The sequence below is a fragment of the Notamacropus eugenii genome, chromosome 6, assembly GCF_028372415.1.
Source record: "Notamacropus eugenii isolate mMacEug1 chromosome 6, mMacEug1.pri_v2, whole genome shotgun sequence".
Taxonomy (NCBI): Eukaryota; Metazoa; Chordata; class Mammalia; order Diprotodontia; family Macropodidae; genus Notamacropus; species Notamacropus eugenii.
In genome coordinates, this window is record NC_092877.1 from 200,244,562 (window position 1) to 200,388,740 (window position 144,179).

The 144,179-nt window shown below is 39.1% G+C and overlaps 3 protein-coding genes and 1 pseudogene across 13 annotated transcripts in view; 2 read left to right on the plus strand and 2 right to left on the minus strand.

Moving 5' to 3' along the window:
* Positions 1-13,241: 13,241 nt before the first annotated feature.
* TGFBRAP1 (transforming growth factor beta receptor associated protein 1) lies at positions 13,242-83,369 on the minus strand. 7 transcript variants are annotated; one of them, XM_072621752.1, is made up of 13 exons: positions 76,213-76,278; positions 73,374-73,595; positions 65,375-66,076; positions 59,284-59,478; positions 57,198-57,352; positions 37,837-37,919; positions 34,175-34,516; positions 32,138-32,195; positions 30,816-30,959; positions 27,786-27,932; positions 26,308-26,467; positions 17,885-18,318; positions 13,242-16,076 (listed from the first exon to the last, which is right to left on the minus strand). In XM_072621752.1, the coding sequence occupies exons 3-13, from the start codon at positions 66,060-66,062 to the stop codon at positions 15,900-15,902; spliced, it is 2,583 nt and encodes an 860-aa protein (XP_072477853.1). In that variant the 5' UTR covers positions 66,063-66,076; positions 73,374-73,595; positions 76,213-76,278; the 3' UTR covers positions 13,242-15,899. The 7 variants fall into 7 exon arrangements, with proteins under 7 accessions (XP_072477853.1, XP_072477850.1, XP_072477851.1 ...); XM_072621749.1 differs by having other exon boundaries at positions 65,375-66,079; XM_072621750.1 differs by having other exon boundaries at positions 65,375-66,079; positions 72,520-73,595.
* On the plus strand, positions 72,595-75,665 carry LOC140512241 (exosome complex component CSL4 pseudogene; annotated as a pseudogene).
* Positions 83,370-90,605: 7,236 nt separating the features above from the next.
* On the plus strand, positions 90,606-100,912 carry C6H2orf49 (chromosome 6 C2orf49 homolog). The gene is made up of 4 exons (XM_072621756.1): positions 90,606-90,790; positions 93,246-93,412; positions 96,039-96,408; positions 97,792-100,912. The coding sequence occupies exons 1-4, from the start codon at positions 90,692-90,694 to the stop codon at positions 97,846-97,848; spliced, it is 693 nt and encodes a 230-aa protein (XP_072477857.1). The 5' UTR covers positions 90,606-90,691; the 3' UTR covers positions 97,849-100,912.
* Positions 100,913-122,140: 21,228 nt separating this feature from the next.
* The window catches only part of FHL2 (four and a half LIM domains 2), a 111,335-nt gene continuing 89,296 nt past the window's right edge, over positions 122,141-144,179 (minus strand). For all 5 annotated transcript variants that reach the window (XM_072621762.1, XM_072621760.1, XM_072621758.1 and 2 more), the window contains exons 4-6: positions 131,255-131,424; positions 128,542-128,728; positions 122,141-122,940 (exon numbers count right to left, since the gene is read on the minus strand). In XM_072621762.1, coding sequence (XP_072477863.1) covers positions 122,789-122,940; positions 128,542-128,728; positions 131,255-131,424 — 509 coding nt within the window. In that variant the 3' untranslated portion in view covers positions 122,141-122,788. The remainder of the gene's footprint in view (positions 122,941-128,541; positions 128,729-131,254; positions 131,425-144,179) is intronic.

Below are 144,179 nucleotides of genomic sequence, written 5' to 3' on the forward strand. Positions count from 1 at the left end.
ATTTAGGTAAGAAAAGAAGAGAGAAGCTGACTCAGAGTGGTTGCAGTGGAAATGCAGTGGAGACTAATAAGAAATATTGTAATTAAATGCCAAGTGTCTAGGGAGAAAAATGACTGCCCTGAGTTGCTAGATCGCTTTTTAAAATCTACCTAACAAGTTGCCAAAGCCAGATGTTGATAGTTCAGAAAGGTTTCATGAAAGAGCAATTCTACAGAATGGGGGAAAACCATCATTTAGGGGGCCATGAGGGAGAGGAGGAATTCTAGGTAGTCAGAACAGTGAATATGATGCATTAAAGGGGGCAGTGCAAATTCTATGGGAATAGGTTTGCTTAGAGAGCCACAAGAACAAGAGAGTGAAAAGAGGCAGGGGCTAAGTCAGAGGAGAAGCAAGGACCAGCTAAAAGCCCAGCTCCTGCAAGAAGCCCTTCCCCAGGCCCCTTAAGGCTTAGCACCTTCTCTCTAAGCCGAGTTATAACTTATCCTGTAGAGAGCACATTTGTGCACACTTGTTGGCATGTTGACTTCCTCCTTAGATTGGGATCTCCTTGAGGTCTTTTACTTCATCTTCAGTGCTCAGCACACTGCCTGGCATATAGTAGGTGAGTGATAAATGTTAATTGATTGACTGATCAACAGAGGATCTTGGACCCCAGAATCAGTTTTGATTCAAAAGTTAATTGGGGGTTGGGGGTAGGGGTGAGCTAGGTGATACAGTGGAGAGAGCACCAGCCCTAAAGTCAGAAGGACTTGAGTTCAAATTTGACCTCAGACACCTACTAGCTGTTGTGACCCTGGGCAAGTCACTTAACCCCAATTGCCTTCCTCTCCCCACCCCACCCCAAGGAAAAAGGCAATTGGGAGCCACTGCCTAATTTTAAGAATAGCTGCCTTGATTAAGCCCGTGTCAGTTTTGAGGGTCATAGTTCATTAATAGTAGAGTGGGTTTGTTTGTTGTGACTTAACCAGTATAGGAAATTCTCAGTACAGAAACTCCTTCATTGAGGCAGGTCAACAATGTATCTGTAACTTATAGACTTGGAAAGTAAGTAACTCAGCTGTGGCTACTTAGGCAGGATGTGGCAGAGACAGTCTTTGACCTCAGATTTCCTTGACACCAAGGCCAGTTCTCTATCCACCATGCCAAAATACCTCTGATAGAATATCAAAACCTTGATTAAATAGAATGCTTAGAGTATGAGGTATTCTGGTTAAATCAAATCTTTGCTTAAGGATTAAGCAATATATTTTCTATAGAATCTCAGAATTTGAAAGCTGAAAGAGATCGTAGAAATAATTTTGTCCAGCTACTCTTAACCTGGGGCCCATGAATTTTAAAATATTTATTACTATATTTCAATATAATTGGTGTTTTTCTGTGATCCTATTTTATTTAATGCATTTAAAATTTATCATTAATTTTACTATTATATATAATATTTTTGTAGTACATATATTAATTATTAAAAATTCAAAACAAATTAAAAACACTAGTTTGAGAAGGGGCACAGATTGCCAAAGAGGCCAATACAAAAAAATTAAGAAGCCCTAATTTAGTTGAATCACCTCCTCTAACTCTCTGAGGCCTAAATAAAATGAAATGCCCAAGGTTATGCAGAAAGAGGTAAAATTTGGACTAGAACCTAACTTTCTTTGCCATTGAAAATCTTCAAAAATATATTAGTCTTTTTTTCTCTAGAAAGTATAATGACATGAGCATAATTTAATCTAAGTGACTCTAAGCTGCTTTTCCACTGTTGGCTAGTCAAAAAGCTTTTATTGAGCATATGCCAGGCATTGTATTAAGCACTGGTGATACAAGGAAAGGCAAAAGCCAGTCTCTGCTTTCAAGCGGCTCCTTGTCTAATAGTGAAGACAATATGTAAGTGAGTATATATACACATGCTATAGACAGGATAAGTTAGAGTAATCAGAGAGGGAAGGTATTAACACTAAAGGGGAATCAGGAAAGGTTTCTTGTAGGAGCTGGGATTTGAAGAAAGCAAGAGAGAGTGGTAGAGATGAGGAAATGTGCAATTCTATCATCTTTATGAGAACTTTATCATGTCTCTTAGTGAATACTCCAACCATCACTGATCATCATTTTGTAAAATGTAGGTGCAGATACACGAGCTGTATGAGTTTGGAGGAAATGCCTAGTAAAACCAGGACCTATTGATTAGAGACCATAAAACTTAGAACTGGGAGAGCTCTAACCATCTAACCCAAACTCCCTCATATTTCAATTTGGAAAATGTTAATAATTCTCTCATATGAACTTACTGCCTTTTGATTGCTCCCCAAATTTAGAGGGGAGGGAAGGAACGAGAGAAGGGGGGGGGAGGGCAGCAAGTCAAAAGGATTTGGATTCTAGTTCCACCTCTGACAAATCTTTGTTTGTGTAATCACTTAACCATTCAATATTCTAGTGAACTCTAAGACTCTAAGTTGGAAAGGATCTGCACTGGTGGAGGGAGTTTCCTTACCTGGGAGTTTTCAATACCAGTGAAATCAGTCATTCCCTATCCCTAGTCTTCTAAAAGTAGAATGCTAAGGGTGGGGTTACTGGTAAATTGAAGTTTCAGTTGTTCTCATTGAATAGCCACAGACCCATCTGCTTTACTATAAATTTCCTTGTCTGTTTTTAACTAATGAAAGAGAATAAAATTATTCCTTTCCTTTCAAAACCTGTGACCAACTTCCTGAGAATTTCTGACATCTGTCTCTCTGCTTTTCTCTGTCTCTTTCCCCTTTCCTCCCTCCTTCCTGTCTCTTTCTCTGTGTCTCCGTGTCTCCTTGTCTCTGTCTCTCTCTTTCTGTTTCTTTACCTGAAAACTTAGGATAGTTATAAATGTCTCTTTGAGATCTGACCCCAGAGTTTCGGGAGAGGAAGAAAGTTGCCACATTAACCCTAAACATGATTGTCCCAAATGAACAATGACATGTCCCTAATCTGGCTGACATGGACTGGAGGCAATTTAGATCCATTTTTTGGCCTAAGGGGATATTTTTAATCAGTGAGAATCTGGGGCAGTAAATTTGAAGTAAATCGCTAACCATGTTGAGTTGTACTCAGAGATGAACTGGAGTAATTCACCAATTGAATAATTCTCTAATTTACTCTGCATCCCAAGAAGAGTGAATTTTCTTCCTCAAGGCAAAAAATTTACCAACAGAGAGAACCTTTCACCATCCTCAGGTTGCGGTAGATTCTGTTCCATTAGACACATTCTGGACACTCGTTTCAAGCTTGAAAGGGCCTCCACTCTGTGTCAGCTGCTTCAGAGCAAGCAGCATTTTTTTCTAGTATTTATATAAACATAAAATATCTGAAAATTGCACCATTAGGAAAGCACTGAACATGAATGGAAAATTGGCACTGTCCCCACTCATCTTCAATATCAAATTGCATGAAATTACAGTTACGATGTCAGATATGATCATGGGTTTACAATACGTTTGCCACATCTTATATACCATGTTGGTATATCAGCACCTCCAAGCATAATCAGAGAACCCTTAATGTCTGCTCCAGATGAGATACCCAAGGACACAGCCCTGCTGCTCAACTGCACAAAGGCATTCATCAGTTCACCAGCAGCAAGGTAAACAGGTGCATTCTGTGCAAGACTCGGGACCCTCATGATTGGATGAAACATTGTCCATCCCTGGAGGAACTGAGAAATGCTTTTTCTTCTCCTCATCAGTGTCTCTACCACCTGCAGAAAGCAATGCACTGTGGCTTCATGGAAAGCAGATGTGAGAAAATCTGGGTTCCAGGTCTATCTCTGCCATTTACTAATTTTGACCCTTGGCATGTGTCCAAAGCTCATTTTCCCCAGACAGGGAAATAAAGGGTTGCCTAGACAAGGGTTTTCAACCTAGGATATATATACACCACCAGGAGATGTAAGATTGTCAAAGGGTACAGGGTTTGTTATTATTCATTCGTTCTGGTCATTTCTGACTCTTCATGACCTTACCGGGGTTTTCTTGGCAAACATACTGGAGTCATTTGCCATTTCCTTCTCCAGCTCATTTTATCTAAGAGAAACTGAGGCAAACAGGGATAAGTGCCTTGCCCAGGGTCACATAGCTGGTAAGTATCTGAAACTGGATTTGTACTCATGAAGACGAGTCTTCCTGATTTCAGGCTGGACACTTAATCCACTGTGCCACCTAGCTGCTCCACAGTAAACAATTATGTTGTCCTACTGAAATCAAGCTATTTGATTTATTTGCAATTGCATGGCAAACTAGAACTTATTTCCTTTTACACTGAACAGGGCTTACAAGAATTCCCAGGAATAGATAATTTCTGAGATTCTTCCCATTTTAGCATCCTATGATTCTAATGGTCTTCTCTGAGAGGGAGAGGTGGAAGAGAAATAGTGAGGAGGAAAAGCAGAAAGCCTATACCTCTTTCATGGGATCTGTGCATTTCCTTTGTATTCTTACTCAAGATACTCTCTTTGGGTGCTACTCACCTTCTAAGCTGAGGCTGTGGGTCCTAAGCGGCTACTGCCAAAACTGGCTCTGTAGAGTTTGAAATGATGAGTAGTGTCAGCTGGACTTGCAGTCCGGAAGTTCTGCCCCAAATTCTTAATTAGCTGAATGACGCTGGGCAAATCACTTAATCTTTCTGAGACTCAGTTTCCACCACTGTAAAACAGGGATAATAGTATTCCCTACCTCCCAGGACTGTGGTGAGGATCTAAGCAGATTAAAGTCTTACATAAAAGTGATCCATTATCATATTATTTACAATGGAGAGCAAAGTTTGGCCTTTTCTTGTTTTAAGTTTAGGCAAGTGAATGGATGGATTTAAAGCAGGCTGATTCTTAAGTGGGTACAAACATACTTCCCCTATTTTCCCAATGGAGAAACTGAAATAAACAAAACATACGTATCCATATCCATATTTCTAGTACTTCGCATGTAGGTTTTAGCCCAAAATTAGGATATTAAAAACCACAAGATCACTGAAAATAGTGGAATATAAGTTTTTTGAGAGTAAGAAAGATCTCACTTTTATATTTGTATTTGTAGCAGGAGAAAAGTACTGGGACAATTTTGATAGACTGTTATTGTTAATGTTCAGGTAAAGATTTCTCATCAGAAACCACATTTTGTAACAATAATAATAACAGCTGATATCCATAAAGCAGTTTAAGAGTTGCAAATCACTTTAAATAATCTCATTTAATCTTCACAACGCCCCTGTGGTCCAACAGTTATTAAGAAAACTAAGAACTAGGTGCCCCAAGAGGCTAAGTGACTTACCTATTGTCAACCAAATCCTAAGTGTCCTTGGAGTTCTGAGATGAACCCCAGCCTCTCTAGAGTGCTTATCACTACATCTTATGGTCTTTCCAATAATACAGATACTTCTGTATTCCAAGCAGTTGGAAAACTGACTAAGTAGCAGAATGGCAAGGGCACCCAGAGCATGTTTACGACACCAGAGGCTGAGAAAACCAAGTCCTTTATATTGGCTTGTTTCATAGGAAAGCAAAGGAAAAAGCTGCCCTAGGGTTATCCAAGAGTGGCTCTAAGTTAACGTTAGCTAATGGCTACTGCATCAATCAAGAAATCTGTCAACATTGAGAAGCACTTACTTTGTGTCAGGCACTATGCTAGAAAGAGGCAAAAACCTAGGCTGGGCCCCCAAGGACTTACATCCTACCGGGGGAGATAACATGCAAATAAATACATGCAAAGCAAGCTACAGACAGGATAAACAGGAAGCAATTACCAGATGAGAGCTCTGGAAAGCTTTCTACAGACTTACAGGAAACCAGTACCACCTATCATGCAGTAATTGAGACCTCCCCTTCTTGTTCTTCCCAGAATGTGCTTCCTTAGAGGCAGACAAGAGCAAGATGAAGTAAAAAGTTTTATTTTGTAGGCGCAGCTGTTCTTTGTAGATATGGATGGGATGCAAGAAGGAAGAGGTACAAATCAGCTAAAGAGACAGCAGGGACTCCAGGACTTCTGGATGTGCCACTTTTCCCTCCCAGAAAACACTGTAGTTTGGGGCATTTGGTAAGGAGATGGCAGCCAGGTGGTGCGGAGAGAGGGCCAGGCCTAGAATCAGGAAGACTCCTCTTCCCGAGTTCAAATCAGACAATTACTGGCTATGTGACCTTGGGCAAGTCACTTAGCCCTGCTTGCCTCAGTTTCCTCATCTGCCAAATGAGCTGAAAAAGGAAATGGCAAACTGCTCTAGTACCTTTGCCAAGAAAACCCCAAATAGGGTAATAAAGAGTGGAACAGAACTAAATGATAACAAAAAGCCTTTAAGGATTTGCCTCTATTTTTGTTAGTCAAGAAGCAACTAGGAGGTGGAGTAATGGCAAGGACTTGCCTAAGTTCACCCAAACGCTTCCAAATACTTTTAAATAATGACTCTAAACAAATTTTAGACTGGTAGAATCCACAAGAAGATGGAGTGAAACAACTTTCCAACCCAAGACAGCTTAGAAGGCCTACAGGAAAGGTCTATTGCACCAGGTGAGAGAGGAACACAGTCCGGTGAGGCTGGACCAGCACAGACCAAACCTCAGCAAACCAGAAGAGGGTCTTGGGGTGACCAAATCAGTGGCAATGGTGGTGGTTTCCAGACCTCTCAAGCTCACAGACAGTAAGAGGATCAGACAACAGGTCAGAAGGAGATTTATAGGGGTCCCTTTGCTGGCACCAGGGGCAGGAATCTGGTGTATTGCCTACAACTGGATTCGGGTCACGCTTCTGAGTATTGGTCCTAGTGTGCGGAGGAGCACTAGCACAGCAGTTTGCAGCAGCAGGGGAGCAGGACCTTTGTCACTTGTAGTCACTCTCAAACCAGTGCACAGTATAGGAAAGCAGTAAACACACCTCTCCTTAGATCATACCACCTCAGAAGAACCAAAAACTTACAGGTCCCCAGAAAACAGCTGCACAAAAAACCTGAAGCTTGGGGCAGTGTCCCCTCCAGTTAAAAGTCAAGAAATAGGTTGGAAAATGAGAAAAAAGCAAAAATTTTGACCATGGAAAATTACTATGGTGACAAGGAAGATCAAAATGCACACTCAGAAGACAACAAAATCAAAATTCCTGAATCCAAAGCTTTAAAGAAACATATGGCTTGGTCTCAGGCCTGGAAGAGCTCAAAAGGGATTTTAAAAGTCAGGTAAGAGAAGTAGAGAAAAAAGTGGGAAGAGAAATGAGAGTGATGCAAGAAAATCATAAGAAAAGAGTCAGTAGCTTGGTATAGGAGGCACAAAAAAATACTGAAGAAAACAACACCTTAAAAACAGAATAGGTCAAATGGTAAAAGAGGCACAAAAATCCAAGGAAGAGAAGAATATCTTGAAAAGCAGAACTGGTCAAAGAGAAAAAGACATACAAAAATTCCCTAAAAAGTAGAATTAGCCAAATGGAAAAGAGGGCACAAAAGCTCACTGAAGAAAATAATTCCTTAAAAGTTAAAAATTGGGCAAGTAGAAGTGAATGACTTTATAAGACATCAAGAAACAAAATCAAAAGACTGAAAAAATAGAAGAAAATGTGAAATCTCTTACTGGAAAAACAACTGATTGAGAAAACAGATCCAGAATGGATAATTTAAGAATTATGGAACTATGTGAAAGTCACGATCAAAATAAGAGCCTAGAGACATCATCTTTTAAGAAATTATCAAGGAAAACTGCCCTGATATTCTAGAACCAGAAGGCACAATAGAAATGGAAAGAATCCACTGATTCCCCTCTGAAAGAGATCTCAAAATGAAAACTGTCAGGAATATTAAAGCCAAGTTCCAGATCAAGGAGAAAATACCGCAAGCAGCCAAAAAGAAATAATTCAAATATCATGGAGCCACAGTCATGATAACACTAAATTGAGCTGATTCTACCTTCAAGGATCAGAGGGCTTGAAATATGGTATTCCAGAAGGCAAAAGAGCTAGATTTACAATCAAGAATCACCTACCCAACAAAACTGAGTACAATCCTTCATGGGGGAAAATGGACATTCAATGAAACAGAGGACTTTCAAGCGTTCCTGCTGAAAAGACCAGAGCTGAATAGAACATCTGACTGTCAAATACAAGACTCAAGACAAACATAAAAAGGTAAACAGGAAAGAGAAATCACAAGGGATTTAATAAGCTTAAACTGTTTATATTCCTACATGAGAAAATGATATTTATAAGTCTCAAAAACTTTCTCATTATTAGGGCAGTTAGGAGGAGTATACATAAAAAGCAGAGGTGAGAGTTGAATGTATGATCATCTAGAAAAACAAAATTCAGGGATGAGAAAGAATGCACCGGCAGAAAGGGAGACTGATGGAATGGGATAAATTATCTGACATAAACGAGGCTTAAAAAGGTTTTCCAGTGGAGAGGAAAATGGGAAAAGTAGAGAGGGGAGCACACAAAACTTACTCATTGGAATTCACTCAAAGAGGGGATAATATACGCATTCAGCTGTACAGCTATAGGTGTAGAAATCTATCATACCGTACAGTAAAGCAGGAAGGGAAGGGGATAAGGGAAGGTGGGGGGACCTGATAGAAGGCAGGCATTTGGGGGGGGGGGTAAAAGTTAGAAACAAAACACTTTTGAAAATGGACAGGGGTAAAAGGAGAGTGAGTAGGGTAAACAGGGGAAATAGGGTGGAAAGAAATACAGAGTTGGCAATCATTATTGTGTATTTCTCTAACAAGGACTTCATTTCTCAAACTTATAGAAAACTGAGTCAAATTTATACAAGTAAGAGTCGTTCCTCAAATGATAAATGGGTCAAAGAACATGAACAGGCAGTTTTCGGATAAAGTACTCAAAACTATCTATAGTCATGTGGAAAAATGCTCCAAACAACTATTGATGAGAGAAATGCAAATTAAAACAGCTCTGAGCTACTACCTCACATCTACTAGATTAGTTAACATGACAGAAAAAGAAAATGACAAATAATGGAGGTAACGTGAGAAAATTAAAACACTAATGTACTATTGGTGAAGTTGTACACTGACTCAACCATTCTGGAGGGCCATTTGCAACTATGCCCAAAGGGCTATAAAACCATGCATACCCTTTGACAGATCCACGACTGGGTCTGTATCCCAAAGAGATTAAAAAAAGGAAAAGGACATATGCGTACAAAAGTATTTATAGCAGCTCTTTTAATGGTGGCAAAGAATTGGAAATTGAGAGGATGTCCATCAATTGGGGAATGACTGAACAAGTTGCTGTATATGATTGTGATGGAATGCTACAGTGCTTTAAGAAACGATGAGCAGGATGCTCTCAGGAAAACACTGACTTACATGAACTGATGCAAAGTGAAATGAGCAGAACCAGGACACTACTGTATACACTAACACCAATTTTTTATGATCTTCTATGAATAACTTAGCTGTTCTCAGCAATACAATGATCCAAGACAATTTCTGTAGGACTTATAAAAAGGTCCTGTCCTTCTCCACAGAAAGCACTTGGAGAGCCTGAACACATATCAAAGATACTTTTTCTTTACTTTATTTTATTTTTCTTGTGTTTTCTTTCACAGAATAACTTACATGGTAATGTGTTTTGATGACTACGCATACAAAACTTATGTCAAATTGCTTGAAGGAGGGAGAAAATTTGGAAACCAAAACTTGAAAAAAATATTAAAATTGTTTTTACATGTAATTGGGAAAGAATAAAATATTAAGTAAGATTTAAAAAATTTAAAAAAGAAGCATCTATTAAACATTTATTAATTACCAAGCACATTAGTTAGTAGTGTGAAGTTCTAGGGATACAAAAAAAGGCAAAACAAACAAAACCCCCCAAAACAAAAAACACTTCCTACCCTTGAGGGGCTCACGTTCTAATGAGGGAGACAACATGCAAAAAATTGTATATGTGAAATACATACAGTGTAAATGAAAGGGAATCTCAGAGGGAAGGCACTAGCAATGAGGACAAGGTTAGGGAGAGAGGGACTTTCATTAAAATGTGGGATTCATTTGAAGTAAAAAGGAGAATAGTGAAAAATGGGGGTTGGGAGCATATAGTTTTATATATATAATATATATTATATATATATATATATAATATATATATATATATATAATTTTCATCAATATACTTTTCCCCTTATTTTTCTTATCACTCATTTCCTTGCTCCTTCCCCTTCCGATTGTGGTTTCCTTGGGGCTGGATCTCAAAGCATCTCAGCTTCCTCTCACATTAGGCAATTCACAGATCACCAGCCTAGGTCTCTGCCCTAATTGACTTTTGAGTGGTTTAAATTGACCCCAGCTAGATGCTTTGTGCCTTTCCTCTGGCTCAGTGGCATGCTGCACAGCTACCCACATGCACAGGGTCCTGTCCTGTCCCACTCCCTTTGTTCTCTAGCCCAACACCAGCAGTTCAGAGCTTTGCAGTGTTGGTGCTTCTGGGTTGCAGCCCTTGCCAGGCTTTTTCTCCTGAAGGGCTATGGTCAAGCTGGCTATCAAGATCTGAGCAAACTCTCACAGTTTGGAGCCAGGGTCTCTATTGCACTGAAAGAGGGAGGGGGGAATGGGGTTACAGGGGTGAGTATGATGTTAGCCAGTCTTGTGTCCTTGGGTCTGCTTTGATACCGGTAGCACAGGAGGTGTGTGTTCAGGTGTTTTTCTTTCTTTTGGATTCTGGGTGCCAAAGTCCATGGAAACAGCTGAAGTTGTTTTATCTATGGTACGTAATTTTTGTTTCAGAGAAGTCTGAGAATGTGGAGATCAGAGATAATGTCCAGTCCACCATCTTGTTGCTTATTTGACCACCTCAATATATTTCTACTGTAGATTGCTGTAGATTTTTTTCTTTCTGGTTTTGTTCCTGTCTACTTACCACAAGAAAGACCAAGTCTGAGGGGTGAGTCACTATTAATACTAAATGACAATAAAACGTCTCCCTAACGGCAATACTTGACAGTTATTTCAAAAAGAAGAGAATGTTCTTTGTCCTTCCAGAAAGCTCACACTCTAGGGAAATGTTAGCACCTGATGCCTCGAAAGCTTTGCAAAAGATTATAGAATGAGATCCAGGCAGAATACCTTTTGCCTTGCTAGCCTGATCTTCTATGACCAGGAACCTTATTACATCAGGCTGTGCAGGGTACCTCCATCCCTTATTGCTACAGAAATTCATCTTAGGCATTTCCTACTCTGTGCCCTGAATGACAGCTATTTATTTCACTTCTCAGAATGCAATCTATAGAAAGCCAGGCTTCATTAATTCAAGTGGTCTGTCTCCCAACAATGTGTTAACAAGCTTTTAGATGATACTGAAGACATTTAAGTTTTTTAAAAAGGTGAAAGGACTCCTGGTCCATATGGTCTTTACTGACATACATTTTCATTTTAAATGCTAAGGTTGACAGATTTGCTCAGAGTAAATGAGGTGTTAGTTAATATCTAATTACTTTATACACCAGTCACAGACCATTTAGCTGATTCACATACCAGTCCTTGCCTCTACCACCAGACACATTTAAAACTTCAATTGACTTGCTTGCTCTTATCACTCTCGATTTCTGTGCTCTTCTGAAAATTCATAGCATTTCATGAGCCTGTGTACTTTGGAGTAGAAGGGGGAGGAGGTCGGGAGGTAGCTTGGTTGGAATCTATCCTCTGACACTTACTATCTATATATCCTTAGGCAAACCAATTAATATCTCTGGGCCTCAGTTATCTTCATCTAAAATGACAACGTTGAACTAGACTTCTCACATAGCTATCTTCCTCCTCCAAAACATATTTTTAAAAGTTGATAGGATGCTATCCTTCTGGTCTTCCCCCAAGGTAGTACCTGGCAGAGTTTTAGGTCACACAGAAATAAACTAAAGAACAAAAACTTGAACCCAGGTCCTCCAATGTTCTTTTTGTGGTATTTCTGATCACTAACGTCATTAGCATTAATATTACTAGTAATGTTACTGAGCTTCTGGATATTAGTGACATAGAAATGTCTTTTCAAAAGTTTACATGTGTACATGAAAAACGAATCTGTGATTGTGCTGAGGTAGGCACTGATTTCACATACTGTTGTTCTACCATCTCAGTTACATCTAATTCTCCACGACTCCATTTGGGGTTTTCTTGGCAAAGATGCTGGAGTGGTTTGCCATTTCCTTCTCTACCTAATTTTACAGAGGAGAAGACTGAGACAAACAGGGCTAAGTGACTTGCCCTGGATCGCACAGCTACCGTCTGAAGTCAGATTTGATCTCATGAAGATGAGTCTTCCTGACTCCATGTCCAGTGCTTTTATCCACTGTGCAACCTCTCTGACCTCACTTCCACAGATATCACCCTTTGAAGACTTAGAAAATCCTTTTTGAGGATTGCTACTGCCAAAAATGTCATCACTTTGCAGCTAACCTACTGACAACTAGGCTGGTACAAGAATGAGTCAATTTCCCTTGCCTAGCACCCTTAAAGCATTTTTAGTTTTAGACTTTGCTGAAGAATGCAAACTGCTGGCATTGCTCTTAAGTTGCCAAGACCACCTCCACACATAAGTAGCACAGGAGGGATTCAGTGGAGGAGAATTCTCCACCTCCAAAATGGGGACAGTACAGCACTAGAAGATGGTCACGATCAGTTTCCTTATCTGTCAAACCAGGACAGTACCACTTGCCCCTGCCACAAGAACTGGGTGAGAAAAGGCTCTTTACTTGTCAGCTGAAGCATCATTTGACTCATCATGTGTCCCTTGATTGTTCTGAGGACCAATGTGGTTGAAAGCATTTTGAAAAGCTGTAAAAATTCATTCAAGTCATTGTGCTATGTTTTCATTTAAGGTCTTAGTAAAGAAAAGAACCGTACTACAAGTGGGAGATTATTACTGTGCTCTTTGAAAAATGCTCACTATTGAAACCCAAGGATTGCATTAACTTACTTGCTTAACCAGGCAGAGTTAAGAGTCGAAAGGCGGAAGAGGTCACTATAAGAGAGATCAAACATCCTTTCTTAAAGTGACTCTTTCACTGAATAACTAACCTGAAGGGAGTTAATGGCAGCGAGCAGTACAAGGATCTACATGAATTTAACAGAGTTCTAAGTCTGTAGTATAATTCTTAAATAGATCTACCTATTTTACAAATGCTGGGAAGAATCATTGAAAGTTTTGAAAACAATGAAAACAATAAAAATTCTTTGGAATACATCAAGTAACAGGAAAAAATATTACTTTAAGATTAAAAAGAAAAAAACTTAAGAGAAAAACCAAGAATTAGAAGAATTTTAATAAAATCCACATGTTTACATTTGTACATTCTGTGTATTTCTGGCCCTGTGAACTGACATAATCAGAAGTCAAAAAACAGAGTAGCGAGGATAAAAGTTTCCTGCGGAGTGCAAGCAGAAAGTAGGGGGTTCTCTTTGTTGGATTACAGGCATAAACTTGATTGCAAACCACAGCTAACAAACTGTGCCTGTCCCAAGCCCCCTTTTTAAGTAGCAGCATGTTCAATTATTCTCATGGACATCAATTTTTAGCTTGAAGTTCAGATGACATTCTCTACTGCAAACCCAACACCTTTAATACACATTAATATTTTAAAGGCAATAGCAATAAGTAGTTCATTAAAATAGCACATTATTGCCCATAAAGTATTAATGTAAACAGTTTAGATCATGCTGAATGAACCAAAGAATTATGCCAAATCCAGTGGCAAGAATGACTGAACAAACATTTTAATTGTTCTATACCGTAGCATGATCACCAAACAGTCGATGTCCTACTGGGAGGGACTTCATTTATTAAATAAGAAAAAGAGCTTCAAGGAGACAGAGGAAAGGGTTAACTCCCAAAGTATGAGATCATTCTGCACAATGAGGCTAGAAATGGAGAACTGTTCAAATCTGGTTCCCATCTGTCTCGGGTATGCTTAAAGTAAGTTTCACGGGACTACTGTTTGTTCGGTGAAAAGAGAAGATGACAGCATCACCAAGACTTTTCCAAACTTCTGTGCATCCTGTGGATGGAGCACTTTGAAAAGTGTGGTGTTCCACATCCTTGTGTCCATTCTCCAAGGAGCACAAGTTCAAACTCACAAGTTGTAATGACAACATGGGTGATCATATAATCATTCTGTAAAGTGGTAGAGCCATCGGCTGCGCAAAATTCATGAGCGGGTTCTGAATTCATCACAAGTCAATTTACATCTGATACAGTCCAGCTACAGAGCATAATTTCTTACTAATTTATTCTTCAGATAACAGAGCCACAGTGAGTTGAGAGAATGACACCATTCCCCTTGCCCCCAAACAATGTAGTGATACTTGAATTCTGGACCCACCTGGAATTAGAAAAGGGGAAAGGAGCGGCACATTACAATAGGGACAGGAAACGTTTGTAATGGAGCTGGGAGTGGGCGAGCCTCAAGCCTTCCCAAGTCTGTGGTGGATAAACGGTAGTGGAGGGCACCATTTGGTATCACTGAGTTATCACAGGTAGCAAAAACAGCTGCACAGGTGGTTTCTCGAAAGCCAGTTCTGACTAGAATCTGTGTCCTAGCACAAATCTAAAAAGAGGACAATGAAATAATAGTGGCTTTAGGTGATCAATTACCTCATACCAAAAACACAGCATGAATTCCAAATCTTTTAAGAATGAGAAGCATTTTCACGCTTTATTAATAAATGCTAAAAAAGTATGAAGATATCAGGAGGCAAGACTGCCTTATGGTTTTGTTTCCTTGTAGTAGTAGACAAAGCACTCATCAGGGAAAGTACTTCTCCATCATCTGTGCAAAGGCAGCTTTCCTGAACTGCTTGTCCAAATACATGAGGTCAAAACAGGCATCTCGTGAAGACAACATTCCGTTTGTCCCCACTGAGTGATTCCCTTTTAATGATCTGAATTCTGGATAAGAGGTAAATTGTTAATGAAGAAAAAAAAAACCCTAAGCAAATCAAAAAGATTTAGGGACAAACAAAAATAAGTCAATGTGAATTTGATTTAAGTTAAAAATAAAATCTTCTAATCCAATATGTTAGTTGTAGAATTTCCTACAGGCAGGTGAGGAGACATTTTTATAGGACACGGGAATGGAAACTTCGCCACTAAACCGGTAGACTGACTTGATTATTGCCACTGTCTTTTCAGTCCTGAAGGTAGGTTGTTTTTTGTTTCTTAAGCCATAACAGACTATATCCATCTCCAATGGAGATGATCTCATTCCACTGAGTAGAAAAACCAAAAAAAAACCCAAAAGGCTAGTGGAAATCTGGTCAACCAAAATAATGGATTGAGAAACGGAGGACTGTAACAACACAGAGGTGGCTCCCCCAAGCCAGTATGCAAAATTATAGTTCATGATCTATTCCTGAAAACATGGATGTAGACCCCAAACATGGATGTGCTATACTGTGATTAATGCAAGATCTTGAGAATGAGGGACACAATGTGAGACCCTCTATTTATCAAGATCTCTAAACACTGACCACTTCCTTGGATTTACAAAAAAAAGAGAGAGACATCCTCATCACCATGTCACATTATAGCAAAATATTTTCAGTGCAAATTTATGTTCCTTGAAAGAAAGAAAGGAATCTGTCAGTCCTGGCTGCCCCACCATGTGCCTTGATGACAAAGGAAAGGCTCATTTTTTCTTTCAGAAGAAAGTAGACAGTTGTTTTCAATTGCTATGTACAAGGAGAAGTTCACTCTTGAATGTCTCTATTTATGATAAGGTATTTTTCATTTACATTCATAAAAAAAGATTAGCAATTAAATGTTCAAGTTTCACATTGACTGAAACCTTCCCAGCACCCAGGGTATGATCCTTTCATCTTGATGTCAAGAGCAGCTGTACTCTGGTCTTTTTATCCAGCACATTTTGTAAAAGAATAAGTGTTTGCAAGTGCAAATGTGTCTTTTTCAAGTCCGATTACCAGGGCTCGATGAGTGAGGGTTCGTGTGTCTATTTGCAGCACAATGAGTGTGGACCACACCACCATTCGGATACCTAACAAACACAGGCTCACAAAAGGGTTTTTGGCACATCTGGCAAAGCTTTTTGTCTGACAGCCGAACTGGACTTCCTTTTAATTTTATCTGCAAAAAGGAAGTAAAGATCATGAATTTTAAGTGTCTTCTAATAACATTTCAAAATACTGTTTTTTCAGTTTTCTGGAGAGATATGTCAATCCATTGGTTACTATGAGTGATTTATTATCAGTTTCTTGAAAAGGTTAAGATAAAATGGGACCCTGGTACAAAATACTACATAAATAAGACCACTCACCATAACTACAAGTCACAGATAATACTTGTAAAGGACTTAGTACAGCACCTGGCACACAGTAGGTGCTGAATAAATGCTAGGTATTAGTTAATGAAACAACTTCTAATTTTATAAAACCAAGTCAAGAACAAGCCAAGTTTGTAGCTCCAGTTAGCTAAAGCATCTCAATCCCACTCTGAGGCTTCTGTCATTTTAACCAAAGTTACAAGGGGTCATAAGGGTCATCTTCAAGGTAAAGGAAACTGAGGCCCAAAAAAGTGAAATAATTTCCCCAAGGTCACACAACTAGTGTGACAGAGGCACAAATTCAGAAGAGATTCTGAGACATTTCTGTTGTTGGCACAGTCTCACTCATTCCCTCTCTGAGTCTTATGTTTCCTAAAATGCAAAGTTATTGTACAATCTACATATGTAAGCACAGTCGAGTGGACTGGCACTGTCCATCTAATGTTGACTGTCAGCCAGTTAGTCACTAAACATTTATTAAGTGCCTTCTATGTGCCAGCACATTGTGCTAAGCACTGTATATACAAAAAAAAGCAAAAGATGACTTTTGCTTTCAAGATGCTCATGATCTAATGGGAAAGATAACATGCAAAGAACTGTGTACAAACAGGAAAAAAACTGGAGATAACCTCAGACGGAAGGAAGTTAAAGAGGACTGGAAATCTCCCTGGAGAAGACAGGATTTCAGTGGAGTAAGAAAACTGGGGAAGTCAGGAGGTAGAGGTGAGGGAAAGCACTGCAGTCATGGGAGAGAGCCAGGGAAAAGCTCAGAGTTGGGAGATGGAAGGTCTTGTGTGAGGAACAGCAAGGAAGCCCGCATCACTCTCTAGGGAGAACACAAGGAATTCTCCAGGGATCAAGCATCCTTTCCTAATATTTTCCTTTCTGATCATTCATAAGAGGGAAGAAGTGGGGCCAATTACATTACGTTGCTGCCCTCCCCAGTTTCTACTCGTCACTCCACTAACACCATGTTTCAATGGGGACTTACTTTTGATTTATCATGACTACAGAGAGGAAAAATAGCAAAGGGAGTGACTTGTTAATAAACATTAGCATTAATAAAGTTAACAAAGATTACAACAATCACGGTATGGGATCATCATGATGAACCCGAAGTCAGGAAGATCTGGGTCTAGCTGCGTGACCCTTTGTTTAATCATTTTAATCGTGTCCAACTCTCCGTGACCCCATTTGGGGTATTCTTGACAATGATACTGGAGTAGTTTGCCATTTCCTTTTCCAGCTCATTTTACAGATAAGGAAGTGAGGTAAATAGGGGTAAGTGACTTACCCAGGGTCACACATCTAGTCAGTGTCTGAGGCCAGATTTGAACTGAGTCTTCCTGACTCGAAGCCCAGTGCACTATCCACTGAACCACCTAGCTGCCACTGTGTGAACTCTCTGTCTCTCAGTTTCCTCATCTGTAAAATGAGAAGTTTGGATCTGATGATTTCTAAGGCTCCTTCCAGCTTTAAACTCATGATCCTATGAATGAGGGATAAAAAAAAAAAAAAGAAGAGCTCCACGACCACCCCGCCCCATCCTGACCCCACCCCAATTGTCTTTTGTAAACAGGTCAAACATGACCTGCTAAAAACACCCCCTCACCTTATCATGTTTGTAGAGTAGGTTTTCAGCTTTGGCCAAGCCCAGTGCAGCTTGAGTCATCCTCTTGGTATGAAGGCTTTCCCGCATGGCCCTGGTAAGGAAAGGGGCCAGAAGCTGAACTGACCAGGTGTCGGGCACCAGTTGTAAAACCTGAGCTGCATCAAATTCGGTGGCGTGGTGGTTCAAGAGGTCCACAGCAGCTAGGACCAGGTCATACTCAGAGGGTCCTGGCTTTAGGTAAACGGAGAGCAGCATGTGGAAGAGCCGCTGCCGGTACTGAGGGTCTTTACTCTGAGAACTCCACAGGCAGTAATCCTTAGCCGCAGAGAAGTCTTTTAGTTCATGCACCAGGATGTGCAGGGCCCTGTCATGCTCCTCCAGCTTTCCGTGTAATATTGCACTTTCCATGTGAAGACTAGTCCCTTGGATTTTATCTGTCAAAGGGGACAAGCTGTTTAAAAATCAGGTGGAAATGTAACCCAAAGGAGTACCTGGGCAATATATCACTTCTCCCTAAGTTCCAATCCCACTCAATTTGTCTTTTACTTTAGGAACATATGAAAGTAAAATCCATTACAGAAAACACACCTAACTGGGAAGACAACAGATGTTGCTAAATGCTGCCATCTAGATGACTAAGTCAGCATTTTCATGTACCTTCATACTTAGTATTTAGGCCCTGGAAAATCAGGCATAACACAGACTCTTTTTATTAAAATTATAACGATCTTGGAATGGATATTTTTCAAAATTTTGGAAGCAGAGACATCAAATGTTTCAGTGGAGAAAAGACCCTGGAGAGAACTCAGATATAGAGGTTCACCAATAACCTCCAATTCTAAAAGAAAGTCTCTTATTTACTTCAAGTGGGCACTGACCACAGCCACATACAAAAGCCATCTCAAAGGACATATCTGTAAGGGCCAAGCACAGTACCTGGCCCATAGAAAGCACTACAGAAGTGCTTATTCCCCACCCCATTCCCCATCTTTATCACATACTGGAAGAGGAGCAGAAGACACTGACTCCTAATCCTGTACCTACTTAGAGTTGCCTTGATGGGAAGTTACAGGAGTTGAGTGAATCTACATATTTAAATTATTTCTAACGACACTCTAATATTTCTGCAGTCTAATCTTCCAAATGAGAAGAAACAACATAAACGGATAGAAAAAGAAAACCGTGAGCTTTGATCTCATTCTGACCCTGTAAGCTGTGTTAGTTACTTCCCAGAAGCACAGCGGCTTTCACACCACAAAGGGGAGTGTGAGGACGGATGGGAAAAGGGAGCAGAGCTGCGGTGTGTAGTTTTATGGAGCTCTGATGCACTCCTTGTTTTCACTGTGCTCTATCCCAGCTCCTCTGGCCTCACTTTCTTCCCTTTGGAGACTTCACCAGTTCAACTCCACGCTGTCCTCCAGCCCTGACTCCCTGGCCGCAACACCCCGCTCCCCCCATCCTCTCCCTGACCATACCTGGCTAAATTCCAACCCCACATTCTCTGCCCTTCTCGGTTTAGGTCAAGCCAACATTTATTAAGTGCCTACTATGTGCCAGTCACTCTGTTAAGTAACAGGGATACAAAGGAAGGCACAAAAAGTCCCTGTTCTCAAGCTCAGTCTAACTGGAGAGAGACAATGCGTATGCACACATATGTCTCACACACACACAAAATATATTATATATATTATATATCATATCTGTGTATCTACATATATAGTATATATCTATATGCATATGTACTGTGTGTCACAACTACACAGTTGTGTGTGCTATTTCTTTCCCATTATATTTATATATGTAAATGAAGTTATATATATTTCTTATATGTGTGTGTATGTATATGTGTATTGTGCATGTAAACATACATGCATATATACACACATATATTCTATATCATACACATACAGGATAAACGGAGATAATCTTAAAGGAAAGGCAGTAGCATTAACAGAGATTGGGAAAGACTTCTTGCAGAAGGTAGGATTTTAGCTTAGATTGAGGGAAGCCAGAGAAGTTTGAAGTGGAGAATTCCAGACATGGTGGGGAGCCATCAGAACCCATGGAGCTGAAGACAACCTATCTCGTGGGATGAACAGTAAGAAGGCCAGTGTCACTGGATCATAGAGTATTTGGAAAGCAGGGGGCCAGGTCATGAAGGCCTCTAAAAGCCAAAGAAAAGATTTCATAGTCGATCCTTCTGGTTAATGGGAACCACTAGAGTTTACTGAGGAGGGGGTTGACATGGTTAGACCTATGTTTTAGGAAGATCAATTTGAGAAATGAGTGGAGACTTGAGGCTGTGAGACTAACAAGAAGGCTACTGCAGTAACATAGATGTGAAGTGACAAGGGCTTGCAGCCGGGTGGTAACTGTGTCAGAGATGCTACTGAAGGTATAAATGACAGAACTTGTCAACTGATTTTATCACTTTATCAACAAGGTTGAGAGAGGGTGAAGAGTCAAGGTTGTGAGCCTGGGTGATGGGAAAGATAGTGGTACAGTACAGACAGTAATAGGGAAGTTAGGAAGAGGGAAGAGCTTGGGGGAGAAGATAAGTTCAGTTTTGGACAGATTTAATTTGAAGTGTCTAAAACACATTCAGTTCGAAATGTCTAACAGGCAGTTATAGATGTACAGTAGAGGTCAGGAGAATGGTTAGAACTGGATGAATGGATGTGAGAATCACCTGCATAGAGATGATGACTGAATCCAGGGGAGCTGACGAGGTCACCAAGTGAAATAGCATAGGACGGAAGGACCCAAGGCAGACCTTTGAAGGGCTCATGGTTAGTGGGTGTGACGTGGTTGAAGATCCACGAAACAGGACTGAGTATTCAGGTAGGAGGACTTAGAGAGCAGACTATTAAAGAGTAGGAGGGGGTCAACAATAGCTAGAAGGATCAGCGTTAAGAAAAGACTGAGATTTGATGACTAAGAGACCATCGGTAATTTTAACGAAAGCAGTTTATCTGATATCAGAAGCCAGACAGTAGTGAGTTTAAAAAAAAAAAGTGAGAGGTGTAAGCATGGATGATTTTCTCAACGAGTTTAGCCATGAAAGGGAGGAGAGATATAGGGCAATAGCTAGCAGGGTTAGATAAAATGAGGATGGCTTTTTAAGTATGAGAGAGATGTGCATGTGTTTGTAGGCAGCAGAGAAACATCCAGCACACAGAGAGAGGCTGAAGATGAATGAGAGAGGGCCAATCTTTTGGAGATGAGGGGAAGGAATGGGACCATTTGTGCATACGAAGGGGTGTGGTAAGGAGAAGAACCATCTCTTCATGTGAAACAGAGGTTAAAGAGAAAACAGTGGCAGAGGCAGCTAAAGGATGAAAAGGGAGAGGACAGGGAAATAATAGACAAAATTCTCAGCTCAGATAGTGGGGGGTAGAGAAGGCATAGGAGGTTTGAGGAAGGAGGGAAAGATCTGGCAAAGACCGTCATGACTGTGACAGTGAATCCAAGGAAGCTGCAGAATTGTGTTGACTGGGACCACAACAAGTTTAGGCAACATAATTTCAAAAGAACGCGGAGAACTGTAGAGTACCACTTATATTCTCCCCTGACACTCCCTCATACCTCCCTCAGACGCTGTCCCCTACTGGTCTCAAGCATCCTAAGACCCCTTTCCCATTCCTTACTGGTAGAGGATTTCACTTCTTAATTTATTGAGGAAATCAAGGCTATCGGCCATGATCTCTCTCTTTTCATCCTATTTCACAATTTGCTCTGTCATTGGCTTCACTATGGAGCAGAGCTGGCCCTTCTCCTTGACAAATCCAGCCCCTCTACCTCATCCCTCCTTTCCATAAGCTTTCCCCTTCACTCATTTCCTCACTCTTCTTCAAGTACTCTTCATATGCTGACTCCTTCCCTGCTGCCTGTTAAAAAGCCCAGGTCTCCTCCTCATCAAAAACAAAACAACACAAAACAACACAAAAAACCCGCTGACTCTACCAGACCCTCCAGTGATGCCTTTCTCTTCAGTACGTTTCCAACGATGTCTCAAAGGCTCTCTTCTTTTCTTTAGGAGTGGGGGGTGTCTGCCCAACTGAAAACAGAGACAAAAAACCTCTCCCCGCATCTAAACCCTTGGTGATATGGCTTCTGATCACACTACGGACCATGCTCCCAACAGCGAGTCCATGGTGTTTTCTCAGCCTTCAATCTAATTGACCTGATTTCTGACACTGTTACACCAATTCTCCATATGCTAGATATTATTTCCTGGTTTGTTCTATACATCTCTTTCTGCTCAATCTCCCTTGGTGCGTGTGTCTCTCTCTCTGTCTGTCTCTCTCATAAAATGTTAAACCTGAAGTCAAGAAGACCCAAGTTTGAATCCCACACCTCAGACACTTGTTACTCGTGTGATCACTGGTAATTCACTTAACTTCCCTGGAGGCTCAGTTTCCTCAACGGTAAAATGGGGATAACAATATTTGTAGGACTTACCGCACAGGTTCATTTTGAAGCTCAAAGTCTTTAAAGACCTATATAGATAGCTATTATTTATGATCTCTATTCCAATGACATGCAAATTTTTATATTTATCCCTAATGTCTTTTCTGAACTCTAGTCCTATATTGTCAATTGTCTGTTAGATATGTCCATCGAGTTTGCCCAATGGCATTTCCAGCTCAACCTATTCAAAATGGAACTTGTTCTCTTCCCCACTAAACACACTCCAATTCCATTCTATTTCTGCTGAAAGCATTCTCATGCTTCTAGTCACCAAGGTCCTCTACCTCAAGAATTAACTCCTCCCTTTCTTTCACCTCCCAAACCCAAATCACCTTCTAAAGTTGCCAAGCCTTGTCAACTGGACCTTGGCATCTTATATCCAACTTCTTCCACCTTATTTCTTGATTGAACTTGCAACGGCATCCTCATGGTTCCTAGGCTGCTTCCTTTTACATTTTTTCCTCCCCAATTCACCCTCCCTACAGCTGCCAAAATCATCTTAAGGTACCTGACCATGTTATTAGCCTACTCAAAAATCTCTGGTGGCTCCCTATGACCTCCAGGGTAAAATACACAATTCTCAGACTGGCATTTAAAACCCTCCACAATCTACCTTCCAGATTTATTTTGTATTACTGCTCTGCACACAATCTATTCTCTGGCCAAACTGGCTTACTAATTGCTTCCTAACTTGATACTCCATCTCCTTTCTCTGTGTGTTTACAGAGACTTTCCAAATCCGGTGCCTGAAATGTACTCCTTCCTCACCCCTTCCTCTTAGACTGTAAGCCTCCTGCAAGGGTCGGCCAATGTGACACCACCTTGGTGAAGCTCTTAATTTCCCTAGCTGTTAGTCCTCTCTCTCACTGTAAATTACCCTCTTACTTTCATGTTAGAGTTTCCATTCTGTCAGAATGGAAGACACTTAAGGACAAGCACTGGTTTATTTTTGTATCTTCAGCACCTAGTATAATGCCCTGCACAGAGGGGATGCTTAATAAATATTTGCTTTGAATTTCTAATTATGCAGAGTATCTATAACATTACATATATTCATATGGTCCATAACCTAATGATGATTCAATTCAATAAGAATTAAATGTCTATTCTATGTAAGGCAAGAGTAGCTAAAAGGGACCTAAGAAGAAATTTAGCCCAACCTCCTCATTTTACAGATGACGAAACTGAGGTAGAGAATCAATGATTTATCCAAGATATAGAAGATAAGATTTGAATCTTGGTCTCCTGACACCAAACCTGGCACCCTTTCCACTATACCACACTGGCTCAAGGGATGGATATAAAGATGAAAAAGGCCACAGTCACCATCTACAATTACTACAACATGGCTAAATGTGCTAAGAGCCTACAAAGGAAAGATCCAAACAAAGTGTTACGTTAAGGTGGAAGACAGCGCCATCCCAGCTGGTGGGAGGCAGGGTGGCTTCACAGAAGATGCATTGCCTGACCTGGAGCTGGAAGGAAGGGAAGCATCTAAATAGAAGGAGAAGGGGGTAGGTATCACTGGTCCAGTCTGATTGCTGTGGCATTGAATTCATCAAGTGGAACAGCAGCGTGAGATCAAACTAGGAAGGGACCTTGGGTCTAGAATATCAAGAGACAGGCTGAAGTTTTCCTGCACATTTTAGAAACAAATGTTTTTAATAATGTCTTCTACAAAATACTCTATTGAGTATTTACTTATTCTTATTTTTGCTTACTATTATGATAATTAAAATGGGAAGATCTTGCCCATCCATTAATAGGCACACATGACCTGCCTGGGTCACATGGAGCCTGTGGTGGGAGGAGTTTGCTGAATAGGTGGAGCAGAAAGTGAGTCAGAGCAGTCAGAGCTAGGAAAGAGAGGGCAGGCATCAACTAGGGCAGTGGGAGAGCTAGGGTGTGATTTGTTGAAGGGAGTGGTTTGTGGGAAGCCTGACAGGGAAGGCTTGGGGATGGCAGTGCCCCCTGCACTGTTACTGTGTGTAGATTTCTTTGTTGCTGCGATGGTGTTGGGATTTGGCTTTCTGGTGTTTGAATAAATATTTTGGCTCTGTCTTCCACGTGGAGAATCTGTTATATTTTGCAATTCAGAACTGTGCTGGCATATTCATAGCTGCTGCAGTCGCTGTGAATATCACATTGGTGCTATATTTACCGAAAAGGTTTTTAAAAAAAAAAAAAGTCTAATTAACAAGTAGTTATGTTCAATTTTCTTCTGGACCAGAACTATGATTTCAATGGCATAGGGAACTCCAAAAGGAGGAAACTTCCTTCACCAATGCAAACTGGCACCTTTACTTCAACTTAGAGCCTTAGAAAACCTCCTAAGGCCCTGAAGGTAAATGACTTTCCCAGTATCAGAGGAAGAGCTCAGACCCATGATTTCCTGAACCTGAGACCAATCCTCTATCCATTACAACATGCTGCCTCTTCATTAACTTTAATAACATTAGCCAATAACATTACGATTTACATTTGCATGGAGCCTTCCAGTTTACAAAGGACTCTCAAACACATCTCACTGAATCCTTACAACATGTCTGTGAGAAAGACAAGGCAATTACTATTTTCCTCATTTATAGATGAGAAAACTAAACCTGAGAGGTAGGTTAAGTGATTCTCCCAGGGTAACACAGTAAGGAAGCTGAAAACTACAACTCAGGGTCTTCTAAATTGAAGTCCAGGTCAGTTTCTACTACAATACAATCATCTCTCCATATAAAGACATCTACATGTAACAAGGAGTTTTAGGACAAATTTTATCATATATGAGATGTTCTGAGGGCCTTTGAAGAAATATCACTGAAAAACTATGATTCATATTACTTTACTTATTAACAAATACCAACATTTTAACTCAATGAAGCAAGAAATTGAAGAATTCAATATGGCCTGTTCATCAAGTAAAATAACTACCACCAAGCCATCCACTAGTACCTGCCTACTGGTTTGTAGCGTTAGAATACTGCCAATTAGTATCCCAGGGGACCATGCTACCATTGGGCTGAGAAACATGGCAAAATTACTGGTTAAAAAAATTAGAGAGATTTTAAAATTGTATTTCCAAAAAAAACAGGTGGCAAACCACTGGCTCAAGGAGAAGGGAATGGAGTTGGTGGCTTGAGAAGGCTTGGAACAATTGCTATGAAAAATGCAATTAAGCTAATCTGAGATTAATTAAAGGATTTATGAAAAGTCAAAGCTGTGGTTGGCATGAATTTGTAGCATGCCTCATCAGTGGTTTTGTGATGTCCTCCAAAAGCACTCAGAAGCTTGGGAAATGGCTGGTGTCAGTAGGTGTAGGTGTGATTTACTGGTACCTTTAAATGTAAAAATAGAACTATTAGTGCCAGAGTACTGTTAAAGAGTCGGGCTTCCCCTCCCCATGAACTTTCTTTTTCCAGGTCAGGGGAAGTTTATTATAATCTATTTTCCTAGGTCAGACTCTGAAGGAAAAAGCATGGCAAACAACAATGGTTCCAAACACATTCAAGAATCTTGTGCATGGAAGTACTGGTGACCATGTCATGCCAACACTTTAGCCCAGAAAACAGATACTAAGTAGGGCAGAGCCTTAAGATATCCACATCTCTGCTTCTTGTAAATTTAAATCAATTCAACATTCTTTGAGCAAAGGGCAAGACCTTGTGCAAAGTTAGACATGACTACCGTCAGAAACTTCAGAAGGCAAACTGGGTGTGTGCTGGGGGGACGATGCTGTGAAATGGTGGGAAGAATGCCGGACTCTGAAGACCTGGGTTCAAGCCTGGGCTCAGAGACTTAAGAAACTGTGTGACCCTGAGTAAGTCTTTTAATCCAAGTGCCAGTTTCCTCATTTGTAAAGTGGAAATAAGAGAACCCTCATGACCTGCCTCAAAGGGCAGCTAGGGAGACAGCGGTTTGTAAATGGAGAGTACTCTGAAGATGTGAGCTGAAGTGGATCTTACCTATCAGACAGTGGACTCTGTACAGATCAGATTTTTGTAGCAGACTTCGTAGCTTTGCCTGAGTTTCAGTCACTTCGGCACAGTTGCCATTTGCACTGGGCTTCTGCTGAAGCACTTTCTCTAGATACAGGATGGCTAAGTGGGTATGGTATTCTTCCTTCTGCAGAAAAGGAGTAAATGATAAATACGTATACATCACTGCACATATGAATGGTAAAAAAACACCTTGCCACAACCAAAACAACCCCCTTTTAACTGAAATTACTAACACCAATTAACAAACACTGCCACAGCATTCTAAGGTTTACAAAACATTTCCCCCACCTCCAACCCCTTTATGAAAATCATAAAGGGTAAGACACAGGACAAACTTGTGACTTCAAAGCTCAAAACTATTTTAGAAACCACAACATAAATAAGGCAAATTAGAAATCTTAGGGGAAGAAATCTGTCTCTGGCAATGGAACATTTTTTAACAAGGATTTAATAATGATTCACTTCTAGGGGTGAGGATATGTGTGTGTGTTTGTCCTTCGTTGCCAAAAAAGACCATGCCATCACAGAAATAATGACACGACTTGCACTTGACTTAGTTTTGAGTGAGGGAGGGTAGTGCAGGTCACCAGCCTCACTTCTCCTCCAGAGCCATCTGAATCCAGTGACCAGATATTCATCAGGATGACTGGAGATGACCCAGGAGGAGGCAATTGGGGTTAAGTGACTTGCCCAAAGTCACACAGCTAGTGAGTGTCAAGTGTCTGAGGTGAGATTTGAACTCAGGTCCTCCTGACTCATGCACTGGTGCTCTATCCACTGCACCAGCTAGCTGTCTCCCAAGGATGAGGAACCTGCTGCCTCAAGGCCACATGTGGCCCTCTAGGTCCTAAAGTGTGGCCCTTTGACTCAATCCAAGCTTCACTGAAGCTTGAGGACCTAGAGGAACGCGCGTGGCCTGGAGGTCTGCTGCAGGTTCCACACCCCTGATCTTAGACTCAACAGAAGGAAGGAATTTAAATGAAATCATCATTACAGAAATTGTTGTGGGAAAACAAGAAAACCAAATTATTCAGACTGAAAACTTATCTCACTTCTCTCAAGAAAGTAAAAAAGGAAGATGGGAAAGAAAAAAAAGGAATGGGGACAAAGCAGGGGGAGGAGTGAGCTATGAGACCGAGACCATTAGAACATATGTCTCAAGATCTTCATGTCCCTGAGCCTCTTGAAATCATCCAGCCTATAAAGTATTTATTGAGTATCCCTATGGTACACAAGGTAATTTGGTACCATTTTACTCAGTGTGCTCTGTAATAAATTCTGTAAGCTAACTCAGTCTCTTCCCACAATTACTGTGAAAGTACAGCTTGTACTTTTTCAAGGAATCTTGGACTTGGAAGGGATGCCCGAGGTCACCCAATCCAGCCTCTTACCCAAAGCATCAACAACACTGTAGAGGGACTGGGAACTTTGGAAGCACTTACTTGTACTCTCCTGTCCACAACTAGATGTTCCAAGTACTTAACAATAGACTTAGGATATTTTTTAAGGCAGTTAATGATGTCATCTGGGTTAAAGATATCTTTCTGGTGCTCTTCTAAAGGTCTCTTGGTAAAAATCTGAACTCCAACCTGAAATAAAGTGACATTTTAGATATCAGGCTTTTCGAAGTCACCTTATTCTTTTCCTATTCTAGAGACTGCCCACTTCATACTTCAGGTAAGGAATTAATCATTAATAATGATGAACAATAGAAAGGACTCGAGCACAAAAGAATTTACGCTGGCAAAGATTAAACAACACGGGATCAGAGGTGGAACCCAAGGTCAGATTAAATGCTGAAATTTCTTTGATAAAGTTCTGATGGAAAGATACGGCTGTGAAAAGAAGGGGATAAACATGCATGTGCTTGCACACTTGCACACACGCACACACACACACACACACACACACACACACACACACACTCTCTACACCTACTCTGTGTCAGGCTTTGTGCTAATCTCTTTTTACAAATACTTCTCATGTGATCCTCACAACAACCCTGGGAGGTAGATACTACTAATACTATTAATATCCCCACTGGTTAAATAACTCGCCTGGGATCACACAGCCTGGGACCACAACCCAGCAAAGGCTGGGCAGAGAAAATGAAGGGTTTGCTTTATCACGGATTTTGACAATATGAAGAACAGAAACTTGGATCAGTTCACAGATGGCCTAAGAATAACAATATCCTCTTGCTGATGAACAACTGAAAGATCATTGGAAAAAAAATAAGCCATTGGAATGTTACAGTGCAGTAAGAATGAAGAGCAGTCTGATGTTAGAAACACATGGTAAGGCTTCCATGAAATGATGGAGAAGGAAATGAGCAGAAACGTTGTATAAGTAACAAAAATATTGCTCAAAGAATAACGGTGAACGACTCAATTATTCCGGGTATGATGAATACTCAAAGAAACTACAAAGAGCCTGTGAGGATGCTCACCATCTCCAGAGAAAGAACTGATAAACAGAATGAGACATAGCACAGTTTTATATACATACATACACACACATCACATATAAGTGTGTGTGTGTATATATATATACATATATACATCCATGTCAAATGGTCTTCTACAGTGTGGGGGTGGGGAGAGGGGGAAGGGAGACAGCTCAGAACTTAGAATGTAACCAAAAAATTTAAATTTTTAAAAAACTGACCATCCAGTAGTTGATCCAATAGAATTAACTCTCCATTATCTGCATAAAGAGTGCCTATACAGATCTGTGAACTGTTTTAAGTGGCAAATGCTTAAATAGCTGGTTGCTGCCCACCACCTTACATGTTCCTATCCCCTGATGTACACTCAAAGAATTGAGAAGTTATTCCAAGGGAAATTTAATGACAAAGGAAACATGCAGGAAAAGGGGGCAAATGAGGGGCAAAAATCATAATAAAATGGAAAATCTCACAGAAAGGATTTTTGAATCATTCACTATTTTGGAATTTTTTTATCTCACTATCTTCCTTTGCCAGGTAACTGAGAGCTGACCACCTACCATAATACTTATAAGTGTTTTCAATATAACAGATTTAGGTGAGTTACACAACATTATGAAAAGATGAGAAAATGAGCTTTTGGATGTGAGAACATAGCGGTCAAATACAGGAAAATAGCCTAAGAAATGTATGGGTATCGTTCAAAGCAAAATCGACGAGTTTCTGGGAGAGAGAGCTCATTCACAGTACAAGGAGGCTTCCTCACCCACTGACTAAATCTCTTCTGTACCACAAGATCAAGATTTTTGTTCTCAGAGAATGACGTGCAATGTTCCCACTGCTATTACTGGCCATCAGCAACTTCTGTGCCCTCTCTGAAAACAGCTCTATGGAGAAGAGAGGCAGAACTTCTACGGCACGCGGCACAACTGTTGCAAATTCTGCATTGAAGCCCCCAAGGGTATGGAAATCCAGGACAACTTGTCCCGGAAAAAACGTTGATTTAGGCCAAGGTGCCCCACTGGACTTCCAGCTTCATCTCCACAGTCCAAGGGGAACTCAGGTAGTTCAGCGCTTTTCAGGGAAGGAACAGACATTCCTCTCATTTCTTTGAATCTGCCTCTGTTCTGCTTTGGGACTATTGGTCTCCCTGTCTCAAGCATCTCCCCAGTCTGATTCTCTATCCTCACAGCTGTCAGAGCAATTTTCTTAAAGTGTAGGGTTCACCATGTTAACCCATTCCTCAATAATCTCCTGCAGGTCTGTTACATCTAATGAAATCCTGGGTCACAACCTGGCCCCCTTTCACCTTTTCCATCCCCTTACACTTCACTCTCTGCCAGGAACCCAGCTTCACTAGACTACCTGCTTTCCTTGAACATGCCCCTGCAAGAAATGCTCTGCTCTCTCACCTCCACCTGCCAGAATTCCTCCAATCACACCTTCTGCAGGAGGCCTTCTTCAGTCCTCTTGCTGCTTGCATCTCCCAAGACTGCCTTCCTCCCACTGTCTTCCACTGGTATTTATGTACTGTCTCCTCCATCAGAATGTAAGCTCAGATCAGCAGAACTTAGCCACAGCAATGGGAATGGGGGGTAGCATGGACAATGGATTCTCATGTGGCAGTGCACCTGTAGGCAGCACTGACACATTTCCTTGCTCCTTTGGGGAGCCAAGCAATGGAACACGATCATTCATTCCAACTTTACTCTGGCCCACAGGAAGGGAAACGACAAACTTTAACCTGTTACGTGAAGTTTCCCCCCAAAAGAGGACATTTTATAGGGAAAGCTACAAAACATGACCTGGCAAGAAAGTACTTGCCTCAAGAGATAAATCAGAAAAGCTTGCCACAGTGGCTCTGAAATAGGGTACTTACCTAAATGCTCAAGTTAAGATGGGTATTAAGATAGGAAGGTGTTAAGGGGGAATAAGAAAAGTCAAATACAAGTTAGAAAGTAGATTTTCTCCAAAAAGAACATTTTTTTCCTCAACCAAAGAAAGAGGACATCTACGAAGCACGAACCTCCTCACTTTTCTGCAATACCCACTCAGCATACTTCCACACTAGCTCTTGGTCTAAGCAGTAGGTGAGGAAATCCACAATATATTCATAAAGGTCTGAACGAGTAGAGTCGTGGATTTCTCCATTCACAATGTTCACCCATAACTGTAAAAAGGAAAAGAAATAGGTTAATTAACTATATATCTCCCAGAATCAGCTTCAATAAGGGTGAGGCACGTTTTCCTTTTTGAGTTTTATTGAAACAATTCTTGCCCTCCTCAACAGAACCAATCAATGTAACAAAGAAGTACAATTCAATAAAACATAGCAGTGTATGCCATATTCTGCACTCTGAGGCCACCACTTCTCTAAAGGAAGCACGGACTACGTATTTTTTTTAACTTGACATTATTCTATGAATAGCACTGCGTATGTAGCTTGTGGAAAAAACAAAACAACCCAAAAAAACCAAGGAGGTGAAGGTTCCTCTCAAAAAGAATTATGACTGGACCCTCTGGAAGTATGTGATTTAAGTGACAATCATTGCCTTCACCACTTTTTGCTGAGGTAATGCTACCACATGTCAAACCACAGAATAGTTTTGTTTTCCATTTCAATGTTCATTAGCCCAATTACTATGACATTTGTATAGATGTGTGAGGGTAAGAAAGCTTTTGGTAACATTTCCTTAGGAATGGTCTTCCTATCAAAAAATGAGAAAAATAATTATGAATAACTAATGATCTGGGGAGATTTAGATTTCCCCTTTTTCTATTATCCTCATTTTAAGACAGTCTGAAAGCTGAGCTAACCTTCTCCTCAACCTGACCCCAACCAATCTTACAAGTCAACAGAGAATTCCATTCAATCAAACTTGGGAGATAGATCTTTTTGTCTAGATTGCTGAAGGCAGGGGGTGGTCTGGGTATAGGGGTAGTCCCTCCAAGAGTGATGTGATGTCATTCTTAGGCCATCACAGGAGTAAGCTCATTTCTCTTGCTAAAGTCCACTTCTCACTGTTAACCAATAAGAGTTGCTTGCCACCCTCAGGAATACTCTTTTTCTAAAAGAACATCTAAGCTGGGAATCTCCCATGAAATTCTGTGGTCTAAGACTAAGCCAAATGACCATCCTTTTACTAAAATGCTGGCATTATTAATAAAATGCTTAAATTACCCAGAAATTATGTCTCTTGAACCTTTTTAAACATCACAAAAACAAAAATTGCATCTTTTTGTGGTCCTAGAAAAGTACTGTAAATCAAGGTAAGATCAGTGTTTATACCCACTGACTTTGTGTGAGTAAAGCAATTAGTACACAGCCACTCTAGACGTCAAACAAACCTGCACTGCAGCGGCGTCCTGGCCATTATAATGATAAAGGAGTCCAAGGGCAAAATATCTGAAAGAAAAAATAAAAGTGGTCAGTGTATGGCCTTCTCCATCTTGCTCATGGAAAACTGAAGTCTCTCTCTTACACGCACACAGACACGCAGACACGCAGACACACACACACCCCTTATGTGTTTGGTTTTCTATGGGAAATGTATATATAGTCCACGATGGCCAATGAGAAAAGGTAAGGAGGATTAATATCATATAGTTCAAATCTGAGGTGTTGAAAAAATGAAAACTTAACCTGACGAAATTTTGATTTTAAATGCAAAATCTCTTTCAGCATAAAATGTGTTACTGCTGGCCCTGGAGGTCAGCGTTTCAAATAATTTTTAAAATACATGTATATATCACTCACCACTTCATAAACAGTTTCTCTTCTCGACAACTTCTAGTTTTAATTAGCCATGACACAAGACAAAATATAGCACAGTGGATAGAAAAGCCAGGAAGACCTGAGTTTAAGTCCTACCTTGGACACATCCTGGCTGTGTGACCCTGGACATGAGTAAAGGGTCAGACACCTGGGTTCTGGTGCCAGCTCTGCCAGCTGTGTGGCTTTAGAATGGAAGCCTAACATAATGGAAGCGTTCCATCCAAATTTAAAAGACTGCATAAGCCTACAATAGATGGATAAAGCATTTACCAAATGCTTACTGTGTGCAGTGACATATGTTTGAATGTCATTACAGTGTTTGCCACTCTGATCTGGGGCTTCAAGTATTTCTTTAAAATATTAATGATAAGCATGGGATTCACTAATGTGCTACTGAACAGAGATAGGCGAAGTCTCTTGTTCAAACCTTCAACATTAAGGGCCAGGGAAAGGTCCCAGTCTTGTGCCACTCTGCCCCTGAGGAAGCCATGACATGCAAAAGAAATGTCTGGCTCTCTCCCTGAAAGGAGAAACTCCCTGGGCATCTTTCAGCAGTATTTTGGGTTCCTGGTCCTATTAAACACTAAAGTGCATTTTCTTAATATAATTACATAGGTTCCAGCGTATTTTCTTAACATAATTATGCTATCAATAATACTTTAAGATCTACTTGAATTTCATTAATAAGTAACTAAATAAATTAATAAGTAACTAAAAATTCTGATGCTCTACCTAAGTGACCACTCTATATAGCAGAATGTGCTAAACTGGTTCCAGGGAAAATGGAAGAAATACATAATACTACCCTAATCCTGTTATCATTCAGTAATTCCTACAGAAACGAAGAAGGTAACTTCTTCTGAAGCTGAAACACTCAACCAATAAGAATTGGATTTGTATTAAGTTTTTAGAAGCTTTTCCTTTTCCCTACCAGCACTAAGTTTAATTATCATTCATTGCAGAACACTGGTTAATAAATGCCAATACAGCTTTTCTCATCTGTATAAATTTATACATTTAAGCATGAAACCCTCCCCAAGTAAAGGAGAAATGTAAGAGTTACTTTACTGTTTGACAGTGACTGATATTAACTAACTTTAACACACTCACAATACTGACTGTACTTCTCAGATTCTTTAATATCAGAGTTGAATCTGACAACAAAGACCCCAGTAACAGAATATGACCTAGGGACTGAATGATTATGCACATTTCTGCCACCACCCTGGCTTACAAGAATCATTCACTTAATGTATGTTCCTTGGAAATCTTCCATTTTAAGATTAGGCATCCAGGTTTAACTTCCAGACCAGGGGTTTTTTATTATTTTTGTGCATGTAACATGAACCCATTTGGCAATCCGAAGAAGAAGAGCATAGACCTTTTCAGAATGTTTTTGAAGTCCGCAGGACTGCAAAACAAACTAATGAGACTGAAATACAGCTACCAAAATATCTATTAAAAAAGCTCATGGAGCTCAGACTACAAACCAATGGTCTAGACAGTAGCCCTTACCAACCGCATCTTTCAGGAATGAAGGATTTGGGATTTGGTTCTCAATGGAAGAGTACATGCATCACCACTATACCATCTTGGAAAGAAGGACTCACTTTTTATGTTTCTCAAGCCACGCCACACTGTCTGTTAGAAGGCAGGAGTTCTCTGTGACCAGAAGGTCCAGCAAGCTTTCATGATCCGCTTCTGCGTACAACTTGAGCAGAGCAGTGTCAATATCTTCTTTGTAGCCGTTCGCCACTTCGGTGCTACGGACCTCGTTTAAATAGCTCATGAGAAATCTTTTGCACTTGGCCATCTTCTCCTGGTCCCCTTGGGTCAGCTGGTGCAGGTCTGCATACTCATGCAGAGGGGGGTGAGACCGTGTGAATGAAGAAGTAGCAGGCAACAGGAAGGGGTACAGGGATATCAGCTCCCGGACATCGAGCTGGCCGCTTCTGCAATAACAGTGTCAAACTAGATGAAGCAAAAGAGAGAGAGAGAGCGCACGTAGGCACAAAACAGCACTGGGGTGTGCAGACACACACGCACTGCTGCTCTCAAGAACAATCTTTTAAAGAGAGACCCACTTATTTGTGAGCATGACTTGCTGTGGACCAAAACTTACTTAGGGCTTGTTTCTGTACACATACTTGTATATTCAGAACTTAAAACTAATACAAGATGAAAGAAAGGGGTAATGAGTCATATACTTCCTGAGTAAGGAAGCTGGGAAACCTTATAAGGGTAAAGGTTTCCCAGGGAAGAAAAAAAAAGCCTCAGTCAACGCAAGGATGAGCAACTTGTTTAAGCCGGGAGAACACAGAAATCTTGGGAACAGCTGATAATTATATATGGTACTCATAGAGGCAGTAACTTTCAAGGGGTATTTACTTCAACCCTTAATCTAACTAAATGCAAACCTCTGTAATAGCTAGTATTTATAAAGGACTTTAAGCATTACAGCATTACATTTATAAAGCACTTTAAGTATTTACAAAGCACTTTATCTCATTTGATCTATCCTCAAAATTTTCACAAATATTTTCTCAGAAGGCTAGATATTTTGTGTGGAACCAATTTTCTTAAAGAGAGCAAGTAAATGCAAGAGGAGAGTAAACCCTTAATTATAAACTACATTTTATATAAAGAGATATATAGGAATGTGGGCCCAGATTTATGAAACAGCACGACTTTTACTTCAAATTTTGGTTTATAATTGCTAACTAAAGAAAATATAAACTCTATAACTTGGCATTCCAGGCCCTCCACAATACCTTTTCAATCTTGCTTCAAACAATTTTCCCTCACACATTAGCAGTCCAGACTAAGTGGAGTACTGACCCTTCACTGCTTTTGTCATTCATGCCTTTACTGGCTGTATGCCTTTATACCTGTCATCCCAATTCCTAAAATGGTGATCTTCCACATCCTTACCTGTCAAAACACCTCCCTTCTTTTACAGGCAGCTTGGTTGCTATTTTGTCCCAGGAAGCTATTCTGTACCTGATTCCCCCAAGTGGAAAGTCATGTCTTCCTTCTTGAATTTCTCGTACTACTTTCTTTGCACTTCTACGCATCTTTATTATAACTTGTATTTTGGTTAGCTATGTATCTGTCTTATGTCTCCTGTTAGACTGGGGTAAGAACTATGTCCTATTTCATTTTAGTATTTTTAGGTTCTAGGATAGCACACTGAACAGAGGAGGCATTTAATGAATGGTGAATTGAAATTAATCCCTGTCAATATTTCACAAGCAGTTTTCTTTTTGTCCATATAATAGTACAGAAATCTCAAGCAGGAATGAGTAAGATTCACTTTTGATAGGGTAACAGAGAGAGTGCAGGACTCAGAGAAAGAACTAGGTTTGAATGCTGACCGACACCTACTAGCAACGGGAACATGCACAAGTTACTGAATTTCTCTGAGTCTTCATTTCCCTATCTGAAAAATGGAGATGATGATACTGCAGTGCTTACCTCACAGCGTCAAACATAGAATGCTTTGTAAACTTGACAATGCTTTCTGTAAATTACTGTCAGTAGCAGCAGCAGCCATAACACACTTATTAGAAGGACAATAACAAACCTCTTCTATAGGTAACCGTCTTTCAGCACTTTAAAAAAATGTAGTAAGTCTCCTTTCTGTCTCCTTGTAAGCTATGTGAGAAGAAAGTATGCAAAGATGCTACTGTCCCACTGAGCTCAGAGGACAGTGAAAGGGAAAAGTGCCAGCCAGGAGGAAGTGATACACATGGAACCAAGGGGAGCTTCAGAATACTAGGAAGAAAAGAAGGGAGGTAGGGTGGGAAGAAAAGAATGTACACCTTTGAAGAGGGATTAATTATAAAGATGGAGTGTATCTCTAATACAATAGGACAAGAATTTAAGATAAACAGTCTTTCCCATTTTTTTAAATGGGATAAGAGAGGCAACATGTTAGAGACTGCATAGATGTGGAAGTCAAAAAACTTTGGCTTTGAATCCTGCCTCAGACAATTACTAGCTATGTCACCTTGGGAAAAATCACTTAACTTTTCTGTGCCTCAGTTTCCTTTTCTGTAAAAACAGAAGGGATTGGTCTCTGATTCCTAAGGTCCTTTTCATCTCTAAAACTAGGATCTCACGATCCTATAAAGTCATTAGAGAAGGCAATTTCAAAATCCTTCTTGGTAGGCTGTTCCAGTACTTATGTTTAACCAACTAACTTCTTCTTGTTCAATTTTCCATGGAAAGAATAAAAGTAACATTAACAGAGAGTGCTCCAGATCTGGAAGACCCAGGTTCAAGCCCTGCTTTTGCCTCTTCTGTATTTCACTGAGCCTTTTTCCTCATCTGTAAAATGAGGATAATTACAATAACATTATAATAATCCTTGTATTACCTATTCAGAGGGTCACTGCAATACATGAACTTGACTAAATGTAAAGTTCTATGTAAGTATAAGTACACAGGAATGTATATTTAAAGCTAAAAGGATCTCAGATTCGTTTCACAGATGAGGAGGCTAAGTGACAAAATAAGTAACAACAAGAATAATTAAGTCACAGAATCAGAATTAGAACACAAATTCCAAAACCAGAACATTCTCCACTTCAGAGAGCATGTGGTCAGTGCCCTCCCAGGAACTTCTCGTCTATTATTAAGAGTTATGGAGGTCATCCTTTTGATTTTTTTTGACAAGTTAAACAATCTCAAAACCCTTAACAACCTTCCCTTCACACAAACTACCATAGCTTGTGCCTGTGATTTCACTTTAATTAAACTGCAAAGAGTGGGAGAGTGAGGAGTAAATCAAATAATCAACATTGATTCATTAGCAATAATTGACATTTCTACTCAATGTACAAGATATGATGGTATTATCAGAGCCATAACTAGCCTAGGATCAGTGGGAAGAGTCCTCAAAATGGGGGAGGACAGGCGTCCCCTCGGGCAGTTCTGAGTCTTGTGGCCCTTCACCAGCCATGTTCTATCCTCTCCCTCACCTTTCCTGACTGGACTGCCTGTCATGAAGTGCCAGGCCTGGGGACCCATGCTGCCTATGCCCAGAGTTAGCAGTGATAGCATGTGCTGACTTCCCCAGCATAGTTCAGGAACTTGCTCTCCCCCTCAGATGTATTTGCCTTAGGGGCTAGAATTTCTATTTTTAATTCTGTTATTATTTGTCCTACAGCACTCTATTCTAGAGAGATCTCTGGACCTTGAAGAGCATACCCTACTTTTTTTTCAGGAGGATCAAGGTGATGACAGCTTTCACACCAACATTCCAATTTACCTGAAGAGTTCTTTAGCTTCTAGGAACTGAAGCTGTGCAAACTGTATAAACCCCGCCTGCTGCAGGATTCTTCTGTACATTACCTGAAAGGAAAGAGACGATTTGTATTTCTAAGAGAGAACAAATCATCGCTTCTTCAATACTTCAAAAGATTTAGGATTTCATCAGTGTGAGAAACTCCTTCGACCAACACACACCAGAAATTCCTCTGTACTTTGGTAGATAATCTTATAAGTTGCTATAGTTAAAAAAAAAATCACCCTACTGGCAAACCTTTGGGCAAAAAGCCACCCCAGAGTTAGACAGGCTAGTCTTCACATGACAAACACACAGCCTGTTCCCCAGACAACATTCAAAGGTCTTCTCAGGTAGGAAGGCCTGCTGGAATTTCTCCTCTACTGCCAACATCCCAGTTAAGGACTCAAGGCTGTTGGCACAATGTGAGGTGGCACTGGTATCTGGCCTTTAGTGCTTTTTGGCTAAGATCATAACTATGATAACTTCTGAAATGGGTTGGCTCTCTTTGATTTCAGGCCCTCCTTCCAATCCATCCAGATTAATTTTCCTAAAGGATCACTTTTACCACATAATTTCCTCATTTGAGAGCCTATAACAACTCCTTATTGCTTATCAAATCAAGATTTCACTCCTCAGAACCTTCCCCAAAAGCACTGACACTGCTGCTTGTCTAGACTTCTCTCCCACTACCCCCAACAGGCCAGTCTCCTTGTCATCCCACATCCCCCATGTGCCATGCTCATTCCATGCCAGATTCAGGCCCAGCTCAAGTGCCCAAAGGAAACAGGCTATCTATCTTCTATGCACACATCATTCTCTTAATTCTCTGAATTCTATTTAACAGAATATCCTGAACCTGTGTATATGTTGTCTTAAATTATTTTCTAATTGTTTTGCATATATATATATATATATATATATATAGTATGTATGTGTCTGTGTGTATACATACATGCATAACATGTGTGTGTGTTTACACACACACACAAACACACACACATATTTCTTATCTGTCCAATTAGACTGTAAGCCCTCTCAAAGTAGGAACCACTTCTTACTCCTGCATATCCTGCTGCAGTGGGCACAGAGTCTACAGGTTTAGGAAATTTGAATGGCCCCTAATCTACAAAGGGATTTTCAACTATTTTCTTACTTATAATCAGTTAGTAATTCACAGCAAGAAGTAAAATATAACTCAATGATTATCTATATAAGGATATAGATATGATCAAAATTATCAAGAGATGTTCAGTAATCATACTTAATGTCTTCCTTCCTTCATCTTCCTCTTTCGGCATCCCCATGTCCTCCTTCCCATTTCCAGAAGCTCTCCATATTGGTGCAAACTTATTGCAAACATCTTATTAGCTTTAACCCACTGAATCTCAGAATTTCTCAGCCCATGCAAACCAGCAATCTCAGCCTTCCTAATTTCGGGGGATATAGGTATGAATCAGCTTAATGATTAATCTTAACACAGCTCTATCATTTGATTTGAACACAGCCTTAGAGGCCTAATACCTTGAGCTAAGTTTAACAGTAATTGTATTGCAGGTAGGGAAAATAGAAATTGAAGCAATGACCCATACCACTAGTTTATTTCTGCCATTAGATACAGTATTTGTTTAAAAAAAAATTTTTTTTCAACTAATTAGCATTTATTTTCTTTCTTTCTTACTTCCCTTTCTCCATTTCCCCACCTCAAATCTCCAACACAGGTCAAGGAAGAAAAACAAAACCATTATAACAAATATAGGGAAGCAAAACAAATTCCTACATTGGCCTTCTTCAGAAATCTAGGTCTTACTCTAAATGTAGTATTTCACAGACTCAAAAATTTAGAGTTGAGAGGGGTCTTTGGTAGAGGAGGGTCAACCTCCATATTTTATAGAAAAGAAAAACAAAGCCCAGAAACTTCCCTGAAGTCATATAGTTAGGTCTTCTGACTCAAAATTCAGTGTTCTTTCCACTCTGCCACTACTCCCTTTTGGAATCCCTTATCCATAACAAAGGACTATAAAAATCACAGAATGATTGCTTAGGAAGGGATGTTAGAGATCATCTAGAATAGCCCTTTATCTTGATAGATGAGAAAAGTGATGCCCAGAAGAGCCACATGTTCTCGAGAGAGGTAGAACTGTACCTAAATCTCATAGCCTAATGTTCCTTTCAGATCTAAAAATATGACTCTGATATTAAAAAATAAAAATTTTGTGGTAAAAAAGAGAAATTTATAACCTGAAGATTTCAGAATCTATTCATAACATCCTTAGTTCATTTAACTGCTTTAACTACTCTTTTAAACGCTTTAGATGGAGAATATATGTATGTTTGTGTATACACATACATGTGTCATATGTGTATACACACATTAGGATGTCCCAAAACTCTTAGTGAAATTTTAACCTTTACTAAAACTTTTGGATATTGTATTTGGGTATGTGTATTACCACTGGACTCCTATTTCCTGCTTGATTGTACTTCATTTTCAGAGAAAAGACATCCTCTTCCAACAAAGGTGTCAGAATAAATCAAAAGAGAAAACTTTAAAAGCACTCTTTCAACTACCCATTAAGAACGAAAGATGGCATAGTTTTAGAAGGGTGGCTTCAGTCAACAACCACATGATGGCAGCAAAGTATAAGAAAATAAGAAAGGGGAGCTGTCACTGTACATAATTAACAGGTTTGGGAGAAGTTGGATAGAAACAGAAATCAGAAAACAAAAGGCCATCCTGAGTTTCCTCCACTTCCCTCTTGTGGCGCAAGCTCAGAAGGGGAAGTGGCCCTTGCGCTTGTGATAATTCCATCCCTCTTCTGGGAATTTTACATATGTTCACTGATCATTCCTATTTCGTGATATTCAATTTAAGAAACATTCAGTACACTCATGTACAAAGTATTTGATAGACTGGGTACACAAACCACAAACCTTGTAAACAGACCTTGCTCTTAAGGAGCTTACATTTTATTTTTTGTAATTAGATAAAATTGGCTGTAAAAGAAAGGTTATTTAGAGAAAGTTTTAAAAATTACTCATGGGCTAAGCTTATAAATAAAAGGGTCCCACATGTACAAAAATATTTATAGCAGCACTCTATGTAGTTGCCAAAAACTGGAAGTCAGGAGGATGTCCATCAATTGGGGAATGGCTGAATAAATTATGGTATATGAATGTAATGGAGTACTATTGTGCCATAAGAAATGATGAACAAGAAGACTTCATTCAGAGAGGCCTGGAAGGACTTATATGACCTGATGCTGAGTGAAAGGAGCAGAACCAGGAGAACTTTATGCACAGCAACAACCACAGTGTGTGAGAGTTTTTTCTGGTAGACTTAGATTTTTGTAATAACACAAGAACTTCTGAAAAAAAAAAAAAAATCCCAATGGTGGACCTCAAGGCAAAATGCCTTCCACATTCAGAGAGAGAAATATGGAAGTCACTCACATAATGTAGCAGATCATGTTTGTGTATGTGTATCTGTTTGTGTATCATGTTCTGATTTGTTATACGGATTCTTTCATTTATCTTAGTCTGACTACATAGCATGACTATAGTGAAAATATACTCAATAGGAAAGTATATGTAGAATCTATACAGAATTGTATGCAGTCGTGGGGAGGGAGGGGGGTAGTGGGGGGTGGGTGGGGAGGGATAAAATCGCAATTGTATGGCAGTGATTGTTAAACATTAAAAAAATAAAAATAAAAATAAATAAATAAATAAATAAATAAATAAATAAATAAATAAATAAATAAAAGAGTTAATATTATAGCAAAAGGGTAAGATAATCATTTTAAGTGACGATTAGCTAGGCTGTCCATGAGATTATAAAAATCGCTATCTCTAGACTAAATAAAATTAAGGTAACATAACTGCAAATAAGAAAAACTTTCTTGAAGATGCAATGCTAATCTAGTACATCAAATTCTACTATAAAGACATGAACTTTCAAGTAAAAGGATGGTCAGAAGGCAATTATAGTGAGCCAGTTATGGTAAAATGAAAATATTGTCAGTGGCTTGGGAAGCAAATTTCATCTTAAACAGAAGTTTTTCAGACAAAATTTGTTTGGAGCCTCTTGTTCCCCAATTAGCAAATGGCTGGCTCAGACCGACAAATCATTTAATCCCAGTTAACGTGTTAACTGATAGTTAAAGTGTTAGAAGATAAAGGCTGAAGCGTCGGATCCTTTCCAAAGATATTTGCATTTTAGAAAGAGGTTTAGATAGAAAAAAACAACTGATAAGGCCAGTCCAGGTCACAGGTAGGGGGTTAGGTATCACAGACCTGGTTTTGATTTTTTACAAACTGAACATTTGTGGCAAGCAAGTCAAGTCAACTGCCACCATTTTTTTCTAATAGCAATGTGCTCACATCATGTCTCCTTGTCACAAATTTGGCAATTTTCATACTATTTCAAACTTTTTCATTCTTATTTTATGGTTATTGTTTCATGGTTTTATTGTTATGGTGATGTATGATCAGTGATTTCTGACATTACTATTATAATGGTGGGGTTTTTGGGGGCATGGATGTAATTGGTAAATGTCATATGTGCTCTGACTGTTCCACTGACCCGCTACTCCTGTGTCTCTTCAGCTTTCCTATTCCCTGAGATACAATACTGAAATTAGGCCAGTTAATAATCCTACAATGGCCTCTAAGTATTCCTCTGAAAAGAAGAGTCAATTGATGTAGCCAATTTCATCACTGTCTTCCTTTCAGAAATTGCCACAGCCAATCCAACCTTCAGTAACCATCATCCTGCTCAGGCAGCTACCTTCAATATTGAGGCAAGACTCCCCACCAGCAAAAAAAGATTATGACCCACTGAAGGTTCAGCTGCTGATTAGCATTTTTTTTAGTAATAAATTATTTTTAAATTAAGATACATACATTTTTAAAGACATAATACTATTACACACTTAATAGACTGCAGACGAGTGTAAATATAACTTTTATATGTAGTGGAAAATCAAAAGTGTGACTCTATTGTGATACCTGCTTCACTACTGTGGTCTAGAACCAAACCCATAATACCTTCTAGGTATGCCTATACTGATAGGCTCTAACGTTAATGGAATTTAAGATCTTCCTCCATCCTTTAATAGGCCTCTCTGGAGGGGCATTAGAGGAAGTTGGCTTGAAGGTTTTCACACCTTTGGTAATTAGGCATTGAAGCATATGGGCTGTGATACCTTCTGGCTCTATATGGACTGAGGTGAGGTTTTGCTTTGGGGTTCACTCACTGGAAGAAGGTCCATGTGATTTGGCAGATGAGACTCTGGGTAGCCATTAAGAAGTCCCCCACTGCACTTTGAAAGCCCAGATGTTGGTACTTCTTTCTCTGGTAACTATGTATGTATGTAATGGTCAGACAGCTGGATCTGTCTGTTGATCTGTGATGTCTGTATTGCTTATGGTCAGACAGAAGCCCTGTCTTTATGCTGTTTTCTCTGTTTGCAATTTCTGTTTGTATTTCCTCTGAAGTTCAGGGTGCTGACATTTTCCCCTGAACTAAGGGAATGATATGTGTGTTTGACTAACGTAAGAGGGTTGACCCTTAAAAGTTGCTTTCCTTTAAGAAAAGCAGATTCAAATGCTAGGGAAGGTGGCCTAGCCATAGCAGATCTCAAATTGTATTATAAAGCAGCAATCATTAAAACTACTTGGTACTGGCTAGGAAATAGAGGATAGATCAGCAGAATAGGTGAGGTACTCAAGACACAGTAGTCAATGAATATAGTAGTCTACTGTTTGATAAACCCAAGGACCCCAGCTTCTGTGTTAAGAACTCAGTGTCTGACAAAAGCTGCTGGGAAAACTGGATAATAGTGTGGCGGAAACTGGGCATAGATCAATGCCTGACACTATACACAAGAATAAAGTCCAAATGGTTACATGATCTAGGTATAAAGGCTTATGTTATTAACAAGTTAAGGGGGGATGGAGCCAAGATGGCAGAATAGAAAGACATAGATATGGAGGCTCTCCCCACACAGCCTATAAAAAACCTGAAGAGAGGGACTCTCAACAAATTGTGGAACAGCAGAAGTGGAGAACAACAGAGTGGAGATTTCCAGGCCAGGGTGACCTGAGAGGCCCACGGAAATGTCTGTTGCATGGGACGTGGAGCAGAGCACGGAGCCCAGACCAGCCTTGGCCAGGCCGCTGGGCTCGGGAACAGTCCTCAGGGCAGAATCTCCGGTCACAGAACCCCCAGTCCCAGTAGAAGCAGTTCCCAGATCCCTCAACCCACAGGCACCAAAGGTCAGTGACGGGGTTTTTTCAGCTGGCCAGGAAGGGAGAAGGGCCTTCCCACAGCTCCTGCAGCAGGCAGCGGCCACAGAGGCTGCACAGCAGCCTGTACAGAAGCTCCATTGTTGGAGCGTAAAAACCCCTGGGGGCACTGAAGAGCTGAGTCTTACCTGAGCCCTGAGTAGAGGCCCTGAGGCAGCTGGTCTTTGTCTTGCACTGTATGGTGGCCCTGCCCATCCAGCTTACCTGAAAATCAGCCCCCAGTGCTAACTTGGTAGAACTGGAGGCCAGGTGGCTGTGGAGAGGTAACTCTGCTAAGATTCTAGGCACAAAAATTCCTCCCTGAGCCCAGACCAGTACACGCTAGATTGTGCCACCTTGGAGGAACTGAGATCTTACAGATTCTCAGAGTATATCCTACTCTTGATAAAGGACCCAAAAGTCAAGTAACGGGTTGGGAACAATACCCAAAAAGGGGAAAAAAATAAGACTATAGAAGGTTACTTTCTTGGTGAACAGATATCTCCTCCCATCCTTTTGGATGAGGAAGAACAATGCTTACCATCAGGGAAAGAAGTCAAGGCTTCTGTATCCCAAACATTCAAAATAAATATTCAATGGGCTCAGGCCATGGAAGAGCTCAAAAAGGATTTTGAAAATCAAGTAAGAGAGGTGGAGGAAAAATTAGGAAGAGAAATGAGAGAGATGCAAGAAAAGCACGAAAAGCATGAAAAGTGAGTCAACATCTTGCTAAAGGAGACCCAAAAAAAGGCTGAAGAAAATAATACCTTGAAAAATAGGCTAACTCAATTGGAAAAAGAACTCCAAAAAACCAATAAAGAGAAGAAGGCTTTAAACGGCAGAATCACCCAAATGGAAAAGGAGATTCAAAAGCTCACTGAAGAAAGTAGTTCTTTAAAAATTATAATGGAACAGATGGAGGCTAATGACTTTATGAGAAACCAAGAAATCACAAAACAAAACCAAAAGAATGAAAAAATGGAAGATAATGTGAAATATCTCATTGGAAAAACAACTGACCTGGAAAATAGATCCAGGAGAGACAATTTAAAAATTATGGGACTACCTGAAAGCCTTGATCAAAAAAAGAACCTAGACATCATCTTTCATGAAATTATCAAGGAAAACTGCCCTGATATTCTAGAACTAGGGGGCAAAATGAATATTGAAAGAATCCACTGATCACCTCCTGAAAGAGATCCAAAAAGAGAAACTCCTAGGAACATTGTGGCCAAATTCCAGAGTTCCCAGGTCAAGGAGAAAATATTGCAAGCAGCTAGAAAGAAACAATTCAAATATTGTGGAAATACAATCAGGATAACACAAGATCTAGCAGCTTCTACATTAAGAGATCGAAGGGTATGGAATAGGATATTCCAGAAGTCAAAGGAAGTAGGACTAAAACCAAGAATCACCTACCCAGCAAAACTGAGTAGAATACTTCAGGGGAAAAATTGGTCTTTCAATGAAATAGAGGACTTTCAAGCATTCTTGATGAAAAGACCAGAGCTGAAAAGAAAATTTGACTTTCAAACACAAGAATGAAGAGAAGCATGAAAAGGTAAACAGCAAAGAGAAGTCATAAGGGACTTACTAAAGTTGAACTGTTTACATTCCTACATGGAAAGAAAATATTTGTAACTCTTGAAACTTTTTTTAGCATCTGGGTAGTTGGTGAGATTGCACACACACGCACACACACACACACACACACACACACACACACACACACACACACAGAGACAGAGAGCACAGGGTAAATTGAATAGGATGGGATCATATCTTTAAATAATGGAATTAAGCAGTGAGAGAGAAATATATTGGGAGGAGGAAGGGAGAAATGGAATGGGGCAAATTATCTCTCATAAAAGAGGCAAGTAAAAGACTTTTCAGTGGAGGGAAAAAGGGGGGAGGTGAGAGAAAAAACATGAAACTTATTCTCATCACATTCGACTAAAGGAAAGAATAAAATGCACATTCATTTTGGTATGAAAACCTATCTTACAATACAGGATAGTGGGGGAGAAAGGGATAAGCAGGGTAGGGGGATAATGGAAGGGAGGGCAGTGGGAAGAGAGAGCACTCTTGGGGAGGGACAGGATCAAAAGAGAGAATAGAAGAAACAGGGGGTAGAATAGGATGGAGGGAAATATGGTCAGTCTTACACAACATGACTATTATGGAAGTCATTTCCAAAACTACACAGATGTGGCCTATATTGAATTGCTTGCCTTCCCAAAGGGAATGGGTAAGGAGGAAGGAATGAAGAGAAGTTGGAACTCAAAAGTTTTAGGAACAACTATTGAGTATTGTTCTTGCAACTAGGAAATAAGAAATACAGATAATGGGGTATAGAAATTTATCTTGCCCTACAAGACAAAAGAGAAGATGGGGATAAGGGAAGGGAGAGATGTTAGAAGGGAGGACAGATTGGTGATAGGGGTAATTAGAATGCTCGGCATTTAGGGGTAGGGGTAGGGGAGAAATGGGGAGAAAATTTGGAACCCAAAATTTTGTGGAAATGAATGTTGAAAACTTAAATAAATAAATTTAAATATATAAAAAAAAACCAAACAAATTAAGGCAGCAAGGAATAGTATGTTTGCCAGATTTATAAAGAATGGAGAAATTTATGACCAAACAAGATAGAGAACATTATGAAGTGCAAAATGGATAATTTTGATTATAGTAAATTGAAAAATTTTTGCACAAACTCAACAAGGGAAGCAGAAAACTGGGAAGGAATTTTTACAACTAGTGTCTGTGATAATGGCCTCATTTCTAAAATACAGAGACAGTTGAGTCAAATTTACAAGAATATAAGTCATTCCCCAATTGATAAATGGTCAAAGGATAAGAACAGGGAGTTTTCAGAGAAAGAAATCAAAGCTATCTATTGTAATATGAAAAAATACTCTAAATCACTATTGATTAGAGAGATGCAAATCAAAACAACTCTGAGGTACCACATCACACCTATCAGATTGGCTAACATTACAAAACAGGAAGATGATAAATGTTGGAGATGTGGGAGAGTTGGAACACTAATTCATTGTTGGTGGAGCTGTGAGCTGATTCAATCATGCTGGAGAGCAATTTGGAACTATGCCCAAAGGGCCACAAAAATGTGCATACCCTTTGATCCAGCAATATTGCTTCTAGGACTGTATTCCAAAGAGATCATAAAAATGGGAAAAAAGTCGCACTTGCACAAAAATATTTATAGCAGCTCTCTTTGTGGTGGTCAAGAACTGGAAATCGAGGAAATGCCCATCAACTGGGGAATGGCTGAACAAGTTATGGCATATGAATGTAATGGAATACTATTATGTTATAAGAAATGACGAACAGTCAGACTTCAGAAAAACCTAGAAAGACTTATATGAATTGATGTAGATTGAAATGAGCAGAACCAGGAGAACATTATACACATAACAGCCACAGTGTGTGAGGACTGTTTCTGACAGACTTAGTCCTTCACAGCAATGCAAAGACCTAAAACATTCCAAAGGACTCAAGATAAAATGCCATCCACATTTGGAGAAAGAACCATGGAATCAGAAGGCAGAATGAAGCAGGCTATTTTCTCTTGTGTTATGTTTTATTTTGGTTTGGTTTTTCTCATGGTTTCTCCCATTTGTTTTAATTCTTCTATTAAACATGACTAATGTGAAAATGTGTTTAATAAGAATGTATATGTAGAACCCATATAAGATTGCATGCCACCTTGGGGAGGAAGGGGAGAGGGAGGGAGAGAAAATTTAAAACTTGTTGAAAATTTGATTGTTGAAAACTGAAAACAAATAAATTAATTAAAAAAAAAAAAAAGGAAAGCAGATTCAAGAACCTGTACTAGCAGGTCATCCCTAGGTATGCTAGGGTGCTTGCTGTAACGTATGCATATTATGTTTGAGATGGGGTGAGGTTCTAAACCAGGAGTTAGGGACCTTTTTGCATTACAGATCTCTTTGGCAGGCCAATGAAGCCTGTGGGCACCTCAGATTAATATTTGTAAGTGCCTTAAATAAATTATTACAAAGGAAACCAATTATATTAAAATGCAATTACTAAAATTTTTTTAAAAGTTCAGGAATCCCAGGTTAAGAAATCCCTGATCTAGATGCAATCATAGTTGCTAAAAGAAGTTGGTGAGGAGGGAGAGAGATATCAAAACTTGGGGACATTTTCTATCACCCCACATATAAACATTAAATGATAAAGATAAGAATTAAAGTAAGGAAACAGAAATTGACCATATCATTACAGATAATATATTGGTATAGGTCAAATGAGGCTCATATACTATATGACCATTTCTTGATTAAAATATTCTCTTCTATTTTAGAGACAAAATTGTAGGACCATCAATCTAGTAAAAAGAATTTCAAAAGAGGACATTTAGCCCGACCACCTCATCTTAAATGAGCAAACTGTGTCCCAGGAAGGTTAATTTAGTAGACTCAAGGTCACGCAGGTTGGGTTGTAGGGACCAGAGGTCAAATTTGAATTTATATCTTCTACTCCGGAGCTACTGCTATTTCTATTGTATCATGCTATTTTAAAAACAAATTGCTGAAAGTCAAATGTGGACAAGAGTCTAAATATTAACTGGCATGATTGCAAGGACTGATGTGAGAAAACAATTCCCCATAATTAGAGTGATACAAAATTGGAAAGGACTGTCTCAGGATGCCTCCTGTTTGTGTTGCAATAAAGGCTGGTGACCACCAGGCAGATATGTTATCAAGATTCTTGTTCAGTTTAATCAGACTAGCTGGTCCCTGAGGTCCCTTCCAATTCTGATTCTGTGTATGAATGTTCTGTTTTGAAATGATCTGGCATTATATAAAGAAGACTGGATTTTGAATCAAACCATACCTCTGGCACTTACTACCTGTGTGACCCTGGGCAAATCACTTCCACTTGCTGGGCCTGTTTCCTCATTTGCCCTAGAGAGTCTCTGAGATCCCTTTTGGTTCTAGAACTGTGACCCAGTGAGAAAGTAACCTCCAGGGTCTCTGCTCTCCTATGTGACCTTAAGATGGTTGCTCCACTGGGAAGAGGAGAAGATGAGCTAGTTCTGCCTTATTTCGTAAAATGAGATTATGCAAGACGATCTCTAAGGTTCCTTCTGGCTCTGAATCCCATGACCTTTCAACTTACTTTTACTGTATCAAAGTTTTTCTTCCTTCATTTAAAAAAAAGGCCTTCTCCCACTGAGTTATTACACAAAACTGTTTCTCCTTATAATATACATACACACATATGTAGAGCTCACTGAACAGAAAGAATGGCCAATTTTTAAAAGGAGAAAAATAGAAACTCCTAGTCAAATGCCTTCAGAACAAAATGGACACGGAAACAAAAATATTTTAAGAGCCAAAATGAAAATCGCAGGCTCATAGATTTAGAGCTGGAAAGGACGTTTAAGTAGAAAACACTCACTTTCAGGCCCAGAGAGATGAAAGGACTACCCACAGTTTACAAAGGTACTATGTGACAGAATGGGTTTCTGAATTCGGGTCGTCTGTCTCCTGAAACTTGATACAATATTTTATTTTATAACTTTGTGTTATTCTTAATGGGGAATAAATACTGCTCTTTTCCCCCAACATCCTGGGTCTTCCCTTCTGTTTTGGCTTCTTAGGATCTCTAAGCAACCCTCCAAGACTCAACTAAACAGTCTTGAGACAATGGTTTCATATTCTGATTCCTTGTTGTATCATCCCTATTTCTGTAGGTAAATATGTTACTTTACTCATCAAGTGGCAATTTGTGACTCTTAAATAACAGTGTATCTCAGGCAAATCTTAGGAAAAACCTTTCTGAACCTTGAGAATACTTAGTAGTACAATTTGTTACAAATCACCTCTCCATGCCTCACCAATCAAATGAGAGGGGAGGACCAAATCCCGAACGGTCCTTTCAAGCCTAGAAACTGAATAAGATCTTCCTCTTTCCTTAATGTCAGAGAACAGGAAAAGGTAGGACAAAGAAAACAGGAAGGAGTCAAGGAGGCTGATACTCTAGTGTACATTGTTTTCCCTTTTCTTTCTCATTAGCTACTCCCCACCTAAGATTTGCCTGAGATACACAGTTATTTAAATAACTTATTCATCCTCCTTTGGAGTATTTAAGTATTATTACAAACATTTAGAAAGTCAAGTTAAATAATGGTTTATAACCCAGATATCCTAAAGAAATGCACAAATGACTAAGGGAATTTCATCTTCTAATTTGTTGCTATTTTCTTTTTTTCTTTTTATATATCTATACTTCATATATTTACACACATTTTATGTTTGTATTTTATCCCTCTTCAGTAAATTCCATGGAGGAAGGGGCTGTCTCCCAGCTAAATGTGGTATCACCTCATCATCTTCATGCTATGACAAAGTAGAGACACTTTGATAAACGTTGGATGAAATAAATTGATCCCATCAAGAAGCCTATTTCTACCCAACCTAGTCTTTCACTGTTCTGTTCAAAATGTCCATTCATGGATTTAAATTCAACTTGGATATCACATTAAAAAAAGTGTAATAGTTTAAGGTATCAGATCAAACCATTAGTGTTATTGAACGTCTTCAGTCAGAGCTATACCTAGGAATTTTTGCACTTGGGTCACAATAATTATTTTTTTTTTTTAATAGGGTAGAGTGAGAATAGAAACCCTAAGCTACTGGTACAAAGATTTGGGAAGGAGTTCAGCCCCTAGGGATCTAATTGCTTCCAGTACAATACAGCAAGCACTTATTAGACACACAATTTATGCCAGGCACTGGGCTAGCTTCACTGGACTAGCCTCTGGGAATAAAAATATAAAACCCAAATCATCTCTTTCCTCAAGGGGCTCAAATTCTACTACGAGGAGACATATGTAAACAGATAAGTAAATAATTATTTTATGAGGGAGACAACAACTAAAAACTAGAGGAATCAAGAAAGGCTTCCTGTAGAAGATGAAACATATGCTGAGCTTTAAAGAAAACTAAGGATTCTAAAGGGCAGAGATAAGAGGGGGAGTACACTCCAGGCATAGGAAACAGCTGGAATGCCAAATTCAAAAAAAGTAATAGGCTGGTTTAGGGCATACAGAAAGTTTGTGAAGAGAAATAAGACGCATGAAGCCTAGAAATGCAAACTGGAGTGCACTTATGAAGGAGTTTGTATTTTATTGTCCAGGCAATAGGAAGTCACTGAAGTTTCACAGGCAGAGGAACTAAAGCAAGACACAGTTCAGGAATATTATCTTGGCAGCTGTGTGGAAGATGGGTTTGAGACAGGAGAGGATGGAAGAAGAGGGTCCCATTAGGAGGCTTTTGTAATAGTCCAGGCAACAGGTGATAAGAACCTCAAATAGGGTGAGTGGGACTGGAGTGAGTGGGAAGAGGGCAGAATCAACAAGACAGAGCAACTGACTGTACATGGAGGACCACGAAAAAGGGAGAAGTGGAGGATGACGCTGAATCTGTGGAGCTACGTCACCAGAGGGAGAGTGGTACATACCTTTAATAGAAAGACGGAAGTTTGCAAGGAACAGGTTTAGGCTGGAAGATAAGGACTTCAAATTTTGAACATGATGAGTCTGAGATGCTATGGGATACTGAGGTGGAGATGATAAAGAGAAGAGACATTAAGGCTAGATCCGGAAGTCATCTGAAGAGATAACTGAACTAATGGGAGCAGATTACCAAGTGAAGTACACAGAGAGAAAAAAGAAAGGGGTCCAGGACAGATACACTCTTAGAGAAATGTGGATGATGACCCAGCAAAGGAGACTGAGAAGAAACAGGACAAAGCAATATTCTAAAAGTTAAGCATGGAGAGGACACCCAAAATGGATGGTGAACAGTATATCAAAAACTGAAAAGGAAGTTCAAAGAAGGCTAAGGATTGAGAAAAGTTTATTGGACTCAGCAATTAACAGATCACTGATCATCTCTGAGAAAATACTTCAGCTGTGTGCTAAGATTTGAAGCCAGGTTGCAAAGGATTAGGAAATAAATGAGAGATGAAAAAGTAGAGACCATGAGTACAGACAATTTTTTTAGGAGGCTGGTTATGAAATGAAAGAGCTATAAAATAACAGCTTCCTAGTTTAACTAATTTTCCTTGCTAACTAGGTTTAAATCAGAAAATATATGGTTGGTTCAGAAGCCCCAGTGTTGTAGGACAGGGGAGAGATGAGTTAATTTCCACACTCCCACAACACTAGCCAAAACTGCTGCAAGTAACTGGGGTAGTTTGGATTAACCTTGATGCCAGTGGACTGATCTAGGACCAAGCTGTGGGCAGCTCTGAGCCACAGGAAGATAACAGCTGTTCTTAGGATCAGGGTGAGGATTTCATGAAAGACCATCAACCTTCCTGTCAGCAGCTTTTGTTTTTACCTTCCTAAAGTACTTATTAACTACCTCCATCTTCTGAGAGATTTTAAACAGGATTTTAATAAAAGAACTGCTTGTCCGAACCCTTGGGCTCTGAGGGATAATCATCTAGACACCAAGATAGACAGCACTGAAGGACTCCCTTGTCCAACTACTTGCCTCTCCCCTAGATCACTACTATTCCTGTTTTCAGGCAGGCATGATCCTGGCCACTCATTTTCCCTTCTTCAATAAGGGGGTGGTGGCAAAAGTCCAGAACCCTAGATGGTGGAGTAGAAAGACACACATACGATAGCTCTGAACCCACAGCCCATAAAATATCTGTAAAAAAGAACTCCCAACAAATTCTGGAGCAGCAGAAGCCACAGAACAATGGAGCAGACAAGATTTCTGTTCCAGAGAGCCCTGCAAACCTCTCGCAAAAGGTCCATCGCACCCCGGACCCAGAGCTGAGCCCTGCCTTGGGCACGCGGCACCGAGAGGAGCAGATCTGAGCAGGCTTCAGGGACAGAATCCCCAGCAGCTGCACGGGTCCCTCCACCCACAGGTGACAAGGGTCGGTGAGAGGGTCTCTTTGGCGGGTTGAGAGGGGAGTGGGGTGCCCCCATAACTCAGGCCCTCTCAGGAGGCAGCACTGGAGGTGGCAGCAGACCAGGGCTCCCCAAGCAGGCAGGAGCCTGGATCCCTTGTTGAAGGTCTCCACATAAACCCCCTGAAGGAACTGAGCCCATGAGGCGGCCCTGCCCCCACTTGAGCACCTGAACTTGATCTCACACTGAATAGCAGCCCTGCTGCCACCCAAAGCTCTGAGGCTGGGAAGCAGCATTTGAATCTCAGACCCCAAGCACTGGCTGGGCAGATCTGGAGGCAAAGTGGGTGTGAAGAGAATATTCAGAAGTCAAGTCACTGGCTGGGAAAATGACCAGAAAAGGGAAAAAAACCAAGACTATAGAAGGTTACTTTCTTGGGGAACAGGTATTTCCTCCCTTCCTTTCTGATGAGGAAGAACAATGCTTACCATCAGGCAAAGACACAGAAGTCAAGGCTTCTGTATCTCAGCCCACTCAATGGGCTCAGGCCATGGAAGAGCTCAAAAAGAATTTTGAAAATCAAGTTAGAGAGGTGGAGGAAAAACTGGGAAGAGAAATGAGAGACATGCAAGTAAAGCATGAAAAACAAGTAAACACCCTGCTAAAAGAGACCCCAAAAAATGCTGAAGAAAATAACACCTTGAAAAATAGGCTAACTCAACTGGCAAAAGAGGTTCAAAAAGCCAATGAGGAGAAGAATGCTTTCAAAAGCAAAATTAGCCAAATGGAAAAGGAGATTCAAAAGCTCACTGAAGAAAATAGTTCTTTCAAAATTAGAATGGAACAGATGGAGGCTAATGACTTTATGAGAAACCAAGAAATCACAAAACAAAACCAAAAGAATGAAAAAATGGAAGATAATGTGAAATATCTCACTGGAAAAACAACTGACCTGGAAAATAGATCCAGGAGAGACAATTTAAAAATTATGGGCCTACCTGAAAGTCATGATCAAAAAAAGAGCCTAGACATCATCTTTCATGAAATTATCAAGGAAAACTGCCCTAAGATTTTAGAACCAGAGGGCAAAATAAGTATTCAAGGAATCCACAGATCACCTCCTGAAAAAGATCCAAAAAGAGAAACTCCTAGGAACATTGTGACCAAATTCCAGAGTTCCCAGGTCAAGGAGAAAATATTGCAAGCAGCTAGAAAGAAACAATTCAAGTATTGTGGAAATACAATCAGGATAACACAAGATCTAGCAGCTTCTACATTAAGGGACCAAAGGGCATGGAATAGGATATTCCAGAAGTCAAAGGAAGTAGGACTAAAACCAAGAATCACCTACCCAGCAAAACTGAGTAGAATACTTCAGGGGAAAAATTGGTCTTTCAATGAAATAGAGGACTTTCAAGCATTCTTGATGAAAAGACCAGAGCTGAAAAGAAAATTTGACTTTCAAACACAAGAATGAAGAGAAGCATGAAAAGGTAAACAGCAAAGAGAAGTCATAAGGACTTACAAAAGATGAACTGTTTACATTCCTACATGGAAAGACAATATTTATAACTCTTGAAACTATGCAGTATCTGGGTACTGGGTGGGATTACACACACACACATGCACACATGCACACACACATAGAGACAGAGTGCACAGAGTGAATTGAAGAGGATGGGATCATATCTTAAAAAAATGAAATCAAGCAGTGAGAGAGAAATATATTGGGAGGAGAAAGGGAGAAATGGAATGGGGCAAATTATCTCTCATAAAAGAGGCAAAAAAAAGACTTATTAGTGGAGGGATAAAGAGGGGAGGTGAGAGAAAAACATGAAGTTTACTCTCATCACATTCCACTAAAGGAAGGAATAAAATGCACACTCATTTTGGTATGAAAATCTATCTTACAATACAGGAAAGTGGGGGATAAGGGGATAAGCAGGGTGGGGGGGATGATGGAAGGGAGGGCATGGGGAGGAGGGAGCAATTTGAGGTCAACACTCATGGGGAGGGACAGGATCAAAAGAGAGAATAAAAGTAATGGGGGACAGGATAGGATGGAGGGAAATATAGTTAGTCTTATACAACACGACTATTATGGAAGTCATTTGCAAAACTACACAGATTTGGCCTATATTGAATTGCTTGCCTTTCAAAGGGAAGGGGTGGGGAGAGAGGGAGGAAGAGAAGTTGGAACTCAAAATTTTAGGAACAACTGTTGAGTATTGTTCTTGCCACTAGGAAATAAGAAATACAGGTAAAGGGGTACAGAAAGTTATTTGGCCCTACAGGACAAAAGAGAAGATGAAGACAAGGGCAGAGAGGGATGATAGAAGAGAGAGCAGATTGGTGATAGGGGCAATTAGAATGCTCAGTGTTTTGGGGTGGGGGAAGGGGACAAAAGGGGACAAAATGTGGAACCCAAAATTTTGTTAAAATGAATGTTAAAAGTTAAATAAATAAATTAATTTAATTTAAAAAAAAAAAAGTCCAGAACCCTTTACCAATTGTTGAAGGTGGTCGAAGGGCATCTTACCTGTAAACATGAACATGGATGTATGATGAATGAATAGTTTTACCCCCACCATATGTACGAGGGTGAGTTGGGGGATGATAGCAGAAAGGTGCATTGTCAGACACTGTGGCTCTCTCCTGCTGCTGGTGCCCTTCTACCTCCACCCCAAAGCATTCCTCAAGGATTATGGGATTATTTGGAAACTTAAAATTTAGGCACCATAGGGAAAAACCCAATCTTCCTCCCCTCATTACAGTTCTATCTTTAAATGTAAACAGGAGAGGATACACAGAAAAAAACTGCATGAATAGAAACTAATTGTAGCCTTAAAAAAATGTTACACACTTCAAAGTTTATGCAAAGAGGCTCTTGAACAATTTTAACATGAATCTTGCTCAAGAAAGCTTAGATTCCAGTGATTTAAATCTAAAACTGATGTAGAGAAATCATTACTTTAAGATAGAAATTCCTTTTCTTCTACTTTCCCATATCTTAGAATGAGAATCAGAAAAGTAGAGTTTTTCGATGTAAAAATAAACCAAATAATTTCTTTCTCTTATTTTTCCTTCACTTTAATTCTTCATACTCTCTGGTATACAACCTCAAAGAATACCTATGTGCCTTATTTCTCCCCAATGCCACATCAATGACCCCTTATTTATTATGCCCATTAAACAACAGTAGGAAATCTTAGTTATTGTTTATAAATATATTTTTATATATACATATACATACAATATATCTGATTATATATACATCATATAATAGTATATAAACACAGAAACACACACACACACACACACGTAATTCTATCTCAGTACTCAAATACATCAGGTCAAGCTCTCTCTGCTCCTTCTAGTATAGCATGCCACTACTTGGCCATGTACAACTCCTACATGCTAGATCTCTTTTCAGGCATGTATATATTTTTTCTTTCCATCTGGATCTTAAGCCCTTGTGTCTTATATTTCTTTGTATACTCAAAAGCACTTGGCATGATGCCTTGTACAAAAATAATATTTACTGATGAATTTTCCCCTCTATCATCAATGGCATTAATAACGCTGCTCTTGCACTGCCCCATCAAAGCTATATATACACGTGTGCATATGTACATGTATACATATAAGATCTATTAATATATTAATGTAATATATCTATCTATATCTCTGCATGTAGTTTTGTTACTGTCAAACATAGAGAATAATTTGTACTAAGCTAACAAAGCATTAGAGATAGAGTTCTTAGGGTCTAATTTAACAAAGGGAGAAAAACAATTCATAATTAACATATTAGTTATTATATTCAGGTGTGTCCTTAAGGCTTTAAGACATTTGTTCTCGTAGATAGATTGAAAATTCCACTTTCCCTTCAAAAATAACTAACTCAGCCCATTTAACTTATTTACTTGCTTGCTAAGCTTTTTTTCCCTATAGACTACAAAGGCGTTTAAACTTCAGTCCAACTTGATTCCAATAATCACAAATTTTAAGTGACAAATATGAATTGTGACCTTGATTCATCTCTGTGAGTTCCATGAATAAGAATGATTTGGAATGTTTTTCAACTAGGATTCACTGTTTGGAAGGTTAATTTCTTACAGGATCAGAAACTACAGACCTGAAATTTTTCTTTTGGAATGTTCCTTCGTGCTCCTTTTGCCAAAACTAAAGCTTCTTCCACTCTTCGACTTGCAAGGAGATCCTGAATTTGTCTTTCGAGGGGTAACGGAACCAAGATATACACTCCTTTACTGGTAGCTACAATCACTCTTCCTATGCAGAAATATAAAGTTGTTGTATAAGAACATAAACATAATTTTTAATAAACCAGGTTTCTGATACAAGGTGAATTTCAAACAACTTTTAATTCAATCCAAATACTTACTAAACTTATATTTTGTGTAAAGCACTGAGTTAAATCCAAGAGAGAGAGAGAGACAGAGAGATAAAGAGAAAGACATGATGAACCTGTCTTCTTCATGCAGGGATATGATTTATCTAATTTAAATATGTATTTTTAAAATACCTAAATATACTCCATTCTACTTTTAGTTCAATTAAAATTTGATAATCTTAACATAATTAATGAGTAATTATCCTAGCCCAATATGATTTCTCCCTACCCTGGACCTACTACACTATTTATATACTGTCTGTACCACTTAACAAGACAATAACACCTCACATATGTCATTAACTTTTGCAAAGCAGTTTACATATATTATCTCATTTGGGCTTCAATAACTACAGGTACGAGTTTTATGATCTATATTTTACATAAGTGGGAAAAGCTATTTCAGAAAGGTTGAATTGCTTATTGTCATAGTATCAGAGGCAGGATTCTATCTCAGTTCTCTGCAACTTCACGTCAAACTCTCTCTGCTCTTTCTAGTACAGCATAGCACTACTTGGCCATGTACAGTTCCTACATGCTAGTTCTCTTTTCAGAAGTGTGTGTGTGTGTGTGTGTGTGTATGTGTGTATAAAATGTGTATGTATATATAATATATATAAAAATGTGTATACACACATATATATACACATACACATATATACACACACATATGTATATTCTCTCCATCTAGATCCTAGACCCTTGTGTCATATTTCTTCATATCCTCAAAAGCACCTAGCATAATGCCTTGCATAAAAAAATATTTATCATAATTTTTCCCACCATCTCAATGACATTAATAATAATAATACTCCTCTACCCCCTCCCCAACCTTCACCTCCCATGCAGCTTAATACATTGTTTTCTATGTATAATTATTAATTCCATATTTCAAAAGGTCTATGATTTCATTAATATAGGTACTCCCTCCCCTGACTCCTCCATGCTTTGGTTCACAGTTTCATAAATTGTTGTCCTCAAAAATACTGAGTCATTTATCTGGCAACAAACCTTTCAGTGCTGAGCCTAAGGACCAGATGGACACAACCTGTCAAAGCTTGTGCTCCTGTGACACAGTATTCCAGTACCAAGGGTCAACAACATAAGGAGGAATCATGTTCAAGACTTTAGTGGAGGATATAATCCTCAGACGCTAAACTTTAAAATGTTCTTCTCCCCCTCCCCCGATTTTTAACCAGAAGTTGCCTCTAAATTTGGAGTAAACACATGACCTAGAGCAAGGGCTCTTATTTTGGAAGTCAATTAAAGAGTGCTATTGGTAAAACTGCATGTCCATCATTTAGAAGCAATTCCTTTTTAAATAAGAAAGAAACAAAAAGGACCTTTTGAGATTCAGAAGATGTTTTCCTGAATTCATTGTTCCAAAAACTAGAGTACAACATTCAGAACCAAAGTACTGCACAAAGCATTTTATACATATCCTTCTTTCTGAAAAGCTATAAAATCTTTACACTGTTATCTTTTTCAAAAATTCTGAGCTAATTAGGTAGGTGAGCAAAATCCTTCTCATGTTACTGATGGAAACTGAAATACAGGGAGGCCTAAGGCTTTACCTACAGACTGTAAGCAGTACAGGCAGGATCACTATTGAGCTCTAGCTGCTACTATCAGGAGCTCCCAAATATACTCTGTTGTTCTTGGGAAAGGTCTACAAAAGAGTTCTGTTCACCAACTTCCTTTTTATACAAAGAGAGCTGTAAAGCTTGCATTGCCAACTGAAAGATAATTTATGATACCATTCAAAAAGATTAGATTTTTTTTGAATAGCAGTTGCTAATTAAGTTAGTACCTTCAAAATCCTGTAAAATGTGGCCTTCCTTAAAGGGCAGTGTCTGTTTTTGCTGCTGATCCAACATGCTATGCACTGTAATGAATTCATCATCTAGAGCTATCACATATGGAAAGCAAATGGCTGCACCAATCACATTCTCTGACCAATGCACAGGGGCACGCTGGGATATCCCATCTACTGTGGCAAACATGCCTGCAAAAAAAGAGAGATAAAATTAACTGGGACAAGGTTAAAACTGTTAGTGCAGTTTTTATACAGATATGTTGACTCTACAACACATTTATTGTTCAGTTTTTTTGGAAACGGGGCTAGATTGAATGAAAGGAGAGAAGGTGAACAGTCCAAGGAATTATAAGGCCTTCTGTAAAGGGATCATGTGCATCTTCCCCCGAAGCTCTATATTCAAGATCCACTTCTGAGAGGTAATGATTGTAACTAAGAGCAGGGAAGGTGCTTTCATCCAGTTTAAGTAGATTAATCTTCCACATTTTAAAGTTTGCTTTGTCCCAAATATTTTTTAACTATGCATACAGTTTGCCCCTAAGGCTTTAGATTTTCTTGACCCTACATATTGTTCTCTCTCAACTGTTCTTTTTCAGCATTGTGTACATCCTATAGTTAATTTCCTTATCACCTATTGCCCAATACTGAGATGACTATTCTCTCCAAATCTGCTCCTCTTTCTGATTTGTCAGTGGTGCTACTGTTCACCCAATGTTCCATGTTATACATTATCAGTCTCCCCCCACTCTAACTGATTGGATGACCATTTTATGTCAGTCCCAGTTTCTACAGTCTCTCTCCCATCCATCGCTTCCTTTCTATACCCATTGCCATTGCTCCAGAATAGACCTTCATTACTACCCTCCTGGTCTTCTGCACTCTGCATTCCCCTTCCCACTCCAGCCAAAACTTGGCTTCCTCCTGCACAGGTATGGTCAGGTATCCCTGTTGCTTCACTCATCCTCTGTCTCCTGAGGACAACTGGCCGTATGAAGCCCTCCATAATCTGCTGCTATGCTACCTTTTCAGGTGCTACTTCATGAACTCCCCTAGTTACACTCTAGGGTCCAATCAAAGAAACTGGAGCGTCCAACCTGCATGCCTTTGGCTCAGGTAATTTCTTGTACCTGGCATATCTTCCCTCCTGTTATTTAATTCTGATCTGTCCTTCAAAGTCCAACTCAAATGCCCCCTCTTCCAGGAAATTTCTCTCATCTGCCCAGTTGGTAATTCATGTGACCCTTTTCACACCTTACTTAATACTTTGTTTTTCAGCTACCACCTTCTATTCTGCATGATAATCGTCTGTGTATCTGTTCTGCCTCGCTTACTATCCTGGAAACTTCAGAAAAGCAGGAACTACATTTTCCTGTACACAAAAGCTTAATAAACATAGAACTAAATTCTGAGTTAATGAAACAGTCAAATGGGGAAAGCAGAATGAAACAAAGGCAATCTAGGCATAGAACTTTCACCCAAATGTTAGGCAAAGTGAGGGAAATGGTGAGGAAATAGAGCCAAATCTGGCTTTGGTTCTACTTCAAGTCAGCGACATCTGCCCCCCCACCATGGTCAGACTGTCGTGCAGTGCACATTCTCACGATAAACACAGAAAGCTGATGGTACAGTAGTCCTCCTCAGCTGATACCAGTCATATAATAGTGTTTCTGCACAGGGAACGAGAGGAAGGGTGGAAGTCAGAGGTCAAAAACAAAGCCTGCAGACAGACAAAAGCAAAAGTGCACCAAGCTTTTGCCAGACTAAAAGAATCACTTTATTGTTGGTGCTGAGAGGGGACTGCTGAACTAGCTGCTTGTTTGGGAATCACAGAGGTTGTCTATGGAAAGAATAAGAGACCTCTCTTGGAAGCAAGACTGCCCCCTCAACCATCAACAAAGAAGGAGGTCAGTATGAGAACGTATCAATGTGATACAGCTAAGAAAAAAAAGAGTAACGTTAGATCCAGAACAGTATGGGGCAAAAAGGGAAAGTTATGTGACTTGGGAAAAGAGTTAAGAAAAGTTTTGCCTGAGACAGACAGGAAGTCCAAACAAATGACCAAATGGGGTGCTGATGACAATAAAATATAGCAATAATCAATTACTCCCATTGACATAACGATCTGGGGTTTGTGAAGCATTTCCCTCACAAAATCCTGTTACGTTAATATGTTATTACCCTATTTTTTACATGACTCAGCAGTTATTTGACTTGCTTAGGGTCCCACAACCAGTAAGTAACAGAACCAGGACACAGAGTAGATGGTACTATTCCAAATGCTTTCATGGGCATATTAGAAATTAATTTATTGCCAGGGGGGAGGGAACGGGGGAAGGTGGTGATGAAGTAACCTAAGATTTTGCATGTGCAGCAAATACCTAATGGTGGAAATTCATTCTACCTCTCTAATTTTGTCTTAGGGAGTTGTGTGGAATGCTGGGAGGTTCAGTACTCTGTCCAAGATCATACCGCTAGTGTCAGAGGTGGGGCCTGAACCCTAGGCTTCCTGACTCCACTGCCGGCTGACGTACACTATGCTGCCTCTCACTAATTTGAACAATTAGTTTATGAAAAGAGAAGCTATGTAGTGGCAATATTTTGATAAGGTTAGCAGCTCTGCAAATATAAAAGGATCTCAACCCAGTCACTTCCTAACATGCCCATAACAATAGTATAAAGAACTCTGGTTGGTTTTCTTGTCCAGGTAGAAGCATGGGCATTATGGCTTGAGGAAGAATAAATGAGTACAATAATCTGCAAATGTACTTGAAAACATCATTTAATTTTTTTAAAGAAAATTTTAATTATATATATTTAAATATATGTATGTATGTATGTGTATATATGTATATATATATATATATATATATATGTATGTTACAATTACTAAAATTAAGGCAGAGGATTCATTATGGCAGAGCTGGAGACTGGACTAAAGTTCTGTTGACTATTTTGCTTAAAAACAAAGAAGGAACCTTAATATTATGTTCCAATATTGGAAACTTACTCTTATCTGGGTTGAGGAGAAACAATGTATACATCTGAAGAGGTTTAGAAGTCTTCTGAACTTCTAAAGAGGTGAGAAAATTAGGGGACAGTGCAGAAGAGGGGCTTTTAGAGGGGCACATTGGTTAAGATTAGGAGGGTGGGGTGAATAGATAACACAGTAATAGATAAGATAATAATAGATAAGGGAGAGATTTTTAAAGGGAAGAGTAAAAAAATAAGGAATAAGAGGGTAAGGGGAGAAGATAAGGCAAAAAGATAAGGGTGAGCAGAGAAGCTGAGAAGGAAAATAGTGAGTAAAAATAACTGGGCATAGGCCCATACTTTACACCGTTTACTAAGATAAGGTCAAAATGGATACATGAACTAGATATAAAGAGAGATTTTTACAAGAAAATTTAAAGCATATAGAATATATTACTTCTCAGAGAACAATTTATGGATAAACAAGAGATAGAGAGCAAAGTTAGGTGTAAAATGGATATTTTCGATTATATGAAATTATAAAGGTTTTGTACAAATTAAACAAAAGTAGTCAAGATCAGAAGGAAAGCAGAAAATTGGGGTGAAAAGTTTATAGACAGTTTAACAGATAAAAGTCTCATATCGAAAATATATAAAGAACTTCGTTAAATCTATAAGAACACAAGTCATCCCCAACTGATATATAAACAGGCAGTTTTCTGATGAAGAAATCAAAATAAGTTATAGTCACATGAAAAAAATGCTCTATATCATTACTGATTAGAGAAACACAAATTAAATAACTTTGAGATATTATTTTATACCTACCAGATTGGCTAAAATGATAGAAGCGGAAAGTGACAAAAGTTGGAAGGGATGTGGAAAAACTGGGTCACTAATTCATTATAGGTGGACTTGTGACATGATCCAGTGATTTTGGAGAACAATCTGGAATTATGCCCAAAGAGTTATTAAACTACCTTGACCCAGAAATACCAACTGCTTGGTTTATTTCCAAATATAATTTAGAAAAAGGAAAAGAACTTATATGTTCTAAAATGTTTATAGCAGCTCTCTTTGTGGTAGCAAAGAACTGTCTATCAATTGGGAAATGGTTGAACAAATTGTGGTATATATGGCTGTGATGGAATACTACTGTGCTATAAGAAATGAATCAATGATTTTAGAAAAACATGGAAGGTCTTACATGAAATAACAAAGAGCAAAATAAGCAGAACAAAAAAACATTATACACAGTAACAGCAATATTGTTTTAAGAACAACCCTTAGCAAATAAGTTATTTTGAATATTATAAATACCCAAATTAACTATAAAGGACATTATGAAGAAAGATGCTCTCTGCATCCAGAGAAAGAAGTGATTCATAGAAGTAAAGAATAATTTTACATACACGCACCTATTTGTGTATATTTGGTAACTATCTCTAGGGTGGGCAGGGGGGCAAAAGGGAAGTTAAAAAATGATATGATAATGTTGTTGTATATTTAAAAGGAATTAGCAAGTTGCACACTGTAGATCTGAAGTTTCACGTGCAGGCATCTTTTCTCATTGTACTATGTTTTATTCCATAAATTTAAAAAAAAATTTAAAAAAAAACAAAGAAGGACAAGATAGTGACGGTTTCACATCCTTCATTTTTCAATGTCTTTGTCCCACTGGCTCGACACTAAGCTGCTCAAAACCCCAGGAATGGTTAAACAGGCTTTGGATGTCCCCATTCACACTACTATTTCCCTTAACACAAACATTCTCATTTCAATTCAATCAGTATTTGTGCAAAGCACTGTATGAGGAGGCAAGGAGGTTCTGTGCAAGGTGCTTAAGGCACAGGGCCAAATTCTAAAAGAGGTACTGCTCTCAAGAAGCTGACACTGTGCTTGGGGTTGGGCTTTACAAACTTAATAGACTGATAAAAATGCAATATAACTTGAGGATAGAGAGTATACTAACAAGTAAGAAAATCAGAGAAGATTTCTAGTAAATAAGGGATAGCACCTGAACTGAGTCTTCAATGGAGCTCAAGTCACTAGGATGCAGTGGTGGGGAAGTTGCACGTACCAAGTATTTGGGACAGCCTGAGAAAAGGAAAAGAAGCAGGAGACAGAGTGCCAAGTTCAGAAGTTTAAGAATTATTTCTAATTTTACTCAATTAAAATTAATCCAGTATTAAGAATTACTGATTCTATCCCAATTATTTCTCTTAAATGCAGGTCTGGCTATGTCAGTCCCCTACTCAATATACTCCAGGGGCCCCTTAAAAAAAAGAAGAAAGCCAGTGACCAGTCTGAATGTTGAAAAAAAAAAAAAGAGCAAGAAGTTCAGTACTGGCTGACCTTGCTATTCAAATAAACCCACCAATATTAACTACTATCAACACTGAGGTGAAACTCACTTTCACTAAATTAGTTTTATAGCAGAGGTTTTTAGCTTGGGGGGTCTCTGAACTTATTAAAAAAAACATTTTGACAACTATTATTTCAAGATCATTGCTTTCCTTTGAGATCCTTTGTATTTTATTTTATGCATTTACAAACATTATTGTGAGGAGCCTATAGGCTTCACCAGACTATGAAATAAGTCCGTGAAACCAAAACAGTCAAAAATCTCTGTTCTGTCTTTAGGAACAAGGCAAGGATATATAAAAAGAGGAAATCACACACAAACACACCTCTTCCCTTTTTCAAAATAAACTAGCTACTAAAAACTTAAGGAAAAGTTCCTAGAAAAGGAACAGAAAATATGGACCTGGACTTGAGGTTTCAGTTTTTTAAAGTAGTCTTTAAGGCGGAACTTAGGCTTTTATTGCCATTTTGATAATGAAACAATTTCCTCAGAGATATGAATTTTTAAGTTGTGTTAGCAAAAGATAAAACTAATTTTCTTAAAACCAACCCCATTGCAAAGTGTTACAACCCTCCTTAATAACAAGAGAAGAGATTGCCACCTTTGTCGAAGAAGAATGATGCTGATAGAATTCTGATACTTTCTGTTCAAAAGAAACTACAGGCACCACTCCTTTCAGCACTAATAGAAAACAAAACAGGCAGGTGTAGGAAATGAGAGTTACTGAAGATGCCTTCGCATTTTTCTTACCTAGTCCTCCAGGCCCAGCCAGCAGAAATTCTTGCCTCCCTATCCTCTTTACGATTGGCTGTCTCTCCTCACTGCAATATGGGAACAGATCCTGGGAGGTCCCTGTGTTATAATTCAATATGATGTACTGTGTAGTAAGTGCCAAGCATAAAAAGTGGCCATCCACAGCCACAGCAAATGGTTGCTCTGGGGTTGACACTTCTTTTACAATTTGAACTCGGTCTTCATAGACCATAAACATCTGAATGGTCCTACGTTTGACGGAAATGATGCAAACCTCCACACAAAAAGGGTCCCCACTCACAGGATTCTCGTTTAAAGCAAAAGTTACTGCCCCTTTTATCCGAGCACCTGAAGGGATGGGTTCGAGGTTCATCATGTTAACCAATGCAATGGTATTGTCACAAAGCACCAGGAGCCTGTTGAGGGCCGATGCTGCTTTCAATTCATTCACTGGCTTCTTGAAACCCAGATATTTGTGCCGCTGCTTTGTGGCAGAGAAAGTGACCTTTCCAGTTGGTGACATATTTTCCTCCAATAGGAAGTGGTAGATGAAACATTCATTGGTACCAACATAAAGGTTCTTTCCACAGCACTCAATGCATTCAATATTGATGTGATCTTTGTCACCCATCAGGAGCTCCCGCTCAATGGCGGACACCAGTCTGAAAGCCTTGATGTTCATCATTTCTCTCAGATGATCTACTGGAAAAGAATGAAGACAGGCATTTTAATCTGCAGTAACAAAGAGTTAACCAAAAACATTTTAGATCAACCTGTAAATAAACACAATCTCATAGATCAGTAGAACAGAATAAATATAAAAAAGCAGCAGAAAAAGCTGAGCTCAATGTTGAATAAATCTGAAAGTACAAATTACTTTGGAGAGAATTCCTCATTTGATAAGCGATCAGAAAAATGATTGGAAATGATTTGGCAGAAGTTAGGTTTAGAACAACATCTTATTATACCACATACCACAAAGAGCTCAAAATTTGGATTATTAAAGGTTACAAGATTAAAAGAAAAATTAGAAGGGAAAGAGTTCGGATAGCTTCCACAGGCACAGCTTAGGGGAGAGGTTATTATCATAATCTAGGAAAGCAGATAGAAGAGCTGGAGACAGGGTGGTTGCAATTGTGAATGGGGAAGGATATTAGCAACATCGTCCAAGATAGAAGCAACAGGACCTGACAAATGAATGGACATGTAGGGGTGAAGGAGAAAGGAGAATTAAAGAAGATTCTGAGAGCTGGAAAAAACGTGAGATATCATTTAAACTCTATCTGAGAACTTAAGTGACTTGCCCAAGGTCACACACACTAAGCAGCAAAGCTGGGGATTTTAATCTAGGGCCTAACTCCAAATCCCATGCTTTTCTCACTACTTTTGAGCCTGTGAGACTTAAAAGAGAAAAAAAGAAATTAGAAGAGGATCAAGTACTTTTATGGAGCAGGAGTCTTAGGGGATGTCCAAAATTCAATTTTGGACATGGTTGAGTTTGAGGTATCCGTCGGAAATCTAGGTGGAGATGTGTGAGAGACTGAAATAAGAAGTGGAACTCTTGGGGGATGTTACAGGTGAGGGTAAAGATGTGGAAGACATTTGAATAAAGGTGGCAACTGAAACTATAGGAATAGATAAGATTATCAAGGGAGAAAATGTAGAAAGGGAAAAGAGGGCCAAGGACAGAAGTCTTAGAGGCTGCCTCACTGCCAGAGAGCATGAGACCATGTGTTATATTAACAATTACAAAATCAGAGAACATGAGACCATGTGTTATATTAACAATTACAAAATCAGATAACTGGAGTTGGCTGAGACCTCGGAGGTAACCTAGGCACAGAATCTTAAGATCATAGACCTGGAGCCAGGAAGGGTTTCAGAGGTCATATAGTACTATACCTTTTTTTTTTTTTTTACAGATAAAAAAAGTGAGGCCCAGAAAGTTTCAGTGACTTGCCTAAGATGACATAGGTAATTAATGGCATAGCTGAGATTCAAACTCAAACTCATGACAGCAAAAAGTTATCAAACAGTCATGCTGAACAAAAACCCTAGGCTATCCCTCCCCTCCTGTTTTCCCTATTACTGTAGAGGACAATAACATTCTCCCAATCCCTCAGGCTCAAAACCTAATGTCATTGTTGACTCCTCATTATCTCTCATTCCCATAGCAAATCTATTGCCAAGACCTGTCCATTTCACCTTTGCAACATCTTTCTAATATGCCCTCTTCTCTTCTCTAACATTGCCACCACCCTGGTGTAGGCCCTCATCACCTTACACCCGGATTACTCTAACAGCCTACTGGTAGGTCTGTCTACCTCAAATCCCTCCCCACCCCAATCTATCCTTTCAGCCACCAAAGTAATTTTCCTAAAGCACAAGTTCAACCATGTCACCCCTCTAGTCATTAAATTCCCTATCACCTCCAAGATCACATCCCAAATCCTCTATTTGATGTTCAAAGTCCTTTATAAACTAGCCCCTTTCTACCTTTCCAGTCTTACACCTTTTTCTCTTCAATCCACTGACAGCCTGGCTTCCTTGCTATTCCACAAGTAAGATACTTTCAACTCTGCACATCTTCTCTGGCTGTCTCCTATGTCTGGAATATTCTTCCTTATCTCTGCCTACTGCCTTCTCATGTTTCCTTCAAAGCCCAACTAAAACCTCACCTTCTTACAGGAAACTTTCCCCAACCTCCCTTCATTTTAGTGTCTTTCCCTCTCTTAATTGTCTACTTATCCTACATTTAGCTTGTCTGTACGTATTTGCTTGCTTGATGTCTCCTCCATGATATCATGAACTCCTTAAAGCCTGTTTTTATATGCCCAGCACTTGGCACAGTGCCTGACACACAGTGAATGCTTATTGACTAACTACTTGGAATTCTTTGTCTAGAACAAAAATAAAAACAGATCACTGTCAAGCTCTTTATGCTGAAACAAAAGCTAAATACCTAAGTTTGTAATCAATTGCCTCACAAAAAGGAACTAAAACTAGGCAACCAGAGTTTATATTTCTATTAAGCTTTTAATAATTACTGACAGCCTGGAATTTTAGTTACTACATGTATGGACCACTGAGCTGGAAGTACGTATCCTACCTAGGCTGTTCTGAGATTTCTGAAACCTTGATCAATATGGGGCATGTGGTGGATTTTTTATGAATTACCTACCTTCAAAACCTACACAAAATACCTTAATAATGTACTGAATGAATACAAAAGTGACCCAAAGGTATAAGGAGCATACATATATAAATACATTCTCTGAGCTACACAGTTCCCTGCTACACAAAATACTGTAATCTACACAAATACTGTAATACTAGCAATACTTTACAAGGAGGCTGGGGGTGGGCAGTGAATTGAGTAATTTAGTTGCATCTATATAGTCTCAAAGCCATGAAAAAAAGAAATGTGATTTTTCCTGGTGTTTAATCTAAATATGAGATAAAGTTTAATATGTCTTAAAAGTTCAGCAGTTACTGCCATGGTTGGGTTTTTAATGAAAAATGCGTAAGTTTATTTAGATTATGGAAAGAAGTTCTGCGATTTTTTTTTTAACATGCTGCTCACTTATCAGAAAAATCTAACTGAAGTCTTCAAGGCAATATAGTGTGGCACTTAGGGGCTGAAGTTATGTGGAAATAATAGAGAAATGCAATGGGAAATGGGAAACATGAAAATATTGATACCACTGAAGCTTACTCGGAGCAGAGGGAAGGAGAATGGCATGATAGTGTCTCTACTACTATCAATAACTTTCTTGAGTGTAGCAGAAACAGCACAGAACTAAAACGGAGCTCATTAATGTTGCTCCTATTGCTCCAGAAACAAGTCTGAATCAACCTCAGAGAAAGGCCAAGTGGAGAAATCAGTTAGAATGAAATTATGGTATAGGATCTGAGGAGAACAGCTAAACAGCTCCTTTTCTAACATGGAGGAAAACAAGCAGAGCAATGGCCTAGAACTGATAGGGAACAGGAAACCTCAAGGGTGATATATTCTAGTTTAAACAGGCAAAGATTTGTAGTCAGAAGCCCTGAGTTCAAATCACAATTCTGTTACTCACTATCAATGTGGTTTGGAGAAGTCACTTAATTTCTCAAAGCTTTTGCTTCCTTTCCTATAAAATGAAGCAATCAGGAATTCCTAGGTTAGGAATTCTGAATGTTTTTTTAAGTTTATGGATTCCTAGAATAGTGTTTTTAAAAGCATAAAATGAAATGCACAGGATTACCACAAAGAAAATCAATTATTCTGAAAAACATCTATCAAAAAAATAGAAACAACAACAGATCATGAAGCCCAGGTTAACAAGCACTGGCCTGGATGATCTCTAAGGTCCCTCTTAGCTCCCAAAGGCTTCTGTGGCCTTTGAGTATGTCTAGCAAAAATCTCTAAGCATGATCAGGCCAAATAATAAGAACTTTCATCAGGCAACTTAGCTTCCTTCCTCTCCCTTCAGCAGTTATTTAAATGTTTAATATATATATCAATGTAAAATCAATAACAGCTCAACAAATTTATAGAACATTTTCTAGTTACTTTCATTTGATCCACCCAATAATCTTGTTAAGTAAGATAGTTGTAAGTATTAATAGCCCCATCTTACAGATGAGGAAAGGAGATAAGTTAAGATGCTTGCCTAAGACCACATGGCTAGTAAAGGGGAAGGATGAGTTTGAACCTAAGTTTTACAACTAAGCCCAGGGTTCTCTCTACCCCAGTTCAATTCAATACGAACATTTATTACCACAATACGCTAGTAGTAAAGTTATCTCTGGAGAGATAACACTCAAGTATCATTTTAAAATACGTACAGAAAAAAATTACAATTCTTAGGCATCTAATCTGACTAAACACACACACATATACAATACACCATGGCTAACAGTATGATAATCCTGAAACAAAGACAATGCAGTACTGTGGAAAAAATATTTCCTTGGAAGGAAGAGGACCTGGATTCAAAAACTGCATTTGCCCATGGGCAAATCACTTAACATCTTTGTTCCAGAGTTTTTTCATCTGTTAAACGAAAGGGATGGGTCAAAGGCCCCTGAGATTCCTTCTAGTGGTAGATCTATGAAACTACTTCTTCTTAACTGTCTATTCTTCTTTTTAAATTTTTTATAGGTTTTTATTTAAAATTCTGCGTTCCAAATTCTATTCTTTCCCTCTCCCCTTCCTGAGACGGTCAATCAGATGATCAATTGGAAAAAGGTTATACGTGTGCAACTATGTAAAACATTTCTATATTATTCATTTTGTATAAGACTCAAAAGAATAAATGAATGAAGGTGAAAAACAGCATGCTTCAATCAACATCAGTTCTTCCTCTAGAGGCAGACAGCATGCTTCATCATGAGTTCTTTCCGACTTCTTGGACCACTGCATTGGTGAGAACAGCTAAGTCATTTACGGCTTTTCATCGAACAATACTGCTATTACTGTATACAATATTCTGGTTCTGTTCACTTCTTTATGCATCAATTCACAGAAGTCTTTCCAGGTTTTTCTGAAATCATCCTGCTTGTCATTTCCTATAGCACAATTCCATTACAATCACATACCACAGTTTGTTTAGTCATTCCCCAATTGAAGGGCATCCCTTTGATTTCCAATTCTTAGCCACCACAAAAAGAGCTGAAATAAATATTTTTGTACAAATGGGTCCTTTCCCCTTTTTTTATGTCTTTGGGATATAGACCTAGCAGTAGTATTTCTGGATCAAAGGATAGGTACAATTTTAAAACCCTTTTCTTAAATCAAATTGGTTAAGTAAGGCTTTCTATCTTAATTTCAACCATTCATTCAACAATTACTTACGGAGTCTATGTGGAAGGCATCCTGAGAAATACATGAATAAGGCATTTCCTACATTTAAGAATCTAGTAAGGGACATACATCACATATACAAATAAATATAATACAACATTTCAAACATCATGTGAGGCAGCAAAGCTTAGGTAATAAATGATGAATGAATGATCAATAAATTTCACATTAGGGAACTAAACTCAATATGCTTTGCTGGACTACAAGTCCCTTAAGAAGAGAGATGTCCTTAAATTATTTTCCCCAAAACTGTAAAGGAACACCACAAGCCTCCAGATGCATTGTTGAATCTCATCAGTGTAGCTCAGGCTGCTTCAGAAACAAGCATGTGCAGAGTAAGGGCATGTGCAGAGAGTGTGATGGACCCCAACAACACTGAACTAGGAATCAAGAGACCCAGATTCCTGGTAAATGATGTTGTCACTTACTAGCTGTGTGACCTTAGACAAGTCACCTCATCTTTCTCAGTCTCAGTTTCCTTAGTGGTAAATTAAGAAACTTGGACTAGGACAAGATAACCTCCTACTTTCCTTCTGAAGCTAAAATATTTTGTGACCATTCTTATAGAAATGAGCCAACCTGATCACCCAATATGGGATCAGTCCTACACAAATCCATGAAGTTGATGAAGACTGATCTCAGATGCTACCTTGTCCATGAAGCCTTGAGGCAGTGCTGGACCAGGAATCAGAAAGCCCTGGATTTGAATCCAACCTACTACTTGCCAGCTGTGTGATGCCTATTTCCTCATCTGCAAAGGAAAAACAGTAACAGCTCCCTTATAAGGCAGCTGTGACGTTCCAATGAGATAATCCATGTGAAGTGCTTTGTAGAACCAAAAGCACTGTCAGCTATCAGTATTCCACAACTCCTCAGAAAAAAGAAGCGGCTTTTTGGCTCATCTTTCACACAACATTCTGTCTGGACCTCTTCTTTGCACTTAACCCTACCCGCTCTACCCAATATCTTAATTATATATGTACTCGTTCTTCTCCTCAATTAGATTAAAACTCGGAGAGAACACAGCATGAGATCCACCTTCGTGTTCTCAGCACTTAGCACGGTGTCTCACAGACCTTACCTGGCAGTGGCCTACCACCCAATAAAATGTTTGGTGAACCAAGTCTGTCCAGTAGGGCTGTGCCCACAATCTACCATTTCTGACTGCCCCTTCCTTTCAGCACTCTGCAACCCAATTTCCAACCAGGCTTCCAATGTTCTCATGTTGCCCTTGTTTTTCTTATCAAAGAAGTCAAGTAACAAATTAATTCACATTGAGGTAATAAAGACTTACTATATTTCTCTTTCCAGGAATATTTGCATTTTAAAAGAAGGATGAAATGCCAATAGTCTGGAGAACAAATCGCCGATGCGGAATTTTACCTTTATACTAGGTATGGCAGGGGAGAAAGGATTAAGGCATGTTTTCTACTTGGTTAGAGTTTTAAGTAATCAGTAAGGTCCTACATTCACAAATTTTGAGAAAAGTAAGGGAGCTTACAGTCCTTCATGTTCTAACAGCATGTTCCATGTGAACTCCAAGCACTGGTGATTCTTTTAAGTAGCAGCTTTCTCTGTGCTTTGCAAAACATAATACATTTTCATATTCACCTAAACCTAAATAGAGAAAACCCCAAGGGAAGTGTCATAGATCTGCTATGGTCCTGACTAGTCTGGCAGAGAAGCCCTGTAATTTGCAAAACTACCTTAGGGCTTGGGCTATGGAATAAAGTACTAGAGATAGCGATTTGAAATGATTCCCTAAAAAGGGTATAGGTTTATATAAGCTGAAAGTGGGTTTATTCTCTACTTAATGGCTAGTGGCTGCTCTACTTAGCAGGACTACTTAGTGGCCTGTCATGGGCCTTTGTGAGAACATAGAAGGTCAGAAAGCAGTTTAAAAAGTTCTTATGATTTTTGTCATAGAATAGTAAAAAAGGAGCTATAAAGTCTTCTGAAGACTCATTTTAAGGGGCCCCAGGCTAGGAACTTAAATTCTAAGGCTTGTTTTAGCTAAAGACAAAATCTTGTCTTAGCACAAAGAAGGACAGGTTGAGGGGCTTACAGAACGCAAGTCCTAGGCTGGAAAACCAACCACTTAACTTGAGCATTACCACTGGACAGCAGTGTATGTGGTAGAAAGAATACCTGGCTGGGATTTTGGAGACCTGGCTTCTAGTCCTGGTGCTGCCAGAGACCAGGTGTTTGACTAGGTAATTCAAACTCTTTGGACTTCAGTTTCCTTTTCTGTAAAGTGAGGGTGTTGGGCTATACTGGATCATCTTTTAAGATCTCCTTCATCTTGAAAATTCAAAATTTCATGGTTCCTTTTGGCTAATATACAACCCTCTTGCAACAGACCACTTCCTTCTGCAAAAAGAGAGACAGCGAAAGAGAGGAAGAGAAAAAGAGAGAAAGAAGGAAAAAAAATTAAATTAGTATAAAAAATTGTGAAGAATGCAGGTGTCTCAGATTTTTTTGGTTTTTTGGTCCTCAGTATAGAAAACTCTTGGTGAGAAAATGCCCTCTGCCAATGCAGATCAGTACCTTCTCTGCAATTTATAGTGTTAGAAAAAGTCTAGGGTCACTAAGAAGCTAAGTGAGCTATCCAGGGTCGCCAAGTCAATGTGTGTCAGAGGTAGGACTTGAAACTAGACTGGCAAATCTTTGAGCATCTTCTAGCAAGGACACCAGACTGCCTCCCTAATACATTGGAAGACCTGCCTCCTCAATTTTTCAGTCCTCCAAAAAGACATGCAATGAAATTCTAAAAATTCGTCTTTGCTGGGAAGCAAGTTACTTATCATTTTGGTTCAGCAATCCTCCTCTTCCCCTCCTCCCATCACATACATACTTGGTTCTTGCCAATTCTATTTCTGTCATCAGTAGTGTCACCTAACAAGGAAACCTTTCATTAAGAGAGGCTAGAAGATTTCTACTTCTCCAGCACTTTCTTTCTAAGAACATGTTCTGTGACCCCAAAAAGTACTTACCTTACTTGGTTCTATCTTCCAAACCCAACCCTGCTACTCTATACTTAATCTTCATTCAGTATCTTTATTTTTTTGTGTTACTTTTGCAAATCTGTCCAAATGATTGCTTAGATTGTAAAACAGGGCTGAACGTAAATTAACTTGTTGAGTCCCTAGGAACACAACAGGAAGTACTTAATAAGTGATATGAAAAACTGAGTAACCATCATGATATCTGTAAAACTGTCCTTTATTTTTCCAGTGTTTAGTAACAGCACTTTAAGCAGGATATGGAGTCCATAGGTAAATGAGGTCATGGATAGGAGTCTCAAAGTCAGGAAGAGCTGTGTTCAAATCTCATGTATGACACATCCTGGTTATGTGACTTAGGTCAAGTCACTTGATGATTCAGTGTCCCAAGCAACTCTCAGAATAAAAGTTGCGAAATAAGCATTGATCTATATTAGTAGAGAGAGTTCCTTATACCAGTGAAATCCCTGGTCTGGGAAAAAATGAGCTCAAAGTTATTTTTCAAGCCAGTTGTCTTCAGAATAGTAATATATTCACTCCTCATGGGCCTTACTTAATTTTAAAGAAAACAAATACTCTATATAAACTATGCTGTACTACTCTTAAGTATAATGCTTGAGTAAGTTCCACAGTGAAAAAGGCAAGAGAAAAGTCAAAGGTGTAATGGATTATGACTGTGTGTTAAGAAATGATGCTATGAAGAAGTATGAGAACGCATAAAAAGACTTTTTTGGATATGCTGGTTACTTGTGATGAACTGGTTTTTGTCCCCAATCTTTGTTATCCTTTGTTATAAAAGAAGGGTCTCTAGGATGGGGAAGGAAGGATACATTGGAAACTGTAGGCTAAACAAAAGGTAGAAATAAAAATGTATTTTAAAAAGCCAATGATGGTGTCCCAGCTGAGCAACTGTGTAACCTGCAGGCAGCCAATCCCAGCACCTATACCTGATATGCCTGTTATCTTCTCCTTGGTTTCTAACTTCCTGGTTTAGCTGAGTAACAATGGCAGGCTTCCAGTAGTGTCAGTGACAAGACTGAGTCCCATCTGCTGCCACATGTGGGAACAATTTTAACCTGTAAGTTCTCACCTTTACAAAGAATCTATCTTATGTGTGAGATACACATATCAAATCAAGGACTCCTTTAGGGGCACTATCGGGAAGGAAGATGTTCAGACTACTGAAAAAAGACAAGGTTGAAATAATATAAGAGTTCCTGCCCAAGTGACATGGTGCAGGCTAAAGTGACTTCTCATAGATGACGCACAGTGCAATTATCTGGTGACAGCTGCAGAAAATCAGCTGAGAGTAGGGGTGGCCCACAGTGAATCAGCAGATGCCTAGATGGTACCCATGAGCAGGTGTGAGATGCAGGACTCTAGGACACACAATAAAGAATTCCACAAGATGACACAAGTACAGCCTGAGTTCCTATAGACATAGCAGCTACATACTTTCCCCATGCTGGGGGCCTTTGCTTCCTACTGTCCACATGCCATCAAAACAAAAAGACCTTGGGCTTATCAGAAACCACATTTGGAGATAACTGCCAGAAGCTTCCACTATATAAGGAAGATTATTTCTATGAGAAATTCACCACAAATTCCACAAATGAACTTTATTTACCCTTTGAGATGCCAGCAAAAAAAAAATTGTCTGATGTTAGAAATAGCCAAAACAGTGGTTTCCAGTTTCTTTCCTACTCCTCTAATAGTCCTGTAAATGTGGCTTCTTTGTTTTCCTTCAGACAAATAAAACATTTTACTAAAAGGCAAAGAAAAAAGCTAGTGGTGGATACTCAGACTGATGCTCTACCAGTGCTACAGGCAGCCTTGACTTCTTGCTTTCTTTCCTTCTCTGGTCTTGTATTTTTATTCTCATTTCTCCCTTTCGTAGCCACTGGCTAAGAAAGTGAGAACGTGGCTAAAGCGGTACAGTACAAAAAGCTAAGGACCCAAGTGCAAATTCAGTCTTAGATACTTACCACCTGGGTGACTTTGGGCAAGGCATTTTGGGCAAGGCATTTAAAGTCTCTATGCCTGTTTCCTCATCTGTAAAATAAAATGAATGAACTAGGCAATCCTCTGATTTCTAAGTCTACAATCCTATGATTAGAAGGAAAAGTTACACCATATTTTAAAAGTGATTGAAAGCACATAAGTAACTACTGAGGCCTAACTCATCTTTATATGAAAGATACACAGACATTAAAAATATCCTTGAGACAGAAATAGACGAGCTTTCTAAAGTTTTCTGTAGCAGACTACATTTTCACACTACACAACTGACCGAGGGGCACAGAGAATGAGATCCTTCGATACTATTCAATTCAATCTGCATTTATTATATGCCAAGAACTGCATTATACAAAGAGAATACAAAGACAAAAACCCTTAAGAAGTTTCTGTTTTCTTATAATGTTTGCCTTTTTAAAAACATGGCAAAATGTAGTTAGATGGCAGGTTTTCTGATACCTAAATTCAGTGTTCTCTCACTGAATGTGAGAATAAAAAGTAAACCTAATTTCTTTACCACTCTTGAAATACCTAAAGACAGCTATCATGTCACTGCTTACTCTTCTTTTCTCCTGTCCAACCATCCCTAATTCCCTCACCTGTCTTTATATAACATTTTCCAAATCCCCTTACCATCCTGGGAGCCTTCTTCTGGACATACAATGTCCCTCTTAAAATGTGACAACTACAAATGCACACTATATTATTGATGTGGCCCAAATAACACATTGGGATACCAATAGCTCTTAGGGAAATTTTAGTCTATTAAAACTTTTAGGTCTTTTCTAGAAAAATTCCTATTATGTCAGGTTTCCAGAATTATGTATCCACATACATTATTTAAACTTAATATCAGACTATACATCTATCTTTGTTGTATTTTACTTTTTGGTTGGGCCAATTTTTCTAATTTATGCATATCCTATTGAATCCTGATTCTATTAATCAACACATATTTATTAAGCATCCATCATATGACAGGCTTTGGGTGACAGAAAGACAAAGATTAAATAATATTTGCTCTCAAATAGCTTACATTCTGTTAGGGGAGACAACATCTACATATGTATATGTATATGTGTGTACATGTACGTACACACACACACACACACACACACACACACACACACACACACACACACACACACACACACCCTCTAAAAAGCCAGTTTAGAGAAGGAAGGCACTAGCCATTGTCAGGGGGATCAGAAAAGGCTTTATGAAGAAGGCAGAATTTGAGTTAAGTTATAAACAAACTAAGGGCTTCTCCAAGACAGAGGTTAGGAGGGAGAGTATAACAGGAATGAAGACAGAGCAAAGACATCAAAACTGAAAATGAAGGCTGTATGCAAAGTAGGTCAAGAAGGTTCATATGGCTAGACTGTCAAGAGTGGGAACAGGAGTGATGTACAGTGAGGCTGGAAAGGTAGGTTGGGCCCAGGTTGTAACGGGCTTTAAAAACCAAATAGTACTTTATGTTTGATCCTAGAGGCAACAGGGAGTTTATGAAGTTCATTCACTGAGGAATGAGGCAGCTAACCTCATGCATAAGGAGAATCACTGGAGTATGGATCACAGTGAGGAGGAACCGGAGAAGGAGACCAATGGGGAAGCCATTGCAATAGCTCAGGGGAGAAGTTATAAGCACCGGGATGAAAGTGGTAGCTATATAAGTAATGAGAAAGGGATGTGATAGATGATACGGAAATAGAAATAGCAAGATTTAGTGATTGATTGGATATTAAGGATAAAAAAGAGTGATGAGTCTAGGATAAAGCCAAGGCTTCAAACTGGAGATAATGAACAGTGGTGCCCCAAATTGGGAAATTTGGAAGGAGGTGGGTTTTGGGGGGAAAATGAGTTCTGTTTTGGACATGGTAAGTTTTAGATGCCTATAAGTTACCTAGTTTGAAATGCCCAGCAGACAGCTGGTCATACAGGACTGGACCTCAGTCTGGGAATGAATATATAAATCTGTGAAGCTGCACAGTGATATAATTAAACCCACAGGAGCTGAGGAGGGCCCAGGCTGAGGCCATGGGGTACACCCATCCTTAAGGGTGTTTAGACTCAAAGGACAATAAGGAGTGGTTGGACATGTAGAGTCAGGAGACAGGAACAGTATCATGAAAACCCAGAGTACATAGCTAACCTGACATCAGCTATCCCTTTTAGCTTTAGGTCATCCACAATTTTGATAAGCAAATTTTCTACACTTCTGTGCTGTCTATAACTTTATCTAGGTCATAAAAACAAACAGGATAGGGCAGGAGTGGGGAACCTGTGGCCTCAAGGCCACAAGTGGCCCTCTAGGTCCTCAAGTGTGGCCCTCTGACTGAATCCAAACCTCACATAACAAATCCCTTTAATAAAAGTATTTGTTCTATAAAATTTGGACTCAGTCAAAGGGCCACACCCAAGAACTTAGAAGATCATATGTGGCCTAGAAGCCACAGGTTCCCCACCCCGGAATAGGGTCTTATGGAACCGAATTAGAAATTTCTCTATAAATTGATAGCAATTTTCTGATCGACACTTTTTGGATATGAATACTTAACCAACTATTAATCTACCTTACTGAAAGTTGAATCACATTTCTCAATTTTGTCTACAAGGATATACTGACTTTGTCAAATGTTTTAGAAAATACCAGATCTTGACCCAGCAATACCATCATTAGGTCTGTTTCCCAAAGTGACGAGGGAAAAAGAAAAATAATCCATATGTTCTTAAATATTCATAGCTCTCCTTGTAGTGGTAAAGAACTGGAAACTAAAGGGATGCACATCAATTGCAAAATCACTAAACAAGTTGTGGTATATGCTTGTGATAGAATACTAACTACTGTGCTGTAAGAAATGATGAGCAGGCTGATTTTAGAAAAAAGACTTGCATGAAGGATGAGTGAAATGAGCAGGACCAAAAGAATGTTGTATACTGTAACAGAATAACTGTGAATGACTAAGTTGTTCTAAGTACTATAAATACTCATATCAAAAACAAAGGGCCTATGAAGGAAGACACTATCTACCTCCAGAAAAGAAGTGATAAACAGAAGTATGAGTAAGATTTTATACACACACACACACACACACACATACATACACACACACGTGTGTGTGTGTGGATGCAAATTTGTGTGTCTGTGTGTGTGTATGTATGTGAGTGAAATGGTGGCCTTCTGGGGGAGGAGGGAGAGAAAGTTTGGAACTTAAAATGTAGCCAAAAAAAGTTAAATTTAAAAAAAAAAGATACCAGATCTTGGGCATTCCCATGGTCTTTTAATTTAGCGACTTTATCAAAAAGGAAACTGACGTTGGTTTGGCATAACATTCTTACTGAGCCCATATTGGTTCCTAGCGCCCAACTCTGTTTCTAAGTTCTCATAAAACATCTGTTTAATAATTTACTCTAGAACTCTCTGGACATCTAGGTGGCACAATGATAGAATGCTGGAGTTGGGAAGACCTGAGTTTAAATCCTGTCTCAAGACACTTACTCTCTGTATGACCCTGGATAAGTCACTCCACCTCTCTCAGGCTCAGTCTCCTCATCTGTAAAATGGAGAAAATTACACCATCTATCTTAGAGGTTGTTGTAAGGATTAAGTGGGATAACATATAAAGCACATGAAAACCTTACAGTACTATGTAAATGCTAGCTGTTACTATTATTTTCTCATCAAAGTTTTATCTGTGTTTCCCAGAATCTATTCTTTTCCCCTATTTATTTCCCCATAAAAATGGCACTATCTGAACATTATTCACAGTCTCCCTATATTCTAACAAACAAAAGAGTTCACTAAAGTGGAAGAAGAGCTGTTCCAACTATCTGTAAGGATATAAAGAAATAACCATGTTATATATATTTAGTATCCTCATTTAAAGATGCTGTTGCAAATAGTATATAACCTATGTGTACAATTGTAATTTCAAAGTTTGTATGATGTTCCCAAATGTAATTTTTTTTAATCTGGGTAAATCCAGTTTAGATTCTGATCTGTTAATACCAGTCCAAGAAAGATCAGCTTATAAGGGTGGATGGAATCTTTAGAACAGAATATTTAATAAACAGTACTTCCCTCAGTGTCAGATTTCCAAAATAATTGTGTACCCTTTTTCAAGCTACAATTTTAACAGTTAATGAATTAGCTACTTTAGATTATGCTATTAAGGAAGTATCTCAGTTTCATGGTACTTTTATATTTTGAAACCAGGGTTTAGCTTTTTCTTATGTAAGACAGAGTAAATTTTGTATTAATATTTAACATTAGAAAACCTTAGCCAATATAAATTATTCTACATTCATGCAGTTCTGCAGGGTTTGTTTGATTTGGGTTGGGTTTTTTTTGAGTGTTTCTTTTGTCTGTTTGTTTTAATAAAGAAAAACTGGTCAGGCTTGCCACAGAGGAAATGGGTTGAAAGTATGGGCCAAATTACTGAATATCTTTCAAACACCTGGCTCCAGAAAATAATTACTTTAATGTATTTCTAACGAGAACTGGATTCTAACCAAGATGAAAAGGCTTAAACTCATTAAGTAAAATACCTAGAGTTTCCTTTAAGAGAATCTTAAATTCTTAATACAAGCAGAAGGGGGTCTATTAAAAAACCTTTTAAATATATTTGGACTTCAGTTCCCTTCAATAAAGGGGCCAGTAGAACATTGGAATTTGATGTTGTAGCATTTTAAAAGAGTAATAGTTTCTGTTCATTTTCAAAGAATTCAGTGACTAAAGCTACCCAACAATGAAACAAATCACTTTAAAGGTATTGAGTATCCTCTGACTGGACATATTTAAGCAGAGACTGAACCACTATTAAGAAGGATTTGAGCCTTGAATAAGAGGTCAAGTTAGATGATCTCTAATAATAACAATACCTTAAAGTTGAACAAAAACTATTGCAGAAATAAATACATGACTGAAAATGACACAGAAGAATGAATGAAAGCTAAGTATGTTGTTATATTTTCTATTCCAACTTACCACTGCCTAAACAGAAATCAGGCTAGAGAATCCACAAGTGAACTTACTCTGAAACACCCACCCATCTTTTATTATCAAAGACAGCACTCAAAGCACACAGAATCGAAGAAGTTTTGTGCTGGAAGGAAATTGAGAGGTCTTTCAATTTCCTAACTTCAAACATAATGAAAAGTGGCCCAAAAGATCAACTGAATTTTTCCAAGGTCAATGTAGTTAGCCTAAGAATTAGTGTTAAAACTCAAGTCTCTGATTTCCTAAACCAATGCTCTTTCCACACCACTGCAGCTGCTAAAAAAAAAAAAATGCTGAGCCAAAAAAGACTGGCTTCACTGAGTGTTTTGGAGAGAAGAGGCAAAGGAAGTAGACTCAGCAAGCAGAAAAGGAAGGGGAAAGGACAAAAACCGTCCAAATGTTTTCTCCCCAGGTTTTGTAGTAAAGCTCAGATGGTTTTGGTCTAACTATGAGAGAGGAAGCACATAAATTACAAATGAGTCGTGGGCCTCAACATCAGGCTTCATTTGGGCTGAGAGCCAGTTCTCAGACATCAATTCTGACCTACAAATGAAACATCTCATATTATAGTGCTATTATACTCACACACATGATTTATCAATGCATTAATCTGACAAATACAATAATGCCAACATGCTGACCTCCCTGAAAACAAAGAGATGAAGCTTCTCACAGTGCAGCAATTTCAACAGTGATTAACCCCTTACTCAGTTAAATTTTCAACCTACAAAACTAAATGCCTTCTTCTAACATTAATGATGACTCCATGGAATCCTAGTGGGCAGCAGGTAATCCACAGGCCCTGGTAGCTTTGTGAACGAATGCTGCTAAAGGAGATTCCATACAGTGCTGGCTACCGTGTTGACAAGTACAGATGCCTGAAAACTAAGCCTTCTGTCCATATTCATGGAAAGCTTCCTGTACTCAAGAGGAGGTAGTATCAACTACAAGTGAAAACTAACTCACCACTTGCACCTCAACTGGCAACATGGGAAAAATCTCTCAGGATTCTGGCTTTGAGCTCTTCAATCCTCAAAAACCATCCATTTTAATTCAACACTGGACTTGCTATCTTTTCATCCATGAGGTTCTCTTGCCCATTGGGACAAAGATAAACCTTAAATATTCTAAAACTTCAAGATGCCTAGGAACAACTTATGGTTCATATACACTTGCTTCCTTGCTCCCAAACAGCCTTAGGGATAGAGGAAAGAGACCCTGATAGGGTCTCTTCATTCTCTTTCCTCGTCTTGAAAGTATTCAACCTCCACTTCAAATCAAGCAATGAGTCTCCAGGATCTTTCCCCTATCCCCCAAACACACAGATATCCAGGGTCCCATCCTTCTAACTGCCCCCCCACACACAGAGTCCCATCCTCCTAACCACACCCCCAACCTAACACACACATACACAAAAAAACATGCAGAGGACCATCCCCCTCCACCACACACACACACAGAGTCCCAACCTCCTGAACCACATACAGCCCCTAACCTAACACACGCGCACATACATACGCCGTACCACCCTAAATCACACACACAGCCCCACACATACACACCACAAGATCACACCCTGAATCCCACCCTCCTAAATTTCACTTACACACACATCCGCATACACACGCACACACACCAGGATACCCCGCACACATACACGCATACACACACGCACGCGCACACACACACACCAGGACACCACATACGCACGCACGCACGATACCCCCCCCACCCCAGGATACCCCCGCACACATACACGCATACACACACACACACACACACACACACACACACACACACACACACACACACACACACACACACACACACACACACACACACACACACACACACACACACACACACCCGCACGCACGCACGCCAGAGCCCCGGCCGCCCTCCACCCGCCCGGCCGCCCCGCCTCAGCGCTGTGACAGCCCGGCCCGCCCGCAGCCCCGCGGCCTCCCCGCCGCAGCCCCCTCCTCACCCGCGCTCGCCCAGCCCGGGCCTCCTCGGTCCGCTCCGCCCCGAGCCGCCTTCCGCCGCCGCTCCTGCGCCCAGCCTCCCGCTCACGGCTGCGGCTGCGGCGGCCGCCGAGGCCCGGGACTGCTGGGCCCCGCACACGCGCCCTCCGCCCGGCTCGGCCCCGCCCGGCCCGGCTCCGGGTTGGCTCCGCAGCTCCCCCAGGGGCTCCGTCCGGGCCCCGCCGCCGCTTCCCGTCACGTGGGGGCCCGCCCCGGAGCGCGGCAGGACGGCGGCCTCCGCCTCTGATTGACAGGGGCCGAGAGGGGCGCCCGATCATCCGGCCGGCGCGCTCGACCCCCTCCCCGCGGCTGAGGATGAGGGTCATGGAGGGGGCTGGGGGAGGGCCTGAGCTGTCCTTCGGGTGGGAGTGGGCGTGAGGGCGCCGGTACCTGGGCGTGCTCTCTGTGCCTGGAGCTGCGAGCGCCGGAGCGCAGCCGGGCAGGTGTCCTCGGAGGCCCCGCCTCCCCCAGCTCCCTCTCTCCCCCCTCTCCCTCTCCCTCCCTCCCTCCCTCTCTCCCCCCTCTCCCTCTCCCTCCCTCCCTCCCTTCCTCCCTCCTTCCCTCCCTCTCTCTCTCCCTCTCTCTCCCTCCCTCTCCGTCTCTCTCTCTCTCTCTCTCTCTCTCTCTCTCTCTCTCTCTCTTTCCTTCTCCCTCCCTCTCCTCTTTCTCCCTCCCTCTCCTCTCTCTCTCTCCCTCTCCCTCTCTGTTTCTCCCTTCCCCCCCTCCCTCTCTCCCTCTCTCTCCCTGTCTCTCTCTGTCTCTCTCTCCCCCCTGTCTCCCCACTTCCCTTTTATTCTTCCTTTATCTGTCCTTCCTATCCTCTTTGCTCTCTCTTCTCCTTCCTCCCCCTTGCTTCCCACTCCCATCCACTTTAACCCAGGGCAAAAAGGAGTGTGGGGGAAATGAAGTGAGGGAAGGTTCCTAATACTTGGAAGGACCTTCAAGGTTCTGTGGAAAGTTGAGTTCTAGGAAGGTACACCTTAACCCCAAATCTTTTTCTTCCCAGTGGCTCAAGATGCCGTGAGAGATTTATTCCCCTGGGTCAAGCATTGCCCTTTCTGGTTAGTCTTCTAGACATAAGACGTAAAGCTGCTCTTGACTGCAAGTCATTTCTTTGGCCCTCTCCCTAGTCATCCCCATCTCTACCTCCCCACAAATGCTGAGTTTCTCTGTAGGGGAGGGAAGGCAAATTCATTGCTTTCTGGAGAGTTTAACTCAGAGTAACAAAGATAGATGCCTGAAAGAAATTCAGTATGGTCAGAAGAGTGTACTCTTAATTTTTAGAAATTTTGCCATATTTCTTTCATTACCTTCATTTCCAAATATATGAGCCCCCCACCTCTATCCAGGAAGCCATCCCTTATAACAATAAAAAAGAGGGAAAACTTAGTTTAATAAGACCTTCATTTCCAAATATTCTTTCCCCACCATCACCCAAGGAGCCATCCCTTATAACAATAAAAAAGCCAGAGGGAAAAACAGTTTGGTAAAACTAACCAACACTTTAGTGGAATCTGACAGTATATGTAGCGTTCCATACCCTTAGTGTCCCATTTCTCTTTCCAAGCCAACCTTGGTCATCATAATCAGGAGAGATACTCCTGGCAAAAGCAACGTCCACTCTAGGAGGCAAAACACTTCTCTGTTGGTAAATGACTTTATCTGTCCTCTAACTCTTATCAGTAAAGCCTAAGGGCCAAGTGAGCCTACTTTGTTCCATCTTCCCCTGCCTACCAACTAATCAATAAATGCCATGCCCTTCTCATACTCCTAAAACCCCACATTCCTTGAGGAATTCTTCCCTAAATGGAAGCAAAATGACATTTCACACATATACCCACCCCCAAAGTGAGGCAGAGCTGTGCAAAATCATCAACCTCCCTCTCCCCCCAGAAGTCATTGGAGTCCAGTGGTAAGATATAGGTCCATGACTACGGATGTAGTAGGGGACTAATTTAGAACAGCTGTATAGCTATCCTGCCTGTATAGGTACATACAAATGCTTTCATGATGTATTTTCATTTATCTGCTATTAGAAGGCAGAAGCAGTGCCAGTGTTACTGCTTTATATAGTCTACAATGCTGTTCCTGCAATGCTCAGGTCTTCTTTATCTGAAAAAACAAAACAAACAACTCTAACACTGACTCTGCCACTTCCTTAAGTTATTATCATATATGTCCCTATCCATTCACTGCTAAATTTCCAAAGAGAGTAGTCTATACTTGGCTGTCTCCACTTTTTTTTTTTTTTGCCACCCACTCATTTCTCAGTCCCTAGAAACCTGGCTTCCTTTTCTATCTCCTTCACTGAAACTGACAACATATGTCAACCAAATTTATAAATCAGTCCATTTATTAATATATATAGGGTTAGAAATGAGTCCTGAATAAAACATCCAGACATCCATTAGGAGATGGGCTCCACTAGACTTGTTTGGGATTTTTCAGAGCAAGAAAGAGATGTAAACTAAGAGACTGATGATTAAACAAATTTCAGGCTATTAAATAAATGCTACCATATAAACTAATTTAATAATTAGTTGTCAGGTCTACATGCTGTTTCAAAACCCACCTTTGATATTGAATAGCTAACTGCTGAACAATAATCAATTCAATAAGCATTTTATTAATCAACAAGCAATTACTAAGTTCCTACTATGTGCCAGGTTTGGTTAGGGAACCAAAGATAACATTAAAAAGTCCTTGTGGCCAAGTTGTTTCTATGGACAGATAAGTAAATATACACACACTTAGGTAAATAAAAAAACCTATGCAAAATACATGCAAAGTAGTTTCTAAGGGGGGCACTAACTACCACAATTCAATTAAAAAATTCAATTTTATTTTATTTTCAGTTCCAAATTCTTTTCCTTTCTCCTTCTCTTTTACATATTGATTAGGTAAGAAAAGCAAAATCCATTATAAATGTACATAGTCATACAAAACATATTCTCACGTTAGTCATGTCCAAAAAAATTTCTTTTTTGAAAGAAAAGAAAATATGCTTCCATTTGTACTTTGAACCTATCAGTTCTCTATCTGGTGGTGGACAGCATGTTTCATCATGTGTGTTTTGGAACTGTGGTTAGTCATTGTGTTAATCAGAATTCCTAAATATTTCAAAGTTCTTTTTACAATACTGTTATTATATAAATTATTCTCCTAGTTCTGCCCACTTCACTTTGCATCAGTTCATATGTGTCTTCCCAGGTTTTTCTAAAACCTTCCTCTTCATTATCTCTTACAGCACACTAGTATTCCATCATATTCATATATCATAATTTGTTCAGCCAGTTCCTGGCTGAACACCTGATGAACACCTACTCAGTTTCCAATTCTGCGCCTCCACAAAAAGAGTTGCTATAAGTATTTTTGTCCTTTAGGGATCCTTCTCCTCTGTGGGATCTCTTTGGGATATAAATACTGCTAGATCAAAGGGTATAAGCAATTTAATAGCATTTTAGGCATAGGTTCAAATTGCTTTCCAGAATTTTTGAATTAGTTTACAACTCTACCAACAGTGTATTAGTGTACCTAGTATACATCCTCTTTAGCATCTTTTGTTATACTTTTTTGTCAACCTAGCCAATCTGATAGGCATGAGGTGGTACCTCAGAGTTGTTTTCATTTGCATTTCTCTAATTATTAGTGAGAAAATTTTTTCATGTGACATTCCTTTGAATATATTCCTTTCACATATTCCTTTGAAAATTGCCTATTTATATACCTAAAGGGGCCAAGGTCTCCCACTGCATCCTAGGCCATGTCCAGTCATCCTGATGAATATCATCTGGTCACTAGATCCAGATGGCTCAGGAGGAAAAAGCGAGACTGGTGACCTTGCACACCCTCCCTCACTCAAAACAAAGTCAAGTGCAAGTCATGTCATCATTTCTCTGGTGGCATGGTCTTCTTCGGCAACAAAGGATGAACACAACAACAATTTGTATCCCTTGACCATTTGTCAACTGGGGAGTGCCTCTTAGTCTTATAAACATAATTAATTTCCCTATGTATCTCAGAAATGAGACTTTTATCAGACACTTCCTACAAAGAATCCCCTGGTCCAGTTTTCTGCTTTTCTTCTAATTTTAGTTGCATTGGTTTTGCTTTTACAAAAACTTTTTAATTTTATGTAATCAAAATCATCCCTTTTACTTCCTGTGAATCTCTTTATCTCTTGTTTGAGCATGACCTCTTCTCTTATCCATAGATTTGACAAATAATTCCCATTTTCTATTAATTTGCTTTTGATGTTACTCTTTATGTTTAAATCATGTACCCATCTTGAGCTCATCTTGATATATTTCATGGGATGTTGGTCTCTACTTCCTACCAGACATTCTTCCTGTTTTCCCAACACTTTTGCTGAATTGTGAGTTCTTGTTCCCAAATAGCTGGGATCTTTGAGGGGATCAAATAATGCTTTGTTAATTTTGGGAGGGGAGTAGGGCATCACAAGGGGTTGGACAAAACCAAAGCAATTGAATAACTACAAAAATGTTCATTTGCTTCTGTATATTGTATGCCTAATCTGTTTCACAGATCAACCTCCCTGTTTCTTATCCAGGACCAAATTGTTTTGTGATTACAGATTTGTAATAGAGTTTCAGATGTGATACTATTTCCTTCCCATTTTTTTCATTGAATTCCTAGATATTTATGACCATTTGTTTCTCTCGGTGAATTTTGTTATTTTTTCTAGCTCTATAAAATAATTCTTTGGTAGTTTGGTGTGGCGCTGAATATATTAATTTAGGTAGTATTGTCATTTTTATTAATTGTTTTGGCTTACATATGGGCAATTAATATTTCTCCAATTATTTAGATCTTTATTTGTATAAAGATTGTTTTGTAATTATGTTCATATAATTCTTGTATGTATATTGTCAGGTAGATTCATAAATGTTTTATACTATCCTTGCTTATCATAAGTGGAATTTCTCTTTCTATTTCTTCCTGCTGGATTTTATTCTTATTTACAGAATTGTCAATGATTTGTGTGGTTTATTTTATATCTTGCAACTTTGCTGATAATTTTGTTAATTGTTTCAATTAATTTTTTAGTTGATGCTTCAGAGTTCTCTAAGTAAACTTTCATATCATCTGCAAAAAGTGATAAACTTAGTTCTTTCTTTGCCTATGCTTATTCCTTAGATTTCTTTTTCTCTTCTTAGTGCTATAAGTAGCATTTCAAGTACAATGAATAATAATGGTGATAAATGACAACTTTGCTTCATCCTTGATCTTACTGGAAAAGCTTCATAGCTTATCCAAATTACAGATAATTCTGGCTCTTGATTTTTAATAGATACTTCTGTTATATTTTGTCAGAAGCTTTTTCTGCATCTATTGAAGTAATCATATGATTTGTGTTGATTTTGTTATCAATATAGTAAATTATGTTTATAGTTTTCCTAATACAAACCAACCCTGAATTTCTGAATTCATAAATCTATCTTGCTCAGAGTGTTTGATTTTTGTGATATACTACTACAAGAAAGGCTTCCTGTAACAGTGACACTTGAGATGTACCTGGACAAGAGCTTCTGGCTCCAGGAGGCAAGAGTGGGGGGGGTATTCCAGGCATGGAAGCCAGTTTGTGCAAAGACTGGCATTGGAGAAATGTCATGCATGTGGAAAAGCAAGTGGCCCAGTCTGACTGGAACATGGAATGCATGAGTCATAGAACTGTGTAATCATCTTGGAAATATAGATTGCAACTATACTGTGAAGGGCTTTAAATGTCAAAAAAAGCGTTTGTATTTTATCCTCGAAACAACAGGGAGCTACTGAAGTTTCTTAAGTAGAGGAGTGACATGGCCAGACCTTTGCTTTAGGGATATCAATTTCGAAGCTGTGTGGAGCATTGTTTGGAGAGGAAGAAACTAGATAAATGGAGATCACTTAGGAGGCTACTGCAAAAGTCCAAGTGAAAAATGATGGGAGGCTGGTAGAGAGAAGTGAGATATATTTGAGATGGAGAATCAACAAGATTTGGCTAATGAGTGAATGAGGGATAAGAAGGAAGGAAGATTGTGAACCTGGGTGATTGGAAGGATGATGGTTCCTTCAAAAGAAATAGGGAAGCAAGGAAAAGAGGAGAGGATTTTGGGGAAAAGATAATGAATTGTTTTTTGTATGTTGAGTTTGAGATGCCCATTAGAAATCTTGGTGATGATATCAAGCATAGCTTTGGAGATGTGGGACTGGAAATCTGGAGATAAGGAATGAATTTGTAGGTGACCGAAACTTTATAAAGTTTGTAAAATTCTTAATATTCTAAGTCTGATTCATATTAACTCCATTCTCAAAGAAAGAGGTACACTGTGACTCTTTACGCTTTAAAGAAAGACTTTTAGCAAGCCTTTGTTTTTTAAGAATCCATATCAACAGTTTATCTTCAAGGTTGTGCATAGGCTGGAAATTCACATTGGGATAACAGCTTTCTGGTCTATTGCAGCTTTGTAATTTACAAAAGTTATCTCATTTGATATTCACAATATTTCCATACTGCTTTAAGGGAGGTTGTGATTATGCAAATAAGTTTCGGGTCCCGCCCCTTCTGGGCACCTAGGGAAATGACTGTATCTTCTGAGTTCTACAGACTTCCTCTAGGAATCTGGTTTGTGATTGCATTGTTAGCTTAAAACTTAGATGTCTTAACTACAAACCATCGTTAAGGCACGGAGGCAATGGGAAGAGAATTTGGCTTCAGAGGATTTAGGGTAAAACCCCCTTCTGCCACTTATTTCTGAGTGGCTTCGGATACGTCACTTATCTCCTCTGGATTTAGTTTCCTCATCTGTAAAATAAGAAGATAGATCTAGGAGACTTCGAAGGACCTTTTAGAGCCATATCGTTGGGCTAAGATCATGCAGAAATGTTTTCACTGTCTCCCACATGGGAAACTGAATGTCTTGACAGACAGTATGGACTTTTATTCAATAACTAAATATAAATTAAGCGCCTGCTACGGGCTCTAGGAACCTTGGGTCCCTGAGGCTATTCTGACGTCACAGCAAACGCAGCCAATTATCTCGCGTTCCGTTCTTCTCATTCTTTCCTCCATTCCGGTGGTCTTTTCATTAGTGTTTTTGCTTCTTGTTTTTTTTCAAATCCCCTTAGGGCTCCACGATCTACGTACATATTGTGTCAGATTAATGTTGCAAGGTTCCCTATGAAATGCAAAGCCGTCTTGTGCCCAAGCGGGCCCCGGGAGAGGAGCAGCAAGACCCAGGCCTGCCGCCGCAGACACGACACCTCCTCCGTAGGAGGAGGGTCACCCAGTCGGAAGGGGAGTGGGCAGGGCGAGACTCGCGTCCGGAACCGACCCTGTCTGTCCCCGCCCCCGTTGCGTCACTTCCGTCCAGGCTCCCTCGCCAGGCATTGTGGGTGGCCGGCCGGGGTCTCCTGGAGACGACCATGGCCGGGGATGCGGGAGGTCGCGGTTGCCCAGGCTCGGAGATGCTCTTGCACCCGGAGCTGCTGTCCCAGGAGTTCCTGCTGCTCACGCTGGAGCAGGTGAGGCGCCGCCCGGCCAGGCCAGGGAGTGGGCCCGGCCCGGGAGCGGGGTCCTCCGCCCCCAGGCCGCCGCGACGCCGGCCCTCGGACGGGTGGTGCTGGCGATCGCAGCCGCTCGTAGGAGCCCCGGCGGGCGAAGGAGGGAGGCCCTCGTGTCCTCGCCCGAGGCTTGCCTGGCACCGCCCGCCACACCCCTCGGCGTCTGAAATGGTTTTCTGGACGGCGAGGGGGTGCGGGCCTCCTCTCTTTCATTCATTGCACCCGAGCTTCTAGGTGCCACCTGCGGAGGCCCGGGCAGGCCCGCGGAGAGAGGCCCGTTAGGTGAGGATGGAGGGAGGGAGTTACCCTAACGATAAGAGCCCCCTTGTCCGTGGCACGTCCTCAGAACGAGCCCAGGAGGTAGTGGGTGCAAGCCTTGCGTCCCGTTATCCTGGTGAAGAAACTGAGACGGGGTCTTGAGGGATTGCGGAGCACCGGTAAGTAGTGGACCGCGTCCTGTGTTCTGACCACCCCGGCACGCATGTCACTGCAACATGTTGCTCCACGGAAGGAAAGGAGAAAGGGAGGCTAGGAAATGAGACGGAAGAAAAGTGGAGGATGGTAGACAACCCCCAGAAGTGTGCCCGCCTTTGGGTAACCTACCCTGCCGTGGCCTTGTGTGTCGCTCTTAATTCTAGGGCCTTCTCTCTATTGATTATTTCCAATTTATCCCGCAGATAACTTCTTTGTATACAGTTGTTTGCATTATTTCTCCCATATTCGATTCTGCCATTTACTTTTCTTTGTATCCTTAGCACTTAGCCCTTAGATCCTTAGCATCTTAGGCACTTAATAAATTGACTGTCTGATGCTTGAGGTAATTTCCCATGTTCCATTTTTTTCCTACTCAATTATATAGACTATTAAGTTAAAATAAACAGTGTTGTAAGGGGAAAGCTACTGGATTTAGCGTCAGAAAAATTGGGTTCATATAAATGAACCAGTTAACTAGCTGTGAAACTAGATAAGTCATTTCACCTTTCTGTGCATCAGTTTTATCATAGGGAAGGTGGTAATATTTGCGTTACCTACCTAACTGATAGGCTTGTTGATCAAATGAAGTAATGTCTGTAAAACAGAACTACGAAGGTTTTACATGTTGTGCACTTATGTTTATGTTGTCTAATGATATATTTTCTAATAAATAAAGGTCAGAAATGAAGATCAGAAATCCCAAAGTGTTTTTTAAAATTGTTTTTAAGTTGGTAAGGATTTAAATTTGTAGAAGAGTTATGGTTCATCATAGAAGGGAAGAAAAAGAGTAATTTGTGTTCATTTGGAGGAATAGCCAAGAGTGTGTTTAGAGCTGGGTGGTACTTTTGAACAATTGCACTAGAAGATATCACTGCACTTTCAGGCCTTAATTTTCCATTCCCAATTCAACCTCTGTTCTTGAATGAACTTTGAAGAAATAAGCATATCAGCCTCTTAATTGGATGTTTTTAGAATTACAAACTGCAGTGTCATGTAAAGCTACGTATTATCATAGATGGGCTTGTTTTATTCTTTGTGTGGGCATCCTCCAGTGCCTGGCACCTAGTAGGCACTTAATAAATGCTAGTTGATTGATTGTTTGAACATTTTCATACCATAAACTACTCCCTTGAGCCCTGTAAATGGATTGGGAGTTGAGTAGAGGTAATACAAGATTTCCATTCTGTTGATAAAGGAAAAAAGTTATAATTATATCTTGCCTTTTGTTTTCCAGAATAGTTAAAGAGTGGAAGGGGATGAGGTGACAAAAGGCATAGTTAGGATGTTTGGATGATGGATGGGAACAACAAAACAAAACAGAAAAGCAGTAGTTGGTAGTGTATACAGAGCAGATTGCTCTAATGATACACTACTGCCAGCCTCAGAAATAGCTTTTCAAAGGTACAGATTCCAGTACATCCTGCAGTTATCAGGATATAAGGAATAATACTTTTAGATGCTAAATGCCGTGCTAGATGCTCATAATGATATATGTGATACAACCTAATGATAGTGCTCTTAAATGCTCTACTAGATCAGACGATGGTTGTCCAACACAGAAGTGAGACTTAGTGACAGTAAAAATATGTTTTGAGGAGGACATAGTAGATAGTCATTTTTATGTTTGGTAAAGTTTATACTACTGAATATTATCATTTTCTTCATGTTTATATGGCTGAAGTAATCAATGTGTGGTGCTAAGCATTCTTTTTGCTTGTAAAGGTAGTCTAGGTTTTAGCTGTAACCCACTGTTTGAAAACTTGATACAGTTACAATGCTTCTTGTATTTTTCCTCTATGTATATCTTGGTCTTTTATGGTTGTTATTAGTAAACTTTTTTAGGTGAGGAGAAAAGGAGCTTATAGATTATGAGAATGGTCTTAAAAGCTTATTTCGTTATCATGTTAATGTTTTGAAAATATCTTTGTTCTGTTTTCTACAGAAGAATATAGTTGTTGAAGAGGAAATAAAGATCAACAAAGATGACCTTACTGATCTCTATGTTCAACATGCCATACCTTTGCCTCAAAGGGAATTACCAAAAAGTAGATGGGGGAAAATGATGGAAAAGAAAAGAGGACAAAATGAATTGAAAAATGAGCATAAAAGGTACTTTTGTAATGCTTCTGGTTTTAATTTCATATAGTTGGCACCCTTGAAAATATTTAAGATATTACCAGAATGTATAGTGTAAAGGTAACAGTAACTAGTCAAATACCTTCAGGACTGAAGAATTGGAATTCCATAGAATGGAAGAAGTATGGTTCAACACCAGTTAGCATTAAAAATATCTGAAAGATGCAGTGGTTGCAAGCTCAGTATGAGTCAATAGTGTGACGTGGAAGCTAAAACTAATAGAATTTTGGACTTCATTAAGAGAAGTATAGTGTCCAAAATGACTGCCCTGGTCAGATCCTAGCTAGAATATTGTTTTCAGTTTGGTGTACCACATTTTAGGAAGGGTATTTATAGGCTGAATCATGCATAGAGGAGGGTGAGCAGACTGTTTAGGGGTCTGGAAGCAGCCATACAAAGTCCACGGGAAGGAACTCTAGATGTTTATTTAGCCTAAAGAAGAGAAAACTTGGTGCAGTGGAGCTGTGATACATGATAGCTATCTTTAAGTATTTGAGGGGCTGTCATGTGTAAAAGAGATAAAGGACCTATTTTACTTAACTCTAGAGGATAAAACTAGGAGCAGTGGCTAGAAGTTGCAGAGAAAGAGCCATAGGCTTAATGTAAGGGAAAACTTCCTAACAATATAGGGCCTCCTCAAAATGCAATATTAACTTTTCATTTCATTAGAGGTCTTCAGATGAGGGTTTGGATGGCAATTTGTCAAGGATGTTTTAGAGGCTATTCCTGTTTAGGTATAGCACAAGCCCTTTCTTCCTCTAAGATTCTGTAGTTCTGAGGTTTTCAGAGCCTGTGTGCTGACAAAGCTGGGCCTGGGAAAAATAGGCTCCAGGATTAGGTTCATCTCTCCGTTTTACTGGCTTTCTGTCCTTGGTTCTGTGTGTTTTCATCAGAATCACTTCCAGATAGGTGGGGATTCACCAGAGGTAATTGCAGGCCCTGGGAGCCCTTTGAGCTCTCTGCTGTGTCTTTTCATTGGGGCTGACAGAGGCTCATCACTTTTTGGTACCTGTTCTTGCATAGGTGGTGCCTAATTCAGGAAACAGTTATAGTACTTTGATGTTCCAAGGGGAGTGTCATTAGTTCATTTAATTAGAGCATTCTGTTGGAGACCATCATTGTTGGTTCCATCCTAGTGTGATTCCGAAAGTTTTGCTCTATTCTGTAGCCACAGACTGAACAAGAAATCCTATGTAGGCATCTCACAGATATATGCCATTGATAACGAGGTAACGTGACTAGGAGGGGATAGTAGATTGATTATTAGGAAATTAATGACTTATTGCGAAGACAACTCAAAGCCCTTGCCTCATTTACAGTGTGTTACCAGAGTCATCTTCGTATACAAAATCCACCAAATTATTAATATATTAATATTAAATATTCTGTTATCATTATCTCAGAATGTCAGGCTGGTTGAATACTACTATTGCAAAAACTTAACTACTTTAGATAGTTGGGCCTCTGAGCATAAAGCTTTTTTCTTGTTTGTTGGTGAACATGCCATTTTAACTCAAATTATGTCACCCTTTGTCTTAAAGGTTATGTGATAAAATAGTTTATGTGTTGCTATTGGCTTCCAATAATTTGTAAAATGTATACTGTGGCAGTCTCTTTAGGGATGTCAATGAAAAGACTTTTTATAAATATCTTGTTGTAGTTGCCTGTTTTGATTTATAACATGACAGTTCTCACATGATTGGCTCAGTGTTTTGTAAGCAAAGTTTTAATGATAACATAGCTATAATGAAGAAAATCTGGCATGTGAAAGTCCAGATTTGCACAAAAAATAAAGAGGGTGATTTTGGTTCATTAAAGGCATCACAATACAATCATCAAACTCCTCATGCTTTTAAAATCATTTGATCTATTAGAATGAGCTAGCTAACCACTTTTTCACAAACATCTATTCCATAAATTTAGGCCCTTTATTGTATTGGGTTCACAAATGAAACTCATGATCAGTTTACCATGTATGAGTGAATGTATAGATTAGCCAGCAGTGATTAAAGTATAAAGACACTGGATATGATGCCACTAATAAGACTTTATAGCAAATATCCAAGGTACCTTTTCTTTGTATATCATTTATTTAAGGAAATGAAATTACTATGGTACTTTGATCATAGATTTTGCCAACATATCAAAGGTTTAATGCAATCTTCTAATTCAGTATCTAATCTAAACTATTGCTGAAGGCAAAGACAGTAATAGAAACAGGTATTTCTAAAGAAGTAGGAGAGTATCATTTATCTAAATTTTTGGAGGAAGTTTGGTTATTAGTGTAGATTTCCATTTTTAAAACAACCTCTGTATTACCTTGTATGTACGTTAAAGCAGAGTTTCAATGTATTGCTCATGTATATATAAAACACTGGGATAAATTAATGATAATTATTTTCCTCTCTTTTGCAACTGCAAACCTCATTGCTAGTACTTAGGTATAGTTTTACAAATTCCCCTCACATACACAGTGCTTCATACCTCCTTTCCTCCCTTTAAAAAATAAAATAGCTTATTTTGCATTTGAATTTCATTTAACTGGTTTACTGGTCCAGATGACAGTTTTAAAAAGTTAAAAGATTTCTGTATTTTTCAGGGATATGAGTGTGGAAGGTTTACGGAAAAGACCCCTCATTGTCTTTGATGGAAATTCAACAAGTACAAGCATAAAAGTGAGAAAGACTGAAAATGGAGCTAATGATCATCTGAAGCCTCCTCCTTCAGTAGGCATTACTAACAATACCTTTAGGAAGTTACCAAATTCAAATGCTTCCTCCCTTATTCTGCCTTCCACCTTGCCTACAGACATTAAAGTGGAAACCAATAATGACACTAAACAGAACCATGTGCTAATGACTAGTAGGAGTACGCTGACCAATGTAAAATCACCACCTTTGTCTCCTATTGGGGGAACTACTGTTGTGAAATTAAAGAGAACTGTTCCAAAAGAAGAAGCAGAATCAGTGGTAGGTATATAATGGTTTTCATACTCAATAAGGGCGCTGAAAAGTGAGTGGTGAGGCTGAGATGTCACTTGTTCATATTGGATCTATTAATGGTTTTTTGTTCTTTTTACTTTTTCATTTGTGAATATTGTGAGACTTGGAAAACTAAAAAATAACCATGCTTTCACTCTGTCTCATTCACTTTTTTATCCATTCTTAATATGTTTTTACATGAACTATTTTTAGGTCAGAAAAACACATTCTACTAATTCTAACTTGATTTGTTTTTACTGGTAGAGAGTTGCTAATATGCATTCTTCTTTTTTGAAGACTGTTTAGAGAAGTCATTGTTATGCTATATTCAGTTAATATCATTTAACATTTGAATGCTTGGAATTATCATAAATTGATAGTGTAATATACTAAGTGAATATATCTGGTAGAAGTTTTAATCTGTTAGGTGAGTATTTTAAGATGGATTAGTTAGCTAGCTAAGTAGTTCCACTTCAAAAGAATTTATCTTGTGATATTGGTGTGTGTGTATGCACATGCATATATACATGCATATACATACACATATACTTATATATTCACTATTCTTAGAATTCTTTTTAACGGGAGAATTTAGGTTAGGTCATTTCCCTAATTTGTTTCTCATTGTGCTTGAGGGGGTGCTCTGACAGTCATTCTTCACACTAACTGTGGAGTGATTTTGTAGTTTGTTTTTAGTTTGATTTATGCATTTAGATTGGGGAAGGGGATGGTATCTTATTGATGATTTATTCAAATACCACCTTCATTTTACAGACAAGGGAGAGGTCTAGAAATCACTTTTATGATAATATTTTTTGAGGGGAGGGATCATACAGGAGAGCATAACTCCAAATAGTACAAATAAAATTAGATCTTGTTAATAAGTAAGACCTATAAGACAACTTTTAAGTTGTGGGCAAGAAAGCCACTACAGCTATTATGGTAGATGATGATTTAAGTGGCACTTGTATAAATAATACTTTTGTGCCCACCATATGGCTTACTCTTTTTGGGGGTATGGGCAGGGTTCTAGACCCGTGATTTTATTGGTTATAGGGAACTTATAGTGAGGAACCCCCTCCACCAATGAGGATTGGTTACAGTAGGGTCACAGAGCCAGTATTTCAGAGGTAGGATTTGGAACCAGGTCTTCTTGACTTTAAGGCTAGCTCTCTAGCCACTTTGGATAATTAACACTCTTCCATTTTTCCAGTATCTGGCGTTTATTTTGTTGAACATGAAATAAAACGTATTTCCACCAGATGGCAGCAGTGACCTGCTGTAGCACCATCTTCGGGAACTTGTGGCTGTTGTATATATTGTTTTGCATTTCATTGAGATACATATAATTTTCATTATCTTTCTTTTCAGAGTGAATTAAAGCCCACAGAAGCAAAGAGGAAGATCCAGCATGTTACATGGCCATGAATGAATGGGGTTCCCCAAAATGTAAATATATCCTATAACCATAGATTTCAGAACAAAAAGGCCACATTTATTGACCAGTTTAAGTACTATATTTGCTGGGGAATTTTCTTAAAAGGTTTCAGACAGCCTTGCAGATAAGTTCCAAAAATTTTCCTTCCCCTTCGACACTTTTTTTCTTTTTAATCCTTCTCTGTCATACAATGGTAGTCAAATTGTTAAAAATCAGTATTTTTTACTAAAGGCCTGATGTATGTCATTAATCACCTTGGCCAAATGGCTGTTTGCAAGCTTGATAATAAGCTTTCTGATTCAGCACAGAAATAATTTTCACCAGACAACTTCAGAGTATGTGATAATTTTCTAAATTTTTGTTCATCTCCCACTCTTTCTTTATCATAGCCAGTTTAGTGGGTTTCCTCCATTAGTATGTGCTCAGTAGAAGAATGTTTGTCATATAGATATATCAGCAAATATTACTAAACTTATTCTCAAGAGATCACCAAGTAAAGTGAATTCAGAACATGACTCTTAAACATAATCAGAATTTACCTATAAGCTGCGACTGTTTTTATGGTTTCCTTAGCCACAGGTAACAAAAAGAAGCAGCTGCTGCTACTTGCATTGATGGAACTAGTAATAATGGCAGATTGGTTTAGTTATGAATTATTGGGTATAATGATGTTTAATTTAAAGTTTACCCCCTGTGGGAATTTACATGTCACCCTTTGATCTGTTACGATCTTGCACTTGAGAATATAGATATCACTCACTACATTTGAAGTTAAAGAAATTTGAACATATAGAAACGATCAACTCGTAGTTAACCTAAAGGGCTATTAAAATAGTAGTAGCTCTTGAGTGTGTGCTACTATAGGCAACCCTATTAGATACTGTCAGTACTCCTGGATAAGAAAGAGAATTGTATTAGTTGTATGCATAGAGGCAAGGGCAAATGTTCTGGAATAGGCAGAAGAAAAGATTCTGGAGTTAGAAATTTGCTACAAAGGAAATAAGAACTGTCTGTTTGAACTCTTAACTAGGTATGATGCTGCTGGGATATTTTAATGGCCTGTCATGTGAATGGCTATTGTCTTAACTCTTGAATCACCAAAACATTTTAATTTATTAAACAATTTGTCTTAGTGAGCATGCAGTTCTGATTTCGCAGTGGAAGTAAAGAAGGATTCACTTTACATTAATATGCTTTACATCTAAATTTTCTTGAAAACATTGCTTACGTAAAGTACTTGTATTGCCGACCTGCAGCTTGGAGTAGGATTTTTCCAACATTTTGTAGAGTGGTACCTTTACTTTTTGATGCTGAGCGCATTTACTTGAGTTTAGCTCTTCACCAGCCTTACAAACTAATTTAGCTTTGTGGATAATACTTTATTAAATTCCAACCCATGATTTCTTTTTTTAAACATCATATGCAGCTCAGGCTGTATAACCTGTACTATGTATAGTTTAATAGATAAAGCCTAGGTGTTGATGATTTTTGGATATGTGGTAATCTGCAGGGCTGATTTATATGATCTTGGAGGACAACTACAGTCATAAATGTATATGTTTGAATATTTACACAATTACAAATTTGGAGTAGTGTGTAGATTATATTTTGCATTTTGTAGTCACACTTAGCTTTCATTGCCATTTCTCTCTCAGTTGAGTGAAAATTATCCTATTGGCAATTCTTAGTCAATGGAAACATTGTAATTGCTTTTATTACTCAATGAAATTAATTTCTTATTTGTGTGTTTAACATACAGGTTAAGTTGGTAATAACAGCTGAACTGTGTAACACCATTGCTTCAAATTGAAGTTTATATTATGGTCATTCAGAGTAAATGCACATATGGCAGCACATTATTAAGCTAATTTTTCTGTTTGAAACATTGTGGAGAAGTCAGAATAGAAGAGTGCCATGCCACGTACGTATGTAATATGAGCATCTTCTCAAGGTATAGATGCATTTTCTCTTAATCCAAGAAAAACCTTTCTCCACATAATAATGCACGTTAAAGGACAGACGTTGGGGAGTAAAAGTGTTGGAAGCTCAGTGTTTTAAATTTTTGTGTAGTGCGTTTATGTCTCTCTTTTTATGATGGTTTTAAAGGGCTTTGGAAGAACTTGGTTTGAACTTAGAAGAACTTTCTGGATCTTCCTTTCTTCAGTAATGTTTTTCAGATCTGAGTTGTAGTTTCTAATTCTACCATCCCCACGAGCCAGATTCTCTTAGTGTTGGGGTAGGCAAGATGGTATTGGTGTCACTATGTGGCCTGATGAAATTTTAATGGCATTATGTCACTTCTCCCATCATATATACCTTTAAAAAAATTTTTTTATTCCTTTTTCCTTCCTCTTGAGTTTCCTTTATTTTTATCCTTTTTTTTGCCCTTCTGTACTGCCTAAGCTTGAGTCTTGCCAATGGCACCCTTGGGCATTTTGTCTGTTGATGATGTTGAGGGCAGAAGGGATGAGTTGCCTTTTCTCTAAGCCCTGGGGGTTGCTTTCACTTTTAAGCCACAAGGCTTCTGTTAACTACAGAGAGCATTATACATATATACTAAATAGCATCACTGGTCTAAAAAGTATTGTACCATTTAAAAATCTTTTAAAACCTAGAAAATTACCGGGCACCAGGAGAAGCTGGCTCAACTAATATTGTGACCACGATCTGTATGTCTTTATTGAATCTCTTCCTAATGCACTTCTTGGAATTCTATTTTCCTTGACTTAAGCTGTAGAAGAAGGTCCTCAAAGTGATCTGAAAGCTCATGAAGTAGCAAGTACTTTTTTTTAAAGTTTACATTAGGTAAAAATACCAGTAGATTGTCATAAATAAGTATTAGCTTCCCTTCACTATTGTGGATTTTCAATTACATTTAGATGCTGTAAAATGGTCAAAATGTTCTTTTTTAAAAAGTGTGCTCTTTTACTAAACACTTGTGCAGGTTTTGTACTTCAGTACAGGAAAGTTTAATATTGTAATGTACATTTTTTTGTATGTAAAGATTCTTTTAAGTAGCCTTATCCTTATTTAAATAAAATTAATTCAGCTCTACTTTTGAAGAAGTCTGTTGTTTGTAAAGCACGTTCTATTAACATGTAAATATAAGGTGACAATCCTTTTTATTTTATTCAGCTATCCTAAAAGAAGAAACGTATAGATTTTTATAGCACAGACTTCCATATCTTGACTGGAATATGGTCCAGATTTTCTGAATTGCCAGTGATCTTGACATGTCTCAGGTCCCAGTGGAATAGGAGCTATGAAGGGCTGAGAGTAGAGATGCATTCTGCTGTAGAAATTGTCATATGGGAACTTGTCTGGCCTCTTTACAGTTCCAAAGGGATGGGCTGGAAAATTGCCTTTGTATGAACTAGCTCATTCAAGAAAATGATAAAAAATCAGAGATTCATAAATGGGGTGGGAAAAGGGAGGGCAGGATAAATTGGTTTGCTTTGCATCTTAATTCTACCCCAGAATTTTAAGCACTGTAAAGGGCCTTTTATTTATATGTTTTATTTTTCCTCTCATCTCTTCTCTCCCCTTGGGTGGTTAGGGGGAACCTTGTAAGAAATATACACAATTGAGGGAAAAAAAAATTCACACATTGGCCATGTATACATATCTCATTTTGCATCTTGCGTCCATCACCTCTTGTCAGGAAGTGGGTAACACTTTTCATCATCTTATGGAATTGTGCTTGGTCATTGCATTAATCAGAATAAATCTTTCAGAGTTGCTTATCTTTACAATGTTATTTTATAAATTTGATTCTGTTCTCATCCCTGTGCCTCAGTTTAAAGAAGCCACACCTATCATTCCTTATGGGGCAGTAGTGTTCCATTACATTACAGTTGTGTCAGACTCGAGGTCAGCACAGTTCCTTAGTGCAGCCTGAACCAAATTAAAATGCAAAATAAAAACTGGGAAATGTTTAACAAAATAAATAAAAATGCAAGGTAACAAAGATTATGTAAATTTGTGGTTTTCTAAATCAACATGCTGTGGTCTCCAGAGCAAGAATCCCTATGTCTTGAATGTGCCACAACTCCATTACATTTGTATAACATAATTTGTTCTACCTTCATCAGTTAATACCTTGCCCCTTAGTTTTCAGTTCTTTGCCTTTTCATTAAAGATCACTGTAAATATTTTTGCACGTTTATGTTCTTTTCTTCTTTTATCTCTTTTGGGCTACAGGCCCAGTATTGGTACTACTGTGTCAAAAAGCATGCATACTTTACCAAGTTTTAGCTAGTTCCAAATTGCTTTCCAAAATGGATGGACCAAATCACAGTTATATATCAACGGGGTGTTAATGTGCCTGTTTTCCTGCAGTTCCTCCAATATTTGTCATTTTCTTGTTTTGTCAGCTTTGTCAGTCTAATGGGTATGAGATGGAACTTCATAATTCTGATTATTAGTGATATGGAGCTTTTTTCACGTAGCTATAAATAGATTAGATTTCTTCCTTTGCAAAAACTGTGCCTATTGGTATCCTTTAATCGAGAATGGCTCTTATTATAAATTTGAACCAGTTCCTTATTATCTTGGAAATGATATTTTTATTAGAGAACATTGTTGCAAAGATTTTTATAAAGGTCCCTTTTTAAATTTATGTAAGATTACAAGCTGCTTCAGTATATTCTAAATTACTAGTTTTTTTTGATGCACCTAGATCCATAATCTCTGTAATATGGCCTATACCCTCCAGATGTGCAAAATAAAACCTTTCCAGTTTAATCAGTATAGTAGGCAAAAAGCAATATAATGACAAGTCAGTAATCTAAAATTTATTGAATAAAGTTGGCCTTTAGACAAAATATTTTTCCATTATGTTCCATTCTGTGTTGGTAATTCCTGTCTTAGTGAAATTTAGGAAAATGTCACCAGTTGTACTATTAGAGAAATATATAAAACATCCATCATTTATGTAAGCCTATTCTAAACATTTTATACTTCTACAACATGAAGTTAACAGTAGTGTTGTTGAAGTTGTAAAGATGGAAGAGATAATATTGATTTATCTCCTTTTGAGTCTCATTTGAATTTTGACTACAAAACAGAACGGAAGCCGATAAATGCATAAATTTGAGGGCCTGGGAGTAAGCATCATAATGTTTTATGCAGTGGCTACATTCTCTTGGTGTTATTTCTTAATACCTGAAATTACTGGTCAGGTTATTAACGGGTGAGACTAAAAAGACAATTTGTGCACAGCCTCCGGATTCAGAGGACATGGGTTCAAATCTTGACTCTGGAGCTTACCACCTCTGTGACCCTGGGCAAATTTCTTGAGTAAAATTGAGGGAGTTGGCTTTTCTGATTTATAGTTGGGAATTGACTTTTGAGATCTATAAAGCATTAATCCTTTGATTCTCTAATGCATGAGTGATTCTTCACTTATTTCCAATTCCTTTCCAATTCCAATTCTTTCCTAGATACTTAGCATGATGTGACTGAAATTTTGTTATTGACATCTTTTAAGAAAAAATTCCAGGAGGTCTTAAAATGTTAGTTCCTTAATTCATACACTGTTTTAAATATATAGTTTCTAGACAGAAACTTTACTCCCAAGTGTTCATAACATCAACAAAAAATTATGAATATTTAGTTCATTTTCCATGATCATCTTTTGTAATGTATAAGAATTTTTATGTTATTTTAGTTTTTAATTCTTATCCTTCAAAGCATCTCAAATAAGTAAATATCAAAATGTGACATCATGGTAAGATGGGAAATAATCTAATTTTTAAAATTCAGTTACAACTAATTTTAGCCTTACTCAAGCCATTAAACAACATTTAGTTAGTGATTGCTTTCAGGTGTGTCTACACCAATAATTATATGAAGAGAACAATAAGCCCATGAAATGTGTGCTTACCAGCCATCATTTAGAAAAGAATATTAGTGCTTAAAGATAGGTAGGTGGCACAGTGGGTAGAGTGCCAGACCTGGAGTCAGGAAGACTCTTCTACCAGAGTTCAAATCTGGCCTCAAACATTTACTAGCTGTGTGACCCTGGGCAAGTCACTTATCCTTGTTTGCCTCTGTTTCCTTATCTGTAAAATGAGCTGGAGAAGGAAACGGTAAATCACACCAGTATCTTTGCCAAGAAAACCCCAAATGGGGTCACAAAGAGTCAGACACAAATGAAAAAAAAGACTGAACAAGATCTTAGTCCTTAGTCCATCTCCCTCATTTGCATATAAAGAAACCTAGGTCCAGAGAGGTGCACAGCAGATTAGTAACTGAAGTGGCATTTTAATTGAGGTCTTATGACTCTAAGTTCATTATTCTGTAGTGCCTCTCAATAGTGTATAGTTCAAACTCTTAGCAAGTGGTTTACTCATAGTAGGCATTAAAAAACCCCAACCAAACTTAAATTTGTTGAGCTGAATGGAATTAGGCTGCTTTGTTACATAGTTCATGTAATGTGGGCATTTTGTTGCTTTGTAACTTAACTCCATTGATACCATTCCAGTGTGACTGATCATAAGCTGAATTACCTAAGTTAATGGGGAGCAAAAGATACGAGGATAATAAAATACAAGAATATTGTATGATTTTGCAGTTACATTCAGAAATTAACCTACCTTGTGCCCAACCTTCATTCTTTAATCTACTGTATACCCTTAAAAGTTGGACAATGAATGACAGCAGTTATGAAACAAGAGTTCATAACGGATTTTAAGCTTACAAAGCAATATGATAAATTAAAGTCAATTCAAAGTGTGTGTAAGAATAACTCCCAAAGCTATGTCTCCAACCTGTTCCTCTGAGTGCTCGCATCCTCAGTCCTTGAACTATCCACTTAAGATCATCAGGAGGTTCTGCTAACATATCAAACTCAATGGATCTAAAACTGAACACTTCATCTCCCCAAAGCTGATCCTCACAACCTCACTGATTTTGTTGATGGCACTGAGAAGTTCACCCACGCTTAAAACATTGAATACATCTGATGTCCTTTTCTCATTCCACACGTCAGTCAGTTGCTAAATCCTATAAATTCTACCTTCAGACTATCATCTATTACCTTCTTCACTCACACTATGATCACCTGGGGTCATGTTACACTTGCTGAGTTATTGTTCCAGCTCTTTCCTGCCTTCAGTCTCTTCTCCATGACAATCTATTTTCGTATCGTAATCTTCATAATTCACAACATAATCTTGTTACTCTCTTTTTCAAACATTTTCCAAGTCTCTTCACTGTGTCCAGGATATAATTCACTCTATCCTGGCTGGGGCAGGAGAAGCGGGGGGAACAGACTGCCAAAATCTCACCCCAACCTATTTTTCTAAATTTGTTATTTGCACTATACATTGTAGCCAAACTCAACTTCCTACTATTCCCTAATTTTGATCCTACCTTCTCCCGTAGATATTGTTTATGCTGACTACCATGCCTGGAAGGGTCTCTTCCCCACTGTCCTACTTGAAACCGTCTTTTATTTCGTTGCAAGTCCCAATCCTCTTAAAGCCAAGCTTAGATGTTACTTATTCCAAGAATAAGTTGCTGGTGCCTCCAACTAGAAGTGTTCCCTGCTTATTAGAATTTCTCACACTGCCCTTTTTGACCTTGGAACATCAAACATTTATTAAATACTTAGCATGTGAAAGATACTGTGCTAGGCAACAGAGATATATAGAGGACAAATGCACAGTCCTTGCCCTTCCCTAATGTAGCTTGAAATTGAATATGAATAAGGACATGTCAATGTGCCTGAAAAACCATGATAACAACTTAGGGGGAAAAGAAAGATCCAGACAAGTACCATAAAACACTTGAGGAGCCAGAAATCACCTAAAGCTACATGGGTCACAGAAGATTTTGTAAATTTTATGGCACCTGAGTTGGACCTGAAGGAAGATGGATTTTATAGAATTACTGATTTTGAGATCAGAAGTGACCTCAGTAGCCATCTTGTCTAATTCGTACCCTAAAGAAACCCCTCACTGACCTGTGCTTGAGGATCTTCATCGAGGGTACTATATCTGAAGGCAGCCCATTCCAGTTTTGGATAACTAATTAGTAAGGACAGGACCAGAAGCAATGAATGTTAAGTTACAAAAAGATATGGAAAGGCTGTGAACAAAACAGTCACACTAATGTGGAGCTTTGAATGACTAATGCCATTCCGAAAAACAGTTTGGAACTATACCCAAAATGTCATCAGCCTTTTCATATTCTTTGATCTAGTTAGAGATCAAAGAAAGGAAAAGGGTCCATATGCACAAAAACATTGGTAGGGGTTCTTTTTTGTAGTAATCCCAAATTGGAAACTGAAGGGGTGCTCCCCTATTGAGGAATGACTAAACTAATTTTAGTATACGAATGTAATAGAATATTGTGCCTTAAACAACAAACTTGATCATTTCAGAGAAACCTTGGAAGACTGTCTTAACTTGATGTAGAACAAACACAATGAGAAAGTCAATTTAAAGAAAAAGAACTTTGAAAAACCTCAAGTGGCAAGGCACAATTTCAGGGGACTGAAAGTGCAGAATGAATCGAACAGTTTTGGACATGGGCAATGTTGGAATTTGTCCTGACTATGCATATTTATTTTAGTTTTTGTTCAGTCACAGGGAAGGAAGTGAGAGGTAGAGAAAAGAATTGCTTAATAATTGAAAAAGATTAAATAATATGTAAAAAACTACAGAACCTCCCCACCTTACTATCTCCTTAAGCTACTATCCTATATCTCTCCTCCTTTTCTCATCCAAATTGAAAAAAAGTCTACATTTGCTCCAATTGCCTCCATTTCCTTTCCTCTTCTCCAACCTTTGCAATCTGAAACTGTTGTCTCCAAACTTGTCAGTGATCTCTTAATTGCCAAATCTAGTGATCTTTTCTCAGACTGATCCTTCTTGACTCTTCTGCTGGTTTTGACACAACTACTCTTTCCTCCTGGATACTTTTTCCTCTCTGGGTTTTAATGATGATAGTTTCTCCTGGGTGTCATACCATTCCTCAGTCTCCTTTGCTAGCTCATTGTCCATAATCTTGCCCTTTAACTGTTTCCCAAGGTTTTACCCTAGGCCCTTTTTCTCTTCTTCCACCATACTTTCTTGGTAACCTCATGAGATCCTGTGGATGTAACTGTCATCTCTATGCAGGTGATTCTCAGATCTTTATGTCCATTCTTCATTACCTCCCCTGACCTTCAGCCCTCAATCACCAATTGCTTATTGAACATTTTAAACTGGATGTGTCAGAGACATCCTTAAACTTAATGTGCTACAACTGAGCATGTTATCTTTCCACCTAAATCCTCTCCTCCTGAAAACTTCCCTATTACTGTTGAAGACACCACTATCCTTGTAGTCTCCCAGATTAGAGAAATTATTATTGTAATATTATGGAATCCTCCTTTGCCCCACAGATCGAATTAGTTGCCAAATCTTGTCATTTCTTTTTAAACTATTATTAATTTATTTTTAGTTTTCAATATTCATTTCCACAAGATTTTGAGCTCCAAATTTTCTCCCCATCTCTCCCCTCCCTCCCACCCAAGATGGCATGCATTCTGATTACCCCTTCCCCTAGTCTGCCTTCCCTTTTCCACCTCCCCCCCATCCCCTTCTCCCTTACTTTCTTGTAGGGCAATATAGATTTCTATACCCCATTGCCTGTGTATCTTACTTCCCAGTTGCATGTAAAAATAATTTTTAACATTTGTTTTTAAAACTTTGAGTTCCAAATTCTCTTCCTTCTTCCTCCCCACCCACCCTCATTGAGAAGACAAGCAATTCAATGTAGGTTATACATATGTAATTATGCAAAACACTTCCATAAGTCACGTTATGAAAGACCGACTATATTTCCCTCCATCCTATTCTGCCCCCCACTTATTCTATTTTCAACTTTGACCCTGTCCCTTTTCAAAAGTGTTTCCTTATGACTACCCCATTCCCCAATCTGTCCCCCCTTCTATTATCCACTCCCCTATCCCCTTCCCCCTTACTTTCCTGTAGGGTAAGGATACCCAATTGAGTGTGTATGTTATTCCCTCCTTAAGCCAAATCTGATGAGAGTAAGGTTCACTCATTCCCTTCCACCCCCCTCTTCCCCTCCATTGTGAAACCTTTTTCTGCCTCTTTTGCCTGGTTTTTTAACCCCAGATAATTTGCCTCATTCTATCTCTCCCTCTCTTCTCCCAATATATTCCTCTTTCAGCCTTTAATTTTATTTTTAGATATCATCCCTTCATATTCAACTCATCCTGTTCCATCTGTCTGTCTGTCTGTTTTTCTATCTATCTATCTATCTATCTATCTATCTATCTATCTATCTATCTATCTATCTATCTACAGACACATATATGTATACAAATTTCCTCTAACTACTCTGGAATTTGTCTACAATATTCCTAGGAGTTTTCCTTTTGGGATCTCTTTCAAGAGGCAATCAGTGGATTCTTTCAATTTCTGTTTTACCCTCTGGTATTAGAATATCAGGGAAATTTTCCTTGATAATTTCTTAAAAGATGATGTCTAGGCTCTCTCTTTTTTTTTTTCATCATGGCTTTCAGGTAGTCCAATAATTTTTCATTTATCTCTCTTGGAGCTGTTTTTCAGGTCAGTGGTTTTACCAATGAGATATTTCACATTGTATTCTATTTTTTCATTCTTTTGGCTCTGTTTTATAATTTCTTGATTTCTCATAAAGTCATTAGCTTCCATTTGCTCCATTCTAATTTTAAAAGAATTCTTTCCTTCAGTGAGCTTTTGGACCTCCTTTTCCATTTGATCTGCCCTTTTTTTTTCTCTTTTATTTATTTAACTTTTAACACTCATTTTCACAAAATTTTGGGTTCCACATTTTCTCCCCTTTTGTCCCCTCCCCCCCAAAACGCTGAGCATTCTAATTGCCCCTATCACCAATCTGGTCTCTCTTCTATCATCCCTCTCTGCCCTTGTCTCCATCTTCTCTTTTGTCCTGTAGGGCCAGATAACTTTCCATACCCCTTTACCTGTATATCTTATTTCCTAGTGGCAAAAACAGTACTTGACAGTTGTCCCTAAAACTTTGAGTTCCAACTTCTCTTCCTCCCTCCCTCCCCATCCCTTCCCTTTGGAAGGCAAGCAATTCAATATAGGCCAAATCTGTGTAGTTTTGCAAATGACTTCCATAATAGTCATGTTGTGTAAGACTAACTATATTTCCCTCCATCCTATCCTGTCCCCCATTACTTCTATTCTCTCTTTTGATCCTGTCCCTCCCCATGAGTGTTGACCTCAAATTGCTCCCTCCTCCCCATGCCCTTCCTTCCATCATCCCCCCCACCCTGCTTATCCCCTTATCCCCCACTTTCCTGTATTGTAAGATAGGTTTTCATACCAAAATGAGTGTGCATTTTATTCCTTCTTTTAGTGGAATGTGATGAGAGTAAACTTCATGTTTTTCTCTCACCTCCCCTCTTTTTCCCTCCACTAAAAAGTCTTTTACTTGCCTCTTTTATGAGAGATAATTTGCCCCATTCCATTTCTCCCTTTCTCCTCTCAATATATTTCTCTCGCACTGCTTGATTTCATTTTTTTAAGATATGATCCCATCCTCTTCAATTCACTCTGTGCACTCTGTCACTATGTGTGTGTGCATGTGCGTGTGCATGTGTGTGTGTGTAATCCCACCCAGTACCCAGATACTGAATAGTTTCAAGAGTTACAAATATTGTCTTTCCATGTAGGAATGTAAACAGTTCAACTTTAGTAAGTCCCTTACGACTTCTCTTTGGTGTTTACCTTTTCATGCTTCTCTTCATTCTTGTGTTTGAAAGTCAAATTTTCTTTTCAGCTCTGGTCTTTTCATCAAGAATGCTTGAAAGTCCTCTATTTCATTGAAAGACCAATTTTTCCCCTGAAATATTATACTTAGTTTTGCTGGGTAGGTGATTCTTGGTTTTAGTCCTAGTTCCTTTGACTTCTGGAATATCCTATTCCACACCCTTCGATCCCTTAATGTAGAAGCTGCTAGATCTTGTGTTATCCTGATTGTATTTCCACAATATTTGAATTGTTTCTTTCTAGCTGCTTGCAATATTTTCTCCTTGACCTGGGAACTCTGGAATTTGGCCACAATGTTCCTAGGAGTTTCTCTTTTTGGATCTCTTTCAGGAGGTGATCTGTGGATTCCTTGAATACTTATTTTGCCCTCTGGGTCTAGAATCTCAGGGCAGTTTTCCTTGATAATTTCATGAAAGATGATGTCTAGGTTCTTTTTTTGATCATGGCTTTCAGGTAGGCCCATAATTTTTAAATTGTCTCTCCTGGATCTATTTTCCAGGTCAGTTGTTTTTCCAGTGAGATATTTCACATTATCTTCCATTTTTTCATTCTTTTGGTTTTGTTTTGTGATTTCTTGGTTTCTCATAAAGTCATTAGCCTCCATCTGTTCCATTCTAATTTTGAAAGAACTATTTTCTTCAGTGAGCTTTTGAACCTCCTTTTCCATTTGGCTAATTCTGCTTTTGAAAGCATTCTTCTCCTCATTGGCTTTTTGAACATCTTTTGCCAATTGAGTTAGCCTATTTTTCAAGGTGTTATTTTCTTCAGCATTTTTTGGGGTCTCTTTTAGCAGGGTGTTTACTTGTTTTTCATGCTTTACTTGCATGTCTCTCATTTCTCTTCCCAGTTTTTCCTCCACCTCTCTAACTTGATTTTCAAAATCCTTTTTGAGCTCTTCCATGGCCTGAGCCCATTGAGTGGGCTGGGATACAGACAGAAGCCTTGACTTCTGTGTCTTTGCCTGATGGTAAGCATTGTTCTTCCTCATCAGAAAGGAAGGGAGGAAGTGCCTGTTCACCAAGAAAGTAACCTTCTATAGTCTTATTTCTTTTCCCTTTTCTGGGCATTTTCCCAGCCAGTGACTTGACTTCTAAATATTCTCTTCACACCCACTTTGCCTCCAGATCTGCCCAGCCAGTGCTTGGGGTCTGAGATTCAAATGCTGCTTGCCAGCCTCAGGGCTTTGGGCGGGGGCAGGGCTGCTATTCAGTGTGTTCAGGTGCTGGGGGGGGTGGGCAGGGCTGCCTCATGGGCTCAGTTCCCTCAGGGGGTTTATGCAGAGACCTTCAACAATGGATCCAGGCTCCTGCCTGTTTGGGGAGCCCTGGTCTGCTGCCGCCTCCACTGCTGCCTCCCGAGGGGGCCTGAATTATGGAGGCACCCCACTCCTCTCTCGGCAAGGCGAGAAGACCCTCTCACCAACCTTTGGGGCCTGTGGGTGGAGTGACCCACGTGGCTGCAGGAGATTCCATCCCTGAAACCTGCTCGGATCTGCTCCTCTTGGTGCCTCATGGCCAAGGCAAGGCTGGGCTCGGCTCCGGGTCTGCAGCGCGAAGGACCTTTTGCGAGAGGTTTTCAGGGCTCTCTGGAACAGAAATCTCGTCCACTCTGTTGTTCTGTGGCTTCTGCTGCTCCAGAATTTGTTGGGAGTTCTTTTTTACAGATATTTTATGGGCTGTGGGTTCGGAGCTAGCGTATGTGTGTCTTTCTACCCTGCCCTGCCCTTTTTTAAAATTATTATTTATTTAAGTTTTCAGCATTCATTTCCACAAAATTTTGAGTTCCAAATTTTCTCCCCATCTCTCCCTCCCCCCACCCCAATTTGTCAAGCATTCTAATTACCCCAACCACCAGTCTTCCCACCCTTCTAATATCTCTCCCTTCCCTTATCCCCTTATCCCCATCTTCTCTTTTGTCCTGTAGGGCAAGATAAATTTCAGTACTCCATTACCTATATTTCTTGTTTCCCAGTTGTATGTAAAAAGAAAACTCAACAGTTGTTCCCACAACTTTGAGTTCCAATTTCTCCTTCTTCCTCCCTCCCCACCCATCCCCACTGTTAAGGCAAGCAGTTCAATATAGCCTATATATGTGTAGTTTTGCAAATGACTTCCATAATAGTCATGTTGTGTAAGACTAACTCTTATTTCCCTCCATCCTATCCTGCCCCCCATTTCTGCTGTTCTCTGTTTTGACCTTGTCCCTCCCCAAGAGTGTTGACTTCTAATTACTCCCTCCTCCCATTGCCCTCCCTTCCATCATCCCCCCTACGCTGCTTATTCCCTTCTCTCCTACTTTCCTGTATTGTAAGATAGGTTTTCATACCAAAATGAGTGTGCATTTTCTTCCTTTCTTGAGTTAAATGTGATGAGAGCAATTTTCACGTTTTCCCTCTTACCTCTCCACTTTTCCCCTCCATTGAAAAGTCTTTTACTTGCCTCTTTTATGAGAGATAATTTGCCCCATTCCATTTCTCTCTTTCTCCTCCCAATATATTCCTCTCTCACCCTTTAATTTCATGTTTTTAGATATGATCCCTTCCTATTCAACTCACCCTGTGCTCTCTCTATATATGTGTATGTGTGTGTGTGTGTGTGTGTGTGTGTATGTGTGTGTAATCCCACCAACTACCCAGATACTGAAAGAAGTTTCAAGAGTTACAAATATTGTCTTTCCGTGTAGGAATGTAAACAGTTCAGCTTTAGTAAGTCCCTTATGATTTCTCTTTGATGTTTACCCTTTCATGCTTCTCTTGATTCTTGTGTTTGAAGGTCAAATTTTCTTTTCAGCTCTGGTCTTTTCATCAAGAATGCTTGAAAGTCCTCTATTTCATTGAAAGACCATTTTTTCCCCTGAAATATTATACTCAGTTTTGCTGGGTAGGTGATTCTTGGTTTTAGTCCTAGTTCCTTTGACTTCTGGAATATCCTATTCCACACCCTTCGATCCCTTAATGTAGAAGCTACTAGATCTTGTGTTATCCTGATTATATTTTCACAATATTCAAATTGTTTCTTTCTAGCTGCTTGCAATATTTTCTCTTGACCTGAGAACTCTGGAATTTGACTACAATATTCCTAGGAGTTTCTCTTTTTGGATCTCTTTCAGGAGGTGATCTGTGGATTCTTTCAATATTGATTTTGCCCCCTGGTTCTAGAATCTCAGGGCAGTTTTCCTTGATAATTTCGTGAAAGATGATGTCTAGGCTCTTTTTTTGATCATGGCTTTCAGGTAGGCCCATAATTTTTAAATTGTCTCTCCTGGATCTATTTTCCAGGTCAGTTGTTTTTCCAATGAGATATTTCACATTATCTTCCATTTTTTCATTCTTTTGGTTTTGTTTTGTGATTTCTTGGTTTCTCATAAAGTCATTGGCCTCCATTTGTTCCATTCTTATTTTGAAAGAACTATTTTCTTCAGTGAGCTTTTGAACCTCCTTTTCCATTTGACTGATTCTGCTTTTTAAAGCCTTCTTCTCCTCATTGGCTTTTTGAACCTCTTTTGCCGGTTGAGTTAGCCTATTTTTCAAGGTGTTATTTTCTCCAGCATTTTTTTGGATCTCCTTTAGCAAGTTGTTGACTTGCTTTTCATGATTTTCTTGCATCTCTCTCATTTTTCTTCCCAAGTTTTCCTCCACCTTTCTTACTTGATTTTCAAAATCCTTTTTGAGCTCTTCCATGGCCTGAGACCACTGAATATTTATTTTGGATGTTTGGGATACAGAAGCCTTGACTTTTATGTCTTTCCCTGATGGTAAGCATTGTTCTTCTTCATCTGAAAGGATAGGAGAAGATATCTGTTCACCAAGAAAGTAACCTTCTATAGTTTTATTTTTTTCTCCCCTTTTTGGGCATTTTCCTAAGCAATTACTTGACTTTTGGGTTCTTTGTCAAGAGTAGGGTATACGCTGGGGATCTATAAGATCTCGGTTCCTCCAAGGTGGCACAATCAAGTGTATACGCTAGTCTGAGAGCAACCAGAAACTTTTATGCCCGGAATCTGTGAGTAGTAGTTTCCTCTCCATGACCACCTGGCCTCCCGTTCCACCAATCTAGCACTAGGGGTGAGATTCAGATAAGCTGCTTAATTCTCCCAGGGGCTTTAGGCAGGACAGGATCACCACACAGGGCGGAGGTAAGGATCAGCTGTTCTCCAGGGGTTTTATGATTCAACAATGGATGCTGGCTATGGGAAGACTCTGCTCCTTTCTTGGCCAGCTGAAAAAACCCTCTTACTGACCTTTGGCACCTGTTGGTTGAGGGATCTGCACACTGCTGCTACTGCAGCTGGGGATTCAGCTCCAGAGGCCTGCTTGCATCCTGCTCCCGGAGCTGTGCTTCCCGGCCAGGGCTGGGCTGGGCTCAGCTCTGTGTCCGGTGCAACAGACCTTTCCTGTCAGCCTTTCAGATCACCCTGGGCTGGAAATCTCCTCCACTCCGTTGTTCTGTGGCTTCTGCTGCTCTAGAATTTGTTGAGAGTGTTTCTTTGCAGTATTTTATGGGCTGTGGGGGAAGAGCTAGTGTATGTGAGTCTTTCTACTCTGTTATCTTGGCTCTGCCCCCCCAGTCTTACTTTTTAAGACATTCTTCTCATTGGCTTTTTGGACTTCTTTTGCCATTTGTGTTAGTCTGTTTTTAAGGTGTTATCTTCAGTATTTTGGGGGGCAAGCTGTTGACTCAACTTTCATGATTTTTTTGCATCATTCTCATTTCTCTACCCAATTTTTCCTCTACTTCTCTTACTTGTTTTTCAAAATCTCTTTGGAGGTCCTCCATGGCCTGTGATCAATTCATATTCCTCTTGGAGGTTTTTGATGTAGGATCTTTGACTCTGCTCAAGCAAGTCCCTGCTTTTACTCTACCATCTTGGCTCTTCCCCCATTGTCATTTCTATTGTCAAAAAATCTCTCATATCTAAACCATTCTCATTACTCACAGCTACTATTTTATAGACCCTCATCACTTCTCTAGATCATTTCAACAGTTTCCTAATTGTTATCCAAGTTTTAAGTCTCTGTCCATTCTAAGCCATCCTATACAACTGCAAATCTGACCATGTAATCCCAGATTACACCAACTCCAATGTCTTCCCATTGCTTCAGGAAAAAAGTAAATTCCTCTGTTTTAAATCCCTACACAATTTAGCCTCAATCTATATTTCCAATCTATATGTCAGTAACTAGGTGATACAGTGGATAGAGTGCTGGCCCTGAAGTCAGGAAGATTCATCTTCCAGTGTTCAAATCCATCCTCAGACACTTACTAGCTGAGTGACCCTGGGCAAGTCACTTAACCCTGTTTGTCTCACTTCCTAATCTGCAAAATGATCTGGAGAAGGGAATGGCAAACCATTCCAGTATCTTTGTCAAGAAAACCAGAAATGGGCTTACAATGAGTTGCACACAACTCAAATGACCAAACAACAAAATATTTTCAGCCTCACTGGACATTACTCCCTTTCTTGTACTCTGAGATCCAGTCAAACTATCATTCTATTCTGTAGCCAATGCCCCATCTCCTTTCTTTGTATCTTTGCACTGGCTGTTCTTGGCCATCCCCCATATCTAGAATGCACTCTCTTTAACTCCACCTCATAGAATATTTCTTAATCTTTAAGATGTAGCACAAACACCAACTTCTACATGGAACCTGGTCTGATTTTCCCAATTGTTAGTGCTGTCTCTTCCAAGTTACCTTGTATTAATATACTTTGTATATGCTGTGTACACACACACACAAGATCCCATGGCATACATGGAGATCATATGTATAAAATATGTAATTGTATATAATACGTTAATGATATAAATATGTGTATATATGTACATATATATATTTGTCTCCTCTGTTAGACTGTAAGCTTATCATGAGAAGGAATTCTTATTCTTCGTACTTATATTCTTAGTAGATGTGTGTTCGTCCTTTGTTGCCAAAGAAGACCATGCCATCAGAGAAATGATGACATGACTTGCACTTGACTTTGTTCTGAGTGAGGGAGGGCTATGCAGGTCACCAGCCTCACTTCTCCTCCAGAGCCATCTGAATCTGGGGACCAAATATTCATCAGCATGACTGGACATGACCCAGGCTGAGGCAATTGGGGTTAAGTGACTTGCCCAAGGTCACACAGTTAGTGAGTGTCCAGTGTCTGAGGTGAGATTTGAACTCAGGTCCTCCTGACTCCTGCACTGGTGCTCTATCCACTGCACCACCTAGCTGCCCCTCTTAGTGGCTGTCACATAGTATATGCATGTTGTTCAGTAGTGTTTGCCTCTTTGCCACCCCATTTGTGGTTTTCTTGCCAAAGATACTGGAGTAACTTGCCATTTCCTTCTCCAGTTCATTTTACATATGAGGAAACTGAGGCAAACAGGTTAAAGTGATTTACCCAATGTCATACAGTTACTATCTGAGGCTGGATTTGAACTCAGGTCTTCCTGACTTCAGACCCAGTGCAGCATCCTAACCATCTAGTTCTTAGTAAATATTAATTGATTGATCTGTTCCTGGAATGACTTGTGGTATATTAGGTATAATTGTGGTAAATTAGGCATAAATTAGCATTTATTTAGCATTTCATTTATCAGTTCTGTGCTAAAGTGCTATGGATACAAATACAAGCAACCAAGACAGTCCTTACCATTAAGGAGCTTATATTCTAATAGGGAAAGACAGCTCATTGATAGGAGCTAAAAAGCTGGGAGATAGTGGTCCATGGAGAGTGTCATCAGGAGAGTGGGGCTTCAGGATATAGGGGGCAAGGAAGAAGAGGAGGAGACTGTAGGAAGAGTTTGGAGGAAAGCTTTGAGTCCACTTTGACCAGAAGGTAGAGTGTGTGAATGGGAGTCAAGTGAAATATGGCCAAAAAAGAAGTTAGGAACCTGATTGTGAAGATCTTTAAATGCTATACCAAAGAGTTTGTGGGTTTTTTCCTAATGACCACTGGAGGTGCCACTGAAGGTTTTTTGAGTAGGAGCATGACATGCTTAGAAAGATCATAGGATTATATAGATTTAGAGCTGAATGGGCCCTTAGCTGTCAGCTAGACTAGATGGTCTAGACAGGTCTGGAGTCCGAAAGACTGGAGCAGAAATCTAGCCTCAGACACTTCCCAGCTGTGTGACCCTGGGCAAGTCACTTAACCTCTGTTTATCCTAATTCACTGCAGAAGGAAATGGCAAACCATTTCAGTATCTTTGGTCCAGATGCTCTGGTCCAGGGAGTCACAAATTGCTGGACGTGACTGAATGACTGAACAAGACCAGTGGTATCAAGCTGAAATGAAACTAGGGACACCAAACTGTACATAAGAATCCCTGAGGGTTACATATTAACTTAGAAAATGACTTTAACATTATGTCCTATTTCGTATATTTTTGTTGTTGTTAAATGTTTACAGACTAGGTCTGATGGGAGTGAACTAGGGAGTGTTGTGGTGTGCATGTGTTCTGAGAACAGCATGTTAAATACCTCTGACCACTCCCCTGTATTTTGTGGATTGGGAAACTAAAGTCTTGAGAGATTACAGTGTTTCCACCAAGTTGCCTAGATAATAAGCATTGGGTGGGATTTTAACTCAAGTCTCCTGACTCCAGAGTCAAGGCTCTTTTCACTGTAGCATATCAAGCTTGTGCATTAGAAAGATTATTTGGGCAGCCATGTGAAGGGTGATTTGGAAAGAGGAAGGGAATGGAACCAGGGAGATCAATTAAGAGAACTTTGTAACAGTTATTTCTAGACTTAATCCCCTTTCCTCCCTCCCTCCCCCCAGCAGCCCCTTCCCCACTATAGAGTATAAAAAGCTCATTGCAGTTTGGGACTTGGTAATTTTCTATCTATGTATCTATCCCCAGTGCCTAGCATGGTGCTTTTAATAGGAAGCACTTCATACATTCTAAAAACTTAAATGTTACATTATTGAACATAAATAATTATATCAAATTGCTTATTGTCTCAGGGAGGAGGGGATGGGAGAGAGGGAGAAAGAAAATTTAGAACTAAAACATTTTTAAAAATGAATGTTAAAATTGTCTTTACACGTAACTGGGAAAAAATAAAATGTTGTTAAAAAGTAAATGCTTCAGAACTGCCTTATAGATGAGATGATCTTTATAGGGCTTAAAAATACCTTTGTTTTTTGTATTTTTATTTTTGGTAAAAATCACCTGCTACTCTGTGTAGTACAGGATAGCAAGATCTAAATGTATAGTTTTCTGTTTTCCAGATGTTTATGTGTTTTTAAGTTCAAAAGAAATTATAAACTTGGGAAACTAAACAGGATATTGTTGTAGCCCAAGGCCACATAGGTGGTAAGAAATAGAGCGAGGATTTGAATTCAGGTCTGACCCTAAATCTCTTTACATCATACCGTACCACTTGGATCATCCCATTTAGTTTCCCAAGTTTATAATTCCCAAATTTATAACCTTTCTGAACTGGTTTCTTTCCTGTAAAATGAGTGGACTGGATAGGCTCTAAGTTTTCTCCCAGATCTTGTTATGATTCCATGACATAAGATGTGACAGAATGAGAGATTGTAACCTTAGTTCAGGAAATTAAATGAAAACTGTCTTCTTGTTGGCATTGGATAGAATTCTAAGTGGTGGTTTCTTTTCACATATATATAGCTACAGATGTCATACAGTCTTAGAATTTTAAAACTGGAAGAGACCTTAACGTTTTAGCTCATTCCCTTTATTTGACATGTGATAAAACTGAATCCCAGAGATGTTAGGCAAGTTGCCTGATGTCATGTGGCTAATTAGTGATGATGCCGATAACAGAACTTGAGTCTTCCGCCTGAGTCAACAAGTATTTATTAAAGGCTTACCATATGCCAGACATTGGGCCAAGCTTTGGGGATACAGAAAAAGGCAAAAAACCGTCCTTGCCCTCAAAGAGTTTACATAAAAAATGTCATAATTAGGTACAAACAACACATTTGAAAATAATAGGGGGGTGGGGGAAGCACTAGCAGCTAAAGAAACCCTCTGTAAAAATAGGATCTGAGCTGAGCTTGAAGAGAATTCAGAGAAACTAAACAATGAAGGTGAGAGGGCAGAGCATTTCCAGCATAGGGTGCGTATAGAAGGGCAGCTAGTGCAAAGCTGCAGAGATGGTAGACAGAGCATGGTGTTTGAGTCAGTATAACTGGAATGGAGAATGCATGAAGGGGAGTAAGATGTAAGAAGAGTAGAAAGGTAGAAAGTGTCTATGTTATGAAGAGCTTTCAAAGCCAGAGGAATTTCTATTTGATTCTGCAGGTAATAGGGACCCACTGGAACTCACTGATCAAGGGAATAATGTGGTCATACCTATATGACCTTGACCTATATGACCTATATGACCTATATGAGTTGAAGATGGATTGAGAGTAGAAAGAGGCTCGAGGTTCTCATCAATGAGAAGGTCAAAGGATATGAAAAGAAAGTTTTCAGAGGAAGAAATCCAGGCTATCAATAGCCATGTGCAAAAAAAAAAATCATCTAAATCAATAATAATTAGAGAAATGCACATTAAAACAACTCTGAGATACCACTTCATATCAATCAGCTTGGCAAAGTTAACAAAAAAGGACCATCACAAATATCAGAGGGACTATTAGAAAACAATCATTGCATTGTTGGTGGAGTTGTGAACTGGTTCAGCCTTTCTGGAAAGCAGTTTGGAACTGTACCCCAAAAGCTGTTAAACTGTGCATATCCTTTGACCCAGCAACAACTACTAAGCCTGTACTCCAAAGAGATCAAACAAGGAGGAAAAAAGACTCATTTGTACAAAAATATTTATGGTAGCTCTTTTCATGGGGGCAAAGTATTGGAAACTGACTGAATAAGTTATGGTATATGTTTATGATGGAATGTGACTATACCATAAGAAATGATGAAGAGGATACTTTTAGAAATACCTGGGAATAGCTGTATAAACATACATGCGAAATGATGTGAGCAAAACCAGAAAATAATTTATACAATAACAATAATGTCAATACAACTTTGAAAGACTTAGGAACTCTGATCAATGCGGTGGAACTGGCTATAGTTCCAGAGGACTCATGATGAAATATTCTATCTACCTCCAGACAGATGACAGACTCAAAGTGCAGATTGAAACTTTTTTTTTTGACACAGCTTATGCCGAAGAATATGTATGTGTATAGATACACACATACATGCGTATATCTATACAATATACACACATGTGTGTACATATGTGTGTGTATATATATGTACACATATACATATATACACATATATATGAAATGGGTTTTATTTTTCCTGTTTTCTCAATTGGTGAGGAATGGAGAAATGTAAGGGAGAGAATTTGTAACTGAAAATAAAATGAAATTGAATTTTTTTAAAAAGGGCTATTGTAATATTCTAGGCAAGACATGATGAGGGCCTGGACCTGGGTGATGGCTTGTATAAGTGGAGAGAAGGGTTCAGATGTGAGAAATGTTGGGGAGGTAGAAATGAGAAGATTTGGCAATGGATTGGATAAGTGAGGTGAGCGAATAGTAGTCAAGAATGACTCCTTATTTGTGAGCCTGGTTGCCTGGGAAAATGGCAGTACTCTCAACCGTAGTAGTGATATTCAAGTTCCCTTTCCATGATATTTTGGTACCTTCTATTTGGTCCTCTTAAGATAAGTGTTGTTACATAATAATAACTACTAATTTAGTATTTGGTGTCAGCAGTCGTTTGGGCTTACTTGTGAGCTTGTGGTATTCCTATTGAATTTTTAGGCAATTTAAAATTCTAGTTTTTGTGACATAAAGGTGTGTTTTTAGAAAAAATTACAGCCAGAATAATAGCACACAGTAACACTTAGCTACAAATGGCCACTCGGTGCTAGGTGTATGTAGTCTTTTATCATGAAACGGTATTAAGCTAGAGTAAGCCTGTGACGCTGCTGTCTTTATCACTAGGTCCAGTTAACTGTAGATTTGAACTTGTTGTTTACCTTAGACATTATGTGATTATAGGGTGTCATTCATACTTCTCTCACTCTCTCCTCTTTTACTTGTTTCACATGAAGAGATGGTTGTCCTTGCCAAGGCTAACCCTTCCACATGCACCCTGATCCCATTTCATCTTGTTTTCTCCAGCAGATTGTCCTTTCTGCCATTTCTTCTGAGCTACTGCTTACATAAACACCCATGTTTCTTCCATCTTTTAAAAACCCTCGTTTGATCCCTCCATCTCTGATATCTCTCCTTTTGTAGTTAAAATCCTTAAGAAAGCTCTCTACAAATGGTGATTCTACTTTTTGTCCTCTCACTCTCTTCCAAACTCTCTGCAGTCTGACATCTGACCTCATTATTCACTTGAGACTGCTCTCTCCAAAGTTTCTGATGATCTCTAAATGGCTGGATCTCTGGCCTTTCCTCAGCCTTCATCCTTCTTGACCTCCCTGGAGCCTTTGATACTTATCAATCACTCTCTGTTCCTTAATACTCTCTTCTTTCTAAAATTTCGGGACCCTGTTATCTCCTAGGTCTTTTCCTACCTTTCTGGCACTTCAGTCACTGACTACTCAGTCCTTCTCAGTCATCTAGGTGATGCCTGCTAACCTTGGGGACCTTCCAAGGCTTTGTCCTGACTCCACTTCTCTTCTCTCCCAATACTAACCCACTTGGTGAGATTGGCTTCAAAAGTTCAACGACCATCTTTACTCAGTCGATTACTCAGTCCTAAACTCCTTTTCTGAACTCTAGTCTTATATCTTCAAGTACTTATTGGACATTTTGAACTACATCCCTATAGACATCTTAAGCTCAGCATATCCAAAAATGAACTCATTATCTCTTCTCGTAAACCCTCTCCCTCTAATGAACTTTCCTATTACTGTTGAAGGTAACACCATCCTCTCAATTATCCAAGCTACCAACCCAGGTATCACTGTCACTTGCATTCATCCCATATATCTAATCTGTCATTAGGACATCTCCCCTCTATGCCTTCTGCTTCTCTCTGCCACTGCCATCACCCTGGTACAGACCCTCATCCCTCGCACAATAGCCTCCTGAACAGTCTCTCTCTGTCTGAAGTCTTTCCCAATTCGAGCCCATCTTCTACTCAGCTCCCTAGTACCCTATTAATTCCAGGATCCTCTTTTTGGTTTTTAAAGTTCTGGTCCATTCCTACCCTTCTAGTGTTCCCACACCTTCCTACCTTACGCTTCAGTGACACTGGTATCCTCACACTCCATCTCTACCCAGTGTTTTTTCCCTGGATCCCCACCTTCTACAAGTTTTTTTCCACTTATTGCTAGACCCTCCAATTTAATGTCTGTGTCTTTTATGTACATAGTTATTTGCATGTTGTTACCCATTCCCATTAGAACGTGGATTTGTGGCCCCAGCACAGAGCTCAATGCCTGGCACCATGGTTAAGCACTTAATAAATGCCTATTGACTTGACAAAGCCACAAATTTCAAGCAAAAATATTTTGAGGGAGAAGCAGACAATTGAAAGGGAAATGTGAGGTTGTTGGTTGATGTAATTTTATTATTTTGAAAAAAATAAGGCATGATGCAATTTCAGTTAACACTGACACAGTCAATCACTGAACCATGCAACACAGTAGGTGCTTGTTATGTCCTTCAGTGACTAATTATCATTTCACCCCAGGTGTGGCACGGTTTTGTTCAGACATATACACATTCCAAGCCACAAGAATCTGCTCTGCACCTTGTATCACATGTGGCTACACAATCCACAGACACCGTCCTCAGCTAGCTCCCTCATGTTTTTTGGAAAGATTTTCAGATCCTACATTAACTGTATTATCTCTTTGCATCAATCATTCAATCAAAGAAAGAAAATTAGCTCGTATTGATTGGTTATCTATCCACTCTTGGACCTGCTTCGTTTGCAGAAATTCAGAACCACTTCCCCTGCTATAGCTAGAAGAAAAAGTATTTGCTGTTTCCTCTGGACATGTCCAACCCAGGGGAAAAAAAAGTTTTACAGATGTGAAGCCCGCTGCAAAACCCACAAAGAAAGTCTGCATGTGGCTCATTAAAGCTAGTATACAACATAGGCATATTTCAGAAAAATATATATATAATATGTTTGTGTGTGTGTGCGTATGCATATATTTGGCAAGCACAGCTTTCCTCTTGCTTCTGAGCTTCAAATATCTTTTCCACACTCTGGGCAAAGGATATCATCCCTCTCGGTGAGGAAGCCACGTCCAACTAAGGACAGAGAACACTTCTTGCAGTTGAAGCAGTCATTGTGCCACTGGCGTTCTTCAAAAGAGATATACTTTGTTCCTCCAAGTCCTGGTAAAAGGAAAATTTGCATCAGGTAAAGGAATAAAGGGCTCCTTGGGCTGAGGAGAAGAGTGAAGCCACAGCTAAGGCTTCAATGAGGCCTGTGGGAGCTGGGGCTAGTTTTTGCTCAAAGGAAATGAAGTCCCTCCAAGCTTGACTGCCTGGTCTTTCCTACAAAGATCTTTGAGGAAATGGATTGTGACTAAAAAAATTGCCCCGTTAGAAAAAAAATAGATTGGAAAAAGGGTATTAAGAGGTACACTAAATTCGGTAATTTAGTCACAAATATTTATTAAATGCTTGCTGTGTGCTAAGCGCTGGCAATATAAATATAAGTAGGAAAAAAAATGTCCCTGACCTCACAGAGCTTACATTTCTAATGAGGGAAGACGGCACAGGGAAGGAGAGAGGGATGCTACTCCCTCTCTTTGCTCCACAAAGATACCTTTACTCCTGAAATTCAGCATGTCATCTGGAAATAAAATTCAGTCTGCTATTACTTCCAAGTGGGCATACCTTCTGTGATTATTAAAACAATTCTAGGGAATTTTAATTATAGAGAGGCGTTCCTTATGAGGAAAAATGATTGTAGTTTAAAGCAAAATGTCCCTATAATATTTACATTAAGAAAAAAACCCCACTATTGAGTAATGTCTGTGGTTCATAGAATGCTTGGCGCTGAGGAACTAAGTCAGGCAGTTAGGTGGCAGTTTTCCTATTTGCTGTTTGTCCTTTGTTCTTGACATCAGGAGGGTGATGTCTTGACTTGCAAGTGAATTGGATTTAAGTGAGGCATAACTGTTCAAAGTCATCAGCCTCACTGTCTCCTCTAGAGGCACTAGAGTCCAGTGGCAAGATGTAAGTCAAGACAACTGACCATGGCCCTTCCCTATCTGTAAATTGGGAACAATGTTAACACCTTCAAGGGTTGTTATGTGAATCAAATGAGATAATGTTAAGTAAATTGCTTTGCATACCTTAAAATGAGATTACACACATATACACACACAGAGTTCTGGTTGTTGTTCAGTCATTTTACTCTTTGTGAGCCCACTTGGGGTTTTCTTGGCAAAGATACAGGAGTGGTTTGCCATTTCCTTCTCCAGCTCATTTTCAGATGAGGAACTAAGGCAAACAGGGGTAAGTGACTTGTCCAAGGTCACACAGCTAGTAAGTGTCCAAGGCCAGATTTGAACTCAAGATGACTCTTACTGACTCCAGGCCCAGCACTCTATCCACTGAACTGGTATGTATATATGTATGCATGCATGTATGTATGTATGTGTGTGCGTGTGCGTGTATATATGTATGTATATATATATATAGACTAGCTTTCATTTCTATCAACTGCTTAAACTGAATTTTGACCATTGATTACCTCCAGTCTACTACAGATAAGAATATATTGATCTAAATCCTACAATTCTTTCTTAATGAATTTTAAGTAATTGATACCTTTTTGGTATTCCCCTCATTTCACATGAATTGATACAGAGTAAAGCAGAGTAAAACAAACATTACAGACAATGACTACAACAACGTAAATGGAAGAAAAGTCACACACATCAAAAGTAAATGGTGCAAATTATAAAAAGTAAGCACGGCTCAAAAGAAGAGATAGAAAAGGTTTATCTCAAGCCTCCCTTTTGGGAAGGTGGGAAGTTCACAGGTATCCCACATTGCATATGTTTTTAACCTTTTTCAAAGTATCGATCATGTACTGGTTTTTTCCTTTCCTTTTTCCTTTTCCTTTTTTTAATCTTTAAAAAAAACCCTTTGTTATATGAGATAACTCATGCCAGGATACTGGGAAAAATATGATGATGTTACAAAAAGATATCAATAGAATTAATTTAAAATATTAAATAAAACATCACCTTCATTTCCGTATACAGCTCCTCTACCCTCATGGATGGCACCTTTCAAGAATACTGAGTTGTAACGAACGACTAACACAGACCCAATGACCAGAATATTGAGTAATTTTGTAGATTTTTGTATTTTTAAGGCAATGAGTATGTATTCTAAACCAGGAGCACATGGTCGAAGATTATTATTTTTGCAAATTTTATTAAATGTGCCCCTTCTTTTTTAAAATTTAATTTGGTTTTGGTTTTCAACATTCATTTCTATACGATTTTGAGTTCTAAACTTTTCCCCCTTCCTCCACTTACCCCTACCCAAGATAGCATGCAATCTGATATAGGGTATACATGAAATGTACCCCCTTCTTTCCTTGAAATCAGGGCTATCCTGGAAAATCAAGGACATATGAATACCATAGCTATATGGTACCTTGAAGTTACCTAACTCATCATAGGTAGGAATGACTTTGAAGTCATTTAGACCATCCCTTGAGTTACACAAACCTAAACCAAGAGTTCAGTTCAATGAAAAAAGCATTAAATACTGTGTGTAGTACATGAACTCTGAAGCACAGTGACTAGATTAATAAATGCTTGTCAACTGAATGAAAGACTGAGAATAAGACAAACATATAATACACAATATCCTACAATAAATGCACCAGATAGATGCAAAACAAAGTACTTTGTGAGTTTCTCATTGGTAATCTTTCTTGTAAGACACCAGTCTTTCTTCCCTTCGGGGAAGAATAAAAGGAGGGTGAATGAGTCTCATTTATTCCGTGTTCAATTGCTTCATTTTATATTTAAGAAAACTGAGACCCCAGGGAATTAAAGTGAGCTCCTAGAGGTCATACAGGCAGGAAGTGATAGAAGTGACATTTGACTTCAGGATCTCTGATTCCAAATCTATTCCACTTTTCAACACTCCACTAAACTGTGAAATTATGGAGAAAATTTATCCCTGCTGCTATTTTACTTGCTATGTTCCATAGGCTGGGATCAGTTGACAAACCCTGAGAAGAGAGAATGTAGCTTCTATCCCAATTTAAAAAAACCTAGTATAAGAAGCACCACCGTTTGTCTTGCTAAGCTCATTAGAAAGAAAGAAAAACTACTTAAAGAAGCCTATTCATTGAATGGGTGTATCTCACTCAAAGTGAGAATGTGATAAGACCTTAGCCTGAAAGCGCCAGGGTCTCCCTTGCATCCTGGGCCATCTCAAGTCGTCCTGATGAATATCAGGCCACTGGATCCAGATGGCTCAGGAGGGGAAAGTGAGGCTGGTGACCTTGCACAGCCCTCCCTCACTCAAATCAAAGTCAACTGCAAGTCATGTCATCATCTTGATGTCATGGTCCTCTTCGAGAATGAAGGATAAACACAACAGAAAGAAGATAGCAGAGGAGGCATGAGGGATGGAAGGAGTCTATAATCATGTGTGAATTAAGCATCTCCTTTCAGAAAGAGAAGTGTGAGAATTCTAATCTTTAAAAAGAAATCATGGTCCTAAATTTCATTTTTTCTCAATGAGGATGAAAGTCTTAATGCTTCATCAGAAATTCACTCTACCAGACCCTTGAGCACTCATGTGACAATCTAGATAACTAGGGTCTTTAAACTATGTTTTCAAAAGTCCTCGTGGGCCTCAAGATTTTACTTCTCTTGTAATTTTCAGTTCTACAAGTTTGTCTAGAGAAGACTTTTGTTCCTATTGTGAAATGTTGCAAACCTTCAAGTGCTGGATTATTATTAATTATTCCTACAATAGAAATTACTGTGAGGTTGTAGTGAATTCAATATTTTATTACCTAATACCCTGAAATTGTATGATTAAGAAAGAAATCTAAAAAAAGAAACATTAGAAGGTAAATTTAAAATAAAAATAAATTTCATAATTACTTTTTCTTTATATTATATTTCCAAAAGGTCTCCTTACTCTTTGGGCCTCAGTTTCCTTACTGCCAAAGGACTAGATGACCTCCAAGGTCCCTTTTAGCGCTAACATTTTATAATTCTAGGTTAAAGCTAAGATATGCAAAGTCACTGATTTACATTGTAACACAGGAAAATAAACCAATTTGTTAAGTGCCTACTATGTGCCAGGCACTGTGCTAAGCTCTGGGGATATTAAAAAAAAAAAAAAACAAAACCAGTCCCTACCCTCAAGGAACTTATAATCTAAAACAGACTTTTAAAAGTAATATTAAAATTTGTCAAGCTCTTTACAGACATTCTTTTAAATTTTACAACAGGCCAGTAAGGTAGGTATTATGGGTATTATCTCTATTTGACAGGTTAGGAAACTGAGACTCAGAGAAATTAAATGTTTGGCCCATGGTCACATAGCAACTAAGTTTAGAGACAGGATTGTAAACCTGTATTTTCTAGCTCCACTACTAGGTGGCACAATGGATAGAGTACTTCAGGAAAACTCATCTGCCTGAGTTCAAATTTGTCCTTGGACACTTCCCAGCTGTGACCCTGGGCAATGTTTGTCTCAGTTTCCTCATGTAGAGAAGGAAATGGCAGACCATTCCCGTATTTTTGCCAAGAAAACCCCAAATGGGGTCACAACTGGACAGCAACAGTTTTTCTAACTTTGATTGGCAGCTATGCCATGTTGCCCATTTGATCTTTTGACGTGTTTATTACAGTCCAGTTAAGGCCCTTGGACTAAATCTTCACAGAACAAATCCCCTAAGAGGATTTGTTCTGTAAAACTTGTACTCAGACCAAAAGCTGCACCCAAGGACCTAGAAGGCCACACGTGGCCTGGACGCTGCAGGTTTCTCATCCCTGGTCCACTCAACCAATCAAATATTTTTGGAGCCAGTAGTGAGTCCTGGCTAGAGGTGTGAAATTAAAAAACAAAGCTAGAAACAAAACTTCATTATGTCTGTCCTTAAGGAGCTATGGGTTTTTTTTTCTTTTTTTGGCCTGGGCCAAATGTTCTTTAGCTCAATGTAAAACTTCCACCATTCAGGGGTACCTTACTCTGAAACTCAGAGAATTTCATGGGGCACTGAGACATGAAAGGATTTGCATAAGGTCACACAGCCAATGTGTGTCTGAGGGGAAACCTGAACCCAGATCTTTGTGACTCCAAGGCCTGCTCTATATCTGCTATGCCAGGCCTTATAATTTAAAAAGTCAGCTTGACCTTGAACAGGAGTCCCAACAGCTTGGCAAAGCTGCCAAGCCTGAAATCACCTGCTTCCTTTTATCTCCTGTGCTTGTCATGTGTTAATAAAAAGCAGTGCAGGAAATAATCCAACTTGAAGCAGAAATAGTAAACTCCATAACAAAAGAGTTGATAGATTAGAAGTGACCAGACAAGATAAAGTTGAATAGCAATCTGTGGAAAGGTCAACGAGATTAAAGGGGAGGTTTTCTCAGAATATTAGCCTATAGCATGGTTTTTTAACCTGGGGTAGATTTAAGGGGTCTGCAAAGCTGGATGGGGGAGAAAAAGTTACATCTTTATTTTCACCTATTTTCCAGCTCAAACATTTCCTTCAGTTATGAATATAGGCTACAAACCATGGTAGTATTAGGCTTCCCCGGGCTGCCCAAGGGGTCCACATACCCCTGGCCTATGGTGAATAAAGTTCAGACAGTGAACAAAATCATATTCATTTTTATAAGAGGCTGTACTTTCAAACTTGAAGCTGACACATGCAAAAACTGATTCTTCTTGAATAAATATATAGACATTTCTGCTTAACTCAAAGCAAATACCTACCACTGATGGGGTTGGTGCACCCGGCACACTTCTTGGCATATAAATTACAAAAGCAGTTGAGGCAGTAGGCATCCTCATCCCGGGAAGTGAAACGTTGTCCGGAGAGCTGCTTCTTGCATTCGGTGCAAACAAAGCATTCTTTATGCCAAGGCTTTTCCCTGTAAGTAACTCCCCCAGTAGTAATAGCCTAATAAGAAAAACAAAGGTTTTTATAGGGTCAACTTCTTAATGACAATCGCCTATGTATTCACAGGAATGATGAACTTTCTTAGCTGCCAATATTTGGGCCTTTTCAGGATTTTTCTAAAGCAAAATAGGCAAGTTTTGGGGAATTTCCCCCTTATAAGGTTCAGTCACTTTTCAGTCATGTCCAACTATATGTGACCCCATTTAGGGTTTTCCTGGCAAGATACTGGAGTGGTTTGACATTTTATTCTCCAGCCCCTTTTACAGATGAGGAAACTGAGGCAAACAGAATTACATGACTTGCCCAGAATCACACAGCTAGTAAATGTCTGCGACCAGATTTGAACTCAGGAAGATAGGTCTTCCTGACTCCAGGCCTAACACTTTCCATTGCGCCACCTAGCGGCCCTTATAAAGTAGCTCCTGATAAAAGCTGATTTTCAAAATTTGAAGTTCTGTATTAGAGGCAAATTTCTAGTAGTTGAGGGAAGATGTATTTATTTCGGTTGCCCTGTTGGGACAAAAGATGGAAGTAACAACAGCAACCAGAATGATTAAAATAAAACAAACAGTTCCAAGTAAAAGAAGATTGTTATTTAAGGAAGGAAAGATAAATTAAGCAGAAATATAAGAAGGCAGGGATTAAGGAAGAGATGAAATTAAAAACAGTGCAAGTAGAGAAAAGGGGAAAAATGTCAGGGAAAGCAGCTTCAAAAGGGAGAATTATTAAAAATTAGCATACAGATTCTATATTTCCAAAAGGGACAGGAAAGTCTTTCTTTGAAAGTACCTTGGCTAAGGTTGACTGACAGAGAGGAAAAGCATGGGGTGGGATTTAGCTGAAAGTTAACAGAGATAAACTGAGAGATTAATGTGTAGTTTCCCCTTAAACAATGGGCCTCCCTGAAAAAGTGAAGAAGGGGCCCTTGAGTGGTGAAACAAGGACTTTTAGTGTGGTAAAGGTAAAGGCAAAGCAGCAGTAATACCTTCAAACAACTTCTACAGCTGCAATTGGATCATGATGAAGGTAATAGTGCCCAGAGCATAGGACCTGGGTTTAATTTTACTAATGGTAAGACCAAGAAGTCTAAGACACAATTTATAAGGTTTTTATCTGTCTATCTATCCATCCATCTGCAAGAAATGAAATTACATTCTTAGAAGGATGAAGTTTGGCACAGCTGAATATACCTGGACCTGGATTAAGAAAGCCTGAGTTCAGATGATAGAAATTTAGATTTGGAAGACCTTAGATCACCTCGTATAAGCCTCTCATATTCTTTTTTTTATGGATGAGGAAATCAAAATCTATAAGAGTTAATCGGCTTGCCCAAGATCACACAGGGAGGGAATACATGGCAGAACTAGGACTGAACCGAGGTGTTTAGACTTCAAATTCAATGTTCTTTCCATTGGCCCTGCTGCTATCTGACTAGGCCTCAGTTTTTTCCTTTCAAAAAAAAGTAAGCAGCTTGGACTAGATAGTACTGACAGGTACACCATTTTCTAAGTGAAGCTAGGTGGCGCCATAGTGTATAGAGTGCTGGGCTTGGAGTCAGGAAGACTCATTTTTCCAAGTTCAAATTTGGCCTCAAAGACTTACTAGCCGTGTGATCCTGGGCAAGTCACTTAACCCTGTGTGCCTCACTTTCCTCATCTGCAAAATGAGGCAGAGAAGGAAATAGCAAACCTCGCCAGGAAAGCCCCACATGGGGTCATAAACAGTTGGACATGACTGAAATGAGTGAACAACAAACCCCATTTTCCAGAGAAGAAAACTTAAGGTAAAATAACTTTCCTATGATCACATAACTTTAAGTGTCAGCAGTGGAACTCAAGCCCAAGTCTCCTGATTTAAAGTCTACTATTCTATCTACTATATCATAACAATACTACTTACTACCACCACTTAACACTATCACCATTATCACCACCACCACCCAGCACTTAACTAAGGTTTCAAAACATTTTACATATGTTAATTCATTTTGATTATGATGAATCTTAAGACCCCTTCCAGCTCTGAAAAATCTATAAAATTTGAGTCAGAGAAGGATCTAACCAATCCCAAAGGGGAGTGGAATTTAAACTGCAGATAGATAGTAAATAGCATATGCTGTCCTCCAGAAGGCAAACAACAGCATGAACTCCCTTCCTTCATATTGCAGAAGAGCAGTGTACAAAAAAATCACCGAGCAGCATAGGAAAGAGGACTAATGAGAAAAATAATGGTAAAAAATTAATATTTACATATATGAAAAAGATTTAGAATTCTCCCTCCTATAAAAAAGGCAGAGCTAAAAGACTTCTAACTTCATGATATACCAGAGTGCTAGAGAACTTTAAATGTGGGTGAATCTAATGAAGTAGCAATATTGTGGAAGAAGAAGGAAGTCAGGGCATGTTAGTCACGCTACATATGTGGTGGTAAAGGTCAAAATCATGCAGGGAAGTCTAGAACCTCAGGAGGAAGCCATAGGAGCAAACTGACAGAACTGTGAAATGTCACCAGGAGAGTAGAAGATACCTTCTTGCATTGAACACACTGCATGGCAAATTGCTTCTCATAGCAGGGCACGCAGAAGTTCTGATCATCTTTAGGAATGAAACTTTTAGTTCCAATGGGTTGATGGCAGCGATGGCAGATGAAGCAGGTCTCATGCCAGCTATTGCCCCTGTACTCCATCTTGCGAGTACCTGCCACCAGAACCAAGGACAAAATTATTTTTTTCACATAAAACAATGCACAGCTTGGAATACTGAGGTCTTTATAGTGAAAGATTCAATGATGCCGGGACCACATCTTCAACAGTACTTACGTGCTCTGTATGCACAACTTGAATTGTCAGTAAATGTATCCCTTCTACTTTCTGGGGAGTGCAGTTTTCTATGAGTATATCTGAGGCTATACTGATAAACCAGCCTCCTAGGTTTCAAACATGGCTGCCCACAACACTCCAGAATGCAGCCCAACCACATTAAGATGTAATTGGGAAATATTTAACAAAATAAAAATACAAAATAACATAATGTTAATATGTGAATTTCTAAGTTTAAGTATCAACATGCCACTACAGGGATCCTTATGAAAGTTTCAGTGGCCTGTTTGTATTTGAATTTGATACAACTGCTCTACAAAATTTGCTATTTAAACTAAGTTGTAATACTTGTTCATAGTTTTTAATTGCTTTGATGTGTCAGACGCTCCAAAACAGAAGGTCTTAATAACTGGTGTCTTTTGTAATCTCATATATTTCACTTAATGCATCTAAAAACATTGCACTGAAAAGGGGTCTATAGGTTTCACTAGAACTGCCAAGGGAATCCATGACATAAAAAGTGGTTAAAAACATTGAAGGGTTAATGAAATATTAAAGAACTTCCCTGTACAGTATAGGCCTGTGTGACTACATACATTGTCTTTTCTCTTTAGAACAGGGGACAAGTTCTCATGACTAAAATGATCAGCTTATACCAGGCTAATTCCCCTTCCTGGAAGAGTTGGCCACCCTTTGAGGAATATATGGAATCAATCTTGTGTCCTTTTGAACACAGGAATTTTGCCATATCAATCATAGATGTCTTGCTCCTTTGAATTCTGACCCAGGCACACACAGAGTGAAGCCCCAAATGAATAAATGAAAACTATTTACTAAGCGCCTACTATGTATCAGGAACTGTGCTGGGGATAAAACTGCAAGCTATATAGGACCTGTCTTCCAAGCATCTCATTTTGTACCCCTTCCTTGCCATAGTGCATCCCATTGTTACCTATGGCCCTGGTGCCTAGCCAATCGGGTGCTAAGTCACGTAGGTAGACTCTGGTGCCAAGCCTATCAGTTGCTAAGTCATGCCATGCCAATTTCTTCTTTGTTTGAAACTGGATATAATCTGGAAAAATCGCTGTATTCTTTGGGTCCTCACTTGTGGGGAGGATGCTGTGGCCAAAACGTTCCCAGCGGGGAGTCTGGGATCTGAAATCAAGGGAACTCCCCCCCCGCCCAGTATGTGAACCCAGATGTTGATGCTTCCCCAGTTTGATGATATATATCTATATGTGTGTGTGTGTGTGTGTGTGTGTGTGTGTGTGTAGAAGGAAACGACATGATATTCTAGTCCTTTGGGCCCAGCAGTGGGTTGTTGTTTATATACATATATACGTATATATGCACACATGTACATATATACATATGTAGACATATATGTATGTGTATAATATATACATTATATATATATACACACACATCTACAACATTTATATGTAATAAATACAAAGTTTTTTGTTTTACAGCCATGTTCCAACTCTTGGAGTTTTCTTGGCAAAGATACTAGAATGGTTTGCCATTTCCTTCTGAAGCTCATTTTTACAGAGAGGAAAATTGGGCAATAGTGACTGAGGCCAGATTTGAACTCAGGAAAACTCATCACTCTACCCACTGGGCCACCTTGCTGCCCCATATATGAGGTAGCATTAGCAGTTTGGGGAAATCAGGAGAGGCTTTGTTTTTAGAAGGTGATGCTTCATTGGATTCTTGAATAGAAATGACTTCAGTGACAAGTTATGTTAATTTTTTTACTTCAAAAACACTATCCTAAAGGTAGCCATAATGAAAATGGACGCTTCAACAAAAATTCATGAACCGTCTCCTGGATTTTCAATCTATTAATAAGACATACTCAGTCTTGCCTCCTGAATTCCTTCTGTCCTTTCAAACCTTCATCCTACTGAAATTTCCCCTGTGAAGAATGAAAAAAAAAATCCTGTAACCTTACTCTTTTACCTCTCCTTAGAACTTAATTCAACAAACTTTGTTAAATGCCAATCATAGGCAAGCACTGAGACACTGGTGATACAGAGACAAGATTATAAAGTTTCTGCCCTAAAGGAACTTATGTTATACTGCAGTGATACTACAGGCGTGAAAATATATTCACATGTGCTAAGCTGGAGAAGTGAGAACTAACCACTGAAGGGACCTAGGAAAGCTCCATAGAGGAGGTGGTCCTTTGGTTGATCCTTAAGAGGGTTGAAGGGGAGAGTGAGAGCGAAGGAGCAAGGGAGTGGGAGAGCCTAGAGGGAGAGAGCTGGAGAGAGGAAAGGAAGAGGGAAGGGGGAGGGGAGAGGAAGGAAGGCAGGGAGAGAGGGAGAGTTGGAGGGGGGGAGAGGGGGAGAGAGAGAGAGAGAGAGAGAGAGAGAGAGAGAGAGAGAGAGAGAGAGAGAGAGAGAGAGAGAGAGAGAGAGAGAGAATGAACTCTCGGAAGATGAGTTGGGCACAAGAAGGTGATGTAGTCTTGGAAAGGAGAAAGGTTACCTCTTTTCTTAGATCCTGGAGAAAGAAGGGCAGTTGAAGATATAGACTGATTTAGAGATATGGAGCAAGGGAGAAGTAGGAAATTCATTACAGGTGGTCTAATTTTTTCAGTAAAGTAGGAGGTAAGGTCATCTGCTGTGAGAAAATGATTGGAATGGTGCTCTGGTCAATTCTTCATTTATTAAATGCTTATAGGGAACCATACTAGGCACTATGGACTTGGGGAGAGAGAAATTTTTGAGGAATTTCTCAGTCATCCTGGTATTGCAGGGAACAAACATAATAGAAAATTAGCAAAGAGTAAGTGAAAATCTTGTTATACAGCAGTGAGGGCCCAGTTGAGCTTAAGTAATATATTTTTATAATAGACACAGTTGGTATAGTGCCTGACTGACTATCAATGTTCAATAGCTCAGGAGCAGGAAGGAAGAGATATGATAGGGGTGAGAACTGATAAAGAATGAATGAATGATGGGCAATGACATGAGGGATTCAAAGTCCAAACTACTTAGCTATAGGGTCAAGATGGTGAGGAAAAGCCCAGAACAGAAATGACAGACTGGGAAAACAGAGGGATGGAAGATTTGGAAGTTCATCATTATGGAGGTAAAATAGTTTTGGGAAATGGTGGGATCTGTGTGACCATCCCTTTGGGAAGCTGTCAGAGCAAAGATAGAAGTCACAGGAATCAATGATGACCTCTAAAGGGCAGTTAGAGTGCCCAGCCTGGAGCCAGAAAGACTCATCTTCAAATCTGGCCTCAGACACTTACTAGCTGTATGACCCTGTGTAAGTCACTTAACCCTGTTTGCCTCAGTTTCTCATCTGTAAAATGAGCTGAAGAAGGAAATGGCAAACCACTCCAATATCTTCACCAAATGGGGTCACGAAGAGTTGGACACTACTGAACCTGCATCTCCTCATTTTGAAATTTTGTTTTATATCATGACTCATGTCAAAAGTTCAGGTCTTAGGCATTACTTCACTTACAACTCCATTTACAGGTGGTCATTGGGATAATTCATTTCTGCGATCCCATCATTTTTTTCCTCAGTGTACATTAGTACTGAGAAGTTACATGAAAACCAGGAAAGTGTAAACTCCACCAAAACAAAATGTCAACTGGGAAATAACAGAAAAGTCACAGGTAAGGACACATTTGTCTTCTGTGTTCCAGCTTGCCATCATCCTTCTTAAAATCAAGGACCTAAAAGTGAACACCATACTACTATAGTAACACTTTTTGAACATAAAAGATGTGATCTGACCAGAGTAGAGTACGATAAGACTATTGCTTCTATAATGGTTGAAACTATACTTCTATTAATCCAGGCCAAGAGCCCTTCTAATTTTTTGGGGCTGCTCTACCACACTGTTGACTCATTTGAGCTTGAAATTCACTAAAATTCTAAAGCCTTTTCCATGATCTGCTTTACAGCTATGTCTTCCCCATATAATACTCATGGGATCAATTTTTTTAATCCAGTTCAAGCGCTTGATGATTCTAGTCTGTCCAGATTTTTGTTTTTGTTCTAATTCTTACACTCAACATATTAGCTATCCTTCCCAATTTCGTGTGACTCACAAATACCCACATATGTCTTTATCCAAGTTACGGACAAAATACGTTGAACAAAATGGGACCAAGGAGAAATCCGCACTAGCCCCTTCCTCTCTAGGCTGACATCAGTCATTGATAAACATTCTTTTCATCCAGTTTTTCAATCATTTCTGAATCTACCTAGCTATAGATGTAACCTGCCCATCTCTTTCTACCTTTGTCCTCCAGGAATATCATGAGAGTTTTTGCCAAATCTCATGTTGAAATGCAAGTATATTATATCTAGGGCATTCTCCTCATTTACAAGTCTAGTAAGGCTGCCAAAAAGAAAAATGAGGATGCTTTGGTATGGGATGTTCTTAATAAAAAGTATTCGCTCTTTCTAATGTTAACAAACCTTTTTGTTTGTTATCTTGGGGCCTCTCAATTTCACCCAGTCTAAAAGTTCAGAAACGATTCATGGGCTACCCTACTGCTGCTGATCTGCATGAAAGTTCTGACCTGCTGCATTTCCAGTGTGGGCCTGATTGTCTTTCCTTAGCCAGCTTGATGCTTCCCTGCTCCTCGGAAGTTTGCTGACAAACTTAGTGTAGCCATCTGCTCACCTTTAGCCATACTGCAACCCAAAACTCCTAAATTCAAGTAGTCCACTAGCCTCAGCCTCAGCCTTCCTTTGGCTCACCCACCTTTAATAAGATATTCTAGAGTTTTTCCAGGGAACAAAGTCAAGTTCACTGTAGCATAATTTGAAAGATCTAAAAGGGATCTTCCCGTTTAGAAAACTAGCCCAATATTTGTCTCCAAGCCTGCTACATTTTCCCATTCTCCCTGGTCTCTAAGGTCACTGACACTGGCTCCTAATGATATCTTTAAGGTCTTTCAGGAATCTGATGCAAATCCTTTGGACAAGGTCTCAGGATGTTAGACACAGATACAGGAAGGGGTCTTCCGGGCCATCTAGACCAATTCTCTGATTTTTACAAATGATAAAACTGAGGGTCAGAGAGATTAAATGATTTGCTTATGGTCACATAGTATCAGAAAGGGTATTTGAACTTAGGCCTTGCTGACCCCTAGTCTATACCACTGGGTCTTCAAGTTAAGGTGAAAAGTTCATTGAGAACTGATAAATCAGGAGATAATAGGACCTGTCTTGCTTCATATTCCTTTTAAAATTTTTATGTCTATTTTTCCCATACTGAAGATTATTCTCTGTGGTAAAGAGAAAACAAGCAAACTAGGAGATGAGTATACAGTCTCTCCTATATCATATTGTGTGTATACACACACACACAAGTATATATATAATGTGTGTGTATATACATACATATATGTATGCATCTGTACATGCATACACACATATACATACATATACCTCTATATAGTTATCTCTTGGATCATCTCCCTGTTATCATAGCTTCTACCCTTCCTTGTTTTTCCCTTTTGCCTTATTTTACAGCTGAGAAATCTGAGACTGAAGGAACTGAACTGCTTTGTCTAATGTAATAGAGCCATTTAGTGACAGAGTATAGACACTCTATAGTCTTGGCCTCCTGACTCCTAATCCAATCTTTCCTAATGCCATCCTGTTTTATTGAGATTGCAACCCAAATAATTTTTAGTTTAGTTTTGTTTCTTTTTCCTTGGGTCCACCTGTGTTTTCATGAGAATATAGAAGTCCCAGTGTGAAAACAACACCAAAGCAGATCAGCAAATATTCTGTACCTCATAGTTCTACAAAAATGGCCTGGGTCATTGAGAGGTTCAATCACTTACTTGCTCAGGGTGACAAATGGTATTGTCAGAATCAAGACTTGAATCCTGGCCTTTCTGACTCAAAGATAAGCCTTCCATCCATTGTGCTGTGCTCTCTCTCTATAAAGAGAACGCATCTGGATTCCAAAAGAATTGATGGAAGCAGAGTTTATATTGTACATATTTATTTATCCTATATAAATAATGACTTTGCAGTGGATTCTCATTTACCAAACAGGTAAGGATTCCTGCTCAGCTTCCTAAAGAATATTTTGCCTCTGTTTTATATGTTCTAATTCAGGAGTGGGGAGCTTGTGGCATTGAGGCCACATGTGGCCCTCTAGGTCCTCAAGTGTGGCCCTTTGACTGTTTGGATTCTGTCAAAAAACCACCCTTAAGGACCTAGAGGGCCACATGTGGCCTTGATGTCACAGATTCCCCCATTCCTGTAAACCTAATTGATCAACAAAGGACTTCAAGGGACCTGAAATCATATTCTAGAACAATTGACTGAGAGTCAGACGACCTGTGACCTAGTCCTGGTTCTACCTCAATCAGACTATGTCACTTCAACATTCTGGGCCTCAGTTTCCTCTTCTGTAAAAATCAAGCCAAAAACATCTGTTTATCTTAAAATAAAGGTATTAGACGAAATAACCATTAAGGACCATTCAGTTCTCAAGTTCTATGATTTAAATATTCAGATGCATCCTGGGCTAGCCCATCTTGTGTATGAACCATTTCCCTCAATACAAATTATAGAAAACGTATGGCCTAATGGAAAGGAGCCAATACTTGAACTCAGGAGGGACTTGGGCTCGAAACCCAGCCCTGACATTGGCTAGCTCTGTGACTGAAGTTAAATTTTATTACCTCCATAAGCTTCTGTTTCCTTATTTGTAAAACAGGAGTACCACTCATACTTTCTGACTGAGGATTGTTCTGAAGAAAGCATTTTGTAAATCTTTAGAGCACGGTCATGAAGGTGAGTAGTAATAGCTTCAGGCAGAAAATGTGTTTTCTCTCTGTCTTGTGGAGTGTACATATACTGTCACCGCTAAACAAATAACTCTCACACCCTTTTCTCTTGAGATTTTATCCATTCTAATAGCTTCAGCCATCACCTCTGTAGATATGGACAACTCCCAGAACTGTATCTTTGGCCTCTGTCTTTCCTGTCTTTGAGTTGGACATTTTAACTTGTTTCTTGTGCATTCCCATTTAGATCTCTTGCCATCATGTCAAACTCAACTTGTCTAAAAACAAAACGATCTTTCTCCCATAAAACAGTGGCTTGTCTGGATTTCTTATTTATTTCTCTTAGGAGTAACGGCATTCACCTAGCCATCCAGGCTAACATATACTTTGAAATTATCCCCAGTTTTCCCATCCTCCCTCACCACACCCAAGAAACCTCGAGGGTAGGTCCTTTATATTTTTCCTCAGTTTAGAGCTGTCCTTCCTATTTCCACTCCCATTACCTTGACTCAGCCCCTCACTAGTATCTCATTTTACACTATTGTGATAGTTTTCAAAGAGGGTTCCCTGCCTTTGGCATCTTAACCTCTCTCATCTATTCTATATACCACTAGCAAATTAATTTTTTGTAGATGTAATTCTTTTCTTTCAGTAACACCTTCAAGTGTCTTTCTACTACCTACAAAAGAAAATCCAATGTTCCTGGAATAGTCCTCTGTAATCTGGCCTCAGTTTACCTCTCTTACCTTAAATTCTAATTATACATAAAGACAAATTTTAACATTCATTTGAAAATTTTGAGTTCCAAATTTTCTTCCTCCCTTCCTCACTTTCCCCCACCCTAGGACAATAAGCAAGTTGTTATAGATTATATATATGCAATCATGTAAACATATTTCTGTATTAGTCATGTAGTGAAAGAAGAAAAAAAGTATAAAAAACCCCAAGAAAGTGAAAATAGTATGCTTCGATCTGCATTCAGACTCCATCAGTTTTTTCTCTGGATGTGAGCAGCCATTTTCCTCGTGAGTCTTTTGGATTTGTCTTGGATCATTGTATTGCTGGGAATAGCTAAGTCATTTACAGTTGATCATTGTACAAAATTGCTGCTACCGTGTACAGTGTTCTCCTGGTTCTACTCGCTTCACTTTCTTGACTTAAATTTTACCATTTCCTTACACAAAAGCTTTGTTCTTCACTGATCCTTCCCCAAAGCTCTTGCCAAATGCCTCCTAGGAAACATTGTATTAGGCATTGAAAGAAATGTCTCATTTTCCCAATGAAACAATCTCAAGATAAAATCGTCTTTGGGGCATCCTTCACCTTCATCCAGGGGGAGCCAGAGTAAGCTCAAACTATGCCGGTGAAATCCAATTGTTAAATATTCAGTGTATTTATACCTTAGAAAGTGACAAACAATATAAGTCAGGGCTTGATTTATTATTTTGTTGGTTGTCTAGACTTGAGAAAGTGATGGAGAAAACGTTAACAATTCAGATTAAACTTAAAAGTGTGTGTACTTTTTTTGGTGGGGGGGAGGAACTTGTGAAATATTTACTTCAGGCCATTCTGTTTCACAGTGATTCCTCCCTCCTCTGAACTCTAACATCATTTATTTGGTGTTTAGCACATGCCATTTTTAAAAGTAAATTTATTTGTTTTCAGTTTCCTACAATCACTTCCATAAGTCTTAGATTTTCTCCCCCTCCCTCCCCAAGATGGTATGCAATCTTATATGGGTTCTACACATATATTCTTATTAACCACATTTTCACCTTAGTCATGTTGCATAGAAGAATTAAAATAAATGGAAGAAACCATGAGATAAAACAAACCAAAACAAAACATGACACAAAAGAAAATAGTCTGCTTCACTCTGCATTCTGATTCCATAGTTCTTTCTCTGGATATGGATGGCATTTGGACTCAATAGTCCTTGGGGAATGTTTTAGGTCCTTGCATTGCTGTGAAGGGCTAGGTCTACCACAAACAGTCCTCACACACTGTGGCTGATACTGTGTACGGTGTTCTCCTGGTTCTGCTCGTTTCACTCAGCATCAGTTCATATAAGGCCTTCCAGGCCTCTCTGATGTCCTCCCTGTTCATCATTTCTCATAGCACAGCAGTATTCCACTACACTCATATACCATAACTTGTTCAGTCATTCCCCAATGGATGGGCATCCCCTTGACTTCCAGTTCTTGACCACCACAACGAGAGCTGCTATAAATATTTTTATACAAGTGAGACTTTTTCCCATTTTTATGATCTCTTTGGAATACAGTCTTAGAAGCAGTATTGCTGGGTCAAAGGATATGCACATTTTTGTGACCCTTTGGGCATAGTTCCAAATTGCTCTCCAGAATGGTTGGATCAGTTCACAGTTCCACCAACAATGAATTAGTGTTCCAACTCTCCCACATCTTCTCCAACTTTTATCACCTTCCTGTTTTATCATATTAGCTAATCTGATAGGTGTGATGTGGTACCTCAGAGTTGTTTTGATTTGTGATTTAGAGCATTTTTTTCATATGACTATAGATAACTTTAATTTCTTCCTCTGAAAACTGCCTGTTCATATCCTTTGACCATTTATCAACTGGGGAATGGTTTGTATTCTTGTAAATTTGACTCAGTTCTCTATATATTTTAGAAATGAGGCCTTTATCACAGACACTAGTCCCAAAAATTCTTTCCCAGTGCATATGCCATTTTGTAGTCTTAATTGCTTTTGGTCCAGATGTGTGTTGGTTTTTTTGGGGGGGGAGTGATCTGGGGATCTCCTGGTATGGAAACTCCCTCCATTAATATAGATCAACAATTCCCCTATAATTTTAGTCTTAAAAAGTCACCTGAGGCTCTGAAAGTTTAAAAGACTTAACCATGGTCACATACATCTTCCTGACTCTAAAATTATTGCTTTATACCTTATGACAGGCTGCTTATATAATGTTATTATTATTTTAATTTTATCATTATTATTATTAATTATTACTAAACCTATGATTTCATTGGTATAAGGAACTTTCAGTAAGGAACTCCTTCTACCAGTGCAAAAAAAGCACCTGCTCTGCAACTTTCAATCTAGAGTAACCCAACAAACATTTTATAAAGTACTTACTATGTGCAAGGGCTACAAAAACAAAAGAAATAGCAAGAGCTCTCTTTCCTTAGGGGTTATCTTGGGCAGCTAGATGGCACAGAGGCTAGAGGCCAGGCTTGGACTCAGAAAGACTCATCTTCTTGAGTTCAAATCTGACCTCAGATACATCCTAGCTGTATGACCCTGGGCAAGTAACTTAAACCTGTTTGCCTCAGTTTCCTCATCTGTGAAATATGCTGGAGAAAGAAATGACAAACCACTCCTGTATCTCTACCAAGAAAGCCCCAAATGGGTTCATGAAGAGTTGGACATAGCTGGAAAAAAAAACCCAAAACCAAATACGACTGAACCTCTTTCCTTCCTCCTAAGGGATTTTACATTCTTTTGGGGAGGATTGAGGGCGATATAACATATACACAAATTTGAATAGGTGGGAGATAACACTAACAACTGGGGGAAACTAGATGATTAACTATTCCTTGATGACAGGAACTCCTATATCATAGACCTCTTTGCATTCCTAGCATCCAGTATGGTGCCTTGCTCCTAGTAAGCACTCCCTAAATGTTCATCAATTTTTAATGGTACTCGTAATGATGATCAAGTTCAGAAAATATTGGATTAGAATTAAAATACATATGCCAAGAGACCTTTAATTAAAGGGTTCCTAGGAATATTCAGTTTCCCTTTTTGCTGACAGGAAATGGAAAACCTGAATCAAAATTCACATAATCTTAAACTGAATTTGTAAGTAAAAGGTTTCATTTTGGAAACAGCCTGAAAATGCATAAATACTTTGACTTCTATTTTGATAGCACACTAAACACTAACCATAACTGCTTGCAAAACCTCAAATATTTCTACAAATATGATACAGACATTCTGGCTCTACCTGGCTATATTTGGGAAATACTGGAAAACACTTATTTGTTAGATGAGTGTTTGAAATCAAATTCCTTCCACATGGGATCCTGTTTGATTTAGTCTGAAAAAAACTTTTTTAAAAAGATTAGAACCAAATAAATGCATGTGTAGGGGAATATCGTTATGAGATTAGCTTCTGAATAGGGCTTCCCATTTTTTAAGTTTGTACAAGCCAGGAAGAGATCTGCTTTCCTCTCTCTCCTTTAGAAAGAAGAAAACCTAGTTTTTTCGTACCACGGGTAATATGATTTTTTCTGTCTTTGGTTTCTTGTATTAAGAGGAAGTTGCTTTAAACCTTTGAAACAGAGTCTCAAACTAGGATAATGAGAATTATATGATAGTAATAAATTATTAAATTTTGGACTCAGTTTTAAAGAGAGATTGCAGAATTTCTCAATGTTGTTTGGCATAGGAAAATTACTGTCTGTTATAAGAAGTGATTGGGGAACCTCTGAATTGGTAAATTCCCATGGAACAGGATTTCATCTTGACTGCTTGTTCAAGGACATTCACAGGAAACTCCTGATGGGTTAATCAGCACCTTGGAGTGTGGGGTGTTGAGTCAACAATATGTGATCAAGTGTCAGAGGGTTCAGACTTTACTTGAAGAAATGTTCTTCCTGAACTGAGTCCGTAAGAGATGTGGTAATGATTCTGCCCTCCCTTTCAATTTAGGCAAGTTTTCTCTCCCTTGGATTTTCAGTAAGAGAGTAGATGGGCTTTCTCCTTGTTGTTGTAGACCAAAGAGGGGAGGAAAGGTTGCTTTAGTGATCAATCGTCTTCTCTGATCCCAGCTCCTCCATGTTCAGTTATTAGTCATCTTTAGTTCAACCCCCTAAGTCAAGGGGACCCAATCAGCAGTTCCCTGGGCTATCCTCAGCAAAGAGCCAAATTCCAGCTTCATTGGAGGTTCTCTAGACTAGTAATTCAGGGGTTCTCCTGATTATTTCTGGTCTATTTTTTATAGATTTGATTTTGATGTTTACTGACCAAAGGCAGGAGTACAAATGAGATGATTTCTTAAGCCTCCTTATGATCCTAAGGTTTACAAAATTTGCTCTGATTTTTATTATAAGTCTGAAAATCTAGTCTATTTTGGTATAATTTATATAGAAATGGTGATAGGGACCGCAGTTTCATTTATTAGCAAACTCTCAGGGGAGTAAACTTCCCAATTCACATTGGCAGCTTCTCTCCAACTAGCAGTCTTAGAGACGTGCCTAGTACATCGAGATGTTAAGTGACTTGTTCAGAGTCATGAAGCCAGTATATGTTATGGGTAGTATTGGAAACCACTCTTCTTGACTTTGAATTGGGCTCTCACACAGTAATAATGATTTTGGGGGAAAATGGGTTCCTTCCTCCCATCTCCATACAATTCTATCAGCTTCTTCTTACCTGACCACTCTCAAGGTACTTTCTTCCCCATCAATAAACATATGATTCCATCCTCAAAATTCAATTGTTAGTGGAGGATAAAAGAAAGAAAACAACTTGTACACTGATGATGAAGATGCATTGAGATGGCTTGTGCTCGAGAGTTAGTTGCTTGATAGAATCATTCCTTTAGGTATATACAAAGTATACACCCATTAAACAAAGGTACTGCATCTAAAAAGCATGACTCAGTACAACCTAGCTGGGTTTTCGGCTGCTTTAACTACTTCTCTGTAATCAAAAAACCGTTAAGCAAACTGTAACTAGTCAATCAGCACATAGCCCTCCACCAAAGGCAAATGCAAAGTGCTACTTTCATACAAGGGCAAAATGTTAGGATTACTAGAACCATTCTTTGTGGCATTCATTTATTTTATTTTAA

What these genes read in the sequence shown, in the direction of transcription:
- TGFBRAP1 (XM_072621751.1), bottom strand. Translation starts at nt 66,062, where the DNA reads ATGATGAACATCAAGGCTTTCAGACTGGTGTCCGCCATTGAGCGGGAG. An exon ending in AGGACGCCGCTGCAGTGCAG is followed by an intron (nt 30,960 to 32,137) that starts GTTTGTTTGACG and finishes TCCTTTTTACAG; the next exon opens with TTATGGGTGAACATTGTGAA. An exon ending in TATTGCAGAAAAGTGAGGAG is followed by an intron (nt 27,933 to 30,815) that starts GTTCGTGCTTCG and finishes ACTTTATTTCAG; the next exon opens with GTTGGAGTTCAGATTTTTAC.
- C6H2orf49 (XM_072621756.1), top strand. Translation starts at nt 90,692, where the DNA reads ATGGCCGGGGATGCGGGAGGTCGCGGTTGCCCAGGCTCGGAGATGCTC. An exon ending in TGCTGCTCACGCTGGAGCAG is followed by an intron (nt 90,791 to 93,245) that starts GTGAGGCGCCGC and finishes TGTTTTCTACAG; the next exon opens with AAGAATATAGTTGTTGAAGA. An exon ending in AAGAAGAAGCAGAATCAGTG is followed by an intron (nt 96,409 to 97,791) that starts GTAGGTATATAA and finishes CTTTCTTTTCAG; the next exon opens with AGTGAATTAAAGCCCACAGA.